The following is a 132982-nucleotide window of genomic DNA, read 5'->3' on the forward strand; positions in this document are numbered from 1 at the left end:
TGTGATATATTTGGGAGCTGGGTGGCAGGTCCGCTTTCCCGCAAGGGCGGCAGGCGGCGGCAGGCGGCAGAGGAAGCGGCAGGAAGCAGCCGGCGTCCTAGTCCGAGCTGCCGGCTTCCTAGTCCGGGTGGCAGCTTCTAGCCCAGGCCTAGGTTTGTGAGCAGCTTGCTTAAAGCCGGTGCTACAAACAACTCAGACCTGCCCTGCCGAACAGGGCCCTGCCTGTAAAGCCAACGCACGTGGTCGGAGCTTAAGGAAGCCAGACCCAAGCCTTAACTCGGCACAAGAGGGAACACATGGCTGGATTTAAACTTTAGCCGGCTATGCTTTCTTGTGCGTTCTCTCTTTTCTCTCTCTCTCTCTCTCTCTCTCTCTCTCTCTCTCTCTCTCTCTCTTTCTCTCTCTCTCTCTCTCTAGATTTACACCTGGGACACTAGGTGGCTGCTTTGAAAATCCCCTCGGATTTCTACTGTTCTACGCAGATTTGGTAAGTCATAACATATCAGATGTTTTAAAGGAAACTATCTAAAAGAGAATTTTTTCCACATTAAAAAACAAATGGGTTTTATGTGTACATTGGAAGAAAATTGGTTTTTGTTTGAAATTTTAGGCAGTCTGATAATGGAACAACTATATAATATTAGTATTGGTGGAATTATGCACCTTATCACTATAATAATCCACATTTTAATATTTACAAAGATAGTCAATTTAAGTGCCAGGATAACAGCTTTAGAAGAACTTGTTAAACCTGTAAAAATTCAGACAGAAGAAATTAACAGTGAAGTTGTTTCAAGTCAGGATCATAAGGTTGCAGAAAGAAAGCCTGTTTTCACACAGTCACCCTTAATTTATCCTGTAACCATACAGCAGATGCCTGATCAAATGGCTACACAAAATAATTGGGCTCCAATTGAAATGTTGGATTTAAAAAGGTTTAAGGAGGCAATAGTATCTTATGGCATGCATTCCCCATATGTAAAGCAAATGTTAAACTCTTGGTCAACATATAATAGGATAGTACCACAGGACTGGCGGGACCTTGCACAAGGTGTTCTGGAACCCAGCCAGAGACTTCAATTTCTGACTTGGTTTAAGGAGGAGGCTAAAATCATAGAAAAACAATGGAGGGATAAAGGAATACAAGTTTGCCAGGATCAGCTTATTGGCGAAGGCCAATATGCTTCAGCACAAACACAATGTTTATATGATGTCCAAACCCTAATTTTACCCTTGAATGCATGGGACAGAGTTGAGGAACCAGGAAAAAAATCTGAGTCATTTACAAAGGTAATGCAAGGCCCAAAAGAGTCTTTTACAGATTTTTTACAAAGACTGGCTTCAGCAGTAAAGAGAATGGTCTCGGATTCAGAAGCTGGTAAGGCAATAATTGAATCTTTGGCCTTTGAGAATGCGAATGCAGCATGCAAAAGAATAATCAGGCCATTAAGGGCAAGATCTGTACCTATGGAAGATTGGATTAGAGAAACAATTAATGTTGAAGCTGATGAGCATGATGATACGTGGGTAGGAGAAGTAATTTCAAAAGGTTTGAGGAGTGTTAGATGTTTTGGATGTGGAAAGCAAGGACATTTGAAAAGGGACTGTAGACAGGTCATTCCCAGAAACAATGTTTCTTCAAGGAACAATGGCAGCAGAATGCCCCTTCCTTCTGGAGTATGCAGAAGGTGTGGTAAGGGAAAACACTGGACCAACGAATGTAGATCAACAAAGGACAGACAGGGTAATCCTTTGCCTCAGTCTTCGGGAAACTCCCAGAGGGGCCTCAGGCAGGCCCCCAGTGCAAATCCAGTTCAAACCTTTCCTGCAGCCATAGAGGAAATGCCTGCTCTGGAGAGGGATTAAATAACCAAAACCAAATGCCTATTGGAATAAATCATGCTGGTCAGGAAGATGAAACAGAGAGAATAGCAAATTCAGGAGAAAACATAAAATTTTTTGGCAAACTTCTATTAATGAACAAAGACCAAAATTAACAATAAAAATAAATGGTGTTTTGTTGTCTGGTCTGGTAGACACAGGTGCGGACGTTACCATAATTGCACCAGAATTTTGGCATCCAACTTGGCCTCTTCAGGAGGTAAACGTTCAACTGTTAGGAATTGGGACATTATCTCAGGTGAAACAGAGTGCAAGATGGCTCGAATGTATAGGTCCAGAAGGACAGAGAGGAAAATTAAAACCATATGTGGCTAACATAACTATGAACCTGTGGGGTCGAGACTTGTTGCAACAATGGAATACTCAGATTAACATCCCTCCAATCTCAGAAACAAATCATAAACTAGCACATGTTACTGAGAGAAATATTAGAAGATATTGTTCTAATGAGTGGTCACCAGCCATCCATATTATACAAGAACAGGGCACAATAACTGATGATCTTCCAAAGACACCAACAGCTCTACCTTTAAAATGGTTAACAGACAAGCCTGTATGGGTCCAACAATGGCCTTTAACAACAGAGAAACTCCAGGCTTTAGAAGAGCTGGTAGAAGAACAGTTAAATGCTCAGCATATTGAAGAATCAACCAGCCCTTGGAATTCTCCTGTATTTGTTATTAAAAAGAAATCTGGTAAATGGAGAATGGTAACAGACCTTAGAGCAATTAACAAAGTAATTCAGCCAATGGGCTCTCTACAATCTGGGATGCCTTTGCCTACTCTGTTACCAAAAGGATGGCCTCTCATAGTTATTGATTTAAAAGACTGTTTCTTTTCAATACCCTTACAAGAAAAAGACAGAGAAAGATTTGCTTTTACAGTGCCTACTTATAATAATTCTCAACCGGTTAAAAGATTTCAATGGAGGGTCCTCCCACAGGGAATGTTGAATAGCCCAACTCTGTGCCAATATTTTGTACAACAGCCATTGGAAGTGATACGTAAAAAATTTCCTAAATCTATAATTTATCATTATATGGACGATATTTTACTAGCTGACTCAAATGCAGATACTTTAGAAATAATGTTTGAAGAAGTAAAGAAAATTTTGCCTTGCTGGGGATTACAAATTGCTCCTGAAAAGATACAAAGAGGAGATTCTATTAATTATTTAGGATATAAAATAGAGCTACAAAAAAATTAGACCCCAAAAGGTGCAAATTCGGAGAGATAGACTACAGACTCTTAATGACTTTCAAAGATTATTTGGAGATATTTCTCATCTACGAACTATTGTTGGGGTAAAAAATGATGAACTGACTAATTTGTTCAGAACCTTAGAAGGTGACAAGGACTTAAATAGTCCAAGAGAATTATCACCTGAAGCTGAGAAAGAATTAGCCTTGGTAGAAAAGAAAGTGCATGAAGGACACGTGGATCGTATTGATCCAAAGCTGGATTGCATTTTGGTTATTTTACCTTCTAGGTGTTCTCCTACTGGAATATTAATGCAGAGGGAAGATATTATATTGGAATGGATATTTTTACCAAATAAACCAAATAAAAAATTAAAAACTTATGTGGAAAAAATCTCTGACTTGATTTACAAAGGAAAACTGAGACTTCATCAATTAGCAGGCATAGACCCAGCAGAAATTGTCGTACCATTAACTAAGGAGGACATTGAAAAATTATGGACAGAAAGTGAACCTTGGCAAAGAGCTTGCAGTAACTTTTTGGGAGAAATTAACAGCAAATATCCCAAAAGCAATAGAATTGATCTTATAAAGAGAGCTGATTGGATCTTGCCTCGAATTGTACGGCAAAAACCCATATCTGGAGTTCGTACATTTTATACAGATGCCAACAAAGAAGGAAAGGCAGTTTACAAATCAGAAAATTTAAGTAAAGTGGTTCAAAGTCCGTATAATTCAGTTCAAAAATCAGAATTGTATGCTATTCTGTTGGTATTAATGGATATTTCAGAACCTCTCAACATAGTAACTGACTCTCAGTATGCTGAAAGAGTGGTGTTACATATTGAGACTGCAGAATTTGTCCCTGATGCTTCAGAATTAACTTCACTATTTATTCAATTACAAGATACAATCAGGAAAAGGAATCATCCTTTATATATAACTCACATTCGATCCCATACTGGTCTGCCAGGCCCTCTAGCACAAGGCAATGATGAGATTGATAAATTATTGATAGGAAATGTGCTGGAGGCCTCAGAATTTCATAAAAAACATCACGTCAATAGTAAAGGTTTAAAAAAGAATTTTTCCATAACCTGGCAACAAGCCAAAGAAATAGTAAAGAAATGTCCTACTTGTTCCTTCTACAATCAGACGCCATTACCAGCAGGATGTAACCCAAAGGGTACTCAGAGAAATGAAATCTGGCAGATGGACATGTTTCACTTTGCAGAATTTGGAAAATTGAAATATGTACACCACACTATCGATTCTTATTCAGCATTTCAATGGGCAACTGCTTTGAGTTCTGAAAAAGCTGATTCTGTAATCACTCATTTGCTAGAAGTTATGGCCATCATGGGTATACCTGCACAAATCAAAACTGACAATGCTCCATCATATGTCTCTGTTAAAATGAAACAGTTTTTTGCTTATTACAATATAAAGCATATTACAGGCATACCACATAATCCTACAGGTCAAGCAGTTATAGAAAGATCAAACAGAACTCTAAAGGATATGCTAAATAAACAGAAATGGGTAACAAAAACTCCCAGAAATAGACTGCATAATGCTCTTCTAACTTTGAATTTTCTGAATGCCAATGAGAAAGGAACAACAGCTTCAGAGAGACATTGGATAATAGAAAAAACTACAGAATTAAATCAGCCTATATACTTTAAGGATGTGCTGACCTCAGAATGGAAACCAGGGTATGTATTACATTGGGGACGAGGTTTTGCTTTTGTTTCTACAGGAGAAGATAAGCTGTGGGTACCATCAAAATTGATAAAGGTTCGATTTGAACAAGAGAGACCTCTTAATTAGAGGAGGTGATAGTTCATCAACCAGCATGAACATCCAATTTAAACTAACTGGTATCAATAACACATGCCTTTTCATTTAATCAGATAATAACTTGTCAAAAGGAAACATCCCCAAAATTAGTCTTGGGGAAAGGTTTTTGTTTTTGTCTTCTAGGAGAATGAAGGTTAAGAAATTTGAAGAACACTGGACAAATGAGACAACTGAAGAAAAGGGACAAATCATCTATCCCAAGTAACAGAGTGAAACGGTGTATGGGTATATATTATCTAAAAAATTTTTATGTCTTCCTAAATGTTTGTTTCTGCTTTTCTCTAAAGATTTAACACTATTGGTTTTCTAATAGTCCCAGTTCAATTAAAATTTAAAGCTAACTTTGGAGTTGGAGAATGGCTCTCTCCTTCTTTAAAATCAAGCATGTTGTTAAAAGGAAAATGCAAACTCCCTGTATCATGCCAGAATAAGAGCCATCTTCTGCTATGGTACAGGACAAAAGCAAAATTAATTAAGGGACTATTCTATTACTAATCTCAACTCTTTTGATTCTATTCTGATTCTTTAAACTTTTCTCAAAGTATAAATTTTATATCAAAATTTACAAGATTAATATATATATACATTTTAAACTTTGTTAAGATATGAATGGTCACATAGAGTACTAACTAATTCTAGAAAAAAGGCTAGCTGCATATATATGTTTTTGTGTTCAAGTCTCTTATCAGTTTTCTGCAGGAAATCACGGCCAGGCCTAACATCAACTGAAGTCTCCAGAAAGAAGATGGGGCCCCACAACAACAACAATTCCACGTGGACAATAATAATATCATTAAGCTGACAAACATCATCCACAGATCAGCTTTGAACTACAAGGTGCTCAGAGCAATTTTGAGATGACTAGCTGAGATGATCCAGTCTCAAAGACTACTTGAATAAGGACTTGAGATAAACCCTGAACTTTGGCATTATACACAGACTGGATAATGAAGGATATAGTTACCTCTCCTACAATTTGACATTTAACCTAAAATTTTTCTTTCAGGATAAAGAAAACTTCGCCCATACCCAGCAGGAAGCAATTTTAAGAATACGACGCCCACATACATTCCCAAAGAGGTGGTGTGGGGCGGGTGGTTTTTTGGTCTTTTTAATGGGTTTTGGGTCTGGGATAATTTTCAGTGTTTAGGGGGGTTGGTTACAAGTTATTGTCAAGGGTTAGGAAAAAGGCTAAGCAAAGGAGATTAGATTTAAGGTTCTTGTTTAAAAAAAAGAAAAAAAGAAAAAGAAAGAAAGAAAAGAAAAAGACAATTACTAATTTTAAATACTTTACATTGGATTGGATTGTTTTATATTGTATACAAATTTGAAACTGATATTGTTAGAAAATGCTATATGTATATTTCTAATTGTATTTATACCATTCATTTAACAATGTAATGCAAATTTCTGATCCTTGAATGTTATTATTATCAACTATTAGGATATAAAGAAATGAAAGTTAGTAGTTAGACATTACAATAGAACTTGTAGTCATATTAGATATGTTTTAAAAATTGAGCAGAGATGTTTTAGACAGGTCATCTTCAAACCCTTCAGAGATCTACAGAATATGGCATTTAAAATGTTTTAATAACTTAGAAAATTTTTCTTTTTTGAGACATGTCGGCTCCTGGCAGTACCAATCTACTTTAGAGAAAATATGGGCATTGAAGAAACTGCATATGGAGTCAACTTTCATTTTGGCAAAAGTTAGCCACTGGACAACAAAGTATCCTCGAATCAACAGGACAAAATGGACAGACAGATCACGAAACAAGGGACTACTGATTCTTGCCAAAACAAGTGTGGTTATGGCTTTATCAAAAGGCATCTTCTGAGGCCAGGACAATATGGCCCCATCCCTGAAGTGGCCTTCGCATCCGGAAAAGGTACAGTGCCCTTTTTTTCGAAGGCAGCTTAACAGGCAGAGGGCCGATGGATTCTGTTGTACAATGGAACAGCAGCTGAAAGATCATGCCTCTCAAAAGTAGACTGGCATTTAATAGAGGGATGTGGAGAAGAAGGGGATGCTGAGATGAAGCCATATATACACAGCCAAGAAGAATGGACAGCTGAATTTAAAAACTGTCAACAATTTCCAGAATTTAAAATCCTGAATCATGACAGGACACTAGTGGAATTCAGGTGTTTCTGGTACGTGGACTGCTCTCACCCAATGTGAGGTTGAACTGTTGACCTTGTGTACATCCTACATCACAAATGAGTCTGTCAGATACACTAAGCCTATAGGCTGAAGATGATGCCCCAACACTTCGGAGAAACCTCAGGTGACTGCCCAGGCAGCTGGCTGTTTCTGTCAACTCACAAATTTTTTGGAAGTTGTTTGCATGCACTTCCTGTTTTTATTTTTGTTAGCTAATATTATTCCCTTCTTGGGTCTCTGAGGGAGTTGAGATTAGTTAGTTATGGTTGAAGATTAGTTAGTTATAGTTGAAAATTAATTAGGATAGAAAGTACATTAGATACATCTTGGAATTACCAAAATAGGATAGATAATGGAATTATTTTCTCTGCTTTGTCAAATACCTGTTTAGGTATTTATTACTTGTATATATTGTATATAGTTATTGTACTTTTGTATATAGTTTTTCTTTTGTTAGTTATAACCTTTTGCTTTTTTTTCTTTTTATTAAAATAGAAAAGGGGAAATGTGGTGGTAATCTAATTGTACTGAAATATTATTTTGATTGTATGTTAATAAATAAAGTTGTCCGGGGGTCAGAGCTATTAGAGCCATAGCAAGAGTGTGGCGGTGGTGGCACACGCCTTTAATCCCATAGATATCTGTGTGTTCAGGGATATAGCCAGCATTGGAGACATATGCCTTTAAGACCTAGGGGGCTGTACATTCAGACAGTGACGAGGCGGTCATGTGTTTGGGTTTACAACCAATGAGAAGGCAGAACAACATACTATAAAAAAAAAGAACAGACAGGAAGTAGCTCCCTTTCGCGAAACTGGGACAGCAGGAGGAAGGGTGAGATTTTAGCTCTGAGCTCTGACCTCTCAGCTTTCTCCTTTACATTGTTTCTATGTTTCTTATTTAATAAGACGGTTAGTTACATCAATAATATGGTGCTCTCTTTTGGCTTCCACAAGCACCAGGCATATGTGTGGTCACATATATACCTGCAGGCCAACACTGGTACACATACAATAAAAATAAAGAAAATATTTAAAAAATATCACTTTTTTTGCCATTAGTTTAGATGTCATCGATTTATTACTATGGAAATTATTTACATGACGGTATAGCTCAGTGTCAGCAGAATGAGCTGCTTCATGTGACACCATTTCCACAGCGATTTCTGTCCCCATCCTTCCCAAGAATGTCACCATCGCTAAAGAGGGGATAACCCCTGCCATCTAGAACCATCTGGGGCCCCCATCCTCTGGGCAAAGACCTTGGTGTCCAGCTTTCACACTGATGGTCATGGTCGAACCTCCCCCCTTTCCTTTCCGGCCTGACCTCACAGCTCCTGCGTGCGTTTTTCCTGGAGCATGCAGCTGCCACCTTTCAACCAGCTCGCAGGCAGAGGAAAAGAAACTTCCTCAAAGCTTGCCAGCCAGGACTCCTGCGGCGGCGGCGGCTCCAACTCTTCTAATGATCTCCACAGGACAGGGAGTATTGGTGGGGAAAGAACAAGGTTTAGTTGACCGCTTCTCTCCAGCCTGGGACAACTCAGCCATGAACTACCTGCCGAGCAAGCGCGAGGACCGGACACACACAAGGCAGGCACAGTGGGACACACTTGTCAATGAGACCATTTCTTACAAAACAAGGTGGGAAGGGGCACTCAAGGCTGTCTTCTGGCTTCCACACGTATGCAAGCTATACCTATGTGCAACCACACACACACACACACACACACACACACACACACACACACACTCGAATACATGAAATCTGACTCTTAAAAGCTTCCCCATCTCCAGGCATTAAAATGACCCAGCTCACTTTCCTATTGAAGAGCCTAAATGCAAATTTATACCATTATCTTTTGGGATGCATTTTATGAGTGTTTGCCTGTATGTGCATCACATACATGCTTGGTATCGATAGAGCCATAAAGAGGGTGTCAGACCCTTTGTGACAAGAGTTACAGAGGGTTGTGAGGCCCCTTGTCTGTGCTAGCAACTAACCAGCAAGTGTTCTTAGCCGGACTCCTCTCTCCAGCCCAGAAAGAGCTGTCCTTAAGGGAGCCTCCGGGTTAGTCAGAAGGCCTTCTAGGGCCAACGAACATCTTGTTCTCCTTCCTCTTCCTCTTCTCTTCATCCGGAGCTTTGGATTCTCAAACCCTTGAGTTAAACAGACCGAGTTACAATCTCCGCACGAGTTCTTCGTCAAGTTTAAACTGTTCTGATGGGAACTGAAGGCCCTGCTCTCAGCCCGAGTTAGACTTCAGCTGAAGGATGGGAAGGCTGCTCAAGATTTTGCTCATTCTAACCCACACCGAGCCTGGGTGGAGGAGGGAGCTGGAGCAGAGGAGATGTGGAAAAGACCCAAGAAGGCTCAACAGTCAGGCCCAAGTTCTTTCTTCCTGGGTTTAACCCCAGCACCAACAACTACCCCAACAAGGAACAGAAAGGGTGACAATCAACAAGAACTTGAACTGTTTAGACAGAAAAGGAAAATAAGGCTGTGCGTCACACACAAACTTGACACTTCCAAAGCACTGGAGAGTTTATTAAGAGCGAAGCCTCCGGGAGGATGTGGATCTGGGCAGCCCAGCCTCTGCTTCCCAGGTTCCCAGCCTCCTCCACCAGAGCCCAGGCCGGCCTGAGTCTGCACAGGGCAGGACCGGGACACTTAACGAAACACAAAGAAATCCCACAAGTTTAAGGCCCAAGCGGGGTGCTCATAGAAAACATACTTCACTTGAACAAATACCTTCTAAAGAACCAACTTAATTCTGATCCTTAGAACTCGAAGCTACTTTGTGGAGCTGACATTCAGTTCAGCGCTTTAGGCCTGCAGTGGAGGAGGGCCTGGGCTCCCCTGGGCTCTGCTACAAGGCTGGGGGCCCCGCCCAAGGCCTGGAAAGTAAGCTGACAATCGGGCTCCTCCTTCCACACCCCACCGAACTCAACACAATGGTCTTTTCTGCTGTCTTTGTCAAACAAAGGTCTGCTGGTGATGCTCCATCATCACTGAGAATGTCTCTAGAAAACGGCCTTAAGGAACAAGGCTCTCTCAAAGGCTCAAACTCAGGCTTCTCAAAGCTCCATGTTCTACTGAGATGTTCCATGAGGAAGCCTGCTTGTTTTTGAGGTGCACCCTTGACCCTCACATTGACTGTACTCCAGTCATAGGTTGTGGCTGTCCTTCTTCTTGGTCAACACCTGCAGGTAGACTTCATGAAGTGTACTGAGGAAGCTAGAGTCATTCTTTATTAGATGTATCAGTGTGTCCTGGAGCTGAGACTTGCTGAGAATAATGGAAGGCTTTCTCTGATTTTCTGGCGTTCCAACAGTGAGGGGAGAGGGAGAGCTTGCTTTCCTCTCCAGGTCTGTGGACCTGGGGACTGTCTGCTGGAACACACTGGGGGACAGCAGGATAGAAGACACTGCTGTGGTTGCTGCAGTGACCAACACAGGGCCTGCAATCTGAAGGGTTGGAGCAAGCACCATGTTGCTCAGGGAGGCTGAGGGCACTGCTCTGGCTGCTGCCGTCTTAGAGGGAGGCTCTATGAAGCTCTCAGGGGTGACCAGCCAGCCAGCTGCTGAGGAAAAGCCAGGTGCCGCTGCACCTTTTCCAAGCCGCGGCTGCGGCAGCGGCGGCGGCGGCGGCGGCGGCGCCTGTGTTTGGTCATGCTGTGGGGTCAACCTGAGTTTCTGGAGCAGATCAATGCTGGGGAGGGATGTGCCAGCGGGGCTTGACAGACTCACTGGGGCTCTGAAGGGGCTTAGCTCAGGAACTGGCTGGCTCAGGAGTGGAGACTTCTGTCTGGGTGTGGTCTTCACTGCTTGCATCATGGTGCTATTCCGAGGTAAGTGAGGAACCTGTGTGGTGGGAGCTTCGGCTGGCAGAGCAGGACTGAGGACCGGGCTCAGCGGGACTGTGTAGCTTGCGGCATGCTTTTCCCCTGACTGGGCAATGGAGGCTGGAGTGATGAGCACGGGGGGGGCGCTGACTTCAGGCTGGACTGTGTGGGGAGCAACAGAATGGACACCCAGGTTTTCAGACTGTGGCACGCCCGCTGACTGCTCATCATCTCCGGGCGGCTTCTCCACGTCTTCTGACTCAAGACCCACAACTGATGGTTGCTCCTTTGGCAAAGAGGTTCCAAATAACTCTTCTACTGTCAGGTGTTTGTGACCCGATGGAGCAGACTTATCTTGTAACCCAGAGGGTGTCTCGTCTAGTGTCTCGGTGCTTCCCAGATTGGAGAGCTGAGTGCTTGGCTGTAACCCAGGGCTGGAGATATTTGAGCCGCCCATCTGATTCTTCTCATACTCATCCTTGGCCCTGCTGAGCATCTCCAGGATGTCAATGGGCCTCTGGTCGTTGCAGCCATTGGCCTGGCTGGGACTCTGTTTCTCTTGAGCAGCCTGCTGGGATCGCCGGGTCTCCTCTTTGACCACATCAGCCATGAGTTTTGCTATGCGGTGACAGTCATTCTTGTCATAAAACCAGATACTGTATATCGACAAGCTCGCATTTCTATACAGAAGAAATGGTTCGTGGAGCTGAAATTCCAAATCTTTATTCACTGGTTCGACCAGGTTGTGCATGTTCAGTCGGTTGACAATGGTGAAACCATGGTAAGGTGAAGCGGACCTTCGATACACAAATAGGGTCCCTTCTATATCAGCCTTCTCCCACTGGTTGGCTTTAGGGCAGAAAGTGTAGAGCGCGACATGGCCCGCAAGGTCTGCGATGCTGGTGATATAGGGGTCGCGTCGCTTCAAGGCCGCCAGACTCATCTCATGCCCCGCTCGACTCAACGACTCCATCTTGGATCCCGGAGCCGAACCTAGCTCAAAAAACCAACCAAACAAATAAATAAATAAATTCTTAAAAAGAATAAAATGTTTCAGTCAGATGATGCCAACATGTCAAGTAAGATGACAACCTTTATTTAACAACATAAGGGCATTAGTAACCTTTTTTTTTTTGGTTTTTCGAGACAGGCTTTCTCTGTGTATTTGCACCTTTCCTGGATCTCGCTCTGTAGACCAGGCTGGCCTCGAATTCACAGAGATCTACCTGGCTCTGCCTCCTGAGTACTGGGATTAAAGGCGTGCACCACCACTGCCGGGCAGGTATTAGTAACCTTGACAAAAGATACTTTGAGTTTTGGGAACAAAAACTTTGTTTTTCGAGACAGGGTTTCTCTGTGTAGTTTTGGTGCCTGTCCTGGAACTACTCTGTAGCCCAGGCTGGCCTCGAACTCACAGAGATCCACCAGGCTCTACATCCTGAGTGCTGGGATTAAAGGTGTGCACCACCGCTGCCCGGTGGAACAAAAGCTGTGGTTCACTAGACAATGGGGTAAAGGAATGTGGTGGTGCTTGCCTGTTGATCCTGGCACTTGGAAAGAGAAGGCAGGAGAATCAGGAGTTCAGCAGCCTCAGGCACAGAGGCAGTTCTAGGCTGCTCTGGGTTACCCAAAACCCTATCACAAAACACAAACAATGGTCTCTTCAGATGCTTGCAGCCCAATCCTTCCTTGCAGGGTATATCCTCTGTATTTTCACCTTGCCTCTGAATAAGATTTTTCTATTGAAAAGAAAAAAGAGAGGGGCTGGAGAGATGGGACAGTGGTGTGAACGAGAACGGCCCCCATCGGCTCACGGGTTATACACGTGGTCACCAGGGAGTGGCGCTATTTGAAAGGATTGGGAGGTGTGGCCCTTTGGAGGAAGTGTGTGTCTGGGGGTGGACACTGAGGTTTCAAAAGCCCAAGCCAGGCCTAGTGGCTCTCTCTCTTCTTATGGAGCTGGATGTAGGACTCTCAGCTCCTTCCCAGCATCCTGTCTGCCTGTGTGTGGTCATGCTTCCCACCGTGATGACAATGGACTAAGCTTCTGAAACTGTGATCAAGCTGCAATTAAATACTTTCTGTAGTGGGTTTTGTTTTGTTTTGTTTGTTTTGTTTTCTCTTTAGGGACCCACCACCCAGCTCCCAGATAAATACACAGAAACTTACTCTGACTTATAACTGCCTGGCTTTATTTCTAGCCAGCTTTTCTTTAATTATCCCATCTACCTTTTGCCTCTGGGCTTTTATCTTTTTTTATTTTTATATCACTTTTCTTTCCTTCTTATTCCATGTCTGGCTGTGTGGCTGTGTGGCTGGCCCCTGGCATCCTCCTCTCCTCCTTTTCTCACTCCATCTCTTCTTGTTCTTTCCTTCTATTTATTCCCTCTGCCTGGCAGCCCCACCCATCCCTCTCCTGACTTGCTATTGGCCAGTTCTTTATTAGACCAATCAGGTGTTTTAGGCAGGCAAAGTAACACAGCTTCACAGAGTCAAATGAACACAACATAAAAGAATGCAACACATCTTTGCATCATTAAACAAATATTCCACAGCATAAATGAATGTAACGCAACTTTCTTTCATAAGAGTTTTAGTGGTCATGGTGTTGATTCACAGCAATATGACAGAACAGTGACTAAATTGGATGGTTAGGAGTATTAACTGTTATTTCAAAGAATCTGAGCTCAGTTTCAAGCATCCATATCAGGTAGTTCAAAACCACTTGTAACTCTAGTTCTAGGGAGATCTGATGCCTCTGCATCAGGCAGGGACTCTGGCGGCGTGGAGACTCCGGCTTCTTGTAGCTACAGCCTGTGCTGGTGACTGCAAAGCCATAGGCAAGTGGCTTTTTTGTGAATTTGTGCCCCAAAAGTTGGACACCAGATGTTGCACGAATCCTAAATGGTTTTATAAACACCTGTAGCTGGAGCCAGACATTGGGGTAAATGGTGAAAGATCAGAGGAAACAAGCCACAGCCACTTCTCAAAGGGGCAATTGCTGTGGTAAGAGTTGGGGAGGAATAGAGAAGGGAATAGCAGGGTATATAAAAGTGATCTGATCGGGAAATGGGAAATGGGGAGGGGGTGGCGGCTTTAATTAGGGAGATGAATCCAGGAGCGAAGATAGAAACTGACAGTAGGGGTGTCTGGAAAGGTCACAAGGGGTCATGTTATCAACATTTACCTTTTTTTTTTTTTTTTTTTTTTTTTTTGAAGACAGCGAGTTTAACTAATTTTAATGGAACATGTTGGGCATGGTGCTGCATGCCATTAATCTTAGCACTTGGGAGGCAGATCTATAAACAAATAGTTATACAATAAAGATTTATACACATTCACAAAGAAAAACCATTTGCCACCTTTTTAGGAATTGTAGAAACAAACAACCAACAGAACAGCCGTGTGGTGACGGTTGGAACTAGATTAGTACTTTGGTCTTTTCACTTCAACCCCATCAGCTTCCATCTTCTTCCTCTTCTCAATGATCGCACTTATTTTCTTCCACTGGCGATCAAGCTCTGCCTTGTCATTGGTTTCTTTGAAGCGTCTGGTTTTCCGTCCTTCAGACATCTTGATACCATACTGGAATGCAGCCTTGGGCAAAGCCTCCTTGTTGTTCATATACTCGCTATATTCCTCCTGAGTATCAAAGTCCCAGCGGCCTAAGGGACCCTTCTTGTTACCCTGGTCCATTTTGCTATAATCTACCTCTTCATCACTATCGACAGCCATGTCATCCATCGTGGCTGGATAGCATTCTGCATAACTATTGGACATGCCAAAGAAATCACCCAGCTGCTTCTTGTCTTCAGGCTTCTTCAACGATTCAGTGCCTTCCCAACCAGCAGACCCAGCAAATTTTTCATTGATGGACTTGATCAACTCTTTGGCAGATCCAGGTCCTTTGTCAACATCCACGGGCTCATCATCCACTTTTGGCTTCTCAAAGTAGCTGTGCCTTTTCTTCTCTTCCTCTCGCTCCCGCTCCCTGTCTCGCTCCCGGTCTCGCTCCCGCTCCCGGTCTCGCTCCCGCTCCCGGTCCCTGTCGCGTTCCCGATCACGTTCCCGCTCCCGGTATCTCTCCCGCTCCTTGTCCCGAGGTGTCTTGGTTGTGGAGGGAACATAATCCCCAATGTCTTCAAAAATGTTCATGTCTGCCTCGGGAGGTTTCTTTTCTTCCAGTTTTCCTTTATCCTTCTTCTTGAGCTTCTTGTTCCGGGTGCCCTGCCTCAGGTATGACAAAATCTGGGTGAGCTTGCTGATAACATTGTCATTTGTAGTCAGTGTAGTCTGGGCCTCCATGGTGGGGCAATCAGCCTTGCTGCGGATAAGAGTGGTGGGGATATCCGTGTCTGCATACTCATCATCCAGGTCTACCACATAGGCCATCCGGCCTGGTAAGAACAGCTCATTTCGCTCATATGATTTACTCTTGAAAAGCATTCGATACACATTTCGGCCAAGTCGTGTTTTAAATTCAATTTTGTTTTCGAGATCCTCATCTTTCTTGGTTTCCTTTTGGGGCTTTTCCATGAGTTCCTCTTCCTCCTTCTCTTTGCTGGCAATCTCAGCGCGTACCTTTTGAAGCAAAGCAAAATCCAAGCCTTTCACCAAATGGGTGTGTTCCATATCACCACCCAAGAATTTGGACTCCTGAATCAACTGTCTTCTCTTCTCTGCAGCTGATTTGTCCGCCTCAGCAGTGGGGCCCACAGCCCGATAGTTGGCTGTGGTACTAATCAGCTCAGTTTCTTCATAATCTTTGTTCACACCATCTCTCCGTTCCTTGGCACGGTCCCGGTATTTCTCTGCAAGTTCTCTCTCTCTCTCAATTTCTTGTTGGCGTAGCTTGGCATAATAACTTTTCTTTTTCCTCCTTTGTGCAGCTGGGTCCTCATCCTCATTGTACTCTCTTGGCATCTCATGGTGACGTGATTTTGAAGGTGGTGCAGAAGTAGGTGCAGCCCTTGGGGTCATGAGAAGATTCCTGAAGTCTTCATTGGTAAGTTTTGATTGGTGGAAGGAATGAGGATCGTCCACATCGTGGCCATCTGGGGCCAAAGGGTTGGAGAAGGGCTCACTGTCTCGTTCTGGCATTTTGGCCGCGGTCTCCCAAAGCCGGCAGTCGTGAAGCCTCCTCCACAAAACAACAGCGCCCACCTTCCTCCCACAGTGCACCGCGAAAACTCAGCCTCCTGGTTTTAATGCTCCTATGACAGTGAACAGGGAGGAAGGCATAATGTTCCTGAACCTGCAGGTGACTTTCCAAATAGCACTGTCTTCCCTGTTTCTGAGCAGATGCCTTAGTGTCCTGTGTTCTTAGTGACAGCTGTCTGATGCATCAGAAATCCATGGAGCCACAGTTCTATTGCCTGCTGTGAAACCATTGAGCCCTGTGAGGGGCAAATCGGGACAAGCATGTTAAGATTTGGAAATTGCCTTTCACGAGGAGGTATTCCAGCAGAGCACCATAGTCTTCCCACAATGACTCAAGCAGCTGAGGCATTCTAGACTGGGGTCTGTTACATATGGCATCAGAAGAGAGCCTCAAAATGGGAGGCTTTGGTTGGAATAGATCCAACATTTACCTTTTAAAAACACAAAACTATCCCAGGCGGTGGTGGCGCACACCTGTAATCCCAGCACTCGGGAGGCAGAGGCAGGTGGGTCTCTGTGAGTTCAAGGCCAGCCTGGGGTACAGAGCGAGATCCAGGACAGCCAGGGCTATAGGGAAATTCTGTTGTGGAATATTATTTTAAGATGTGTTACATTTGTTTATGCCGAGGAACATTTGTTTAATAATGCGAAGACGTGTTGTTGGTTAAGCGGTGGTGCTTGTGGCTGGTCGCTGCCTGTGGCAGCCAGGCCCACAGAAGAGTCACGAGCTATGGTTACCTTTCTACAGCTTTATTGGGGGGGGGGAGAGCGACGGAGCCGAGTGGGGAGAACACGGAAGGAGAGAGTGCCAACGGAGAGGGCACAGAGAGGGGACCCCCGCTCCTTAGGTTGGGACGCCGTCGCAGGCTGATGATGTAATTAAGGACGCAATCCTTACATATGTTGCATTTGTTTAAGTCTGTGAAGCTGTTTTCTTTGTCTGTCTGAAACACTTGATTGATCTAATAGAGCTGAATGGCCAATAGCAAGGCAGGAGAAAGGATAGGTGGGGCTGGCAGGCAGAGAGAATAAATAGGAGGAGAAATCTGGGAGATGATTGGGGAGCAAGAAGAGGAGGATGACGCCAGGGCCTGCCACTCACCTACCCAGCCAGACATGGAGTAAGAGGTAAAGCAAAGGTACACAGAAATAGAGAAAGGCAAAAGACAGACAGGGTAATTTAAGAAGAGCTGGCTATGAACAAGCCAAGCTAAGGTCAGGCATTCCTAAGTGAGAATAAGACTCCGTGTGATAGATTTGGGAGCTGGGTGGCAGGCCCCACAAAGAGTAAAAGTGTAAAGGGCAAAAAACAACTACAAAATCCTGTCTCAAAAAAATTAACTAAATAAATAAATAGAAATAAAAAACCACAAACAAACAAACAAAACCCCAAATCTATAATACACATAAATCTGTCTATAAATACACATATAGTTTAAATGCAAGTTTCCCATCTGGTCTGGAAATGTTCTCTCCAAGAGCCAATGACCATCTAACAAAAGAACATCTAACCTCAACACCAGGCATGAGAAGCCGTCATGTGCTGCTGGTCAGGGTTGCCCAAGAGGCACCCAAAACATTACTGGCCATTGTTACTGCTCTTGGTTGCGCACCAGAGATAAAGACTTGTTGCTGAAGACACCGTACACTTCAGAAGTAAGGGCTAGAGGCCTCTGAACTGAATTCATCTGAATGCTCCCTCCTTGAGGACAAGCTGTCATGGTACCAGAAGGAACCATGCAAGCTTCCAAAGGATGGACGCTAACAACAGTCTTACCTAGGTATGATGCCTGTGAACCACATCCAGGCCAAGCAGAGGCATGATAACTCCAAGGGTGCAGCAGTGGCATGCAAAACTTGGGTAACTAAGGGCCCTCTGATTGGACCTTAGACCTGCTCAACAAAAGGGAAACCGTGCCTAGTTCTGGAAACCCAGGCCTAGTGAAGTCATGGGTCTTGGAGGAGAGCCTACAATCATCACACTACTAAAGCAGCATCATCCCTAACTGCATCCTAGATATTTATCCTGAAGTGCACAGATAAGTGTGGTCCTCACCCTTCTTCTTACAAAGGAAACTTCTTTACAACAGATGGAGAGCATTACAGAAAATCACAAATAATCAAAATGCAGAGATGTGGAGCCCAGGCCCAAAGAATACATCCACAAAACACTCCCAGCCCTAAGGCTCAGGGAACATTGTAGAAGAGAGACTGGAAAGATTGTAAGAGCCAGAGGTCAGGGAGTTTGCTGTGAGACTGTGTCTGTTAGTAATGTCAGAAGCTACACCATAAAGTCTCACCAACGTGACTGCCTAACCATGAGTTGAACAAGAACAACAATGCACATGTCAAAGTGGACAGGGAAGCCCACGAGGCCTCAACGCTACACAGAGAACTACAGGCAACTAAGAAAGCTTGGGTGGCTTGGGAGTCCTTCCTCGGGGAAGAGTACACTGATTGGTTATCCAGTACCAAACGGTCAGCCCTGAACACATACACAGGAGTAGCATTATACATACACACCTATGCATATAACAACCATTAACAAAAAAAGAGGCTATGAATTTGAAAGAGAGCAAGGAGCAGTGTACAGAAGCGCTTGGAAGGAAGAAAGGAATTTTTTTTCCTTTATTAAGAAATTTTCAGCCGGGCGGTGGTGGCACACACCTTTAATCCCAGCACTCGGGAGGCAGAGCCAGGCAGATCTCTGTGAGTTCAAGGCCAGCCTGGACTACCAAGTGAGTTCCAGGAAAAGGCACAAAGCTACACAGAGAAACCCTTCTCAAAAAACCAAAAAAAAAAAAAAAAAAAAAAAAAAAAAAGAAAAAAAAAAAGAAAGAAAGAAAGAAAGAAAGAAAGAAAGAAAGAAAGAAAAAAGAAAAGAAAAAGAAATTTTCAGCCGGGCGGTGGTGGCCCACACCTTTAATCCCAGCACTCGGGAGGCAGAGGCAGGCGGATCTCTGTGAGTTCAAGGCCAGCCTGTGCTACCAAGTGAGTTCCAAAAAAGGCACAAAACTACACAGGGAAACCCTGTCTCGAAAAACCAAAAAGAAAGAAAAAAAAAAAAGAAAAGAAATTTTCTACTCACTCCTCATGCTATCCACAGACCCCCCTCCTCCATCCTCCCACCCCCAGTAATCTTTCCCAAGCCACCCCACATCCCCCAAATCGAGGTCGCCCATGGGGAGTCAGCAGAGCCCAGCTCACTGAGCCTAGGCAGGTCCAAGCCCCTTCGCACTGCACCAAGGCTGTGTCTTGGTGCACAGGCAGGCCTCTGGGAATCCGGTGCCTGTGGTGTGACACCTTGCACAGGAATTTTTTTTTTTAAGTGTCAAAAAATAAATCTGTTTTTAAATTTTATGTGTATGGGTGTTTGTGACCATGCAGTGCCTACAGAGGCCAGAAGGGGGTGTCAGAGTCCCTGGAACTGGAGTTCCAGAACCTACATGTGGATCACAACCATCTATAACTTGCTTCAGAGATAAGATCCAACACTTTCTTCTGACCTGAGACCATCACACACACGGTGAATATACATACATGAAGCCAAAGCATTCATACATATAAAGGAAATACATCTTGAAAAACCACAAAAGTTTTTTTTTGTTTTTTTTTTAACCTAAAAACAAGAATGCTTCTCTATTTGGGTTGACAAGTGATCATGAAATTTCTATCAGAACTGTTGTTAACTCTGCTTTTTCACTTTTTTAAAGAAATGTTTTAATTCATTTTACATATCAACCACAGATCCCTCACTCATCTCTCCTCCCGCTCCAATCCAGCCTCCCTGCTTCCACCCCATGCGATCAACCCCCTCATTCCCTCCTTCAAAAGGGTAAGGTATCCCATGGGGAGTCAACAAAGCCTGGTACATTTAGTTGAGGAAGGACCAAGCCCTCCCCCTTGCATCTAGGCTGAGCAAGGCATCCGACCACAGGTAATGAGCTCCAAAAAGCAAGCTCTTGCACCAAGGATACATCTTGATCTCACTGCCAGGGAGCCCTTCAAACACACCAAGCTATACAACTGTCTCCAGTATGTAGAGGGCCTAGTCTGGTCCCATGCAAGTTCCACAGCTCTCAGTCCAAAGTTCGTGAGTTCCTACAAACTTGGTTCTGTATCAGGAGTCTTAAAAGTTCTTATTAATAAAATCAAACCTGAGGCCAGTTATTGGAGTGAACGCTGCTGGAAGATCAGAGAAGCAGAAAAAGCCACAGCCAACTCACCTCGCCAATTCTTCAGCTGATCCTGTTTCCTCAGACTGGCAGCCTCTGTGTCCTCATGCAGAATGGGTCTCAGCTGAACTGCTGCACAAAAGCCTGAATGCTTAACTAGCTCAGTTCCTGGTTTTCATGCCTTATATACCTACCTTTCTGCCCTCACTTCCTGGGATTAAAGGCGTGTGTCACCATGCCTAGCCGTTTCCAATGTGGCCTTGAACTCCCAGAGATCCAGAGGGATTTCTGCTTCTGGAATGCTAGGATTAAAGGTGTGAGTGCCACCATTTTCTAGCCTCTGTATCTAGTGGCTGTTCTGTCTCTGACTCCAGATAAAGTTTATTAGGTTGCACAGTATTTGGCATGCACAATACCACCATATGGTTCAGTTGTCTGTAGATTTCCCCATCATCATCTTGGCCCCCTTTGCTCATAAAATCCCCCTTCCCTCTCTTCGACTGAACTCCCGGAGCTTGGCCAGGTGCTTGGCCAGGTGCTTGGCTGTGGATCTCTGCATCTGCTTCCATCAGTTGCTGGATGAACGTTCGGTGTCTTCACATGCTGCTTGTCATGGTGGCAGCTGGCAGTTTCTCCTGCCTCAGCCTTCTGCTTCCCAGAATTCACCTCAAAAGTTTTTTAAATGAAAAAAAATTAAAACCAAAAAACTGATAAACTGTCCAAGTACTTGGGAAGGCAGAGGCAGGTTTGGAGTTCAAGGCCAGCCTCACAACCTAGTCAATTCAAGGTCAGCCTTGGCTGAGGCTCTGTTCCAAAAACAAAAGAAGACAACGGGCTGATAAGGGCTAAGGATTCAACCCCAGAGCCCACGTGGTAGGAGAGAACTGACGCCCTCATGTTGCCCCAACCTCTACACTTGAGCTGTGGGATGAGCAGGTCACAGTTCCCACACTAATAAAATAAATGTGTAAAAATAAAAACTCATACCCAAACGTTAGCAGGGCATAGTGGTGCAGACCTTTAATTCTAGCACTCTGGAGGCAGGGGCAGGTGGATCTCTGAGTTTGAAGGCAGCCTGGTCTACACAGTGAGCTCCAGGTTAGCTGAGCTCATCCAGTGAGGCCTTATCTCAAAACACCAGCAGCCCTCACAGGTTCCTCAGGCTTACAGTGTTAGCGGTGTCTACCTGGATCTAGTCCAGTGTCCTTATAACTGCTTCAGGAAACATGCTGACCATTCTCATTCTCAGCAGCGTTTGTGCTTGAGATTTTTGCCAACACTTCTGGTCCACTTTATCTCCTCTGATTGAATTTGTTATTTGAGAGCTTGTCTGGAGTGTCTAGCAGGGGAGTGCAGCTACTCGTACCCCCTGACCAAAGACCGACCCTCCTCTGTTGGGGTGGGGTGGGGGTCGTTCTCACTGCCTCATGGGCACCCATCCCCCAGCTGCATACTCTCGGGAAGGATGCACATGGAGCGGGGAGGGAGGAAGGGGACACCTGCTTAGCCAGCCAGATCAGCCAAATCAACCCTGGAGATCAACTGGGGTAACAAGTGGCAGCCAGATTGCGCTCACATCCATTTTTGTTTGAGATAGGACCTCTTGTACACCTGGCTGTCCACAAACTTACTGTACAGTCGGATGACCCAGAACTTCTGATCCTCCTCCTTCCACATTCCGAATGCTGGGATACAGGGTCTCACTGTGTAGCCCTGACTGTCCTGGAACTCTCTGTAGACGAGGGTGGCCTTGAACTCACAGAGCTCCGCCTGCCCCTGCCTCCTGAGTGCTGGGATTAAACGCTGTGCGCCCCCACCCCTACCCCCTTGGCACTACACACACCCCTGTTTAGTACTGGAGAACTAAAGCAGAGCTTTGGGAATGCTAAACAGGCACTGTGCAGTGCTGTGTTTCCAACCCCTGGAACTCCCACGGTTTGTTGTGTATCATTCACAGTACTTATGTTCCTCACTGTCTCACAGCTAATGAGTTTGTGTGTTTTTACTCCTGAACACTGTAACTCTTGATGGCCAGTTTACTTCTTTTGATCCCCATGTCTCATGCACTGCTCAGGAGCTGCTACCTAAGTGTTTATAATAATCATTTTTGGATACTGGAGAGACAGCTCAGGTTAAGAGCACTGGCTGCTCTTCCAGAGGTCCTGAGTTAAATCCCAGCAACCACATGGTGCCTCACAACCATCTGTAATAAGATCTGGTGTCCTCTTCTGGCCTGCAGGTGTACATGCAGACAGAACACTGTATACATAATAAATAAATAAACAAACAAATAAATTCAATAAATAAATAAATAAATCTTTTAAAAAAAATTTCAGAGCCAGTCAGTTGTGGTGGCGCACACCTTTAATTCCAGCACAGGAGGCAGAGCCAGGAGGATCTCCGTGAGTTCAAGGCCAGCCTGGTCTACAGAGCAAGATCCAGGACAGGCACCAAAACAACACAGAGAACCCTGTCTCTAAAAACCAGAAAATAAAAAAATCCAGGGAATACGGTGCTCTCTTTTGGCTTCCACAAGCACCAGGCATATGTGTGGTCACATATATACCTGCAGGCCAACACTGGTACACATACAATAAAAATAAAGAAAATATTTAAACAATATCACTTTTTTTGCCATTAGTTTAGATGTCATCGATTTATTACTACGGAAATTATTTACATGACGGTATAGCTCAGTGTCAGCAGAATGAGCTGCTTCATGTGACACCATTTCCACAGCGATTTCTGTCCCCATCCTTCCCAAGAATGTCACCATCTCTAAAGAGGGGATAACCCCTGCCCATCTAGAACCATCTGGGGCCCCCATCCTCTGGGCAAAGACCTTGTTCTCCAGCTTTCACACTGATGGTCATGGTCGAACCTACCGCCTTTCCTTTCCAGCCTGACCTCACAGCTCCTGCGTGCGGCTTTCCTGGAGCATGCAGCTGCCACCTTTCAACCAGCTCTCAGGCAGAGGAAAAGAAACTTCCTCAAAGCTTGCCAGCCAGGACTCCTGCGGCGGCGGCTCCAACTCTTCTAATGATCTCCACAGGACAGGGAGTATTGGTGGGAAAAGAACAAGGTTTAGTTGACCGCTTCTCTCCAGCCTGGGACAACTGAGTCATGAACTACCTGCCAAGCAAGCGCGAGGACCGGACATACACAAGGCAGGCACAGTGGGACACACTTGTCGATGAGAGACCGTTTCTTACAAAACAAGGTGGGAAGGGGCACTCAAGGCTGTCTTCTGGCTTCCACACGTATGCAACCTATACCTATGTGCAACCACACACACACACACACACACACACACACACACACACACACACACACACGAATACATGAAATCTGACTCTTAAAAGCTTCCCCATCTGCAGGCATTAAAATGACCCAGCTCACTTTCCTATTGAAGAGCCTAAATGCAAATTTATACCATTATCTTTTGGGATGCATTTTATGAGTGTTTGCCTGTATGTGCATCACATACATGCTTGGTATCGATAGAGCCATAAAGAGGGTGTCAGACCCTTTGTGACAAGAGTTACAGAGGGTTGTGAGGCCCCTTGTCTGTGCTAGGAACTAACCAACAAGTGTTCTTAGCCTGACTCCTCTCTCCAGCCCAGAAAGAGCTTTCCTTAAGGGAGCCTCCGGGTTAGTCAGAAGGCCTTCTAGGGACAACGAACATCTTGCTCTCCTTCCTCTTCCTCTTCTCTTCATCCGGAGCTTTGGATTCTCAAACCCTTGAGTTAAACAGACCGAGTTACAATCTCCGCAAGAGTTCTTCGTCAAGTTTAAACTGTTCTGATGGGAACTGAAGCCCCTGCTCTCAGCCCGAGTTAGATTTCAGCTGAAGGATGGGAAGGCTGCTCAAGATTTTGCTCATTCTAACCCACACCGAGCCTGGGTGGAGGAGGGAGCTGGAGCAGAGGAGATGTGGAAAAGACCCAAGAAGGCTCAACAGTCAGGCCCAAGTTCTTTCTTCCTGGGTTTAACCCCAGCACCAACAACTACCCCAACAAGGAACAGAAAGGGTGACAATCAACAAGAACTTGAACTGTTTAGACAGAAAAAGAAATAAGGCTGTGCGTCACACTCACACTTGACACTTCCAAAGCACTGGAGAGTTTATTAAGAGCGAAGCCTCTGGTAGGATGTGGATCTGGGCAGCCCAGCCTCTGCTTCCCAGGTTCCCAGCCTCCTCCACCAGAGCCCAGGCCAGCCTGAGTCTGCACAGGGCAGGACCGGGACACTTAACGAAACACAAAGAAATCCCAGAAGTTTAAGGCCCAAGCGGGGTGCTCATAGAAAACATACTTCACTTGAACAAATACCTTCTAAAGAACCAACTTAATTCTGATCCTTAGAACTCGAAGCTACTTTGTGGAGCTGACATTCAGTTCAGCGCTTTAGGCCGGCAGTGGAGGAGGGCCTGGGCTCCCCTGGGCTCTGCTACAAGGCTGGGGGCCCCCGAACGAGGCCTGGAAAGTAAGCTGATAATCAGGCTCCTCCTTCCACACCCCACCGAACTCAACACAATGGTCTTTTCTGCTGTCTTTGTCAAACAAAGGTCTGCTGGGGATGCTTCACAGTGAAACCTCCATCATCACTGAGAATGTCTCTAGAAAACAGCCTTAAGGAACAAGGCTCTCTCAAAGGCTCAAACTCAGGCTTCTCAAAGCTCCATGTTCTACTGAGATGTTCCATGAGGAAGCCTGCTTGTTTTTGAGGTGCACCCTTGACCCTCACATTGACTGTACTCCAGTCATAGGTTGTGGCTGTCCTTCTTCTTGGTCAACACCTGCAGGTAGACTTCATGAAGTGTACTGAGGAAGCTAGAGTCATTCTTTATTAGATGTATCAGTGTGTCCTGGAGCTGAGACTTGCTGAGAATAATGGAAGGCTTTCTCTGATTTTCTGGCGTTCCAACAGTGAGGGGAGAGGGAGAGCTTGCTTTCCTCTCCAGGTCTGTGGACCTGGGGACTGTCTGCTGGAACACACTGGGGGACAGCAGGATAGAAGACACTGCTGTGGTTGCTGCAGTGACCAACGCAGGGCCTGCAATCTGAAGGGTTGGAGCAAGCACCATGTTGCTCAGGGAGGCTGAGGGCACTGCTCTGGCTGCTGCTGTCTTAGAGGGAGGCTCTATGAAGCTCTCAGGGGTGGCCAGCCGGCCAGCTGCTGAGGAAATGCCAGGTGCCACTGCACCTTTTCCAAGAGGCGGCGGCGGCAACTGTGTTTGGTCATCCTGTGGGGTCAACCTGAGTTTCTGGAGCAGATCAACGCTGGGGAGGGATGTGCCAGTGGGGCTTGACAGACTCACTGGGGCTCTGAAGGGGCTTAGCTCAGGAACTGGCTGGCTCAGGGTTGGAGACTTCTGTCTGGGTGTGGTCTTCACTGCTTGCATCATGGTGCTATTCCGAGGTAAGTGAGGAACCTGTGTGGTGGGAGCTTCGGCTGGCAGAGCAGGACTGAGGACCGGGCTCAGCGGGACTGTGTAGCTTGCGGCATGCTTTTCCCCTGACTGGGCAATGGAGGCGGGAGTGATGAGCACGGAGGGCGCTGACTTCAGGCTGGACTGTGTGGGGAGCAACAGAATGGACACCCAGGTTTTCAGACTGTGGCACGCCCGCTGACTGCTCATCATCTCCGGGCGGCTTCTCCACGTCTTCTGACTCGAGACCCACAACTGATGGTTGCTCCTTTGGCAAAGAGGTTCCAAATAACTCTTCTACTGTCAGGTGTTTGTGACCCGATGGAGCAGACTTATCTTGTAACCCAGAGGGTGTCTCGTCTGGTGTCTCGGTGCTTCCCAGATTGGAGAGCTGAGTGCTTGGCTGTAACCCAGGGCTGGAGATATTTGAGCCGCCCATCTGATTCCTCTCATACTCATCCTTGGCCCTGCTGAGCATCTCCAGGATGTCAATGGGCCTCTGGTCGTTGCAGCCATTGGCCTGGCTGGGACTCTGTTTCTCTTGAGCAGCCTGCTGGGATCGCCGTGTCTCCTCTTTGACCACATCAGCCATGAGTTTTGCTATGCGGTGACAGTCATTCTTGTCATAAAACCAGATACTGTATATCGACAAGCTTGCATTTCTATACAGAAGAAATGGTTCGTGGAGCTGAAATTCCAAATCTTTATTCACTGGTTCGACCAGGTTGTGCATGTTCAGTCGGTTGACAACGGTGAAACCATGGTAAGGTGAAGCGGACCTTCGATACACAAATAGGGTCCCTTCTATATCAGCCTTCTCCCACTGGTTGGCTTTAGGGCAGAAAGTGTAGAGCGCGACGTGGCCCGTAAGGTCTGTGATGCTGGTGATATAGGGGTCGCGTCGCTTCAAGGCCGCCAGACTCATCTCAAGCCTCGCTCGACTCAACGACTCCATCTTGGATCCCGGAGCCGAACCTAGCTCAAAAACCAACCAAACAAATAAATAAATAAATTCTTAAAAAGAATAAAATGTTTCAGTCAGATGATGCCAACATGTCAAGTAAGATTACAACCTTTATTTAACAACATAAGGGCATTAGTAACCTTTTTTTTTTTTGGTTTTTCGAGACAGGCTTTCTCTGTGTAGCTTTGCGCCTTTCCTGGAACTCGCTCTGTAGACCAGGCTGGCCTCGAATTCACAGAGATCTACCTGGCTCTGCCTCCTGAGTACTGGGATTAAAGGGGTGCACCACCACTGCCGGGCAGGTATTAGTAACCTTGACAAAAGATACTTTGAGTTTTGGGAACAAAAACTTTGTTTTTCGAGACAGGGTTTCTCTGTGTAGTTTTGGTGCCTGTCCTGGAACTACTCTGTAGCCCAGGCTGGCCTCGAACTCACAGAGATCCACCAGGCTCTACATCCTGAGTGCTGGGATTAAAGGTGTGCTCCACCACCGCCCGGTGGAACAAAAGCTGTGGTTCACTAGACAATGGGGTAAAGGAATGTGGTGGTGCTTGCCTGTTGATCCTGGCACTTGGAAAGAGAAGGCAGGAGAATCAGGAGTTCAGCAGACTCAGGCACAGAGGCAGTTCTAGGCTGCTCTGGGTTACACAAAACCCTATCACAAAACACAAACAATGGTCTCTTCAGATGCTTGCAGCCCACTTCTTCCTTGCAGGGTATATCCTCTGTATTTTCACCTGCCTCTGAATAAGACTTTTCTATTGAAAAGAAAAAAGAGAGGGGCTGGAGAAACGGGATGGTGGTGTGAATGAGAACGGCCCCCATAGGCTCATGGGTTTAAACACTTGGTCACCAGGGAGTGGCGCTATTTGAAAGGATTGGGAGGTGTGGCCCTGTTGGAGGAAGTGTGTGTCTGGGGGTGGACACTGAGGATTCAAAAGCCCAAGCCAGGCCTAGTGGCTCTCTCTCTTCTTATGGAGCTGGATGTAGGACTCTCAGCTCCTTCCCAGCATCCTGTCTGCCTGTGTGTGGTCATGCTTCCCACCATGATGACAATGGACTAAGCTTCTGAAACTGTGATCAAGCTGCAATTAAATACTTTCTGTATTTGGTTTTGTTTTGTTTTGTTTGTTTTGTTTTCTCTTTAGGGACCCACCACCCAGCTTCCAGATAAATACACAGAAACTTATTCTGACTTATAACTTTCTGGCTTTATTTCTAGCCAGCTTTTCTTTAATTATCCCATCTACCTTTTGCCTCTGGGCTTTGATCTTTTTTTATTTTTATATCACTTTTCTTTCCTTCTTATTCCATGTCTGGCTGTGTGGCTGTGTGCCTGGCCCCTGGCATCCTCCTCTCCTCCTTTTCTCACTCCATCTCTTCTTGTTCTTTCCTTCTATTTATTCCCTCTGCCTGGCAGCCCCACCCATCCCTCTCCTGACTTGCTATTGGCCAGTTCTTTATTAGACCAATCAGGTGTTTTAGGCAGGCAAAGTAACACAGCTTCACAGAGTTAAATGAACACAACATAAAAGAATGCAACACATCTTTGCATCATTAAACAAATATTCCACAGCATAAATGAATGTAACGCAACTTTCTTTCATAAGAGTTTTAGTGGTCATGGTGTTGATTCACAGCAATAGAACAGAACAGTGACTAAATTGGATGGTTAGGAGTATTAACTGTTATTTCAAAGAACCTGAGCTCAGTTTCAAGCATCCATATCAGGTAGTTCAAAACCACTTGTAACTCTAGTTCTAGGGAGATCTGATGCCTCTGCATCAGGCAGGGACTCTGGCGGCGTGGAGACTCCGGCTTCTTGTAGCTACAGCCTGTGCTGGTGACTGCAAAGCCATAGGCAAGTGGCTTTTTTGTGAATTTGTGCCCCAAAAGTTGGACACCAGATGTTGCAGGAATCCTAAATGGTTTTATAAAAACCTGGAGCTGGAGCCAGACATTGGGGTAAATGGTGAAAGATCAGAGGAAACAAGCCACAGCCACTTCTCAAAGGGGCAATTGCTGTGGTAAGAGTTGGGGAGGAATAGAGAAGGGAATAGCAGGGTACATAAAAGTGATCTGATCGGGAAATGGGAAATGGGGAGGGGGTGGCGGCTTTAATTAGGGAGATGAATCCAGGAGCAAAGATAGAAACTGACAGTAGGGGTGTCTAGAAAGGTCACAAGGAGTCATGTTATCAACATTTACCTTTTAAAAACACAAAACGATCCCAGGCGGTGGTGGCGCACACCTGTAATCCCAGCACTCGGGAGGCAGAGGCAGGTGGGTCTCTGTGAGTTCAAGGCCAGCCTGGGGTACAGAGCGAGATCCAGGACAGCCAGGGCTATAGGGAAATTCTGTTGTGGAATATTATTTTAAGATTTGTTACATTTGTTTGTGCCGTGGAACATTTGTTTAATAATGCAAAGACGTGTTGTTGGTTAAGCGGTGGTGCTTGTGGCTGGTCGCTGCCTGTGGCAGCCAGGCCCACAGAAGAGTCACGAGCTATGGTTACCTTTCTACAGCTTTATTGGGGGGGGGGGGGAGAGCGACGGAGCCGAGTGGGGAGAACACGGAAGGAGAGAGTGCCAACGGAGAGGGCACAGAGAGGGGACCCCCGCTTTTTAGGCTGGGACGCCGTCGCAGGCTGATGACGTAATTAAGGACACAATCCTTACATATGTTGCATTTGTTTAAGTCTGTGAAGCTGTTTACTTTGTCTGTCTGAAACACCTGATTGATCTAATAGAGCTGAATGGCCAATAGCAAGGCAGGAGAAAGGATAGGTGGGGCTGGCAGGCAGAGAGAATAAATAGGAGGAGAAATCTGGGAGATGATTGGGGAGCAAGAAGAGGAGGATGACGCCAGGGCCTGCCACTCACCTACCCAGCCAGACATGGAGTAAGAGGTAAAGCAAAGGTACACAGAAATAGAGAAAGGCAAAAGACAGACAGGGTAATTTAAGAAAAGCTGGCTATGAACAAGCCAAGCTAAGGTCAGGCATTCCTAAGTGAGAATAAGACTCTGTGTGATAGATTTGGGAGCTGGGTGGCAGGCCCCGCAAGGAGTAAAAGTGTAAAGGGCAAAAAACAAAACAAAAAACAACTACAAAATCCTGTCTCAAAAAAATTAACTAAAGAAATAAATAGAAATAAAAAACCACAAACAAACAAACAAAACCCCAAATCTATAATACACATAAATCTGTCTATAAATACACATATAGTTTAAATGAAAGTTTCCCATCTGGTCTGGAAATGTTCTCTCCAAGAGCCAATGACCATCTAACAAAAGAACATCTAACCTCAACACCAGGCATGAGAAGCCGTCAGGTGCTGCTGGTCAGGGTTGCCCAAGAGGCACCCAAAACATTACTGGCCATTGTTACTGCTCTTGGTTGCGCACCGGAGATAAAGACTTGTTGCTCAAGACACCGTACACTTCAGAAGTAAGGGCTAGAGGCCTCTGAACTGAACTCATCTGAATGCTCCCTCCCTGAGGACAAGCTGTCATGGTACCAGAAGGAACCATGCAAGCTTCCAAAGGATGGACGCTAACAACAGTCTTACCTAGGTATGATGCCTATGAACCACATCCATGCCAAGCAGGGGCATGATAACTCCAAGGGTGCAGCAGTGGCATGCAAAACTTGAGTAACTAAGGGCCCTCTGATTGGACCTTAGACCTGCTCAACAAAAGGGAAACCGTGCCTAGTTCTGGAAACCCAGGGCTAGTGAAGTCATGGGTCTTGGAGGAGAGCCTACAATCATCACACTACTAAACCAGCATCATCCCTAAATGCATCCTAGATATTTATCCTGAAGTGCACAGATAAGTGTGGTCCTCACCCTTCTTCTTACAAAGGAAACTTCTTTACAACAGATGGAGAGCATTACAGAAAATCACAAATAATCAAAATGCAGAGATGTGGAGCCCAGGCCCAAAGAATACATCCACAAAACACTCCCAGACCTAAGGCTCAGGGAACATTGTAGAAGAGAGACTGGAAAGATTGTAAGAGCCAGAGGTCAGGGAGTTTGCTGTGAGACTGTATCTGTTAGTAATGTCAGAAGCTACACCATAAAGTCTCACCAACGTGACTGCCTAACCATGAGCTGAACAAGAACAACAATGCACATGTCAAAGTGGACAGGGAAGCCCACGAGGCCTCAACCCTACACAGAGAACTACAGGCAACTAAGAAAGCTTGGGTGGCTTGGGAGTCCCTCCTCGGGGAAGAGTACACTGATTGGTTAACCAGTACCCAACGGTCAGCCCTGAACACATACACAGGAGTAGGATTATACATACACACCTATGCATATAACAACCATTAACAAAAAAAGAGGCTATGAATTTGAAAGAGAGCAAGGAGCAGTGTACAGAAGCGCTTGGAAGGAAGAAAGGAATTTTTTTTCCTTTATTAAGAAATTTTCAGCCGGGCGGTGGTGGCACACACCTTTAATCCCAGCACTCGGGAGGCAGAGCCAGGCAGATCTCTGTGAGTTCAAGGCCAGCCTGGACTACCAAGTGAGTTCCAGGAAAAGGCACAAAGCTACACAGGGAAACCCTGTCTCGAAAAACCAAAAAAAAAAAAAAAAAAAAAGAAAGAAAGAAAAAAGAAAAGAAAAAGAAATTTTCATTCGGGCGGTGGTGGTGGCGCACGCCTTTAATCCCAGCACTCGGAGGGAGAGGCAGGCGGATCTCTGTGAGTTCAAGGCCAGCCTGGGCTACCAAGTGAGTTTCAGGAAAGGCACAAAGCTACACAGGGAAACCCTGTCTCGAAAAACCAAAAAGAAAGAAAAAAAAAAAAGAAATTTTCTACTCACTCCTCATGCTATCCACAGACCCCCCCTCCTCCCTCCTCCCACCCCCAGTCCTCTTTCCCAAGCCACCCCACATCCCTCAAATCGAGGTCGCCCATGGGGAGTCAGCAGAGCCCAGCTCACTGAGCCTAGGCAGGTCCAAGCCCCTTCTCACTGCACCAAGGCTGTGTCTTGGTGCACAGGCAGGCCTCTGGGAATCCGGTGCCTGTGGTGTGACACCTTGCACAGGAATTTTTTTTTTTAAGTGTCAAAAAATAAATCTATTTTTAAATTTTATGTGTATGGGTGTTTGTGACCATGCAGTGCCTACAGAGGCCAGAAGGGGGTGTCAGAGTCCCTGGAACTGGAGTTCCAGAACCTACATGGTGGATCACAACCATCTATAACTTGCTTCAGAGATAAGATCCAACACTTTCTTCTGACTCTGAGACCATCACACACACGGTGAATATACATACATGAAGGCAAAGCATTCATACATATAAAAGAAATACATCTTGAAAAACCACAAAAGTTTTTTTTTTTTTTTTAACCTAAAAACAAGAATGCTTCTTTATTTGGGTTGACAAGTGATCATGAAATTTCTATCAGAACTGTTGTTAACTCTGCTTTTTCATTTTTTTAAAGAAATGTTTTAATTCATTTTACATATCAACCACAGATCCCTCACTCATCCCTCCTCCCGCTCCAATCCAGCCTCCCCGCTTCCACCCCATGCCATCAACCCCCTCATTCCCTCCTTCAAAAGGGTAAGGTATCCCATGGGGAGTCAACAAAGCCTGGTACATTTAGTTGAGGAAGGACCAAGCCCTCCCCCTTGCATCTAGGCTGAGCAAGGCATCCGACCACAGGTAATGAGCTCCAAAAAGCCAGCTCTTGCACCAAGGATACATCTTGATCCCACTGCCAGGGAGCCCTTCAAACACACCAAGCTATACAACTGTCTCCAGTATGTAGAGGGCCTAGTCTGGTCCCATGCAGGTTCCACAGCTCTCAGACCAAAGTTCGTGAGTTCCTACAAACTTGGTTCTGTATCAGGAGTCTTAAAAGTTCTTATTAATAAAATCAAACCTGAGGCCAGTTATTGGAGTGAACGCTGCTGGAAGATCAGAGAAGCAGAACAAGCCACAGCCAACTCACCTCGCCAATTCTTCAGCTGATCCTGTTTCCTCAGACTGGCAGCCTCTGTGTCCTCATGCAGAATGGGTCTCAGCTGAACTGTTGCACAAAAGCCTGAATGCTTAACTAGCTCAGTTCCTGGTTTTCATGCCTTATATACCTTTCTGCCCTCACTTCCTGGGATTAAAGGCGTGTGTCACCATGCCTAGCTGTTTCCAATGTGGCCTTGAACTCCCAGAGATCCAGAGGGATTTCTGCTTCTGGAATGCTAGGATTAAAGGTGTGAGTGCCACCATTTTCTAGCCTCTGTATCTAGTGGCTGTTCTGTCTCTGACTCCAGATAAAGTTTATTAGGTTGCACAGTATTTGGCATGCACAATACCACCATATGGTTCAGTTGTCTGTAGATTTCCCCATCATGATCTTGGCCCCCTTTGCTCATAAAATCCCCCTTCCCTCTCTTCGACTGAACTCCCGGAGCTTGGCCAGGTGCTTGGCTGTGGATCTCTGCATCTGCTTCCATCAGTTGCTGGATGAACGTTCGGTGTCTTCACATGCTGCTTGTCATGGTGGCAGCTGGCAGTTTCTCCTGCCTCAGCCTTCTGCTTCCCAGAATTCTCCTCAAAAGTTTTTTAAATGAAAAAAAAAATTAAAACCAAAAAACTGATAAACTGTCCAAGTACTTGGGAAGGCAGAGGCAGGTTTGGAGTTCAAGGCCAGCCTCACAACCTAGTCAATTCAAGGTCAGCCTTGGCTGAGGCTCTGTTCCAAAAACAAAAGAAGACAACGGGCTGATAAGGCCTAAGGATTCAACCCCAGAGCCCACGTGGTAGGAGAGAACTGACGCCCTCATGTTGCCCCAACCTGTACACTTGAGCTGTGGGATGAGCAGGTCACAGTTCCCACACTAATAAAATAAATGTGTAAAAATAAAAACTCATACCCAAATGTTAGCAGGGCATAGTGGTGCAGACCTTTAATTTTAGCACTCTGGAGGCAGGGGCAGGTGGATCTCTGAGTTGGAAGCCAGCCTGGTCTACACAGTGAGCTCCAGGTTAGCTGAGCTTATCCAGTGAGGCCTTATCTCAAAACACCAGCAGCCCACACAGGTTCCTCAGGCTTACAGTGTTAGCGGTGTCTACCTGGATCTAGTCCAGTGTCCTTATAACTGCTTCAGAAAACATGCGGACCATTCTCATTCTCAGCAGCATTTGTGCTTGAGATCTTTGCCAACACTTCTGGCCCACACTATCTCCTCTGATTGAATTTGTTATTTGAGAGCTTGTCTGGAGTGTCTAGCAGGGGAGTGCAGCTACTCGTATCCCCCTGACCAAAGACCAACCCTCCTCTGTTGGGGTAGGGTAGGGATCGTTCTCACTGCCTCATGGGCACCCATCCCCCAGCTGCACACTCTCGGGAAGGATGCACATGGAGCGGGGAGGGAGGAAGGGGACACCTGCTTAGCCAGCCAGATCAGCCAAATCAACCCTGGAGATCAACTGGGGTAACAAGTGGCAGCCAGATTGGGCTCACATCCATTTTTGTTTGAGATAGGACCTCTTGTACACCTGGCTGTCCACAAACTTACTATACAGTCAGATGACCCAGAACTTCTGATCCTCCTCCTCCCACATTCCGAATGCTAGGATACAGGGTCTCACTGTGTAGCCCTGACTGTCCTGGAACTCTCTGTAGACGAGGGTGGCCTTGAACTCACAGAGATCCGCCTGCCCCTGCCTCCTGAGTCCTGGGATTAAAGGCTGCTGGGGGGTGGGGGGTCGTTTAGTACTGGAGAACTAAAGCAGGGCTTCGGGAATGCTAGACAGGCACTGTGCAGTGCTGTGTTTCCAACCCCTGGACCTCCCACGGTTTGTTGTGTATCATTCACAGTACTTATGTCCCTCACTGTCTCACAGCTAATGAGTTTGTGTGTTTTTACTCCTGAACACTGTAACTCTTGATGGCCAGTTTACTTCTTTTGATCCCCATGTCTCATGCACTGCTCAGGAGCTGCTACCTAAGTGTTTATAATAATCATTTTTGGATACTGGAGAGACAGCTCAGGTTAAGAGCACTGGCTGCTCTTCCAGAGGTCCTGAGTTAAATCCCAGCAACCACATGGTGCCTCACAACCATCTCTAATAAGATCTGGTGTCCTCTTCTGGCCTGCAGGTGTACATGCATGCAGGCAGAACACTGTATACATAATAAATAAATAAACAAACAAATAAATTCAATAAATAAATAAATAAATCTTTAAAAAAAAATTCAGAGCCAGGCAGTAGTGGTGGCACACACCTTTAATTCCAGCACAGGAGGCAGAGCCAGGAGGATCTCCGTGAGTTCAAGGCCAGCCTGGTCTACAGAGCAAGATCCAGGACAGGCACCAAAACAACACAGAGAACCCTGTCTCTAAAAACCAGAAAATAAAACAATCCAGGGAATACGGTGCTCTCTTTTGGCTTCCACAAGCACCAGGCATATGTGTGGTCACATATATACCTGCAGGCCAACACTGGTACACATACAATAAAAATAAAGAAAATATTTTAAAAATATCACTTTTTTGCCATTAGTTTAGATGTCATCGATTTATTACTATGGAAATTATTTACATGACGGTATAGCTCAGTGTCAGCAGAATGAGCTGCTTCATGTGACACCATTTCCACAGCGATTTCTGTCCCCATCCTTCCCAAGAATGTCACCATCTCTAAAGAGGGGATAACCCCTGCCATCTAGAACCATCTGGGGCCCCCATCCTCTGGGCAAAGACCTTGGTGTCCAGCTTTCACACTGATGGTCATGGTTGAACCTCCCGCCTTTCCTTTCCGGCCAGACCTCACAGCTCCTGCGTGCGGCTTTCCTGGAGCATGCAGCTGCCACCTTTCAACCAGCTCTCAGGCAGAGGAAAAGAAACTTCCTCAAAGCTTGCCAGCCAGGACTCCTGCGGCAGCGGCTCCAACTCTTCTAATGATCTCCACAGGACAGGGAGTATTGGTGTGAAAAGAACAAGGTTTAGTTGACCGCTTCTCTCCAGCCTGGGACAACTCAGCCATGAACTACCTGCCGAGCAAGCGCGAGGACCGGACACACACAAGGCAGGCACAGTGGGACACACTTGTCAATGAGACCGTTTCTTACAAAACAGGGTGGGAAGGGGCACTCAAGGCTGTCTTCTGGCTTCCACACGTATGCAACCTATACCTATGTGCAAACACACACACACACACACACACACACACACACACACACACACACACACACACACACACGAATACATGAAATCTGACTCTTAAAAGCTTCCCCATCTCCAGGCATTAAAATGAGCCCAGCTCACTTTCCTATTGAAGAGCCTAAATGCAAATTTACACCATTATCTTTTGGGATGCATTTTATGAGTGTTTGCCTGTATGTGCATCACATACATGCTTGGTATCTACAGAGCCAAAAAGAGGGTGTCAGACCCTTTGTGATAAGAGTTACAGAGGGTTGTGAGGCCCCTTGTCTGTGCTAGGAACTAACCAACCAGTGTTCTTAGCCGGACTCCTCTCTCCAGCCCAGAAAGAGCTTTCCTTAAGGGAGCCTCCGGGTTAGTCAGAAGGCCTTCTAGGGCCAACTGACATCTTGCTCTCCTTCCTCTTCCTCTTCTCTTCATCCGGAGCTTTGGATTCTCAAACCCTTGAGTTAAACAGACCGAGTTACAATCTCTGCAAGAGTTCTTCGTCAAGTTTAAACTGTTCTGATGGGAACTGAAGCCCCTGCTCTCAGCCTGAGTTAGACTTCAGCTGAAGGATGGGAAGGCTGCTCAAGATTTTGCTCATTCTAACCCACACCGAGCCTGGGTGGAGGAGGGAGCTGGAGCAGAGGAGATGTGGAAAAGACCCAAGAAGGCTCAACAGTCAGGCCCAAGTTCTTTCTTCCTGGGTTTAACCCCAGCACCAACAACTACCCCAACAAGGGACAGAAAGGGTGACAAGGGAGGTGAGAACGATCATGTACTTCATTTACATGTATGAAAATGTAATAAAACCATCACTATCAGGCTAATCAAAATATTTAAAAATGGGTCTAAATAACTGATACAATTTTAGTACATTAAAACCAGGTATTTATTTCTTTTATATTGCATTTGTCATTTTTCAACAATACAAAGTAGAGACAAATAGTAACACTCCATAAAAATGTTGACTCCCCAGGTCCACTCCCTAAGTCCCAGCCCACCCTCAGATATTCCCTCCCACCCCTTACAGAACTCTGTCCTGAATAAAACACTTAAATACATCATAAATAGTAAATTATGAAAAAAATAGCAAGAATTGTTTCTTTCCTTCTTGTAAAAAAGAACATGGCAGCAAAGACAGGCAGCCAGAACCTGGCGGGGACGTCTAATATAGACAGTTACGGGGACAGGCTAACTCGCTATCAAGGTGGGATGGGTTGGAGAAGTAACAACAGGAGATTTCAACAGCCTGCCTGAAACACCATGTACTGCCCCTGTACGGGCCAGGACCAGACGGACCACAACCCTGAGAGGAGGAGAGGCCTCACGAGACCCCACTTCCAGCTTCTCTACACAGAGCAGGGGGCAGGCCAGGGGGCACGGCAATCACCCTACTGAGGGAAGTCTGCAGCTCCCCCGAAGTTTAAGAAAATATTCTCTAGCCTCATAGATACGACTGCCTGTTAAACAGACACAAATGTCTCCCTCCACCATAGCTCCACAAAGAGCAGAATACTGTTGGAAAATAAGGGAAGAACAAAGGAATCTCCTTTGGAGAATGGTCTAAAATCATTTGATAATTCTTTATATTTAGAAAAACTATTAGAATACATTCCAAATTGCAAAATAGTAACTGTGTGACCTGGCAGTGAGTAGAATCCTGCTAAGAAGGTCTACTCTCCTGGCATGGCTGCCCTGTCTTCTCAAAGGGTACAGGTGGCCATGCCCTCTCCACCCCCTCAGCCCCGAGTAGGGAGAGAGCAGCTGCCGGCAGGAACGTCACAGTCTTTCTGCTGCACAAACACTAGGGCACTTCCTAACCCTCTAGAGCTTCTAGGTCGTGTGCTGTTTGTTCTTTTCCTTTTTTAAGGAAGAAAGAAGGCTGGGAGTAGGATCATCCTTAATCTCCCCCAGAAAACCTTTATAATAAAAATCACTGGGGTCTTCTCAAAGACCAGAGGGAAGAGCGAATGTGGGAACGATGTCCAGCCAGTCTGTCCTGAGGAAGTTAAGAGTCCAGCTCCAGGTAAAAGGTGAAGAGAAGAAAATCACCTTGTCCAGCAGCCCCACATCTGCACGAAGAATGGGGTTTGAAAATATTCAGTCACAGAAGCCATGACTGACCCAGGAAAGATTCATGCCACCCATCTGGAGTGGTGGGGACGCTGCTGTCCTCAACTGTCGAAGGCACTGGTGCCCGGCCAAGGGGAGACGGGTTAGAGAGCTCTGCTAGCTCCACGCTTCTCTCCTCTCCTGATGACCAAGAAGAAGACTCAGCATTCCCGGGGCAAGGGCTGACATCTTGGGATCAAAGCGACAGTAGAGTCTTGTCTCAGGTCTTCTGAGGCTCACTGCTCACTGAAAAGAGCAAGAATGTAAAGTCAACCATGAGACGAGGAGGCAGGAATGGAATTCAAGGTTCTCATCCTAGCTAGCAAAACTGACTTTTTCCCTTCTCTTTTTAGTTTCAACTTCCAAAGTATGAAGTTGTTTTTGTTTTTTATGTTTGTTTTTTGAGGCAGGGTTTCTCGGTGTAGATCTGGCTGTCCTGGATCTCGCTCTGTAGCCCAGGCTGGCCTCGAACTCACAAAGATCCGCCTGCCTCTGCCTCCCGAGTGCTGGGATTAAAGACGTGTGCCACCACGTCCAGCTCCAAGTATGTATGAAGTTTTAAAACCACAAGCCTGGTGGGGGTGGCACACGCCTTCAACTCTGACTTCCAAGTACTGGAATTCAAGATGTGTGCCATCATGCCTGATCACAATTTTTTTTTTTGGCTTTTTTTGAGACAGGGTTTCTCTGCGTAGTTTTGCGCCTTTCCTGGAGCTCACTTGGTAGCCCAGGCTGGCCTCGAACTCACAGTGATCCGCCTGGCTCTGCCTCCCAAGTGCTGGGATTAAAGGCGTGCGCCACCACCGCCCGGCCTGATCACAATTTTTTAAAAGCCAGGTTCAAGGGCACACTAATACTTCCCAATCAGCTTTTTTGCTCCATCCCATCAGTGACCCACTTTACAACTTTCAGGCAGATACTCACATGGGTGAACTCGGACTCTGCAACTTCAAGCTTTTCCAAGGTGGAACTAACAGGAGGAGAAGAAAAAGAAAAAGGCAGGCAGAGAGGATTAGAAGATGAAAGGTGCTATGGGTGTAGCTCAAGTGGCAGAACAGACATACAGCATGTATAACCCTGGCTTCCACCCCCAGCACATCCTCCAAGGTCAATTATATTGCCTCTTCATGTTTCTTTTAAGATTCAGAAAACACCACTGGGCTGAAGAGATGGCTCAGTGGATAAGGGGCTTGCTGCACAAGCCTGGCAACCTGAGTTTGATTCCTGGAACCTACACCAAGGTTGAAGAACAGACTAACAACACAGAAGAGAAAACCTAAGAAGCTACTAAATTTAAGCCAGACACGGTGATGCATGTCTATAATCCCAGCTACTTGGAGGCTGAGGCAGGAGGTTTGATAGTTCAAGGTCTGTCTAGCTACAGAGTGACCTCAAGGCTATTCTGGATATACTTATGAGACACTGTTTTCAAGACACAAAGTCAAAGGCCCAGGGTGATGGCATATACCTTTAACCCCAGCAAGCAAGGAGTCAGAGGCAAGTGAATCTTAGCATTCTAGCTATTGTCTAACAAACAACCTGTGGTTGGTATATTGTGTACCCTAATAAAATCTGAACATCAGAGGACAAAACAAGCTGCTAAATTAAGCATAGAGGCTGGGCAGTGGTGGCACACATGTTTAATCCTAGTACTCAGGAGGCTGAGATCCGTCTGGATCTCTGTGAGTTTAAAGCCACCCTGGACTATATGAGATCGACTCAGTCTAGGAGAGAAACAGAGCCAGGCAGTGGTGGCACACACCTTTATCTTATTTTATTTTTTAAATATTTATTTATTTAGTACATAGTATTCTGCCTGCAGGCCAGAAGAGGACACCAGATCTCATTACAGATGGTTGTGAGCCACCACGTGGTTGCTGGGAATTGAACTCAGGACCTCTGGAAGAACAGCCAGTGCTCTTAACTGCTGAGCCATCTCTCCAGCCTGGCACATACCTTTAATCCCGGCATTAGTAAGGAAGTAATATCACTGGGCAGAGAAAGGTATATAAGGCATGGGGAGACAGGAATTAAAACCTTTTCGGCTAGAGGCCCTTTTCGGTTGAGAACTTAAAAGAGACATTCAGTCAGAGAATTCATGGAGTTGGTGAGGTGAGACGTGGCTTGCTTCCAGGCTAATATGGTTTCATCAGTTAAGACCCCCTGAAAGGTCTCCAATGACACGATGGCCCAGATGATTCAATATCCAAAAACAGCTTCAAGGCAACTGGCTCAGACAATGCAGCCTCACAGACTATTCCAGTCAGGACTTGATCATAATTCTTAATTTTCTCAGGATCCCCATAAGATTGCCAGTGCCCTCAGCCAACTGTTTGCATTTGGGATATGTGTGCACAGGCCACAGCATGACTGTGGGGGTCAGAGGGCAGGCCACAGAATCAGTTCTCTCTTTATACCATGTGGGTTTGAAGACCAAACTATATGGGTTCTGAAGATCAAACTCCTCTGTAGCCTAGGATCTCGAACTCACAGAGATCCGCCTGCCTCTGCCTCCCGAGTGTTGGGATGGATCCAAGGCATGTGCCACCACTGCCTGTTGTGGCTCCTTCTTGAATGAAGGTTTTCTTTGTTTGCTCTCAAGAACACTAGCTATAGAAAGGAAATGACAAGTAACTATGGAGTATCGCTGGCCAACAGTAGTACTGTGGTAGTACTGGAGCCCAGAGGCAATGGTGCTTATCCATCTTGTCTACTCTGCCTAGGTCTTGACCTCAGACTTAAGTACCTCAGCCAGGGGTAGTGCCCACATTATAATACTGGTACTGGGAAGGCTGATGGAGAGGATTGCTGTAAGCACTAGGCCAGCTTATTTTACAGAGTCAGGCATCTCAAAAGCCAACAAAGAAGGCTGGTTAGACGGCTCGGCAGGCTACAGTGCTTGCCAGCAAGCTTGAGTCTGCCAGCAGCAAGCTTGACCCCTGGAACCCACACGGAAGGCTATTCTCCGATACCCACAATGTGTGGCATACGTGTGCCTGCCCCCTCCAAAGAAATAAATGTGAAGAAAATTTAAAATTAAAAAATAAAGGCCCGGGGGGTGGGAGAAGGGAGGAGAGGGGGATCTGTGATTGGTATGTAAAATGAATAGAAATTTTTCTTAAAAAAAAAAAAAAATAATAATAATAAAGGCCTAAGCTTGGCATGGTGGTACATGTCTTTAATCCCAACACTCAGGAGACAGAGGCAGGTGACTCTGAGTTCCAGGCCAGCCTGGTCTACATAGCAAATTCTAGGCTAGTCAAAGTTACCTAAGTGAGACCTTTTCTCAAACAACAACAAAGAGTGAGATACAGATGTAATGTATGAATGCCTGGGTTCTCTCCTCAAGTACCAATAAAAAGACCAAACAGAAGAAGCTGCAAGTTTGTCTCACAGACACTCGTAACTCTAAAGCACAGGGAGTATGAGGAAGGCATCTGTGGGCTGGAGAGATGGCTCAGTCATTAGAGCACTTACTGCACTGGCAGAGGACCCGAGTTCAGTTCCCAGCACCTACCCAACTCACAACCACCTGGAACTCGAGTTCCCGGGGAGCCAATGCTCAGTCCCGGTGGCACTTGACATGCACATGGTACACAGACATACATGGAGACAAAAATACTCATACACATAAAATAAAGGTAAAAACAATTAGAAAAAAAAGATAGAAAAAAAAAGGGTATCATTGAACAGGGATTTTATCTACTGGAGTAAAATCTAGTAAGAGTCACACAATGGAATGACCCTTTGCTAGAATTCTACCAGCAGCAGAAACAGTGCTAACTTAAACCAAAAGGGCATGAGACAAAACAACACCAAGAGATCACTAGAGGCTGTTAACAAGCTTTCATGCTTGCAAAGGCACTGCACACATGCACACATGTGCGCGCACACACACACAGAGTTAAAATTTCTTATAAAAGTTGTAGGTTTTCTGGGGGGCAGGGTCTCACTGTATAGTGCTGGCTGGCCTTGAACTCAAGATCCTTCTGCCTCCTGAATGTCAGAATTAAAGGCATTACCATGCTAAGCTGAACTTTATAACTGTAAATAAAATTTGAAACAAGGGACCATTGGACACATCCTCCTTCAAATTCTACTAGAAAGAAGCTGAAAATAGGGCCTGGAGAGATGGCTCAGCAGCTAAAAGCACTGCTGCTCTTCCAGATGGACCCAGGTTCAATTCCCAGCACCCACATAGCAGTTCACAACTATTTGTAACTCCATTTCCAGTGGACCTGGCATCCTCACAGACATACATGCAGGAAAAAACCCAATGCACATAAAAATAAATAAAAAAATAAATAAACCTTTATTTAAAAGGAAAAAAAGCTGAAAATATACTCTAGCTTTCCTGAAACAGGAAGACCAAAGGTGAAGTGAAACCACGTACTCTGTAGAGTGATTTCTACACTCTGAGACCCAACTGAAGAAACACCAACAGTCCTGGACTGTAGGACAGCTAATGACTCGCTGTGCCTTTCTCTTTGTGTACAGCACTAAAGATAAAACCCAGGGCCCCAGCTATGCTAGGGAAATGCTGTACCACTGAACAATCCCTCCTGTCCCTGACTTCTCACAGTTGAAAGCAATGTATACAGCATTTGCAGTGCCCATCCACCGTAGGATGGCTTAAGAGGAGACGATAACTCCTCCTTTTAGACCACAGGTCCATAGTGTAAGAGGAGGAGAACTTGAGGAGCAGTGCTTATGAAACTGCTCCCAGGGAGCCACTCAAAACCAGGCCGGTCCCACACTCCTGTACCGCTGTGCTTGAGTGTAAACCCCCAGAGTGCTCTGATTACAGGCAACTACAAGTAAGGCACCATGGCCGGTGGAAAGCAGACAGCCCCCAGTGATCCCTGCTGCCAGCAGTCACAGCCTTGAGTCATTAAGGGAAATGTAGCATGGGTGATAGCATCCTACCAATTCTAAGAATAGGTATAAAGAATTCTACAGTCAGCCAGGCAGTGGTGGCGCACACTTTTAACCTCAGCCCTTGGGAGCAGAGGCAGGCAGATCTCGGTGAGTTCAAGGCCAGCCTGGTCTACAAAGCAAGTTCAAGACAGCTAGAGCTACAAAGAGAAACCCTGTCTCGAAAAACAAAACAAAACAAAAATTCTATAGTCTCACTGGGCAGTGGTGGTGCACGCCTTTAATCCTACCACGTGGGAGGCAGAGGCAGGTGGATCTCTGTCAGTTAGAGGCCAGCCTGGTCTACAGAGTAAATTTCAAACCAGCCAGGACTGTTACACAGAGAAACCATGTCTCTTAAAAACAAAACAAATGTAAAAAAAAATAATAATTCTATATATGGTTTCTATGTAGGTCCAGTTTCTATGTAGAGACACCTCTCTCACTCACACTGACAGAGAAGCTAGGAGCTATGTTCTGAGTTGCTCAGTGGAGAACCCATAGGGCAAACAGAGGGCTGTCTTTAGTCTTGCCTCAGCAAGGAACCAAGTCACACCACTAACCATATCAATGAGCTTAGAAAGAAATTCTTCCACTTGAGGACAGGATCCTATTCCTGGCCAACAGTTTCATTACCATCTCCTGAGAAATCTTAGCTCTGGATTCCTAACCCAAGAAACTATGACATAGGTTTTTGTTTAGCTTTGTTTGTTTTGAGACCAGGTCTCATACAGGCCAAGCTGGCTCTGAATTCCCATCTTACAATCTCTAACTCTTTAGTGAGAGGATGTAAGGTATGTCCCACAACACCCAGTTATGTTTCTTATTTTAAGCCATTAAGTATGGAAGTAATTTATTGTGATGGAATAGATAACATACTAGGTAACAAAATGAAGTCATGATTACTATACTAGCCTCTTGAATGCTTTGACTGCTGACAGGGTGGTAGCACCTGACTACAGGACACAGGAGACTGATACAGAAGGACTGCACATCTGAGGTCAGTGTGGGCTATTCAGTGAGACGGTCTCACAACCACCAACCAAACAATAAACTCTCTCTTTTTTTCCCCCCTACCCCCTCTCTTTCTTTGGAGATAGGGCCTCTCTATAGTCCTGGCTGTCCTGGAACTCACTAGGTAGCTCAGGCTGGCTTTGAACTCTGAGATCTACCTGTCACTGCCTCCCTAGCACACCACAACACCCAGCATAGGCTCTTGAAAATGTCAAAATGAAGATTTCTGAGACCTAAAAGAGGTTATATGGAGTAACAGGCTAAGAAACCAACCTCAAATTTAGTATCTGCAAAGGTTCTCCAACTGCAGGTGAGAAACTGGGGCCAGGAACAGGTGAGCCCTCACTGATCTCCTCCAAAGGTGGAGTCTGAGGTAAGACATCAGGACGCCCAAGGTGCACATCTGGAGAAAAAAGACAATCAATTGATAAACAAGGAATGAATCAAAAAATGGAGTCTTGTCAGGTAAGTCAGGAAACACAGGGAAAATGTAGTGACTTAGAGGGGTATGGGGACTCACTCCTGTAATCCTAGTACTTAGGAGGCTGAGAAAGGAGGGTCATGAGGTTGAGGTCAGCTTGGCTACATACACAGTTATTTCCAGGAGATCCTGGGCTACATAGTGTGACCCTGTCTCCAAACAAACAGCTGGGTATGGTGGCACTTGCCTTTGGTCTCAGCACTCGGGAGGCAGACTCAGGAGGATCTCTGAGTTCGAGACCAGCCTGGTCTATAGTGAATTCCAGGACAGCCAGGGCTACACAGAGAACCCTATTCTCAGAAGTAAAAAACAAAAACAAAAAACTCAAGACAAGTCAGCAAGTTAGTTTTGACTGCATAGGAAGAGGGAGCCGAGGTCCTGGCCAGAGAACCTACGCGCTCCAAAGAAGGGAGGGGGGGGTATCCAGACGCAGGGGACCCAGCCCTGGGGCTGACCTGGCTCCACTTCCGCCTTGGTTGTCACTTGTGCTCTGTGTTCCCCAGAGACCGATGGCTGGTAAGTAATGCACGAGTTGCCGCTGGGGCCTGATCGCCGAGAGAAAGACGAGCCAGGCCGAAACTTTTTGGAAGGAGAAGGCTTCACTTCAAAAGGGAGAGAGAGAGTCTACTTAGCACCCCCCTCAGAAACCGTCACCAAGACAGACACCAGCTGCTAGCACCCCAACACACACAAAGTCGTTCTGAAGCAAAGGCAGAAATGGGTTAATGTCAGCAAAGGTGGCCTACAGGACTGCTCAGACAAGGGTCAAGTCACTCACTTTGGAAAGAAACGGAAAACTTAAGAAGTGACAAATCACTGCCTTCTGCTGGGATTCCACCGATGGAGTGTACCTGTCCTTTATTAACGTGACCAGTAAAAGCTACAGACGACGTGTCCCCACCCTTCTTAGTGCACTGCAATCGACGCTGGTGCTTCCCTTTGAAAACAGAGACTGCTAGGCCTCACAGCCTGTCTATGATCTACGCCTTCTTCACCTCCCCAAGGGACAACTGGTGCCTATGACGTCAGCAAAGGAGGATGACCCTGAACCTGCCAGGGTCCAAAGGCACCAAGTTTAAAAAAGAACACTGGTACTTCTGCGTCTGGAACGCTGAGGGCTAAGACTGAAACCTCCCTCAACAGTCGTCTACACCGCTCAACCACGTGACCTACCCGACACCTCCTGGCCCGATAGGGAAGGTAAGAAGGGCGCCGGAACACCTCGCCCCTCTTTCTACACACAAGTCTGCCTTTAGAGCCTGAGCCTGCATCACAGTCTACAGCGACAGCTACACATTTTTTTCCAGTCCCACCAACTCCCCAGAAGTAGCCCTCACCTCGACGAGACATGGAGGGAGAGCCAGGGGGGAGCAGCGACTCGGACACGGGACAGACAGGGGCTGACAAAGGACGAGAAGCAGCGCTCACAGGACGGAGGCAGAGCAGGAGAGGCCGCTGGCCTTGGCAGCTCCCTGACAGAGGTGTCCTGCCCACCATGTCCTGGGGGAAGGGAGCCACTGGGGGTCATCTGGAAGAAGCCACTTACAGGGAATCTTCTTGAACACTGTGTTGCACATGAAGCGCTGGAACCGCTCAGCATAGAAGCCTGGCCGATGCACTGACACTGTGTCCTGGTGAAGAGAGGAGATGACTGCAGAGTTACACAGAGGCCCGGCAGGAGGCTGTGTCCTCCACGGGCCTGTCCTTACACTGAAACCCGCCAGAAATGAAACGGATACTCCGCAGACAGAATGCATGCACACATGTGAGGAGCAAATGGCAGGAACGGAGAGGTGGGGGGAGGCCTTCAGCTGACTGCATACTCACCCCATCGTGTACCAGTGCTTTCCAAGAGTGCTCCAACTTCTTCACAAACCTGCCAAGAAAATGTGCATCACACAATTTTTTTTTAAAAGATTTATTTATTTATTATGCATACAGAAGAGGCGCCAGATCTCATTACAGGTGGTTGTGAGCCACCATGTGGTTGCTGGGAATTGAACTCAGGACCTCTGGAAGAGCAGTCAGTGCTCTTAACCTCTGAGCCATCTCTCCAGCCCCGCATCACACAATTTTTAAATGAAAGATCATTATGACTACTTATACTTTAGAGGGCTAAAAAGGGGCCATGATAACAGAAAACCTTAAACAGATAAACACTGGGCAAATACACCCACTGTGGTATACTGGCTTTCCAAAGAACTACCATGGTAGTACTTATTCCACATGGAGACCAATGCTACTTCTAGCTAAGCCAATTAAATAAGCAGGACAGTTCAGTAATGAAACACTTGCCAACATGTATGAGGCCCTGGGTTCAACTGCTAGAAAAGCACAGCAAAGCAAAACGAAATTAATTAACTGTAAAGGAAAGGCAGGGTAAGGTAGTAGCACATGCCTGCAACCAAGCACTCGATAGACTGGGTCTGGGGGTTGCCATGAGCTCCAGGTCTGCCTGGGCTACACTGTGAGACCTTGTCTGAAAAACAAAACCAAACCCAGAACAAACAACAAATCAGAAGAGAAAAAGAAAAGAAAGCTAAAGGAATAGAAGGGTAAGGCGGAGAAGTACAGCCTCACTTGGGTAAGAGGGCTGGCGGGGTGGCTCAGTGGGTATAGGTGCCTGCCTATCTGATGACCTGAGTTTAACCCCCAGAATCCACAAGATGGAGAGAACCGACTCCCACAAATTGTCCTCTGACCTCCACATGCCCACTGCAGCCTAGACATACACAAACACACACAACAGACAGCTAAGTGTAAGAAAGTTCAGTGGTAGTAACCAGTAAATCAAATACTGACCAGTCCCTGTCAGCCCACGGCAGGAGCTGCAGTGTGTCAGGAACGAAATGGAGCCTACCATTTGCGGCTCCTCCCATCCCCACTTCCCTGCCAGAGGCCGGTCATTTTACATAATACAGAGCTCTGACTTCTCCTTCGTGGAGTCAGAATGTGCCTCCAGCTGCCTCCCTCTACGGAAGATGACTCAACCTACAGGTTTCTCAGCGAGTCAAGGCAGATGGAGTGCTCCACCCTAGGCGTCTGAGGACTGACTCAGTATTCCACAGAAAATATGTATCGTGTTGAAGAGGCGGCAATCCAGAAAAACCAGGGAACAAAGCACCTAAAAGCTCGAGGTGACCAGACTGCGACTCACAGTTCTTGCATCGTGAAGAACTTTACAAAAAACACATCTAAGCCAGGCGGAAGTGGCGCACGCCTTTAATCCCATCTCTTGAGAGGCAGAGGGAGGCGGACCTCTGAGTTTGAGGCCAGCCTGGTCTATAGAGGGAGTTCCAGGAAAGAAAAAGAACACATCTAAAAAGATGTATGTTGAGGACTGGCCAGACAGCTCAGCAGGTAAGAGCACTTGTTGCCCTTGCAGAAGGCCTGGGTTCAGTTCCCAGAATCCCCATGATGCCTTACTCCAGTCCTAGGGGATCCAACACCCTCCTCTGACCTCCATGGGCACCAGACATTCAAGTGGTGCACACATATAGACAACGGCAAAACACTCTAAAATGAGGGGGGGCGGGAATAAAAAAAGAAAGGAAGGCCAGGGCAGTGGTGGTGCACACCTTCAATCTCAGCACTCAAGAGGCAGAGGCCAGCCTGGTCTACAGAGGAAGTTCCAGGACAGCCAGGGCTACAAAGAGAAACCCTGTCTCAAAAAGCCAAAAGGAGGGAGGGGGAAAAAAAGCCTTGAGCAACCACAGCTCAATGTAGCCTGTCCCCAGTCTGCAATCCACATGTCCATCACCCTCACCTGTAAGACTGCAGAATATCAATGATGCCAATATAAAGCAGGAGCCTTTCCCCTTTGTTATTCCGGGCAGGGATGCCACCCATGCTGAGGAAAACAAAAGGAAAAGAGTTAGAAAAATCTGCACACTAGCAGGTGGAGACTTCTAACCTCCAGTCAAACCTGGACATGGAACTAATAGCTAAATATAACTGACACATCCTCCAGACAGACAAAGAACCCCTCTGGATCATGTATGATAATTGCCTTGTACTTGTCTCACATAGCTCCATCAAAGAGACTGAAATCATGACTACTCAGTAATTTTGGGACCAGTCCCCAAATAAAAATGAACATGCTGGTACTTTTGTATCTTTATTTGTTCCCACTAAGATAACTTCCTTGGCAGTCATGTTACAAGACACCTAAAAAAATGAAACATCTGAAACTTAGTAACCACAGTCATTGGATAAACCCAAGGCAGTAACAGGCCTTCAGCAAAGAAGCCTACAGTAAGCTGTGATAAAAGTTCTAATGTGAACTGGATGGTGGTGGCCCAGACCTTTAATCCCAGAAGAGGCAGGGGGATCACTGAGTTTGAGGCCAGCGTGGTCTACAGAGGGAGTTTCAGGACAGCCAGAGCTATACAGAAACCCTGTCTCAAAAAACAAAAAACAAACCACACAAAACCTAACGTGATTTACAGCTTTGAAGTGTTAACATTTCATCTTAGATATTTTCCTTTCTTTAATAAAAGACCAGTCAATGGCCCCATGAGCACTAATGCTGCTGGCCTCACTCCGAAATCAAAGCGACTCTTTTCCAGAAGCCAGGTGCCTTCAAGAGAAGTACTGTGAGAACATGTGCGACAGCTGTGGCCCCAAGCCCACTCACTGGTCCTCAGTCTCCACAGTGCCACCCCGCCGAGCCTCGCCCTGAATGGATTCCATAGCTGTGGAATAGAGCGCCTTCTGGGGGGCTGGTCTGCGGGTGTCAACTGAGTACTGTGCTTCATTGTTCACGGGCTCTCGCTGTGCATGATCCATGTTGTGGATTGACATCAGGAGGCTATAGTCCATTATCTTGAAGCTCTGTAGCACCTAATGGGGAGAGAGGACAAGACGATCAAAATCTGAGTTTTCAAGTTCTCACCACTTTCATAACCTAACTAGACAGTGAAGCTCCAGACAACCATAGGCTGTCTTTGCTCTTAAAGAACACATCACTCGCCGGGCTACCTGAGACCCAATCTCAAAAAACCAAAACAAAACAAAAACAACAAGGGGAAAAAAGTACACTGTGACAGATGTGGGCCAGAGCAGATCTGTGGCAGGACTTTACACAGTCAGCCTCAGTTTCGTTCAACCTTTACTGAATAAAAATACAGAAACAAGTTCAATACAGCACTACAGTACAAATGTTTACACGATAAAGACCACAGAAAATGATAAAAAAGAAGATCACTGAGTTGGGCAGTGACGGTGCACACCTTTAATCCTAGCACTTGGGAGGCAGAGGCAATTGGATTTTGAGGCCAGCCTGGTCTACAGAGAGAGTTCCAGGGCAGCCAGGGCTAGAGAGAAACCCTGTCTCAAAAAAAAAAAAGTAAGACCAAGTAAATAAAGTGAGAAAAGACCATTATAAAGCCTAGAGCAAGGCCGGGTGGTGGTGGCGCATGCCTTTAATCCCAGCACTGGGGAGGCAGAGCCAGGCAGATCTCTGTGAGTTTGAGGCCAGCCTGGTCTACACGCTCCAAAACTATACAGAGAAACCCTGTCTTGAAAAAACAAAAACAAAAACAAAAAAAGTCTAGAGCAAGAAGCACATTCAACCTGTTAACCTGTTTTGTTCCCTAGAACAAAGTGAAAGCGTCTACTCACATCAGCTCCCACAGCTCATTCTGACGATGCTGTTCAACCAAGGGTGCCATGATCAGTGTGTACAAAAAAGGATGAGGAGTGGCTAGCTACAACTGCCTGAGTCAAACTGGAAATAACTATTGGCTCATTTAGTTGAGTACACTGAAGGAGACAGACTAAAATGGGCATCGTTGAGGAAGCAACCCAGTGTGAGCAAATAAGGGCGAGCACACGGCAACACAAGGGCAGAACAGGATGGGGCGCTCCAGTCACTGCTGAGAAACAGGCTGGAGAGAGGCGGGCTGAGAGTGTGGTTTAGGGACAGGCATGGCGGTGCACACCTCTAGTCGCAGCACTTGGGAGGCAGAGCTAGTGGATCTCTGAGTTCTAGGCTACCCTGGTCTACAGAGTTAATTCCAAGACATCCAGGGCTACACAGAGAAACCCCGTCTCAAAAAACCAAGAGAGACTGGATTAGGGGAAGAGAAAGCGAGGTTTAGAAAATTGGGCATAATGGCTTTTACTTGTAATCCCCAAACTAGGGAAACAGAGTCAAGAAGAACTGCTGGAGGTTAGAGGCAATGAAATGCTCACTGGGAAGAAGAGGAAATGGAATGAGTAAAACTGATGGTCTAGTCAAGTGGTTCTGGACCTATGGGTCACGACCACTTGAGGAGGTTGAATGGCCCTTTCACAGGGGTCGCCTAAGACCATGGGAAAACACAGATATTTACAGTAAGAGTCACAACAGTAGCAAAATTATAGTTATGAAGCAGCAACAAAAATAGTTTATGGTTGGAGGTCACCACACATGAGTGTATTAAAGGGTCAAAGCATTAGGAAGGTTGAGAACCACTGGTCTACAAATATATTACAAATCAGCAGATCCGGTGTGCAGTTGTGTAGTGTTCAACAGCATTTAAATTTTCAAGATATAAATTTGGATTGGGCAGGCAAGACCAAAATCTAAGGAATAATGGCTGTGTAGTACAACTAAGTTAAAGTTCTCCTATGAGTGCTAGGCTTGCTTCACAAGGACTACAGCCCAGGAGCGGAGGGTAAATGACAAGAGCAAAGATGTAAAGTGTAGCAGGAATCTTAAAAGTTCTTATTAATAAAATCAAACCTGAGGCCAGTTATCGGGGTGGACACTGGAAAATCAACAAGCCACAGCTACCTCACCTCACCGGATCCTCAGCTGGTCTTGTTTCCTCAGACTGGAGGCTTCTGAGTCCTCATCCAGAATGGGTCTCAGCTGAATTGCTGCTCAAAAGCCTGAATGCTTAACCAGCCAAATGCTTAACCAGCCAAATGCTTCTAGTTTCTGGTCCTCACGCCTTATAGATCTTTTAGCTTTCTGCCTCACTCCCTGGGATTAAAGGCTCACTTTCTGGGATTAAAGGCGTGAATTACTATGCGTGGCTGTATCCTTGAACACATGGATTTCTGCCTCTGGAATGCTAGGATTAAAGGCATGTGCCACCACTGTCTATCCTCTATGTTTAATATTGTGGCTGTTCTGTCTCTGACCCCAGGTAAGTTTATTAGGGTGCACAATATTTCGGGGAACACAATACCACCACAGTAAAGGACCAGCAATGAGCGAATGTAAAAGTCATCTAAAATGCAATCTGGGGGTGGAGAAGAAACTCAGTGGGAAAAGTGCTTGCTGCACAAACATGTGGAGCGGAGTTTGGGTCCCCAGCACCCACATAAAAGCAGGGCATGACAGTGCACATTTGTAACCCCAGCACTGTGGGGGAAGGCATAGGCAGATCTCATGGGTTAGTCAGCCAGTTTAGCTGAAATGGTGAGCTCTAGTTCAGTGAGAGACTTTGTCTCAGAAAATAAGGTGGAGTGCCATCAAGAAGACACCCAGTGCTGACCTCTGGCCTCTACACAGGAAGCACACACTCATACCTAAGTGACAGCACCCCTGCTCAACTGTGCTGTACATGGCAAAGTGCAACTGTACCCCTCACACACATATACATACATACTCCCCAAAATAAACAAACAAATAAATTAAAGCAGGACACAGGGAGTTTTTCAATGAAAATTATTTCTGTGTCTACAACAGAGAAAAACAGCAACTCACCAAACAGTCGCGCTGCAGAGTCTTACACAGAGCACTGTACATGTCAGCATCTAAAAACAGACCATCCGGGATATCTTGCAGGAAGTCCAGGTCTTTAAAGGTGGGGAGCAGCTTCTCTCGTTCCTTCTGAGAAGCTCGCCGTTTGTAAGTTGAGCCCTTCAGATCATATTTCATGTGCATTTTGACTGACCGAGGCAAGAGGTTGTTCATCACCACAATTCGTATGTTCTTGCCGCCTGCTTGCACACAGTACAGTCCATAGAATTTAGGCAGCAAAGTTCGAGGGTTTTGGTTAAGATTCTAAGGCATAAAAGTAAGAAGCAGTAGAGCAAGTTAGCTGATTCTCAATGAAACTCAAGGCAAAAGTTGCTACCCACTGTTCCTCTGCTTTACAAGGGATTTAGGTAAAATGTGTTGAACTACATATTTGTTCAAAATTTCCCCTGGCATCTAAGAGAGTTTAAAGAGAAAACAGTATTAACGCAGGCATGGTGATGGCCACTGATAATCCCGATACCACAGAGTCAGAGGCAGGAGATTCAGGAATGGCTTTGGGCTACACAGGAAGATCCAGTCTCAAAACAAACAAACACATCAGAAAGAGTGCTAGCTCAGCATTCACAAAGCCTAGGGTTCAATGCTCAGCACCACTTACACCCAGCGCGGTGGCGGCACACATGTAATTCCAGTACTTGGGAGGCAGAAGCTGGATGATCAGTAGTTCAAGGGCAGCAGGGAAGATACTGTCTCAAAACCCAAAGCACCAAAAAAATCGTCTGTCTTGACTTTGACCTCTAAATAAACTCAAACCCCAACATGAAGACACAAAGACCGGTACAGCTGAGGATAGCCTCTGCCAGCGCTCCTCACTCACCATGTAGTATCCCGGAAGTAACTTCTGCAGAAATTCTGCTTCTTTATGCTGGACTGTCTTAATGATGAACTCATCATCACTGGACACATAGAAGAGGGAACCACTAGCTCCAGAGTTGGAGAGTTCAATCAATGGTTCACTGCAAAGGGAGTACTGAAAATAAGAGAGGACATTAAGAGTCAGTTATGCCAGGGCCGCCTATCACAGAAATCAGGCACAGACAAACATCCATTCTAAACAACACTAAAGCAAGATGGTGGAAGAGGGAAATACTTTGTGGAATATTCCTCTGACCTTATAATCACAGGTTCTACGACAAGAAACTTACCAAGTAATCATCAGGTCGGATGCCAAATAGCTCTCTAAAGTAGCGGAAGGCAACAGGTGCATAAGTCTTGAAACGAAAGTCATTGTAATGATGAGCTGGTGTCAGGTTGCTCCCTTCACTGTGGGATTGAATATAAAGAAACCTTAACTTACTAGACCCCATTACCCATGGAATCCACCCTGGGCAGATGCTGAAAGGGATGCCCAACCATACTTCTGAGAGACACAGCAGGGATGAAGATAAGTCAGTTTGTGGGACAAAGGCACAACACTGCCTCCTAGCCAAGGCATTAAGATATTTAAAAGCTTTTGTTTGTTTGTTTGTTTGTTTGTTTGAGAGAGGGTCTCACTATGTAGCCAGGACTGGCTTCAAACTAACAGAGATCAATTTGTTTCTGCTCACAAATGGTGGGATTACAGGCACTACCAAACATAGCTAATTCTGTATGTATGAATGTTTTGCCTGCATGCATGTCTATGAACCATATATATGCCTGGTGGTTTTGGAGGCCAAGAAAGTGTCAGATCCTTTGGAACTACAGTTACAAATGGTTGTGAGCCAAAATTTGGGTGCCAGGAAATGAACCTAGGTCTTTTGAAAAAGCAGCAGGTGCTCTAAACCACTGAGCCATCTTATCCAGCTCTGAAACCTTTTAGATTACATTTATTCTGAGAGAGAGAGAAAGAAAGAGAGAGAGAGAGAGAGAGAGAGAGAGAGAGAAAGGAGAGAGAGTGTATGCACGAGTGTGCACCCAAGCATACATGCCTTGGTACATGTGTTAAGTCAGAGGAAAACCTGCAGGATTCAATTATCCCCATCATGGGGATCAAACTCAGGTTGTTAGGCTTTATCTTTATCTGCTAAGCCATCTCACTAGCCTAAATAAGTTGTTTGTTTGTTTTTATATATGGCGTTCTATTGGCCAGAGGCATATGGCAAAGCCTGCTCTCTAATCTCACTTACCCTATTTACAAGAAGGTTCAAGACTGACAAGAAATTAGACTAGAGCCCCAAGATTGATGTAAAGAAAGTCCTGCCGGGCGGTGGTGGCGCACGCCTTTAATCCCAGCACTCGGGAGGCAGAGCCAGGCGGATCTCTGTGAGTTCGAGGCCAGCCTGGGCTACCAAGTGAGTCCCAGGAAAGGCGCAAAGCTACACAGAGAAACCCTGTCTCGAAAAAACCAAAAAAAAAAAAAAAAAAAAAAAAAAAAAAAAAAAAGAAAGTCCGACTGTCTAGGATACTCTCTTAAATATGAATTGACCTCTGTACCTGGGAAAGAAGATACTCTCCACCACGTAGAAGTCTTGCATGAGGACATCTCGCTCAGGCTTGGTACTCAGGCTGCCCACAGTGTGGGTAATGCCTAACTGGATGGCACCTTTCAAGGCTGATGAAGTTGTCTAAAAAACAGTAATGACAGAAACGTTCTGGTATCAAGTCTAAACAAAGTCTGAGGATGGTGGCACATGCCTATAATCGCAGAACACAGAAATAGGAGGACTGCCTTAAGTTCAAGGCCAAACAAAGACTCTGTCTGTATTTCAACTCTGAAACCCCTAAAAGAAAACAAACAAAAGTCTGACCATACCAATAATAACCAAGGAGAAATTTGGGCAAAGAGGCACACACCTGGAATCCCAGCACTTAAATGGTTAAGACAAGAAATTTACAAATTAGGTCAGCTTGGTCTACACTTGGACTTAAGAAACCAAACCAATGAATCAAACCCACTAAACCCATGATGGAAATGTAAGAAGAAACACTTGAAAGCAAATGCCCTTCCAATAGTTTAGACAGAATTTAGGCTAACCCAGTCCTCGACATTGCAATTAACCCTAGAAACGATTGAAAAAACAGTGAACATTCAGAATAGCAAGGGAGGGCAATCTGTGCTGGCCTCAGTTAGGGAAGAGCTCCATATTACTACTATTACTTGCCCTGGGGGTGGCTGAGCCCCTCCAAACATTTGGTTGATCTGATAAAGAATATAATGAACATTAACAGAGATTCTGATTTGACTGTATAGTTCTGACTGTATAGCTTTGGTCCTCTGAAAGAAGAACAAGTATTCCAAGAACACTAAAGTAGTAAAAAACAAACAAACAAAAAGCTTCTTAATTAAAAAAGAAAACATGGCCAGGAATGGTCATGCATGCCAACACTTCAGAGGCAGAAGCAGGTGGATCTCTGTGCATTTGGAGGCCAGGCTGGTCTACACAGAGTTCCAGGCCAGCCAGGACTACACAGATAGTGTCTCAAATACACTAACACACACATACATACACCCCCCCCCAAAAAAAGGAAAACCACTACACATGAAAAATTCAACTTGTGTATGGGTATTTTGCCTGCATGTATGTATGTCTAAGTGCAGCATCCTGATTAGAAGAAGGAATCAGATTCCGTGGGTCTGAAGACACACGGTTGTGTTTGTGGAAGAAAAGATACTGGAAGACTGGTTTCTAGTCACTTTGCAAATCACCACTGTTAAAAAGTACAAATTTACTTGGTAATACTGAGCAACTTGAGACTTAGCAACTTAAAAAAAGAATCAGAAAATGTAAAAAGAAAAAAAAAAAAAAGAGAGAGTGTTAAGAGCACTGGCTGCACTGCCAGAGGGCACAACCACCCACGTGGTGACTCACAATTATCTGTAACTCCAGTTTGAGGGGATCCAACACCTTCTCTGGCCTCTTTGGGCACCAGGCATTTGGTGGTGCACAGACATACATAAAAGGCAAAACACCATAAAACAAAAAATAATACTAAATTTAGTTAGGTGGTGGTAGTGTACTCCTTAAGTCCCAGCACTCAGGAGGCAGAATCTCTTGAGTTCTAGGACAGCCTGGTCTATACAGAGAAACCCTGTCTCAAAAAAAAAAGAAACAAGAAAAAAGATGGAAAAAATTATCAAGATAACTCTGAGAAATGTGAAAACAGTAAAATTTCAGAGGGAAAATGTATTAGAGGTGATAATTGGGTCTGGAGGGGTTGCTGGTCTTCCAGAGGATCTGAGTTCAGTCCCTAGCATCCGCAACAGGGGATCACAGCAGCCTGTAACTCTAGCTGCAAGGTATCCAACAAGGCCAGCCCGGACTATATTATGAGACCCTATCTTAAAAAAAAGAAAGAAAATAAAAAGAAAAAGCCAGGTGGTGGTGGCATATGCCTTTAATCCCAGCATTCAGGAGGCAGAGCCAGGTGGAGCTCTGTGAGTTCAAGGTCAGCCTGGGCTACAGAGTGAGTTCCAGGACAGGCTCCAAAGCTACACAGAGAAACCCTGTCTCAAAAAAACAAAACAAAAAGGAGGAGGAGGAGAGAAGGAAAAGGAGGAAGAGAAGGAAGAAGAAGAAGAGGAAGAGGAGGAGGAGAGAAGGAGAAAAAAGAAGAGGAAGAGGAGGAGGAGGAGAAGGAGAAGGAGGAGGAGACACAGGACTCCAGGTAGGTGTGGTGCATGCTTGTAAATCTCAGAGAACTCGGGAGATGGAAGGAAGAAGGGTCAGGAATTCAAAGTCATCCCCTGTTACAGTGAGTCTGAGATCAGCCTGGGGTATGGAAAAGACCCATTTTCAAAAAGATGGAAAAACAAAACAAAACAAAACCAAAAACTCAGGTTTCCTGTGGCAAGGGAAAAAGTGGCCTTTTAGGACTCAGCAATATATTTCTATCTAATAATGAAATCTAATTTCTTCCACTCAATGAAAGTATCAACCATGGCTGGGCATGGTAGTGCATACCTTTAATTGCAGCACTTGGGAGGCAAAGACAGGTGGATCTCTGTGAGTTTGAGCTGCCCTGGCCTACATAGTGAGTTTGAGGACAGCCAGGGCTATGTAGAGAGACCCCATTTTTTAAATTTTTTTTTAAAAAGATAGTATCAACCAACACTAGATTTTTCATTAGTAACAGTCTCCTTTAATCACATATATAAAAAGAAAATAATTCATTCTTTGTGAATTAATTTCAAAACACAAGTTACATTATATTCATTGTCTATCAACAAATGGGCTGGGTGTAGTGGTGCACACCTTTAATTCCCGCACTCAGGAGGCAAAGACAGGCAGATCTCTGTGGGTCTGAGACAGCATGGTCTACACAGTGAATTCCAGGCCCGACAAGACTAAATAGAGAGACCTTGTCTCAAACGAAACAAAACCACAAACCAACAAACAAAATAAGAAAAACCAAATGGAATAGTTTGTGGAGAGCAGTATCAAGAACAGTACTGGCCAGACATGGTGGCTCATACCTATAATCTAAGCCCTTGGGAGGCTGAGGAAGAAAGACTACAGGAAGTTCAAAGCTAGCCTCAACTACATAGTGAATTCCAGATCACCCTGTTTTAGAATGAGACACAATCTCAAGAAAAGCAAACAACAAAAGAAAACAGTATTGCCCTTGGTGTGTTACCAAAGTAAGATGTCCCAGCCAGTCTGTCCAGACTTACCTTTTTATATGTAGTCTCTCCAGAGGAATCAACACCTCGGTGGCCTATTTTCTTGACAGGCATGACAGAGGCAAATGGTACCTAAAGGAAAAAAACAAAAGAATTAAGATTATTATATGACCAGGTAATGGTACATACGTATAACTCCAGCATTTGGGAGGATGAGTTAAAGGATTGTTAGTTCCAGAAATATAAAAGGAATAAAACCATCAGAGCAGACTCTAACTAGCTATTCCCAGGAGTCAATATGCCAGTGCAACCAACACCAAGTTACTCTCCATGTCATTAATATCCATCAAGTTAGAATCCAGAGGACAAGACTAGTGAAACCAGTATTCCACAATCTTAAGACCTAATAGTCAAGGCCCTTAATAAAAGGGCGTGGTAGTGATCACCTATAAGCCCTGTCACTACTGGGAGGGGGAGGGGAATGACTAGCAGTTCAAGTCCAATAGTGAGTTTGAGCTGTATCAGGTAAAAATAATAACAACTAAAATAGTAAGAATATATTACCTCAAAAACCTTGAAAGATATTGTAAGAGAAAAACCTGAAATCTCAGAAAAAAGTGCAAGTTTAGCATTCTGAACCCTGACACAAGTATGGGAGTGAAACAATGGGGCTAGAACATCTCCATGTGGGGAAAAGATAGCAAATCCAAGATATTCTGCACAGGAAAGTGCTATGGATATCACTCTGTATAAACAAAACACTGATTGGCCAGTGGCCAGGCAGGAAGTATGGGCAGGACAAGGAGAGAGGAGAATTCTGGGAAGTGGAAGGCTGAGTGGGGGAGACACTGCCAGCCGCCACCATGACAAGCAGCATGTGAAGATGCCGGTAAGCCACGAGTCATGTGGCAAGGTATCGATTTCTAGAAATGGGTTAAGTTATAAGAACAGTTAGCGAGGCCCTGGCAACAAAAGTAGCTACCACAGTTAGTTAATCTTTCATTCTATTGGGCATGATAAATTTAATTCAGTAGTTATATACATCTCGATTGGCTTTGAAAATTATAAATTTATAAACTCAAGTTCCAGTTGCTTTTGGGATACTATCTTACAAGGACTCCAATGTACAGTATGGCTCAATAAGGAAGGGAATGGCTCAGTTGCCTTTAGCCTACTGGCTATAGGTGGGATAGGACCTCTGTTGGTCTTTTCTGTATCGAACACACAGATTGCAAGCCCAGTGCCACTTTGAGATCTTTGGCAGCAATTAACCATGCAGCTCACACATGATTGAGCCTGTATGATAATGAGTATTCAGACAGACACAGACACAGACACACACACACACACACACACACACACACACACACACACTCACACTCATCTTGTCTAACTCTTCAAGACATAAGCAAAGAGAAAATGGTAGCCATGTCTAACCCATGGCCTGCATACACTCAAGATAACTTTGAATATGACCCAACACAACACCATAAACTTACTTAAAATACCTTGAGATATTTTGCCATTTTGTTTTTCTTTTTTTAAGATTTGTTTATTTTCTGTATGTGAGTGCTCTATCTGTATGTACACCTTTTTTTTAAAAGATTTATTTATTTATTTATTCATTTATTTATTTATTATGTATACAGTGTTCTGTTTGCATGTATGCCTGCAGGCCAAAAGAGGTCACCAGATCTCATTACAGATGGTTGTGAGCCACCATGTGGTTGCTGGGAATTGAACTCAGGACCTCTGGAAGAACAGCCAGTGTTCTTAACCTCTGAGCCACCTCTCCAGCCCTGTATGTACACCTTTATATATGCCTGAAGAGGACATCAGACCCCACTATAAATGGTTGTGAGCCACCATGCGGTTGCTGGGAATTGAACTCAGGACCTCTGAAGGAACAGCCAGTGCTCTTAGCTACTGAGCCATCTCTCCAGTCCTTCTTTTTCTTTTTCTTTTTTTTGTAACTCAATTACATGGCTCTCAAGTATGAACTCTGTGAATGACAGCAGTGTGTTGTGATGTCAGAAGTTTGGACATACCTGGATAGAGTCTCCTATGCCAGAATTATACTTTTAGCAACAATGAATCAATATTAAACTCACCTCAGATCCTGTGGGTCTCCTGATTCCAGATGCTGCTGCTGCTGCTTAAAAAAAGAAAAAAATCTTAAGTATATATAAACACAGTCACAAAACCTCTACCAAACTCACTATGAGGGTCAAGGTTTAAGTCAAACTAAACATGGTGATGAACTACTTATTGCCTCTCGCACTAATACCAAATCCATTTAAAATAAAATTTACTGATTTACTTTTTGTGTGTATAAAGTGAGGCACTGCCGGACAGTGCGGTGGTGGTACACATCCTTTAATCCCAGCACCTCGAGAGGCAGAGGCAGGCAGGTAGATCTCTGTGAGTTCGAGGCCAGCCAGGTCTACAGAGTGAGATCCATGAAAGGCGCAAAGCTACACAGAGAAACCCTGTCTGGCGGGGGGGGGGGGGGGGGGGGGGGGTTGGGGGGGGGTTGGGGGGGTTGGCACCACATCTAGATATAAACTTGACTGCTTTTGGCTTACATGGCTAGTAATTTCACCTCTTTCATACTTACAAGAGCCTTATGCATATTCATATATATATATATTTTTTTATTTTATTTTATTTTATTTTTTTGCTTTTTGAGACAGGGTTTCTCTGTGTAGCCTTGGCCCTAAAACTCACTTTGTAGACCAGGCTGGCCTTGAACTCAAGAGATCTGCCTACCTCTGCCTCTGAGTGTTGAGATTAAAAGCACAACACCAGGCCACATACTCCATCCTTATTCTACCTCCTTTCTAACTCATACAGTCAAATTCTCCTTTCATAATTTATCATTATGTGTCTGGTATGTGTGTCATGTGAGCCATGACATACGTGTGGCAGCCAGAGGGCAACTTTGTGGAATGAGTTCTCCCCCACCTTTATGTGGGTGCTGTGGATCAAGCTCAGGTTATCAAGCTTTACCCACTGACCCACCTCACCAGCCCAGTGTTACTATTTTCAATGGGAAGCATAATTGTTCCTTTCTTTCTTTCTTTTTTTTGGGAAGCGGGGTTAGAGACAGGGTTTCTGCATAGCCCTGGCTGTCCTGGAACTCACTCTGTAGACCAGGGTGGCCACCAACTCAGAGATCCAAGTTTCTGCCTCCCAAGTGCTGAAATTAAAGGTGTGTACCAAGACTAGCAACTGTTCTTAATACATTTAACCATCAAAGAAAATGTCAGTGACACATGGCAGAAGGAGCAAGGGCCCATGAGACAGACAGATACCCAAGGAGCTCGGCCTATAGTTCCAGCACTTCAGAGGCTGAAGCAGGATTATCAAAGCAGGAAGCTTGCTAGTTCATCAAGGTGAGAGTATGCTACACAGTAAACTTCAGGCCCAAACAAAACAATAAAAAGCTATACCTCCACAGATGAGACCAGAACATCAGGCTAGGATAGAACACTTGCCTAGAACACATAGATCTGAATCTACTTCCCATGGGGGGGGGGGGGGGGTTTAAAGCCTGGAAGACCTAGCTAGCAGTACTCTCCTTAACTCTAGCATTTGGAAAAGGGAAGCAAGGAAAGTCTGGACCACGTGATACTGTCTCATACAAACAATAGACTATTGTTCATCAGAAAGTTTTCCTAGCATTTGTTTAAAATATCTTCAATAGCCAGGCAGTGGTGGCGTAGCCTTTAATTCCAGCACTGGGGAGGCAGAGGCATGTGGATCTCTAAGAGTTCAAGGCCAACTTGGTCTACAGAGTGAGTTCCAGGACAGCCAGGGCTACACAGAGAAACCCTGACTTGGAAAAACAAACAAATGAACAAAAAAGACAAGATCTCACATAGCCCAGGCTGGCCTCTAACTCCTGATCAAATGTACAGCAAAGCTGGTCTTAAACACCTGATCATCTTGCCTCTACTTCCTGAGACTGGGACTACAAGTCCATACCATCACCCCTACCTATTAGTATAAAATTTTATTTTTTTTGTTTTTTTGAGACAGGGTTTTTCTGTGTAATAACCCTGGTTGTCCTGAAACTCCCTCTGTAGACCAGGCTGGCCTCTAACTCACAGAGATCCACCTGCCTCTGTCTCCCAAGTGCTGGAATTAAAGGCATGCACCACCGCCGCCCGGCTAGTATAAAACTTTTAAAAGCTTACATCTCAGCTGGGCAAAACAAAACAAAAACCAAATACATCTATCTCATCTGGCTCTTACTTCCAGGAGTATGGGCTATTTAAATTAAGATTTAAGAGACGTTTACCTAACTTGTTTAGATGCTGACTGGAAAAACAACTGAACCAGCAAGAGGGGTCAGTGGGTGAAGGTGCCGCCACCTAAGTCTGGTCCCAGGACACATGGTGGAGGCAGAGAACAGACACCTGACCTCCCTAAGTGTGCCACAGCACACAACATCCTCCCCACACATAAACAATTTTAAAATGTAGACAGAAGCCTTAAGAGAGAAAATTTAAATAATAATTCTTTTCCCCCCTAAGACAAGGTTTCTATGTGTAGCCTTGGCTTTCCTGGAACTCCCTCTGTAGACAAGGCTGGCTTCAAGATCTGCCTGCCTCTGTCTCCCAAGTGCTGGGATTAAAGGCGAGCGCCATCACCACCTGGCAAATAATTTTTATTAAGTGTTTATTTACTTGTTTGTTTGTTCTTTTGCAGCACCAGGGAACAAATCCAAGGCTTCAGGGCTAGGAAGACCACTGAGAGGGAAGGGCAATTGCCAAAGCCTAATGACCTGAATTCTATCTCTGAAACCCCATATGGCAAGAAGGAACCGACTCTCACAAGATACCCTTTGGCTACCCATACATGTGCTGTGGCACGCACACCCTCGCACACATGCAGACATAACAAATAAATGTCCTACCACTGAACTGCATTTCTAGCCACAATTATTCTTGAGTTTGTAGATACAACAATAATACTGTGATTGTTGTAACATTCTACCCCCCAAAAAAGACTACTTATCTACTTAGACCTATTTTCTCCCCTTTTCTTGGTTTTTTGAGGCAGTGTCTTCCGCAGTTATGGACTAGCCTCCAATTTGGTATGTAGGTGATGATGACCTTGAGCTCCTGATCCCCTTGTATTCACCTCCCACAGGATGGAACTGCAGGCTTGCACCATGCCCAGATCTGCAGAAACATTGTTCTGAAGTGTCTGTCGGTGAAATTATAAGAGAACTGAACTTTTTAAGACATTCCAAGATACAGAGGAGGGAGATTTAGGGAGAGGGCAATGGAAAAAAGCAGCTAGTGGGGAGGATGTGAAAGCGGAGGTAAAAAGAGAAGGGAGGGAGGGAAGAAAGCTGTGATAACACATATTTCTGTTTCCACCATCCTGAGAGGCACAGGCAGAAGGATCTAATCTGTGCTACCTTGCTACATGAGTTTGAAGTGAGCTAGAGGTCTCACTTCAAAAAAAAAAATCACAAAAAACTTTGCTTCACAAACAACAAAGCTGGGCCTAGCCAGACTCAGTGGCCCATGCCTTTATTCTACCACTTAGGAGGGAGAGGCAGGGGTGTTTCTGTGAGTTCAAGGCAAGCCTGGTCTACAGAGCAAGTTCTAAGACAGCCAGTGCTACGCAGAGAAACCCTGTCTCAAAAACAAAACAAAACAATAATAGCATTTTTATTTTGAGATGGGGTCTTGCTATACTGCCCAAATGATCCTCTTACCTTAGCCTCCTAAGTTGCTTCCAGCATACACACCTGGCTCAGAAAGCCCAGCAAGTACAAGTATTCTTTATGGTTTTGTTTTTTTGAGACAGGGTCTCTACCCAGGCTAGCCTAGCACAAGATATATAGCCCAGGCTGCCCTTGCAAATTTAAAGCAATCTTCCTACAGTAGCGAGGATTACAGGAATAGACTAACAAACACATTTCAGAAAGTACCTTTTTGTCTTTGCTTAAGATGTTAGCTGGGAAGCCGGGCGGTGGTGGCAGCGCACGCCTTTAATCCCAGCACTCGGGAGGCAGAGCCAGGCGGATCTCTGTGAGTTCGAGGACAGCCTGGGCTACCAAGTGAGTTCCAGGAAAAGGCGCAAAGCTACACAGAGAAACCCTGTCTCAAAAAACCAAAAAAATAAAATAAAATAAAATAAAATAAAGATGTTAGCTGGGCCAGCATGATGGCACAAGCCAGCATTTGCGAGGCAGAGACAGGTGGATGTAAACAGAGTTACATAACAGCCAGGACTACATAAAGAGATCCTGTCTCAAAAAGAAAAAACAAAACAAAACAAAACAAAACAAAACTCCAGAAGTCAGCCAGGAGCATTCCTTTAATCCTAGCACTTGGAAGGCAGAGGCAGTCAGATCTCTCTGAGTACAAGGCCAGCCTGAGTTACATGAGACCTTTCTCAAAAACAAAACAAAACAAAACAAAACGAAAGCAAAGCTGGCAAGATGGTACTTGTGACGCAAATCTACTAATTTCAGTTCATCTTCTGAACCCAGGTAAAGGTGAGAGGAGAGAACTGAGTCCACAGGTGCCCTCTGCCCTCCACATATACATGTCCCCACACAAATCTCTCTCTCTCTCTCACTCATACACACTCAGTAAATTAAAATAAATAAATAAAAATTTAAAACAAAACAGCATGACTTTTCACTGCTGTGTTTATATTAGACCAAAAGAAGACTTCCAATAGAATAAACTCAAGAGTTTCTTTTAGATATCTTGTACTTGTCTACAAGATTAGTTACTAATTCTTGGTAAAAAAAAGTTTGTTAACAGAGCTAGAGAGATTAAGCACTGACTGCTTTTCCAGAGGACCTGATTCAATTCCCAGCACCCACATGGCAGCTCACAACCATCTGTAACCATAGCCCCAAGGGATTCTATACCATCTTTTGGCCTCTACAGGCATCAGACACAGGGGGTACACAAAAAAAAAAAAAAAACATGCAAGAAAACACCCATACACATAAAATAATAAAATCAAAACAAATAAATCATTTTAAAATTGCACGTTTACTTTCAAAATAGTTTCTGAAAGAATGACTAATAATTCATATACTGTGCTTGCAAGAGCTCAGAATTTCTATGCTTTTGAAGGAGATCAGAAAGATTAAGTTCTGTTCTATGCTCCTCTCTCCTTCTTGAAGGACTTCTGGCTCAGCAGAATACATTCAGAAAGAAATAGCTAGTTTACAGCCAAGTTAGTTCACACAGGTTAGCAAGGGGAGAAGAGGGAATCCAGCAGAGTGCTGCTCCTCTTCCATGTTCAAAGCACTGGGTTTATCCACAGCACCAGAGAAACAGACTAGGAGGGGCAACAACAACACAGTGGGTAGGAATATGGGCTCCAGGAAAAAAAAGAAGAAAAGTAAAAGAGAGAAAAGAACAAATCTATAAGGTCTTGGACCAATCTCCTGCAACCCCACCCCACCCCCTACAAAAAAAAAAAAAAGAAAGAAAGAAAGAGAACATAGGAACAGACGTACCTCCACGGAGTTGTTGTTAAAAGAATCAAGTCACATAAGGACTTGTAGTAATTGTTCTAGAAACGCTATCAAGTATCACTGTGAATGATTATTTTTTTCCAAGACAAGGTCTTACTCTGTAACCCAGCTCCACCTATAATTCATGTATGCAGCTCAGGTTGGTCTTAAACTTATGGCAGTTCTCCTGCCTCCCCATTCTGAGCACTGGGATTAAAGACATAGGGCACCATGCTCAGGAATAAGCATACATTTTAAACCCCCATCTACAGGATGGGAAAACTCAAGAGGAATAAGTGTAACATAAATTGAAAAGAAAAAAAAGAGCTGAACTAACAAAAGGAAAAAAAACCAAAAAGGAAAAAGCTGGGGTTAATTTACTGTAACAAAACTGAGAAGGGGTACACATCCATGCTAAGATAGCATTGACCTGGGAGAGGAACATCACGTGTTATAACTGTAATGGGGAAGAGCTGGCTGCTAGTTACTGCAAGAAGCTCATGCTTCTTTAGCACAGACACACATCGGATCTACCTCTCTTACGGTGGACACCACAGCACAGAAAGTTGAAACCTAATAAGGGAAAACAGAAAGTTATCACTTACTTTTGGGGTACTATTTGTTATGGTAGACTAAATATATTCACATTATTCAATAAAAATCTATACACACACCATGGTGCTCAGTTTCCAGCACCACACTGTTGACTGACTACTTTAGTCATTCTAGGCAAACTGCTCCTATCCAACAGATGTAGTTCTGGCACAAAAATTCAGTAGTTGCCAGGCAGTGGTGGCACACACCTTTGATCCCAGCACTCAGGAAGCAGAGGTAGGCGGATCTCTGAGTTCAAAGACAGCCTGGTCTACAAAGTGAGTTCCAGGACAGCCTGAGCTACATAGAGAAAACCTGTTTCAAAAGGAGCAAATAAATAAATTCCAGTAGTCGCAAAACTTTACTCCAAATAATTTACCTATCCAGTGGATTCCAAATGGACGAATTTTTCAGATCTAAAGCTATTCCATACACAGGCTTCTATATAGGGTACATATATAACAATATTTGCCAGGGTGGGTGGTGGTGGTGGTGGTGGTGGTGGTGGTGGTGATGATGATGATGATGATGATGATGATGCACGCCTTTAATCCCAGCACTAGGGAGGCAGAGGCAAGCGGATCTCTGTGAGTTCGGGGCCAGCCTGGGCTACAGAGTGAGTTCCAGGAAAGGCACAAAGCTACACAGAGAAATCCTGTCTCAAAGAAAAAAAAAAAAAAAAAAAAAAAAAAATATATATATATATATATATATATATATTATATAATAAAAATAGTATATAATAAAATAAAAAAATTATATATATAAAATATTCACTGTAGTAGTGTATATAATAAGTATAAATATACAAGTACTGTATTGGAAAGAAATAAGTAAACAAGGATAAATAAATCAAATAAATCAGGGTGTAGTTTAAAGTGGAATACTATATAACCATTATTTTATATAAAATAATCATTATTTTTAAATGCATGTTTATAGATAGCTTAGATGGCATGTCATAATAAAATTAAAAAAATCTCAGTCAAGGTCTTACTATGCAGTTCAGCCTGACCTTGAACTCCTAACGTTCTTCCGTAGCTTTCCAAACTCTGAGATTACAGGTGTGAACCACTACATCCAGCTCCACAGCAAATTAATGAAAAGAAAAAAAGTTGTTTTAAAAGAAAGTTTAAGGCCTGAAGAGATGAAGCCTTTTCCCAACACCCACAGCTCACAAGTACCTGTAACTCTGTAACTCCAGTCCCAGGGGTCTGACAGCCTCATTTGGCTTCTGTAGGCATTGTACACATGTGGTACACAGACATATACGCAGGCAAAACACCCATATACAGAAAAATAAAATGGGGAAAAAAGAACACAATATACTTGAAAACAATTATACATGTACTTATTCATATATAAAAGGTCCTCAAATATGAAACTGTATATATGCTGGTATCAGCTTGATTTGATTAGTTTCTATTTTTCTTGAACCATAAATAAACCTTTTATTTATTTATTTGTCTATTTCTTGTTTATTTTTTGGTTTTTTGAGACAGGGTTTCTCTGTTTAACAGCCTTGGATAAACCTTTTATTTATTCATTCATTGGTTTTTCAAGACAGGGTTTCTCTGTGTAACAAGCAGCCTTGGCTGCCCTGAAACTCACAGAGATCTGCCTGCCTCTGCCTCCTGAGTGCTGGGATTAAAAGTGTGCACCACCAGCACCCAGCTTAAGACTGATTCATTCTTATTTTACATGTATGGATATTTTGCCTTTGTGCACCATGTGCATGCCCATATGCCCATGGAGGCCAGAAGAGGGTGTCCAGATCCCCTAGAACCAGAGTTAAAGACAGTTGTGAGCTGACATGTGGGTGCTGGGAATTGAGCCATGAGGATGCTGGGAATTAAACCTGGGTTCTCTGGAAAAGCAGTCAATGCCCTTAACCACTGAGCTATCTCTCCAGCCCAAGAAGCATGTTAATCTGTATATTACAAACTAAAGAGACACGCAGAGAAAGCTTTAGTGTCATTCTCTGTTTTAAAACCTTTAGCTCCCAATACTCCAGTGCTCAACAGCCACCCAACAAACCATTACCACCACCACCCCCAATTAAAGTTCATAACAAAATCACTGTCCTATGCCACAAAAATAAGTTAGAAGGAAAAAGGGAAAAAAAAAAATCAAAAAGAAATGCCTAGAGGGCCATTTAGTAAAGGTGCTTGCCATGGTACCTGACAACCTGAGTTCTATCCCTGAGACCCACATGGGAGGAAAGAAGAGAACTGATTCCTACACATCATTCTTGGACATCCTCCCACACAAATGTATGCACAGACATACATATATACACACAGAGGAAAGTATAAGAAATTAGTAATAAACAGAGGAAGCTGGGCAGATGGCTAGTCCAGTTCCAGGAGCTCTGATGCCTCTGGCATCTGAACTCACATGAACATCCCCCCCACCCCACATGTATACACATAACATCAAATCATTTTTCTGAATGACATATTACATTGGGATATCCTATAATCTTTTTTTTTTTTTTTTTTTTTTTTTTTTTTTTTGGTTTTTCAAGACAGGGTTTCTCTGTGTAGCTTTGCGCCTTTCCTGGAACTCACTTGGTAGCCCAGGCTGGCCTCGAACTCACAGAGATCCGCCTGCCTCTGCCTCCCGAGTGCTGGGATTAAAGGCGTGCGCCACCACCGCCCGGCCGGGATATCCTATAATCTTAAACAAACCTATATAATATATGTAAGAGACTTCTCTGAGAGAGGGAAGCATGGGGTTTGGGAGATAACTCCACAGGTAAAAGCTCCTGCTATACAGGCCTAATAACCTGAGTTCAACCCCTAGGACCCACATAAGAAGTCAGATAGGTAAGAAGGCTGGAAGCTATTCCCAAAGTTGTTCTCTGACCTCCACATTCACCCCATGGCGCGCGCGCGCGCGCGCGCGCGCGCGCGCGCACACACACACACACACACACACACACACACACACACACACTCATGCAAAATAAATAAAAACTTAAAAAAAAAAGACAACCCTATCTTTCAAATTATTAATGGTCTCTTAATGTTGATACTTCCTATTTGCATTATCTCATAGATGTTATAACTTGAAAATATTCTTAAAAACCAAACAAAACAGGTTTTGGCAAAGTGTGGTGTCACAATCCAATAATCCTAAAACATAAAATAGAAGCAGAGCTGGGCGGTGGTGGCACACGTCTTTAATCCCAGCACTCGGGAGGCAGAGCCAGCCTGGTCTACAGAGTGAGATCCAGGACAGGCACCAAAACTACACAGAGAAACCCTGTCTGGAAAAAAAAAAAAAAAAAAAAAAAAACCCAGAAGTATCAGGAATTAAAGGCCAGCTTTGGCTATACAGCAAATTCAAGGCCAGGACTAGTTTCCATCCCAAAAAAACAAAACCAGATATGCTTTAAGTTATAAAAATTAGGTGAGAAAGTTGGGTGTGGTGATGCATGCCTTTAATACTGGCACTCAGGAGACAGAGGCAGATAGGTAGACAGAGACAGGTAGATCTCTGTGAGTTCGAGGCCAGCCTGGTCTATAAAGCAAGTTCCAAGACAGTTAGGACTGTAACACAGAGAAACCCTGTCTCAAAAAAGAAAAACAAAAAACAACAACAAAAATAAGGTGAGAAATCACTGTTACTAAAATAACTTCTGAACAACTGAAGCAGTCACATCGGATACCAAAGTACAGACAATCCATTCTTTCTCCCCATCCCTACCTGTGCAGTTTGTGAACAAAGTCTGTTCTGATAGCTCACTCTGGCCTCAAATTCCTCCCGCCTCTGCCTGCCACGTGCTAGGATTATAAGAATGTACCACTCCCCAACGTAATTCTGTCTGTTTCTCTCTCCTAGACTTATTTTTAACTTGTATATGTATGAGTGTTTTGTCTGTCTGTATGTCTGTGCACCATGTGCATGTCTGGTATCTGTGGAGGCCACAAGAGGGTTTCGGGTTCCCTGGAACTGGAGTTAAAGGCAGTTGTGACCTGCCATTATGGGTGCTGGGAACTGAACTTAGGTTCTATGTAAGAGCAGCCAGTAGTCTTAATGGCTCAAATACTTCTCCTGCCCCCTTTAAAAACAAACAACAAAAAACAGGGTCTTATTTTATTGCCTAGATGGCCTGGAACTCACTATGTGGCCTAATCTGATTTTGAACTCACAGCAGTCCTCACACCTCAGTCTCCCAAGTTGCTAAGACAGCAGGTATGCACCACCACACCTAGCCATTTAAAAAGGCTTCTGAGTAACCCTGTACCAGTTTAGGGAAGCATTCCAGTTTAGTCCTTCGCAGCACCCTAGCTTGTGTTTGTGGAGGATACTGGAAGGACTGGTTTCTAGCCACTGTGCAAAACACCATTCTTGGTCTCTACAAATTTGTTCAGTAATACCAGACAACTTGAAACAAAATTTCAAATTAAGAAGAATTAGAAGACTTAAAAAATAATAATGATAAAATAAGGGGGTGGTAGTGATAGAGGGACAATGGATGGCTCAGTCATTAAAGAGAACTGGCTGCTCTTCCAGAGGACCCAGCCACACATATTTAGTTCATAACTGTAACTCCAGTCCCAGGGGATCCAACATTCTCTCTGGTCTCTGTGGACACCTTCTTATGTGGTACATGAAGGCAAAACACACATAATACTAAAAATAATAACTAATTTTAAAAAAGAAAATGTCAAAAAAGAGACAGGAGAGAAAAATTATCAACATGATTCTGAGAAGTGTGAAAACAGTGTATTTCAGAGGGAAAATGTACTAAAGGTGATAACTGGGTCTGGAGTGCTCAAGGGTTAAGAACACTTGCTGTACTTCCAGAGGACCTGAGTTCAGTTCCTAGCACCCACAACAGGGGGCAGCCTGCAACTCTAGCACCAAGGGATCCAAATGTCTTTTTCTGGCCTTCTTGGACACTGACACACAGATGGCATTCACTCATACATAACACACACAGATACACATAATTTTAACAAAAATGAAATCTCTAAAAATAAAGAGGTGATAATTTAAACAAAGATATCTTCATACAGCAAGTAGCTCTGAAGTGAGTTGGGCTCCACATTACTATGTGGAACAAAACAGAACTGGCCTCAATAGCAAAGCCTCTCCCAGCACTTTCAGAGGAGAAGCATTTCCTTTGAGATGAGATGACATCATCCAGCAGTCGAGAAACTAAAAGACACTGTGTGACTGACTTCAGTGTTTGAAGTACACATATAATTTGCAGATGCTTGAGGCTAGCCGGACATGCATTCCTCAGACAACTAGTTTTGCCTGAACAGGTCATAGACAAGGTATTTCAGAGACTCAATCCACTGCTTACCAATAACACAACTTAAATGTTTCACAAAGTAAAAATGCTAACTCTTAGGAACTAGTTTGATAAAATCAAAAGTCAAGGATTAAAAAACAAAAAACCCCAGCAAAATAAAAAACTAAAAACTTTCTACAACAAAACAAAACAAAAAACAAAGCTAATTTGTTTGCTGAACTATCCAGAACACCTCTTTGCTCCCCTAATTTGGAATACTGAAAATCATTCTACCTATACCCTTAAGGTGGGAGGCACAATATGTTTTCCAAATAAAAATATTCAGAAATATCAGCATGTGTCAGGGATGTACTGCAGATCACACAGTTAGTTCTGAGACCAAAAAAAAAAAAAAAAAAAAAAAAGATACTGCCTAGGCCTGGTGGCACATGCCAGTAATCTGAGTACTCAGAAAATTAAGACAAGAGGATCTCAAGATCAAGGCCAGCAGAGGCCACACAGGAAGACTGTGCTTCAAGAGGTTAAACAGGAACTCAAGCTTACAACTGGCCAGAGATGGTGGGGCACACCTTTAGTCCCAGCCTTGGAAAGCAGAGACAGGTGATCTCTGAGTTGGAGGCCAGCCTGGTCTACAGAGCAAGTTCCAGGACAGCCAGGGCTATACAAAGAAACTGTCTTGAAACACCACCACTACACTATCCACCACCCTTCACTCCCTGAAACAAACAAACAAAAACACCTGAACAGTGCACTTTTAACTCTCGAACCGGGAAGTAGCCAGAGGACCAGGAGTTCAAGATCTGCCTTAGCACAAAGTAAAATTGAGGCCAGCTTGGGCAGACTAGACACTGTCTCAAAAGTAAGTGGGGAGGACAGGGACTGACCACAACTACCTCCATAACAGTAACTGAATCAAAGCAATTAAAACCAAGCCACATTGCAAAGAAAAGCTCAATTTTGTTTCTCAGCAGGTTATCAATTTTCCTTTCCCAGGGAAAGTCAATAAAGTCAAGGAAGGGCCTCAAAATAAAAGCTCAAAAGTAGTTGGAGACAGGTGGTAGTGCACGCCATTAATCCCAGCACTCAGAAGGCAGAGGCAGGTGGATCTCTCTGAGTTGGAGCCCAGCCTAGTCTACAGAGCAAGTTTCCCAGACAGGCAGAACTGTTACACAGAGAAACTCTGTTTCAAGCACATGCACACACGTGCACCACCACGCACAAAAATAGTTTGAACTGGGACAGCAAGATGGTGCATCAGGTAAGGCACTTACCAGCCAGTCCAATGACTTGAATTCAATCTACAGAATTCCCACGGTGGAAGGAGAGGACCAACTTCCTCTGCCTCTCACAGCTGTTTTCTGACCATACACGCACACCCTGGCAAGCCCCACCACCATGTATACACCATATAAATGTAAAAAAACACGTTTTAGTTTAATCTACCAGTCCTGTCACCTAATAGCCAACATATTACCAGAAATACCAAGGAGTGAGCCATAAGTTTACTAAGATCCTTTTTAATAGCATTCAATCTCGACTGAGCACCCTTGTCTCTAGTAAAACTCTCTAAACCTCAGCTGCCTAATTTAGGAAATGAGGAGGTGAAATTAAAATAACTATTTCCTTCTAACGAACTTTTACTTCCAGTACCACAAGAGCAAATTTCACCCTATCACTTAGCACCAATATTTTGCTCAAAATTATGAAGAAAAAAAAAAAGATCTGTCTTTTCTTTCTTTTTTCCCAAGACAGAGTCTCACTATGTAGCTCTGGCTATCCTGGAACTCACTCTGTAGACCAGGCTAGTCTTGAATTCACAGATTCACCACTGCTGGCTGCCAAGTCTTTTCTTAAAAGACCTGAGACTTTTGAATTAGCCAGCCATAGTCAAGAGGCATTTAAGATTTTTGACAGGCTGAGCTGTGGTGGTGCATGCTTTTAATCCCAGCACTTGGGAAGCAGGGGCAGGTGGATCTCTGTGAGTTCCAGGCCAGCCTGGTCTACAGAGTGAGTTCCAGAACAGCCAGAGCTACATAGCTCTATAGCCCTAGCTGGCATGGAACTATGTAGACCAGACTGGCCTCAAACTTGTGGCAATTCTCCTGCTTCTGCCTGGGAATCCTGCAACTCAGGCATATGTCATGACACCCCACTCTGGTTCTAACCATCTGGAGTTTTGCAGGATTAATATACACATATTCTAGGGTTAACAATAGCACTCCGTGGTAGAGCTTGACTAGCTTATGCTTGCATTCAATCCCAGTACTGGGGGGAGGAGGTTTATGGGAACAAAGTGCATGAATAGTTCAGCAGAAAAAGTTAGTTTTTATAATTTCAAAACATGCATTAATTGCCCCAACAGCACTTCCCTCAACCAGAAAAATAAAAAATATAGACTACTGCTAATGAAGTTTCCTCCAGGAAGCCTGCTGAGACAGAATTTTTTTTAAAAAATGTAACTCTGCCTTTTCTTTTCTTTTCTTTCTTTTTTCAGATGCTGGCCCAAAGCTGAGTTATGTTTTCTCTGAAATGCTGGACTTTCTCAGTTTTTCTGACCTCCATGTCTAAGTTCAAAGGCATGACTTTGGGGGTGCAACAGGAACTGACTGTTGTCCCAGGAAAGGGAACTCAGTTTCCAGCACTGCACTGACTGTTCATAACCACCTGTAACTTCTGCTCCAGGATCTTATGCTGTCTTCTGACCTCTGCAGACACCTGCACACATCTGGCATACACTGACACAGACACAAATAAAAATTTGACTTTCTCAGGCCTGGCTGTGTTGGTGCACACCTTTAATCCCAGCACTTGGAAGGCAGAGGCAGGCGGATCTCTGTGAGTTCGAGGCCAGCCTGGTCTACGAGCGAGATCCAAGACAGGCACCAAAACTTGTCTCAAAGAAACCTTGTCTCAAAAAAAACAAAAAAACTCTAGTTAATCATATACATCATATATTTTAAGAAAGACCTCTTTCCCTTCCCTCATAATTCCCCTTGGTTACTTCATCTATCCTAATACAATCTCTGGAACAGAATGTTGGGCTTAGTTTGGAATATAGAAAAGAGATTCCCTCCACCTGGGTGACTACAGAGAAAACAGTGTACTTCACCAATGTGTTTTTATCTTTGGTCAAAAAAAAAAAAAAAAAAAAAACTTGTAATTTTAATTTTCTTCCTTCCTTCCTTTTTTCCCTTCCTTCCTTCCTTCCTTCCTTCCTTCCTTCCTTCCTTCCTTCCTTCCTTCCTTCCTTCCTTTTTCTTTCTTAAAGACAGGTCTCATATTACCCAGGCTGGCCTTGAACTCCTGGATCCTCCTGCTTTTCTGTTGGGGGTAGTGGTACAGGTCTTTAATCCCAGCACTCAGGAGGCAGAAGCAGATGGATCTCTATGAGTTCAAGGCCAGCCTAATATACAGAATGAGTTTCAGGACAGCCAGGGCTACACAGTGGGGGGGGGGGGGGAGAATAAGGTTGAACTTAAAAGAATAAAATAACACTAGGCACAGTGTCATCCACCTGTATTCTCAGCTCAGGAGGCTGAAGCTGGAAGATTATAAATTAAGACACCAACCTGGGTAACACAGGAAGACTCTATCTCAGAAAAGAAGAAGGAGGAGGAGGAGGAGGAGAAAAGGCTAAGGCTAGAGTTAGTGGTTCATTTCTGTATATCTCAAGACTAATGCAGGAGGATCACATCAAGTACACAAGACCTTAATGAAATCTTGGCTCATAAAAAAGCCAGCAAGCAAAAACAAAAACAAACAAACAAAAACCACAAAACCCACCAAAAACCAAAACCCTTCTCCCCCTCCCCTTATCCAGCTCTGATTTTTTTTTTAAATTTATTTTTATTTTATGTATGTTGGTGTTTTGCCATGGATATCGGGTCCCCTGGAACTGGAATTACAGACAGTTGTGAGCTACCATGTGAGTGCTGGGACTTGAACTCGGGTCCTCTGGAAGAGCAGTCAGTGCTCTTAACCACTGAGCCATCTCTCCAGCCCCCCCAGCTCTGATTCTTGTTATCTCTGTTCATACCACAGGCAGTAGTTTCCATTATATGATCAAAGAAAAAACAAGCTAATAAAACATTTTATAGTTTTCAGGTAGCATATATTTCAGCAAAGGTATTAATCAGAAGAGTTAGTATCAACCCAGGAGTCCACAGACAGCAACAAGTAAAACATACCATTTTGACACTCAAAGCTAACTTTAAAGTATACATATCAACTAATCTCAGATACTAGACAACTACAAAACAAACTGTAATTATACCTGACACTGAGCTTAAACATATAATAAAATAAATTTATATTTATTATAAATAAATAAATATATTTAAACAAAAAACAATGATACTCTGAAGAGCCAAGTGTGGTTGAATTGAATGTACCTGTATATCAGCTAGTAACTAAAGCAGTCTAAGGCAGAAGGATTGACTGAAGTCCCTGGAGTCCAGGGCCAGTCCAGTAAGACCTGATGTTCTTTGTTGTGGTTTAAAAAGTAGTAGGGAGATTAGGCTGGCAGGATGGCTCAGTGGGTAAGAGCATTTGTCACCAAGTACACAGGAAGTCTGAGGACCCACATGACCGAAGGAGAAAAAACAGTACCTGTAAGTTGTTCTCTAGCTTCCACTTAGCATATACATGCGTACATACCTTCACTCTCAAAATAAAAAATATATATATTAAAATTTTAAAAGCAGAAGAAAGTAGGCCTGATGAAACACATATGGTAGCTCATGCCGATTAGAACAAAAACAAAGCAAAAAGCAAACAAGAAATCTGAAGAACCGCAGGTGTGGGACTATAACCCTATCTGACAAGCCAGAGCTATACAGCAAACCTTGCCTCAAAAAACAGCTAGCTGGGGCTGGAAAGATGGTTCAGTGGTTAAGAGCACTGACTACTCTTCAAGAGGACCCAGGTTCAATTCTCAGCACCCACATGATGGCTCAGAACTGTCTGTGGCTCCAGTTCTAGGGGACCTGACACCCTCACACAGACATACATGCAGGAAAAACACCAATGAAAATTGAAAGGAAAGAAAGGAAAAACAACAACAACTAGCTTGCCAAGTGTAGTGATACACAACTTTAATTCCAGCACTTGGAAGTCAGAGGCAGGCAGATTTCCGAGGTTAAGGCCAGCCTGGTCTACAAAAGAAAACAAAACAAAACAAAAAGCTAGGTAGGTAGGGTGAGTATAGGAGCTGTGGGGTTATTCCCAAATCATTTATGGGTCTGAGAAAACCCAACAGATGAGCAAGGGGTGACTATTTCAGAAGGAACTACAGCTGAAGATCATCTGAGGTTTCAAAGGCCTTTCCTTTGGGGAGGCAAATGTGATTTTGATCAGTTTTTATTTCAGTGGAGCAATGTACATCTTGACATTTAACTGCCCTTGTAACTTCTACTTTGATTTCAAATCAAGACTCCAAATAGCTGGGTGTGATGTCGTACACCTTTAGTCCTCTGAGTTCCAGAATAGCATGGTCTACACAGAGAATTCTAGACCAACCAAGACAGCACCGTCAGACCCTGTCTCAAAATAACAACAAACACACACTCCAAACAGAAACTCTTGGCTCTCATTTCTAGTAAAAGCTGAACTTGACGACTTGAATTTTAAGTTATTAATTGACAGAAGAGAACAGAAAACCAGGATCTCAGAATCCTGAATAGATGGTCGTCAACAGTACTTCACCAGGGCTGATTTTATTAAGTGGGTGCCATTGTCCAAATAAAGAAGATGGGAAAAACAAAGGAAACGGATACATTCTTTTATGCACCAAACAGCAGAACCCAAGTGGCAAACTACATCATCATTTATTACCAATCAAAGCATAAGGAAAAGCACAGGATGGTTACTTTTATGATGACTATTTATTTGTTTGTTTGTTTGTTTGTTTGTTTTAGGTTTTTTGAGACAAGGTTTCTCTGTGTAGCTTTGCTCCTTTCCTACAGATCTCACTCTGTAGACCAGGCTGGCCTCCAACTCACAGAGATCTGCCTGCCTCTGTCTCCCAAGTGCTGGGATTAAAGGCGTTCGCCACCACCCACCGCCCACTGACAATTCATTTATAATTGACTCCTCCTCCAGATTCAAACATGGTAACAACTCCAATGGAAAAGATGGTTAATATCATTTCAGAGCTTATGGTTTGCCCAGTGTGGTGAGGCACACCTGTAATCCCGGCACTTGAGAGGCAGAAGCAGGAGGATCTCATGAGTTTGAGGCCAACCTGCTCTATATGTTGAGTAGCCAGGAAAGACTACATTGAGAGATCCTGCCTCAAAAATAAAACAAGAAAAAATGTGAAAAGTAATTAATATAAGTTAGGTGTGTTGTGGTGAAATAGGCCTATAATTCTAGCACCTACAAGGTAGAGAGGGAAAGCTAAAGAGTTCAAGCTCATGTGCTATATGATGAGTTTGAGGCACACCTTTGATATCAGCATCAGGAAGCAGAAGCAGATGGATCTCTCTGTGAGTTCAAGGCCAGCCTGGTCTACACATCAAGTTCTAGTCCCTGTCTCAAAACAAAAAGGGTATTTGCTCTTCTTTTCCAAAGGATTTCAAGTTCAAGTCATCCTTGTCAAGTGCTCACAACTGTATGAACTTCAGCTCCAGGGGATGCAGGCCTCTCTTTGTTCTCTAAGGGCACTCACACACAAAGTGACAGACACATATACAATTTTTTTCTTTTTGTTTTTTTGAGACAAGATCTATGTAGTCCTGGCTATCTTAGAACTTGCTATATAGACCAGACTGGCTTCTACCAGAGATCCTCCTACCTCTGCCTCCCCTATGCTGGGATTAAAAGCATGTGACGCCATGCCAGACACTAAAAAAATCTTTTTAAAAAAGAAGTGAGGGGGGAAAGATTAACTTGCTTTTTAGCAGAGATACTACCCAACTTGATAGGTGGGACGCTTGCTTAAATATCACTCACAAGAATGCCTGGAAGCCAGCCAGGCAGGCTGATCTATCTTAAGTTTGAGGCCAGCCAGAGCTACAGAGAGGAACACTGCCTTGAGGGAAAAAAGAAAAGAAAAAAGAAGAATGCCTGGCTAGGAAATACTTAAGAATTTCAAATAAGAAGCCACTGCATTAAAAAGAAAGTCACCTGAGTAGGAGGGATGGTTCAGCTGGCAATGGTGCTTGCTGTAGACAGGCCTGATGACCTGATTCAAGAACCAGAACTCTCATAAACGTGGAAGGAGGAAACCAGCCTCTGACACACACGCTCACACATATTATGCACATACATACAATAGAAAAATAATCAACTAAGCCAGGTGATGATGGCGCACACCTTTAATCCCAGAGCTCAGAGGCAGAGCCAGGTGGATCTCTGTGAGTTCGAGGCCCGCCTGGGCTACAGAGTGAGTTCCAGAAAAGGCGCAAAGCTACAAAAAAAAAAAAAGAAAAGAAAAAGAAAAAGAAAAGAAAATCAAATAAGTAAATTAAAAGGAAAACTGTCACTTTAATAAACATTATCCTTTTTCATGTTTATAAAGCAACAAGAATTGTTATGGCTCTCTAATGCTTTTAGAGGAAAGGCAAAAGCCACCTCTCCAAGAAACTAAAAATAGAGGCACATAAATAAAATTGCAGGTTATGAAGAAGGTATCTATGACTATGTTTCCTGTCTAAGCTGGAATGTTTAAGGTGGAACTCAAGCCCATTCAAAATGGTAAGGGCAAAATCCCAGGCCTAAGAAAAAATCACCTCTCAAGAAAAGCATCTAATACCCAGCTTCTCAGGCAACAGTTACTGAGGAACACTGGCACTCCTGACAGAGCCTCTAGAACAGCTTCTGATTCACCTCCCATACACAGCTTCCCTCCTACACACAATCTGTGGCTTTCCTTTGTGGGCCTTTCCAGCCCCCAATCTCCATCAATCTCTAACGACCCTGACCTCTCTACACTGCCCAGTTCCCTTGCAATTTCTTCATACATCATGGTAAGCATTCCTCCAGTCCATATCCGATTATGCAATATTCCCTCACAGCACAAGGAGTCACACACGCCCCTCCCCATCTTTCTTTCTGAGGCCTAACTACAGGCCTAACTAGGGCTCCTCTACAATGCAAGCCTCCATCTCATTTCTCCTCCCCCTTTAGGGTCTTCTGACCTTTACCACCACCACCACCACCACCCATCTTTTAGACACTTGGAAGTCTTTCTTCTGTGCTGGCTGTGGTACACTCCTGTAATCCCAGCATTAGGGATCTCAAGCCGGTCAGGAAGACAGAGGAAGTGCCTGCCCCAAAATACAAAACAACAAAACTCCCCATTCTTTCCCAAGGCTAGGAATCACCAAAAGAGTTAATCTGAGAAAATATGCGTGTCCGCGCTGCGGCGGACAAGACTTGAGGGGAGGAGGAATGACGCATTAGGGGTAGTCTGAGGGGAAAGGCCACTCCAGTAACTCTTACTCCCAATAAAACACAATTCCCTAATTCCTCAGCAGCCAAAAGCACCCCGTGACTCTTAACACTTTTAGGTCCCATAACCTCCTCAACGTCTTGATCCATTAATTCCACGATCCATCTAGCCTCCACCTACCAATACTCCACTTACGTTAGTATCTCTGAATGAAGACCCTGGGGGTTGAAGCCTGGGCCTGATGCACGCTGGCCGAGCCCTCCACCTCTAAGCTGGGCCCCCAGCCTCACGGGCTCAGTTTCCCCGCTCCTGTCCTCATCGTCCCCCTCTTACCTCCAACCTCCACGCTCCATCCCTCCCCCTCAAAGTTCTCAAGGGCCTCTAGGACACAGTGTGAGTGTGTCTGTCCGCTTCTCTCCTCCCGGTGACGCCCACCCTCCCCCCCAAACTCCTCTAGATCTCTCAAAACTGTCCCCTCCTTCAGGGTCCGCTCAGTCAGGGGCCACCACTCGGGCACCCCCGGCGACGGGTCCCCCTCCCCAGGACTCGCTCCTGCTCCCATCTCACAGTCTCCCCCACCCGGCTGGCTCACCTGAGGTACCGGCAGGGACCCCGGGCTCCAGGGGTGAAAACCCGGCCGCCGCTGGCCCAGAGGAGGCGGACGCCATCTTGGCAGCCCCCTCCCCGACAGCGGCCTCGCTCCCTCTCGAGTCGGCTCTTCCTTTTCTCGGAATCGAATCCTCCCCACGTCTCTCCACGGAACCCGCGTTCCGCGCGGGCTTCTCACGGGCGTCGTTCGGGCTGCGGGACCGGCTCAGGGCCGCACCACCGGCCCGGCATGGGGGAGAGCTCCCGTCGTCCACCCTCCTAGCAACCTAACTGCTCCCCGCCCAAGCTCCCTTCTCTCCCGAGGCGGCGGCCCCGCGGCCCCGCTCAAACACCCGCAAAGGGGGACAGCAGGCGGCAGGAGCCCTCCTGGAAGCCGGCGCCCCCCTCCCCCGCCTCCCCGGCCACAGCCTGTTTATCGCCAACTCCACCGCTCCGCTCAGGGTGGGCGGCCAAGGAAACCCCGGGACTGCGCCTGCGCCCCACCTTCTCACGGCTGCGTCCCGTCGAGCCGGAGAGACGCAGAGCCAATCCCGAGGCGGCCTCGGGTCACGTGACGGGCGCGCGTCACCCCGCCCCCGAGGAATCCACAGGCGGAAGGCCGTGTGTCCTACGGTGGCTCGGTAGGCCAATGTGGGTTCGTATCTTGGACCGTGTGGCGTTTCAGCTTGCTGTGCATCCTGGTTGAGAATCAGCTGGACCCGGGAGGACCGGGCGCTTCAGATGACAGCCCTGGAAAGGACCCAGGACGCAGCTCTGGTGTCAAGTCCGAGATGCCAAGCACTTGTGTACTACAAAACATCACAACCACCAAGAGTTCTTCCAGCCTTTACTGTTTACGGGTGCGGGCGCGTGGGACCTTCCTTCTCAAGACATGAGACGAGATCTGTTTGGTTTGCTTCAAACAATGCTAGACACAGTGACAGAGTTCAGTAAATGTAAATGTTAGATAAATAAGTCAATGGGGATTTGTCAACAATATAATAACAAGAAAAGTAAGAAAAATGCATGAAGAACAAAGTTTAAAAGACCAGTGAAAACGACTACAGAACTCGATCAGACTGCATCACACAATCTTCCTCCGATCCAAAGTCCTCCTTAGTGTTCAGCTGCTAATTATTTATACTCCAAAAAGCACGGGAAACAGGAATTCCACTCTAGCTTAATCTTCGTATGAACTCTGCCCAGGTTTAGCAAAGAACTGTGGTGTCTGTGAACATTGTGGGGGCCCTAGTGAAGACCTTTTCAAACAAACCGAGCTTCCGAAGAGCAAAGACTGCTTCGTTCTTGTATGTCCATCTCCTGTCACGTCTTTGCACAAGGAAGGCACTCAATAACTATTTGAGACATGAATTTTAAAAAGGCATGGAAAAACAACCCTCAGATTATTGGCCCTAGGGTGGCCTGGATACCTACCTAGATGTTTATCCGAGGGGAAACCAGGACCAGAATCAAACATCTCCCATTCATTAACCTCAGATTTCTTCCTCTTCCTTCAAGACCTAAAATATTTGTTTCCTTACTGCCATCTGCTGGATTCTTTGTGCTCCCTTGGGTACTGAAAGTAGACAAACAGCGCTGTGAGTCGGTAGCACCGAAGTGTTGTATGTTATGCTATACCTAAAACCTTCACCCAGCTGAATAGCACAGTGCTAATTCTGAATTAGACAGTGTGAGGCATAGGATCTGTCTCACAGGTATTCGGTAAATACTGTTGAATAAATTGTCCATATTTTCAAAAAAGGCTTTCAGGTGCCTGAGGACTGTCAAGATGTCTCATCAGATAAAAGTACCAAGCCTGATGACCCAAGTTCTATCCCTGAGTCACTAAGGTGGGATAAGGGGATTGATCCAGCAGGGCAGTGGTGGTGCAAGCCTTTTAATCCCAGCACTAGGAGGCAAAGGCAGGCTAATCTCTGTGAGTTGAAGGCCAGCCTGGTCTACAAAGCCAGTTCCAGGACAGCCAGAGTTACATGGTGAGACCTTGTCTTAAAATAGTAATAACAATAATATAATTATTGTTTAAAAATTTGGGTGTGGTGGTACATGACTGAGGTCCTAGCTACTCAGAAAGTAGCTAGAGAGAAACTCAGAAAGTTAAGGGAGAAAAATCTTGATTTCCAGAACAGCCTAGGCAATACGCAAAAAAGCATGTCTTTATCTTACAAAAAGGAGAGCTAGGAATGTTTAAGAAGCACGTTTATCCCTAAATCTCTCTGCCCAAGCTCCTACTCAATCCCTGAGATGTCCTCTGAATCATGGTGATACTCTTCCCTAGTAACATTCCTGGCATAGCAGAACTGGGGTGATGTGGCGAGGTGTGGAAGCAAGGCAGAGCAGAATGCGTGGGCTCGGTGCTCCTGAGGAAATGGAAAAGGGAGTTCACCAATACATACTTTCAGGAGGCAGGCAATCCGGTGACCTCAAAGCAGGGCCACCCATTCAGTGTTGAGTGCCTGTGAACGTGCTTTATCAAAGCACCTTTGGGGGCTAGGGATGTAATTCAGTGGCAGAGAGCTTACCTATCTTGTACAAGACCCTGAATTTAATCACTGGCACTAGAAAAAAAAACAGTAAAAGAACGAGTACCTTATTTATTTATTTAGCCTTTCATTAATTACCTAGCCCCAGCTTTACCCCAGGCACGCAGAATTCCTAGTATAGAACAGATACACCCCTGATCCTCACTTGGAATGTACCTCAGTAGGTGAGTGCTTCCTCAGTATTCCTGAGGCCTTGGGTTCAATTCCCAGCAATGAAGAGGGGGAAAAACAGCAGAAAGGAAAAAAAAATCTCCCTTCAACATAGCATGAAACAATCAAAAGACCAAGGCAGAGCAGTTCAAGACTGGCTGGGTTACTACTGAGTTCTAAGCTAGCTTGGATTACATAATGAGACCCTATCTCAAAAAACAAAACTCAATAGGTAGAGATGCTTGCCATCAAGCCTAATGACCTGACTTTGAGCCCCAGGTTCCACATAGTAAAAAGAGAGAGCCAATCCCTGCAAATTGTCTTCTGACCTCCACACCAGTACAGTGGCATGTGCTCACACACATGAATACAAACACACAGTTTTTAAAATGTAATAAAAAATTTAAATGTATTCTTTAAAAAAAAAAAAGAGTCAAGAATGGACCAGACGGTGGTACATGCCTTTAATTTCAGTACTCCTGAGGCAGAGGCAGATGTTGTATCTTTGAGTTCGAGGCCAGCCTGGTCTACAGAGCGAGTTCCAGGACAGCCAGGGCTACACAGAGAAACCCTGTCTTGAAAAACAAAACAAAACAAAAATCAAGAATGGTATCACACACCTACAATCCCAGCAGTTAGGAGATGGAAGTCGAATGATCAGGCGTTTAAGGCCTGCCTCAGCTGTAAGGGGATTTGGAGGGCAGCTGGAGTTACATGAGACCCTATATTAAGAAAACAAAACAAGTCAGTTGTAGTGGTACACACCTCTAACTCCAGCACAGAGGCAGGCAGACCTCTGTCAGTTTGAAGCCAGCAGAGAGAGTTCTAGGACATCCAGAACTACACAGTGATACCCCGTTTCAAAAACAACAACAAAACAAACAAAGAAATCAAAAGATCACAAACAAATGGGGACAGAACCATAAGTCACTGGAATAAAATTAACAAGTATTAGCATAGAATTGTAAGAGTGCTATATTTCAGAACTGTATTTTCAGAACAAACAATGAGAACAAAAGTTGACCCAGTCTTGACAACACAGACTATTTGAATTTGGAACTATTTCAGAGGCTCTAGGAGACATCCTTTCCATGAGTACGGAAGCTGTGTCTAGAAAGAGAAGAACGGGTGTTTGGGAGCACTTCATTGTCCTATACGATTTTTTATTTTTTTTTATTTTTTGGTTTTTCGAGACAGGGTTTCTCTGCATAGTTTTGAGCCTTTCCTGGAGCTCACTTGGTAGCCCAGGCTGGCCTCAAACTCACAGAGATCCGCCTGCCTCTGCCTCCCGAGTGCTGGGATTAAAGGCGTGCGCCACCACCGCCCAGCTGTCCTATACGATTTTAAATTTGCCAGTAGAGAGGAAAGGAATGATAAAGCGAAGGAAAAGCCTAGAAATGTGATGGAATTGAGGGACGGAAGAGTGACCCCAAAATAGGACGATGTAGAAGGGGCGAATCTGCAGACAGGGAGATGAAGGACCTTAGTACAGTTTCTCGTGTGGTGACCACCCACCATGGACTTCTTTCCATTGCTACTCCATAACTGTCACGAATAGTAATGTAAATATCTGTTTTCCAATGGTCTTTGGCAACCCCTGTGGAAGGGTCATTTGACCTCCTAAAGGGATTACGACCCACAGATTGAGAACCATTGACCTAGAAGCTCATGTTAATGACAATTTCCTACTAATGTTTGCTATGAACTTACTAAACACTGCTAAGCAGTTTACAAGGGTTATATCCCTCGCCTCGACAATCATGTCTCACTTTACAGGTGAAAAATGTGAGATTCGGAAATGGAAAGCTACTTGTCATGGGTCACACAGCCACAACTTTCAAGGTAAGTCCATAGATTTATTTTGTTTTGTCCAGATCTTCCAGTTCAGTCTCCCTCCCACGAGCTGAGATTACAAGTCTAAAATATCACACTGGGCTTTTGTTGCTGCTGTTTGTTTTTGTTATTGTTGTTTTGAGGTAGAGTCACATTCTGTAGCCCTGGCTGGCCTAGAACTTGCTATGTAGAACAAGCATAGATCTTTAACTCATAGAGATCCCTGGCCTCTGCCTCCTGAGTGTTGGAATTCAAAAGGTGTGGAACACCAGGCCAGGTACTTAGCTGCTTGTAGGTTGTTTTTCTTTCTTTAGACAAAAGCTTTCTTTGTGGCTGAGGCTGGCCTGGAACTTCCTATGGTAACCCAAGCTGGCCACCAACTGTGATCCTCCTGCCTCAGATACCCAAGTGCTGGAGGTTACAGATCTCTGCCACCACCTCTGCTTTTAAGGTTCTGTTCTCTGTTTGTTGTCTTCGAGATAAGCGTTTCTCTGTGTAACCCTGGTTGTCGGGGGAACTCCTTCTGTAGCCCTGACTGGCCTCAAACTAAGAGATCGGCCTGCCTCTGCCTCCCTAGTGCTGGGATTAAAGGCGTGGGTGACCACCAGTGGGTTTCAGGTTCAGTTCTTAATTACAATAATGTTTTTGAGTATGATAGGGATAGAATCTAGGGAGCATGCAGACTAAACATGCACACCTCCACTGCGCTATATTCCCAGGCTTCTTTTCTTTTTTTTTTTTTTTGTTTTTGTTTTTTTTTCGAGACAGGGTTTCTCTGCGTAGCTTTGCGCCTTTCCTGGAGCTCACTTGGTAGCCCAGGCTGGCCTCGAACTCACAGAGATCCACCTGGCTCTGCCTCCCGAGTGCTGGGATTAAAGGCGTGCGCCACCACCGCCCGGCTTCCCAGGCTTCTTTTCATTTTTAAATTCTACTACACTAGTTAGGCGTGAGTTTGTTATTCTCCTGTCCTATAGTTGCTGAGAATATAGAACTGACTGCCTTTGGAGTTTTCGAGGTGGGAAGTGAAAAAGCTAAAACTTTTAGAAAGGCTCCTACTAGCAGAATTAAAATCAAAGTGTGTGTTGGGGGGGGGGGGAGTGAGCTTGCCTCGTGGGTCTAATGCCTCATGCCTTTAGTTCCAGCACTCAGGTAGACAGGCAGGAGGAGCTCTATGAGTTCGAAGCCAGCCTGCTCCAGCTAGGACTGTACAGTGAGACCCTGTCTGAAAACACAACAACAACAACAAAGGTGGGTAGGGTGGAGGGGGGATCCTGGTACTGTTCCTAGTCTCTGACTAAGAGTGGCCACGACAGCTTGGTGGAGGAGGCGACTTAGAGGCTGGATCTAGAATCGCTCTACGCTCGGCTGCTTTTGCCTGCAGACGCCGGACTTCCGCCATTGGCGGCCGCCCACAGGAAATCGTGTGGAGCGCCGATCCCCGAGAAGCGGAGCCGGGCCAGGGCTGCGGGCGGCGGCGCAGACTCTGCCGGCGCTATGAGCTTGGCCGGGGGCCGGGCCCCTCGGAAGACCGCGGGGAACCGGCTCTCTGGGCTCCTGGAAGCAGAGGAGGAAGATGAATTCTACCAGACGACTTACGGGGGCTTCACAGAGGCAAGAGCCGGGCCCAGGAAGAGGGAAGGGAGGAAGCAGAGTCCTGCAGGGAAACCCTGGACAAAGAGGAAGGGGGCGGGGAGGGCGGTGTAGGAGAGCTAAGGCCCCTGACTGAATGCGGAGGCGGGAGGGACGCGGTGTGTCTGTGTGTCGGCTTTGGAGTTGTCTTGTCCTGCTGTCGAGTTTCTACAGAAAGGGACCCGTTCCGAAACAGGAAATTAGCACCTCGGTTTTCAGCTTTCAAATCACTGTGTACGATTTTCTTAGATGGCTCTCTATTGGCTGTTCTAAGAGAATCCCCATTTATTTCCACCGTAGAAACAAAATTGCAGTTTCTAATTAAATTTAGCTTCTTTTCATTCTCTGATTTGTAAGGTCTGTAACATTAGAATTCAGTTTTTGTTTTGTTTTTGTTTTTTTTTACGTTCAGGGCTCACTCTTGGCTGAATTTTTATTAATAGAAACTATTCATTGAGTGACTCTGTTGAGCACCCAGGTCAGCGTACCATATGTGATAGGTTGTGGTGGGCTCCGAGGCAACATTAAAAACTGCCCTGGAGTTGGGACTATAGTTTATGGCTTAGTGGTAGACCGCTTGCCTAGTAGCCCTGGATCCTGGGTTACCAGCCCCTGGAAAAAAGGAAACCCCATCCTGCAGGGGAACTGTCTGGGTTCACAGTCAACTAAGATACTTTATGATAAAATCTTAAAATTAAGGAAATATGGGATGCTCTGGTAACAGGTGAGAGATTTGTGGGGGGTTTTGTTTGTTTGTTTTTTGAGACAGAGTTTCTCTGTGTAGCTTTTTGCGCCTTTCCTGGAACTCACAGAGATCCTCCTGCCTCTGCCTCCCGAGTGCTGGGATTAAAGGCATGCGCCACCACTGCCCCGAGTGTCTTGTTTTTTTAAGTTCTATTTGTGTGCCCGCCTATGAAGATCAGAGTTCACTCTCCATCCATCCTAGGAGCCACAGGAATGAACTCAGATGGCCAGGCTTGGACAACACGCTGCTTTACCCACTGAGCCCTCTTGAAGGCCCCAGAGTGGTTGAGAATAGGCACTCATGGGAAAATAACATTTAAACTGAGGACATTATAAAAAGGAGGCCTTGGCTGGATAAAGAGTGGGGGAAGAGATGAAATAGAGTATGAAGAGACACTCAAGTCCTGGTGTGAGACCTCCAAGTCTGCTTTTTTCTCTAGGAGAATAAAGATTGAGGGTGTAGAATAAAGAATCAAGGCTAGAGGGTGTAGGACTGAGCTCGATTTTTTTTGGGGGGGAGGGGGTTGTGTTGTTTTGGTTTGGTTTGGTTTTTTAGATATTTAGAGACAGGGTTTCTCTTTGTAACAGCCATGACTGTCCTGGAACTCACTTTATAGATCAGGCTGAACTCAGAGATCCGCCTGCCTCTGCCTCCTAAGTGCTGTGGTTAAAGGCCCAGCACTTGTTTTTTTTTTTTTTTTTAGGCAGGGTCTCTCTACATAGCCCTGGCTGTCTTGGAACTCCCTATGTAGACCAGTCTGGCTTCACAGAGATCCACCTCCCTCCCTCTGCCTCCCATACCCAGGTTAGGTTCCCCCCCACACGCCCCTCCCCCCAGTACCTCTTCCCGTGTAGCCCTAGAACTTGCTTTGTGGACCAGGCTGTCCTAGGACTCAGAGATTCACCTGCCTTTGCCTCCCGAGTGCTGGGATTAAAGGTGTGTGCCATATGCCTGGTCTTATATAGCTTTTTAAAAATGGGGTTACTTAGCCAGCCTCAAAGTTGAGGCAGCCCTCTGCCTCAGACTCCTGAGTCCTGGAACTGTGGGTACTTGTCACTACCCTCGGATTCCCCCTGCCAACCCCCCAGTCAGATTTTGCTGTTTCCAGTTGCATCCTGACTCAGCCATCTATATAAAACTAGTGGGATAAGCCTAAAAGGACAGTGGCAGAAAGAAACCTGGACAAAGTCTGTCTGGGGATGTCACTGTGGTTCAGGGCTAACTTGCTTAGCATGCCTGAAGACCTGGGCTCCATCTCCCAGCACTGTGGGATACAGGTGGAGATGGGACGCTGTTGAGTAGGGTTGAAGGGAAATTTTTGAAAAACAGAGTAGATAAGACTTTATGACTGTCTAGGAGCCTCTACTACGTATACAGCTTTAATAAACTAGTTTAAAATAGATCTCTCTCATTCTTCCTCTAAGGTTCATTTTCCTATTTCTGTCGTTTTATGAGATGTTATTTAATAGGTGCATCTCATGCTTCCAAAAAAGCTTTAAGAAAGGTTACAATAGAAACAAAAATTATGAGCACTAAAAATAGAAAATGAGCAAAACAAAATGTATTAATATATGAAACTTTCAGACTAAAAATATTAATTAGAAAAATCAGAAGTAATTGTGCCAAGAATCTGTGCTAAAATGGAAATGGCATTTGATAGCTGTAAGCTTGCTGGCAGCCAGACTGAAGTATATAGTATATTCAAGAAAGACCAACTTATTTAGCATTAAATTCTAGGGAGAGGCTGGGCATGGTGGCGCAAACCTTTAATCCCAGCACTCAGGAGGCAGAGCCAGGCGGATCTCTGTGAGTACGAGGCCAGCCTGGTCTACTGAGCGAGATCCAGAACAGGCACCAAAAAAACACAGAGAAACTCGGTCTTGAGAAACAAACAAAAACGAAACATTCGTTAGGAAGAATGGTGGTCATTGGTGCTGGATTAAGCTCCGGCTGGCTCAGGGTTTCAGCCGTTTGTTACTTGCTTGCTTTGGCAACATGTGCACCACAGTTAATCCATTAGTTGAGTCACTGACTGAAGAGAGAGCAAGGCGGGAGGTGCTGCTATGCAGGCCAGCTGACTTCCCCTCATCAGTGATTCCCCCCTTTTCCAGTGTAGCTGCCATTTGTGTCTTAACCTGTATTACCTCAGGCTGCACTTGGGGTTCCGTGCTCTAGCCCTTCTCGCTCTCATAGCTTTCTGAAACATTCCATGTACGTACCCCAAATCCACAGCGGCTCCCATTATCCACAGTAGTATTCAAATATTTTTCTGTCCCAACACACATGAAGAACACATTTCTCTAGGTAACCGTACTTCAACAGTGATGATCAACAGTGGGAGAGGTCAGGAGGTGAGAGGGGGTGAGACTCACTGGCTTACAGATTAAGTCCTAAATGTCCTTGACATTTATGTTTTTCCATAGAGGGGCTGGAGTCAGGATAAGAGTACTGGCTGCTTTTGCAGAGGACCTGGATTTGATTCCCAGCACCCACATGATGGTTCAAAACCATTCATAACTCTTTATTCCAAAGGATCTGATTCCTCTTCTGGCCACCTTGAGCACTAGACACACACCCACACATGCAAGCAAAATCCATGTCCACATGCAATCAGTGTGTTTCTCCATTGGGAAGAAGGTAGCTTCTTTTGAACCTCGGGAGAATTCACTGTTGGAAGGAGGCTGTGCCAGAGTTAGAGCAGTCAGCTGACACGCTCGTTTCTTCCTTTCAACGTTTGCTGTTTATGTGTGTGGGAGGCTCCTGTGCCACATCTGTTCGTGAGAGTCAAAGGACACCTTGAAGGAGTTGCCGTCTGCCAGGTGGTCCTGGGATCAGGTCCTCGGGCTTGGTGGACAACGTTCCTGCTGAGCCACCCCACTGGCCTAATACAGCTTCGTGGCAGGGAAAAACTCTGTGCGTGGGTCTAAATCCTCATTCCATAAATATGCTGTGTGCATGTCTGCTTTTCCACCTACCTGTGATTCATTCTTCCCTCTCGGCTGTTTAAACGCTACCATGTGTTACATCAAAGCCCATGTCCTTTCTGTCCTTCAGAGTCATACAGGTTCAGCAAACTTCAGTTAGCTCAAATCTGGCTCACTACCATGAGACTGTCCTTATAAAAACCAACAAAGTGATTAAGAGCAAGTACTGCTGCTCTTCCAGAGGACCTGAGTTCAGTTCCCAGCATGCTGTCTTCTGAACTCCATAGGGACCGTCACTCACTTAACGCGCGCTCGCTCGCTCGCTCGCTCTCTCTCTCTCTCTCTCTCACACACACACACACACACACACACACACACACACACACACACACACACACACAAAGACTGAGGAAAAGAGAAGGAAAATTCCCCAGAATTTTTTAAAGGAGTAAAGTCTAAAGTTTAGACTTCTTGGAATGCCAGGCTGCTCTAATTTGCAGCTTTTTTTTTTGTTTGTTTGTTTGTTTGTTTTTTTTAACTTAAGCAGTCTTCAATGAAAGTTGTGTATGAGATGCCCCCACTCCTGCATCTTCCCAATTGTTTCTCCCTTGGGTTTGCCCTTCTTTCCTACTCGAGACTCGGCTTTCCTTTCCAGGATCTTTTGACAGTCTCTGTCCAGCTTTAGCCTGGTGATAACCACCTTGCCGGGGTGGGTGCCCGCATGAAGGCATGAAGAGTTGTACCATTCACCTTTTCTCTCTGCACTTGTTCAGTGTAGATGACATATTTCTTCCTGGACACTTGGACCACTTGGCCAGTCTGCTGGCCTTTGCAGTGTCCTCGGACAGCCTGAACCAGCGTAGACCAAACATTGTACTTCTGTCTCGGCTCTTTGGAAAGGGGAAGACAAAGCCAGGCTGTGGTGGCACACACCTTTAACCCCAGCACTCGGGAGACAGAGGCAGGCGAATCTCTGAGGCCAGCCTGCTCTTCAGAGTGAGCTCCAGGACAGCTAGGACTACACAGAGAAACCCTGTCTTAAAAACCAAAAAGAAGGGCCGGGCGATGGTGGCGCACGCCTTTAATCCCAGCACTCGGGAGGCAGAGCCAGGCGGATCTCTGAGGCCAGCCTGCTCTTCAGAGTGAGCTCCAGGACAGCTAGGACTACAGAGAAACCCTGTCTTAAAAACCAAAAAGAAGACTGTGAGAAGGTGAACTGAAGCACTGTGGGAGGTTCTCACTTCGTCAGAAGTCACAAAGGGATTGAACTTCATTTTGGTGGCAGTGATCAGCGATGGCCACAAAAGGCTGCCTTTAGTTTTGAGACGGGCTTTCTCTACATAGGCCTGGCTGTCCTATAACTCACTTTAGACCAGGCTGGCTTCACAGAGATCCGCCTGGCTCTGCCGCCCAAGTGCTGGGATTAAAGGTGTGTGCCACTAATGCCCAGCTTGCAACTTTTTTATTTTTTTTAAAACACTAGTAGGGATTGAACCCAGAGTCTATCACATGCTAAGCAAGCACTCTACCCCTGAGCTATAGTTCCAGCCAGAAGTGTTTTATTTTATTTTACTTTATTTTATTTTATTTTATTTTATTTTATTTTATTTATTTATGGTTTTTGAAACAGGGTTTCTCTATATAACAGCTCTGGCTGTGCTGGAACTCACTTTGTAGATCAGGCTGGCCTCGAACTCACAGAGATTCTCTTGCCTCTGCCTCTTGAGTGCTGGGATTAAAGGCATGCGCCACCACTGCCTGGCTAATTTATTTTTATTTTATGTCTATGGATGTTTTGCTTTTTTGATTGTTTGTACACCAAATGTCTGCACTACTCATGGATATCAGAAGAGGGTAGGATCCCTGGGAACTGGAGGTATTGGTGGTGGTCAGCGACTATGTGGGTACCAACACCTGGACCCTGGTCTTCCAGAATTGCAGTAAGTGCCATCTCTCTAGCCCCAGTCCCAGTTTCTATGTTTTTGAGACAAGGTTGTGTGTTCCTCAGGCTGGCCTCAAACTGGCAACATGGCCAAAGATGACTTTGAATTTGTTTTTTGTTATTGTTGTTTTTAAATTATTGTTTATCTTTATTTTTATGTGCATTGGTGTTTTGCCTGCATTTGTGCCTGTATGAGGTTGTCAGATCCCCTGGATCTAGAGCTACAGATAGTCGTGAGCTGCCATGTGGGTGCTGGGAATTGAACTTTGATCCTCTGGAAGAGCAGCCAGTGCTCTTAACCTCTGAGCCATCTCTCCAGCCCACAGTGACTTTGAACTTGTGACCCTCCTGCTTCCACCTCCTTAGCACTGGGATTGCAGTTATGTAGCACTACACATGGATAATGGAGTGTTGGGGATTGAATCCAAGGCCTCATTCATACTAGATGATAAGCATTCTACCAACTGAGATATGACCTCTTCCCTTATTTGGTTTTTTTAGGAACAGCATCTCTTATAACCCATATAACCCAGGCTTGATTTGAACCTCTAATTAGCCAAGGAATTTTATATCTATGTTTCTTTGTGTTAGAACTTATTTATTTATTCGTGTTTTTGTCTCAAGTAGAGACTCACTCTGTAGCTTACACTGTCCCAGACCTCACTGTGTAACCCAGGCCCGCCTCAAACTCACAGCAGTCTTCTTGCCTAGGCCTCCTGAATGTGGGATTATAGGCGTGAACCATCATGACTCATGGCTCAGCTCCAACTTCTCTTCGTAACTATGTCCTGTCCTTCAGTGAATGAGGCCAGACCACATCCTTTAGATCCCCAGTTATGAGCGTGGTGTTTCAGATGCCATAGGCTAGTTGTCTGTGACACTGGAAGGCAGCGGTACTCAGCTAGGAACCGTGGGCTGGAAAGGCTTCGTCTGTGGGGAGTGAAAAGCTAAATAGGAAAGAATCCGAGATCCCTATCAGGAGTGAATTAGTCCACCTCCTCCTCCAGCCAGTTCTCATCTCCCTTTGTCCTCAGGAGTCTGGAGATGATGAGTACCAGGGAGACCAGTCTGACACGGAGGATGAGGTAGACTCCGACTTCGACATTGATGAAGGGGATGAGCCATCCAGTGACGGGGAAGCAGAGGAGCCAAGAAGGAAGCGCAGAGTCGTCACCAAAGCCTATAAGGTACAAAGGAACCTTGATTTCCTTGGACACCAAGGAAACCTTTGTGTGTGTGGAATGGGGGGATTTTGTTTGTTTGTTTGTTTCCTGCTGTGTAGCCCAGGCTGGCCTCAAACTCGAGATTTGCCTGCCTCTGCCTCCCATGCGCTGGGATTAAAGGCCTGTGCCACCATCCCCAGCTCCTTGGACTGTTCTTAACTGTGCTCTCCTCCTGCTGGGTGCTAGTTTTCTCTGATAGAAACCCTCACCTTTACCCTATCTCTTCTGTTTTCTGGTGTCCCCAGGAGCCTCTGAAGAGCTTGAGGCCTCGCAAGGTCAGCACCCCAGCAAGCAGCTCCCAGAAGGCCCGGGAGGGGAAGGCGCTGCTGCCCCCGGAGCTCCACGATGACGGCTCTGACAGTGAGTTTAACTCTCTGTCTGTCCGTCCCTCCGCACTGAGTTTCCCAAGGTTGAGAACTATGTTGTCATGTGAGGAGAGTCCTTCTGTCTAGTGTGCGTCTGCCTACTGGAGTGTGTGTGTGTGCACTTGTACGTGCGATGCAGGCAGAGGCCAGGAGAGCTGGAGTTAGTTACTGGGGGCTTGTTACACTGTGCCTGTGTCTGAGCCCTTTAACCCCTGCGCCAGCTCTTCAGCTCGGGAGCATCCTTATCCTTAGAAATACACCCGGGTCTGCTGGTGCGGGCCTGTGTCACAACCGGTCAAGAGGCTGCAGCAGGAGAATCACAAGTTGAAGGCCAACTTCTGTGCTACAGAGCAAGTTCAAGCCCACCCAACAATTTAGTAAGAATATCTCAAATTAAAAACTATGAGGGCTGACAAGATGTCTGGGTAGGTAAAGGTGTTCGTTGCCAAGCCTGACAACCTGAGTTCTGTCCCTAGGACCCACATGGTGGAAAGAGAGAACCAACTCCTGAAAATTCTCTGATTTGCACGTGTCGTTCCTCCCTCCCCCCATAGATGAATGTAATAAAAAAAGTTTAAGGTACTAATAAAATATAACTTAAAAAAATGGGAAAATGTCTGGAGATGTAACTTAGTGGTAGAGTACTTAATCCTTAATACCACACACACACACACAAACTAAAATATTTAAGAGAAAGCTGTGTACAACTTAGCCCTTAAATCATAAAAAAAATAATAGTAAGCCAGGTGGTGGTGGCGCACGCCTTTAATCCCAGCACTTGGGAGGCAGAGGCAGGCGAATCTCTGTGAGTTCGAGGCCAGCCTGGGCTACAGAGTGAGATCCAGGACAGGCACCAAAACTACACAGAGAAACCCTGCCTTGAAAAACCAAAATAATAATAATAATAATAATAATAATAATAATAATAATATATATACAGACTGAAATGGGGTGCGATGTTTACAATAGATGATGTGATTAAAGGCTGTAGGCATTATTTGTTTTTTTGTTTTTTTTTTGTTTTTTTTTTGGTTTTTCAAGACAGGGTTTCTCTGTGTAGCTTTGCGCCTTTCCTGGAACTCACTTGGTAGACCAGGCTGGCCTCGAACTCACAGAGATCCACCTGGCTCTGCCTCCCGAGTGCTGGGATTAAAGGCGTGCGCCACCACCGCCCGGCCTGTAGGCATTATTTGTATTACTTTTGTGTGTGTGTGTAAGCTTAAGTTGTTCTTGCTGTTGTATTTAATTTTTAGCTGGGTGTGATGTTGCATGCCTTTGATCCCATGGCTCCAGAAGTAGAGGCAGGAGGATGCTCTGAGTGAGGTTAGGCTGGTCTACATAGTGAGTTCTAGGACAGCCAGGGCTACATTGTTGGAATCCTGTCTTTAAAAGAAGAAGAAGGAGAATAGAGAAAGTAGAAATGAATTCAGAGATTTCTTCCCATCCCACTTCCTATAGGTCGGAAGTCCATGCGTCAATCTACAGCTGAGCATACTCGACAAACTTTCCTTCGGGTTCAAGAGAGGCAAGGACAGTCCCGGAGGCGAAAGGGTCCCCACTGTGATCGACCCCTGACCCAGGAAGAGCTGCTCAGGGAGGCCAAGATCACAGAAGAGCTCAACTTACGTTCACTGGGTCAGTCTGTGCTTTGGGAAAAGTAGGTGGAGATACTGAGCTTGCATGAGAAAAAAACCTAGAGGCAAAAGAATTAGAAAGTTCACACTTAACAGTCCCAGCTGGCCAGGTGGTGGTGGTGCATGCCTTTAGCCCCCGCACTTACTGGCAGGTGGAGCTCTGTGAAGTCAAGGCCAGCCAGAGCTACATAATGAGACCATGTCTCCCCCACAAAAAAACTGTCATCAGGAATTGTATTTCAGCTGAAAACTGGACAAACGCTCAGTGATCTGACGTCATGTCTGGACCAGGAGCAGGCTGATGGGCTATTTGGGGTTGGGAGGAATATGCTGGGAAATGAACTCTTCCTACTTGAGATTCTTCCCGTCCTGAGTAAGGATGGACTTCTCTAGCTGGCCAGGGTGGAGAGTGGCAGTGATTAGATTGATGATTAAGATCATAGGACAGGACAGTGAGACCCGAGATGGCTCAGCAGGCCAAGGCACTTGCCACCAAGCCCTGTGACCTGAGTTTGATCTTATAAACGGGGAACTGACTCCAGCAAGTTGTCCTCTGACCTCTACACGTGTGGACGTGTGTACATGCGCACATACACTCATACATACATAAATGTAACTTAAATAGATCACGGGCCAGAGCTAGAGTGTGGGGAAGGGAAACTGACCATTTGCTCCTTTCTCCTTCTGATCCTGAAGAGACCTATGAAAGGCTTGAAGCAGACAAAAAGAAGCAGGTTCACAAGAAGCGGAAGTGCCCTGGGCCCATAATCACCTACCATTCTGTGACAGTGCCGCTTGTTGGGGAGCCCGGTCCCAAGGAGGAGAACGTGGACGTGGAAGGGTGAGTGCCCCCCGTGTGCCTGGCTTCTCTAGACACTTTCCCCAGTACACACTTCAGATCTTATCCTGCACCCGGCTCATTCCTTCCTGTTGTTTTGTTTTCTTGAGCCATCTCACTCACTCTGTAGTTCTGGCTGGCCTGAACTCACTATGTAGCCCAGGCTAGTCCCAAACTCATGATCTGCCCCCATCTATCTCCTTAGTACTTGCTCTATAAATCAGGCTGACCTCGAACTCAAAGAGTTCTGCCTGCCTCTGCCTCCTGAATGCTGGGATTAAAGGCGTGCGCCACCACTGCCCAATATTTTTATTTATTTGTTTATTTTTAAGTGCGTATCAGTGTTTTGCTTGCATGTATGTCTGGCCTGGTGCCCATTGAGGCCAGAAGAAGGAGACAGATTCCGTGGAACTGGAGTGAGAGATGGTGTGAGCCACTGTTTGGGTGCTGGGACTCAAACCCATGTGCTCTGAACTGCTGAGTTGTCTTTCCAGCCCTGTGCCCAGCTCTTTTTTGTTGACCCAGGTACTCGCTCTGTCTCTCCAGTGGCTTGAAACTCAGGGGATTCATCTTCCCTCATTCTCTTAAATACTGACGTTACAGGCATGAATTTCTTGCCTTCTCAGCATTTGGTGATTCTTCTGTCTTTCGCCCTCAGACTTGATCCTGCTCCTACAGCTGCTGCCTTGACTCCACATGCCGGGACTGGACCTGCCGGCCCTCCTGCTCACTGCTCACGTACCTTCATCACATTTAGTGATGATGCAACATTTGAAGAGTGGTTCCCCCAAGGGCGACCCCCCAAGGTCCCTGTTCGGGAGGTCTGCCCAGTGACACATCGCCCAGCTTTGTACCGGGACCCTGTTACAGACATACCCTATGCCACTGCTCGGGCCTTCAAGATCATCCGTGAGGCCTACAAGAAGTACATCACTGCCCATGGACTGCCGCCCACTGCCTCAGCCCTAGGCCCTGGTCCCCCAGCCCCTGAGCCACTCCCTGGCTCTGGGCCCCGAGCCTTGCGGCAGAAGATTGTCATCAAATAGATACTTGCTCTTTAGAAATGTCTTTCCTCTGCTGACCCGGGCTCGGTTCTGCTCTTCCCTTTGTCTTGGGTGTGTTTTTTCTTTCCAGCTTCCCTCCCCTGTTCATGGTTTGGTTTTGTTGTCATTTTTTTATGCTAATAAAATGGTAAAATCCTTATATGTGGTGTGTAGGATTGGGCAAGATATATTTGTGAGTGTGTTTGTATATTTGGGTTGTTTTAGTTTTGTTTGTGCTAGATTAACACTCGGCCTTGTGTGTGCTGGAGAAGTGGTCCACCACTGAGACACCTCATTTGTTTTCTCCTCTCCTTCCCTCTTCTTTTTCTCTCTCTCTTTTGAGACAGGGGTCCCTGCATAGCCCAGGCTGGCCCCACATCAGATCTCCCTGCCTTTGCCTTCCAAGTGCTAAAGTTAGTTTTGGCTGTCACACCCTGTCCCTAGGCCTTTGTATTGTTTGGTGGCTCTCATTAGGAGCTGTCGTTTTTTTTTTTGTTTTGTTTTTTGTTTTTTCTTTTATGTGGGTGCGTGTTTGTCTGCATGTATATGAACACAGTGTACATACATGGTGTACACAGAGGCCATGTGTTGACCATGAGCAACTTCCTCAGAAGTTGCTGGATCCCCTGGAACTGGAGTTATAGATGATTGTGAGCCACCATGTGGGTGCTAGGAATGGAACCTGGGTCCTCTGGAAGAGCAGCCAGTGCTCTTAACTTCTTCTGGACCATCTCTCTAGCCCCCCCCCCCTTTTGTTGTTGTTGTTTGTTTTTGTTTTTTGAAACAGAGTTTCCCTGTGTAGCCCTGGCTGTCTTAGAACTTACTCTGTAGACCAGGCTGGCCTCAAACTCAGGAAGACCCACTGCCTCTGCCTCTTAAGTGCTGGCATTAAATACATGCGCCATGGCTACCCAACCTTTCCCCCACCCCTTTTTTTTGAGACAGAGTGTCGTAGGGTTTCTATTGCTGTGAAGAGACACCATGACCATGATAACTCTTATAAAGGAAAACATTTACTTGGGGTGGCTCACTTATAGTTCAGAGGTTCAACCCATTATCATCATGGTGGGACATGCTCTGTGCAGGCAGACATGGTGCTGAAGAAGTAGCTGAGAGTCCTACATCTTGCAGGGATCAGAAAGTGGTCTGAGTATCACACTGAGCAAAACTTGAACATATGAGATCTCAAAGGCACCTCCGCAGTGACACACTTCCTCCAACAAGACCATACTTACTCTAACAAAGCCTCATCCCCTAATAGTGCCACTCCCTTTGGGGGCCATTTTCTCTCATGCAGTGGTGACACACGCCTTAAATCCCAGCACTCAAGAGGAAGAGCCGGACAGATCTCTGTGAGTTCGAGGCCAGCCTGGTCTACAGAGCAAGATCCAGGACAGGCACCAAAACTACACAGAGAAACCCTGTCTTGAAAAAACAAACAAAAAAGTGTGTGCCACCACTGCCTGGCCTTTTTTTCTTCTGTTTTTTATTTGTTTGTTTTTCAAGACAAGGTTTCTCTGAAATAGTCCTGGCTATCGTGGAACTCACTCTGTAGACCAGGTTGGCCTTGAACTCACAGAAATCCTCCTCTCAGTGCTGGGATTAAAGGCATTGCACCACTACTGCTCGCTTTTTTTTATTTTTAAAACACAAGTTCTAACTAAATTGTCCAGGCTAATTTCAGACTCCTGGGCTTGGGCCCTTCAAGGCGGTCCTTCAGCCTCAGCCCTCCAAGTGCTAGGGCCTAGAGGAGCAAATCACTGTTCCTGTTTTGTCCTTTTTATTTATCTTTTAAGATTTATTTGTTACTTAATGTGAGTGCTCTGTCCTCTGGTAGGCCTGCGGGACAGACGAGGGCACCAGATCTCATTACAGATGGTTCTGAGCCACCATGTGGTTGCTGGGAATTGAACTCAGAACCTCTATTTAGAGCAACCAGTGCTCTTAACAGCCATCTCTCTGGCCCATTTTGTTCTTTTTTTTTTTTTTTAATTGGCATGTATTTATACAAAGTAATAGGCTTCATAAAGATGCTTTTATTCAAGCCTATCATATTTTTATTATACTTACCTGGGTTGTCCATATTTAATCCTAAAGTATTTGTTCATTGAACTAAAGTTAAATACCAAATTAAAATCCTTATATTGAGGGTGTGTATGTATGTGTGTACATACGTGTGTCAGAGTGGTGTGCATATGTAGAGGCCAACCGTGTCTTCTGCAATTCCACCTATTCCTTTGAGGCAGGGTCTCTTCCTGAACCGGGGCTCCTGCTTTCTAGGCCACTAGAAGCCAGCAAGCCCCCAGTGACCCTTCTGTCTTTGCCGCCCACCGGAGCTGGGGTTACAGGTGTGTGTGAGATGACAGCTTGTTTTGTGGGTGCAGGGGTGTTAACTCCAGTCCTCACAGTTGCACAGCTCCCATGCCCCCCTTTTAAAAAACAACCTTCTGCTCTGCATCCCGTGTTGACTATGAACTCATTGTATAGTTCATGCTGCTCTCCATCTTGTAGCAGCCCTGCCTCAGTCTCCCGTGTGGGAAGACAGGTGGGAGGCACTATGCCTGGCTGGCTACACTGACATACCACCTTCATTCAGTGCTTTAAAGGGAACAGGTACCACACAGTAGGAGTCATCGGATTCTCCCCTGGAGGACTCTGCTTGTAGGAAAAGAGGTGTCATGGCTGACACTGGCCACTAGAGGCTCTCAGGGCTGGGCAAGGTATGGGGTCTGTGTATATGTGATCTCCCACCACTCCCCACCTGGCCAGAGCTAAAATAATAAAATGCTGAGCTCACTGTTCCCCCACTCTCTCCCCCGGCACCAGACTCCTCCCGCTGAGCGGACAGTGCCCCAGTGGAACAGACGGACCAACTGACAAGGGGAGGTGAGAGGTGCCAGTCAGGACTGGTAGGTGGGAAAAGCGGGGTCTTGTGGGTGAGGGCCTGGTGGGAGATGGGAAGAGTGGCTAAGGAGAGCGAGCTGGTGTGTCTCTGCCCCTGTCACCGTGTCTGTCTCTGCCACTTCCCCGCCTTGACTCTGTGCAGCCCAATGTTGTCAATGTCTCCCTTCAGGATCATCTGCCCTGTTAAGCGTCATGTGTAGGCAGAGTGCATTGTTCACACTGTGAAAGATTGCGAGTTTAACCATCCCACCACCCCTGGAGAAGGCAGTCTTTGCCCAGTGCTCCAGTGTCACCTTTCTGGTGACAGAGTATGGGAACTGAATGCCTTCTGAGGCCATATTGCCCTTCCCCCAGGCTGGAAGTGCCCAGCCGCTAAGCCTTCCTTTCCCTTACGATTTAGAACTTTAGCAAACATGAAAAGCGAGACCTTGGTCCTTTCTGATAAAGGAGGAGATGAGGATGGCATAAGAGGCCCCCGCTCCAACTCAGCCATGCTTTCTTGCTTACCCAGTTTTGAAAAAGGCCCGGGGAATGGGAAAGAGAGGAGGACTCTCCCTGGCGCTCTCTGCCACCCCCTCCCACCTTTCAATAGGAACTGGGCATGGAGCCAGCTGTGCTGGCAGGGCCTCCAGCAGCTGTGTCAGGGCAAGAGACGCTGTCGGGTAAAGTTGTAGGGGAGGGTGCGGCTGCCGGGAGCCTAGACTCCCCGTCCAGAAGGGCTGGAAAGTGCAGCAAGTGGCAGGGAAATTGTAACAACGAACAATCTCATCTTTCCATCCCAGGTAGACCCTGGCCTCCAAGGTACTTAGTTCTGTGACTAACCATGGCTGGACCTCTGTGTCCTCAGTGTCCATGTTTAACGACTTTTCCCATATCCCCAGGCTGTGAGTGTCACCCAGTGGGGAAGGGGGAGGGGCCACCATGTCATCATACCAGAAGGAGCTGGAGAAATACAGAGACATAGATGAAGATGAGATCCTAAGGACCTTGAGCCCTGAAGAGCTAGAACAGCTGGACTGTGAGCTACAAGAAATGGACCCCGAGGTAGGGTACCCGCACTGGGGTCAGAGCATCCCTGCACATGTGGGAAGGACAGTGGATGCTGGGTGGCTGAGACCAGGGCCTGAGCTAGACAGGGTACCCGCACAGGGGTCAGGGCATCCCTGCACATGTAGGAAGGACAGTGGATGCTGGGTGGCTGAGACCAGGGCTACCAACAGGACCTGGAATCCCAGAAGGGCCAGGAAAAAGATGTCTGGAGAGTGCCTGACTTGTTCCCCAAAACTCATCCCTAAGAATATGCTCCTGCCAGCTGGACTGAGACAACGTGACCAGACAAAGAAGAGTCCGACTGGGCCACTAGACCGAGATGCCCTGTTGCAGTACCTGGAGCAACAGGCGCTAGAAGTCAAGGAGCGTGATGACTTGGTGCCCTTCACTGGCGAGAAGAAGGGTATGGGCACCCTAACATCTATGCCCTCCAGAAACCAAATGGCTGTTTCTTGCACCTCCCTGTCAGCTTCCCTCCCCGATTCTGGCATCTCTCTGTCAGGGGCTCAGGTCCTGGACAGCTACATTTTATTCTGTTCTCCAGTTTTTTTTATTTTTGAGATCTCAGTGTGTAGCCCAGGTTAGCCCTGACTGAGCTAGCCGACCTACTAGCTCAGCTTGCCAAATGCTGAGATTCCAGACACCTCACCAGCCTGTACTCTTCAGTTTTTCTGAGAGAGGAGAGGACAGGACTGAAGAATCCTGTTCTTATAGAGAATTCAGGCTTCGTTCTGAACCCACATGGAGAAGGAAAGGAAGGTGGAGGCTGCCACTTTGGAAGAAATTACCTCTACCTGAACTGTCCTTCATCTCTCTATCAGGGAAACCCTATATTCAGCCCAAGAGAGAAATCCCAGCAGAGGAACAGATTACACTGGAGCCCGAGCTGGAGGAGGCACTGTCCCATGCTACAGATGCTGAAATGTGCGACATTGCAGGTGGGCGGCTGCAGGGAGCTGAGGAGCGGGGGAGGATGGGGCTTGTGGCATCTTTATCTTGACTCAGAACTAGAAGGAAAGATCGGAGCCAGGACAGGACGTCCAAGAAAGCCTCAGGCAGTGGGTTTTAACTTTTCTTATTTGTTTGCTTGTACACTGGCTCATTCTTTTTTTTTTAATTTAATAAGTTAACATCTCAAGAGCAGCTTTCCAGGGATTGTGAAGGCAGATGCAAGTAGAGCTGTTCTGGCTGAAGGCGGCAGGCAGAGGACCTCTGCAGATGGTCCTGACCCTCCAGTGGCTGCTCCAGGGCCTTCCCTGAGCCCTCTCCTGTTTAGAAATCCCTCCATGGCAGGTCTATGGAGGGGACCCCTGGAGCTGAGGGAGGGTGAGAAAGTCTGCAGGGGTGGAAGGTCAGGAGAGAGAGGCAGGAGGCAGGCTTGGGGCAGGCACCTTAACCCCGTGCCCCTCTGCTTACCCTCGCCAGCGATCCTGGGCATGTACACGCTGATGAGCAACAAGCAGTACTACGATGCCATCTGCAGTGGGGAAATCTGCAACACCGAAGGCATCAGCAGTGAGTGTGCCCGGGAAGCGTGCCCACCCCCAGCCCCCAGGAGGCTGCAAGCGTGAGACATGGTGCATGAAGGCCTAGAGGGCCGACGGGAGAGATGATGAAGGGGGATACGCTGGGGTTTCCTTTCTGCTCTTGTCCCCACCAGGTGTGGTGCAGCCTGACAAGTACAAGCCGGTACCAGATGAACCCCCAAATCCCACAAACATCGAAGAGATGCTAAAGCGAGTTCGAAGCAATGACAAAGAGCTGGAGGAGGTGAACCTCAATAACATACAGGTATTTGGCTCCCACCCCCAAACAGTAACAGGAGGAACTGTTGAGGCACGAGTCTTTAGTCCACCGTCCTGTGCCCCTTTAGGACATCCCCATACCTGTGCTAAGCGACTTATGCGACGCAATGAAGACGAATACCTACGTCCGGAGCTTCAGTCTGGTGGCCACCAAGAGTGGTGACCCCATCGCCAATGTAAGGCTGGCTGACATTCCCAGTGCTCTGCCCTGTCATGCACCCCTGGCAGGGGCTCTCTTTATGGGTCACACTAGGGGATGCTGTTCCCATCATGCTTTCTATGGCAGCCCTCAGGGATCCGGACCCTTACTCCTCTGGCTCACAATTCTGAAGTCCTGAAGGCGCCCCCCCACCTCAAAACAACCTTCCCCGACACCCTCAATCCCACCAGTGACCCTAATCTTCATGCTTCCCCCAACTCCCCAATCCTGGCTCCTCCTGCCTCACAGCTCCTCACAGGAGCTCACAGAATCGCGCAGAACTGTTTCCCTCCTTCCCCCATCCTGCCTGTCCTATGAAACTGTCCCTAACCCAAGTCTCCACCATGCAGGCGGTGGCTGACATGTTGCGTGAGAACCGGAGTCTCCAGAGCCTGAACATCGAATCCAACTTCATCAGCAGCACAGGACTCATGGCCGTGCTGAAGGCCGTCCGGGAAAACGCCACTCTCACCGAGCTCCGTGTAGACAACCAGGTCAGCATCCCGTTCCCCAGGGCTTCCTTCAGCTAACGCCCATTGAGCTCCTCCCTGGGCGGCTCATGGTCCCGGCAGCAAGGGGAGCCGGCTCTGTCTTCACCTACTCTAGAGAAACAAGCCTCTCGACTTCCCAGAGGTCCACGGGCTGGGATGGTGAGGGACCACCGTATCTGACAGCCTTTACCTCCCCATCCTCAGCGCCAGTGGCCTGGTGATGCAGTGGAGATGGAAATGGCCACGGTGCTAGAGCAGTGTCCCTCGATTGTCCGCTTCGGGTACCACTTTACACAACAAGGACCGCGAGCTCGGGCAGCCCAGGCCGTGACCAGGAACAACGAACTGCGTACGTAAGCGCAGACCCTGTGCAGAGGAGGGCACGTGCTGAAATGGGCAGATAGTCCTGAAGACAGACTCAGTGATAAATGCTTGGGGGGCGGGGGGGGGGGGAGGGGGGGCTGGCAAACACACGTGGAGATGAGGGAGCTGGGAAAGAGAGGCGAAAGTCCTTCTTCCCCCAGCAGAGAAGCAGGACGGAAGCTCGGCATGACGGCACCTGCAGAGACATGGTCCTTTTCTTTTCCAGTGTGTGTTTTGGATTTTGTTGTTAACATGGGACAGGCTCATCAGGTGGCATGAGGCAGCCACTCCTTAGGGGCGAGGAAGAGAAATACGCCTTTGCCAACAAGAGATAGAGCTGTGTTCACTGTTATCCCTTTACAGGTCGCCAGCAAAAGAAGAGATAGCGTCACCCTTCCTTTTACCAACAAGAGATGAGAGCCCTGGACACATAAATCCTCATCTCTCTCCCCTTTCCTGTAAATAAAATCCCTTTTGTTCACGCCGCCTCTCTCCTTCCTTGGGCTGGGGTGGGAATCTTGGCGCTACCCCTCGAGGGTTACTGCCAGTTCATCAAAGGATTATTTATACTCTAGGGATCAGCAGGCAGGGAGGTTCAGGTTACTGGGGGGGGGGGGGGCTCTGTCCCTCGTGTTCCCCGTAAATCTGCCAAAGGCTTTAGTCTCTTCACAGGGTACTTGGCCTCAGTCCTCTTTGCAGACAGAGGTGGCCAGAGCCCCTTAGTGCCCAATCGCAGTCCACATGTGATCTGAAGAAAAAAAGACTTAGCGTGGAGGTGGGGAAGGAGTCGGACTACATGAAGGGCAGAGACCTCTTTCTGACAGACTTATTAATAGGGCACCGGGCTGAACGCAGCTGACGCTTGGCAAGGCTTTGGTAGAAGGTGGGGGAGGGGTCAGAAGTACGGGGAGCCGTGTACATTGCAGGGAAGGAGTGGCCAGGCTGAAGATGAACAGATTTGAAATCCTAAGGCTGGACAAGGAACCTGAGTTGAGGTCATTAGGATCCCAGGCCCCACTGTAGTTTATTTGTGGAACAAATGGGGAGAGGGATCATTAGTCCAAGGGGAGGTCAGGGGGTTCTTCCTCATCAGAGTCAAACTCAACATTTTCATCCTTTATCCATCGACCTTGTCCATCTGGGACCCATCCAGAGCTGGAAGCATCAGAGAAAAGACAATTGGTCAGAGAAGAGTTTTATGAAAAAGGTTCAGGGTGCTGAGTTCCCTCCCCGGGACCCACAGGGTAGAAACAAAGGACCAACCCCTATAAGTTACCCTCTGACCATCTCTGTAGTGTGTCCCTACATAAATAAACAAAGAATGTAATAATAAAACTTCCTGGTTATAAGAGAAAAGCAATTGGATTGGTTTGAAAAAAGGCAAGCCAGGGAAAAATGAATCAACCAGAGGACCGCAATCAGCAGACTGACCTTCGGAGGGTAAGGTAATGGTTCAGGACGCGTCGTTTTGTGGGGCTCATGGGTGCAGAGGCCAGGGGAGCTGACGACTCTTTGGCATGCGATCCTGCCCTAGGCTCAGGTTCCCGACTGATCTTTGCGCTCTGGAGTCCAACCTCTGGGGCTGGCGACGGAGAACTGGACACGGAGGGGGCAGGGGCTTCTGGTCTGGGCAGAAAAGAACCCAAGGCTGTAAAATGCAGTGAAGGAGAGCAGCAGCTACTCAGTGCCTCCCAAGCCCCAAGAGCAGTGTTTCCTAGACTCAGTTCCTGAAGAAAAAAAATTCTTTTTTCTTTTTCTTTCTTTTTTTTTGAGATAGGGGACAGGGTCTTACTATGTACTCATGGCTGACCTCTGTAGAAAAGGCTGTCTTCGAACTTACAGAGATTCACCTGCCTCTCCCTCCTGAGTTCTACACCCAGCTTGAGTTCCATAAGGTCTTAAATATTCTACATATGAAAGATTTTGAAATGAGAATTCAAATTCCTTAGTTTTTGTCTCAAGATTGTCCATAGCCAGGTATGGCAGTACACACCTTTAATATCACCACTTGAGGGGCAGAGGCAGGCAGATATCTGTGAGTTCGAGGCCACCCTGGTCTCAATAGCAGGGTTCCAAGACAGCCAGGGCTACAAAGTGATCCCCTCTCAATAAGAAACAAACAAAAAAGTGTATCACCATGCCCAGCTAATGCTTTGTTTTGTTCTTTTTTTTCCTCTGTAGCCTAGCTGACCTGGAACTCGTTCTGTAGACCAGGCTGGCCTTGAACTCAGAGATCTACCTGCTTCTGCCTCCCAAGTACTGGGATTAAAGGTGTGCATCGACACCCCCCGCCCGGCCCAGGGTTACTAGTCTCCACTTCCTAAAATTTATTTTAAAATCACAAACTATCATTTCTTTAGACGACATCTCCACAAGACTGATATTTCTCAGAACACAACTGGACAGCACTAACTTTAGAACCATCTATTCCCTTCTACCCCTTCCCACTTCTGGCTTTCCTACCCCACAGACCTGTGCTTCCTCCGGCAGCAACTGTTATAGTGGGGAGCTCTGTGCAGAGCACTCTGTGTGATTAATCGAGTCTGGGTTAGCAAAGGAGCCTGAGAATGGAGAGGAGACACAGTCAGGGCTGTTGAGAGCAAAGTCCCTTCCACGCTGTTGCATGCAGCCCCGCCTGCACAACAGCTGGCCGCCCTCTCACCTCCGCTTCGCTGGCTGTCTTCAGCTCACTCTGCTGTCTTGGGCTGTGCGCTGTTTCCTTGCCCGACTGCTTTTTGCCATAGAAAAGCTTCAGACCTGAGAAGAAAAGCAAAGGGAATGCAAAGCACAGCCCCAGGTGGCTTTATTCTCTATCATCATAGAGTTTATTCTCTCTCATCCTTCCCCCGCTTCTCCTCTACTTACTGGACAGATGCTTCTTGCCTGCACGGTGGGCGGTCAGCATGGCCAGGGTGTCCAGGACTGGTCGATGGGGGCAGATGGCACAGGCAAAGCTAGGGGAGAGAGAAGAGAAGGGAATGATAAACCCGTGTGTGCTGGAGAGCGGGCGGTCCAGGCGTTCCTGCTGGAGCAGGGGCTATCCTTGTCAAAGCACTCCGCCAACTCCCAGCTCTTCCGATCTCCACCTCTCCCAATCTCCATTTCCCACCAAAGAATCCTATTGCACTCCAGCTCTCCGCAGCAACAAAAGCTGGTTGAGCCTCTGATGGCAAATCCCCAGGCTCGATCCGCTCTTCGCTCTCACCGTCCATCCCGCAGCATCAGCGCCTCATCTTCTGGGATGTAACTGGCCAGCAAGTCTCCGACTCTTCGTTTCTGCAGCGAGCAGGACAGGAGAAACGAATAAGTGGGACGGAGGAAAGGAAAATAAGAGGGATGAAGAGTCAAACGGAACGGGGCCGTGCTGATCATAGGGTAGAAGAAGGAGGCATCACTCGATTGTGGTACCCTAAACCCCATCCCCCAGATGTCGCAACAGGCTCAGCCGCCCCGCCCCCCGTCTTGTTTTTCGAGACAGGGTCTCTTTGTGTAGCCTTGGCTGTCATAACTAGCTGTGTAGCCCAGGCTGGCCTCGAGCCTCGAACTCGCAGAGATCCGCCTGCCTCTGCCTCCCCAGTGCCGGGATCACAGGCGTGCGCCGCCGCCGCCCGTGGGCAGATTCTCACGAGGGCTTACTTTGAGCACATTGAGCTGACTCCAGTCGTCCCCTTCCCTCTTGAAAGACATCGCGACTGTGACTCCCAGAAAGGATAAATTCTCCTACGCCGCCTTCGCCTCTCCCTCAGGCCACCGTAGGGAGAGTAGGTGATCGCCTTCCCTGCTTCCGGTCTTTTTCCCCGGTTGAGTCTGTACTTCCGGGGACGCACTTCCACGCATGCGCCGCGCGAGCCGGAAGACCCGCCTCCAGCGCCCTGAGGGGGCCTGCATTTCCTATGACGCCCCGAGGACGCTGTGCCTCATGGGAAATGAAGTCTTTTAGTTATTTTTGTATTTTTCCAAAGCGCTGACCGCTCACCTGAAGACAGGCCCTCTAATCTCGAAGAATTGGGGTGTCTGGAGACCAGGAACCTCTATGTGGAGCCGGAGTCTCCGGGCGGGACCCTTCGGAGGGCAGCGAGGCATCGGGGGTCGCAGGGGACCGTGTACTGCAAACTCCCGGCGTCCACAGCCCCCACCTACCTAGGGTGGGCCTGATTTGGAGCAGAGGGGCTGGGGGGGCTCCTGGCGCCCCGGCTGCTGGCGGTGGGGACAGAGTGAGGGAAGAGCGTTGATGAGGGTGTCTAGGGTTCAAAGGTCAGAGATCAGGCCTGCGAGGAGGAGGAGGAGTTGGGGAGGGGGCGCCGAAAGTCGGAGAGGTCAGCGACTGACGACTCAGGGAAGATGTTTATGGGTAAGGGGCTGGAGGGAGGAGAAATGTAACCGGCTTGGCAGCCGTCTTAGGGTACGGACTGTGGCCCCCAAGCTCGGTACGCAGCAGCGAGAGGAGGAGGAGGAGGCTGATGTAGTCTCTCGAGAGCGGGGAAACCGGAGAGAGACGTGAAAAGGAATTCCCTGGGTGTCTGTTCCTTGGGTTCGGCCCTCGCTGTTGGGCACTTAGCCGGGCTTTCCGCAGTCGTGACCCTCGATCTTGGCATCCTGAGGAGATAGATGGCTTCTCCCTCCAGACAGCCTCCGCTCGGGGGCTCAGGGCTGCTGCATGGGAGCCGTACTCGTTCTTATGGAAGCCTGGTACAGTCATCCTGCTCCCCAGTGAGGGAAAGACGCCTGGAGCATCAGCTGGAGCCTGGAGACACCCTGGCTGGACTAGCACTCAGATACGGGGTGACGGTGAGTCTTCCAAGGAGTGGGGTGTGATGACCATTAGGAGAGATTTAGTCCCCAGGAGAAAGTGGGTGGCCCGCTAAGCAGCCTCCCCTGACATCATTTTAATTTACTGTGGTCTGCTGCTTTCTCTTTCTTACGTTGTTTTCACGTAGCATGTTTTCAGTGTAGCACTGTCGAATTGGGACACATCTGCCCCACTCTCCCAGTGGGCGGAGCAGCTCCTGTGGGTTGGGTTGGACCAGGGGGAGGGCTTATAGCCATTAACCTGTTTGGACCTTGTGTCCCTATCAGTTTGAGACTTAAGACTGATAACCAGTTTGAGCAAGGTCGAATAACTTGAGTATCAGAGTGCGGCTTCAGATAGGCCTGTCTGACTCCAAAGCCCCTGCTGTTGGCCACACAGAAAACTGAGAGACACTAAACACTTACAGCAAGTCAGGAAGAGTTGAGTTAGCAGAGCTCCTAAAGTGTCTGTTTCTAGTTCTTATTCTGCTCTAGGGCTGGGCTGTCTCTCCAAAGGCACAAAACAAGTACCCTCTACGTCCATCAAGTCTTTCTGGCCACACCTAGGAGAAGTCTGATGGGCATAAAAATTAAAGTCGTAGCCTTCCCCTCTAAATCCTCTTCTACCACAAACAGATGTTGACTCTAGACAAATTTCCACACTTGCTGTACTTAAAGCATTACAGTAACCCTTCCTGGAGCTAAAGCGTAAGTGTCGATTGGTGTGCTCATGTGATTGCCGTTCTCCTGAGAAATGGAGAGGAAACAGTGGCTATGTGAAGAATATCCATCCACAAGGGGGAGGAAATCAGGAGCTATTCATTTCTGTGTGGAAGCAGAGTGGGGTAGCTGATGGCTTTTTGAGGCGAGGGTGAGGGTGGATTTTCTGGTCAGCACGTCACTGTGTAGCCTAAGCTGGTCTGGACCTTACAGTGTTCTTGTATTGTGAGAGCTGAGTTGAGGACTGTGAGCACAGCACTGTGGGCCGCAAAGACCTAGGAACTGTTCTCTGTGTTCCCTTCTACAAAGCTGTTCTTTTTTTAAAGATTTATTTATTTATTATGTATCCAGTTCTTCCTGCATACCAGAAGAGGGCAGATGGTTGTGAGCCACCCTGTGGTTGCTGGGAATTGAACTCAGGACCTCTGGAAGAACAGACAGTGCTCTTAACCACTGAGCCATCTCTCCAGCCCCTACAAAGCTGTTTAACCCAGATGTTTATCTCCTTGTCTTCCAGCAGTCCACAAGCTCTTTAAGAGCAGAAATAGTTTCCTTTCAACTTTCTGTCTCTAAATTCTGGCATAGTCTCAATTACATGGAGGTTTAAAAGATGTCTGAAAGCTGCCTGGCATGGTGGCACACACCTTTAATCCCAGCACTCAGGAGGCAGAGACAGGGGGATCTCTGTGAGTTTGAGGCCAGCCTGGTCTACAGAGTGCGTTTCTGGACATAGAGAAACTGTCTCAAAGGGAAAAAACAAAAATGTCTGAAAGCCAAGCTTGGTGACATCAGGATGCCTGGGCAGAGGGGTTCAGAGTTTCAGACCAGGTTCAATACAACAAGACTGAGGAGGCTGGTGAAGGGTAGTTCAGTGGTAGAATTCAGAAGGGAGACAAGGCTAGACACTTCCTGTGGGGGCTAAATAGAGAGAGTCCTTGAATCCCCATTTGGATTTTATTGCTTAGCCAATGAGGAGCCATAGGAAGTTGCTAAGCCAGCTAGAGGGTTAATCAGATTTATTTTTCTAGATTTCAAGAGAAAGATATGTGGGCATCAAGGAGGAAGAGCAGTTAAACGGAATGATTAATCCAGATGAGAAATAGTGAGTGTGGTGTTAGTGGGCAAGAATGTGAGGTCACATGTGAGATTTTTCGTTTATTTATTAATTAATTGTTGGAGATCTGCTGGGGAGCCAACCTCGGGCTTTGTACACGCTGGGCAAGCACTGTACCATGGAGCTGCAACTATAACCCACCCAGATTTATTTATTTTATTATTAACCGGGGTCTCACAATGGAGCTTGCTTGGCTTCACACTCAGAAATCTACCTGCCTCTTCTTTCAAGTGCTGAGATTAAAGATGTGCACTGTCACTGGGTGGTGGTGGTGGTGGTGGTGGTGGTGGTGGTGGTGGTGGTGCACACCTTTGATCCCAGCACTCAGGAGGCAGAGGCAGGGGGTTCTCTGAGTTCAAGGCCAGCCTGGTCTATACAGCAAGTTCTAGGATAGCCAGGGCTACACAGAGAAACCCTGTCCCAAACAACCGGGAGGTGGGGGTGTGTACACTACTATACCTAGCTCAGCCTTATTATTTTATTTTAAATTTATTTTTTGTGTCTTGCTTGCTTGCATATCTGTGTGCCATGGGGGTGCCTAGTGCCCATGGAAGTCAGGAACCAAGAACTAGAATTACAGATGGTTGTGAACCACTCACTATGTGGGTGCTGGGAGTTGAACCCTCTTCTGCAAGAGCACCAGGTGCTCTTAACCATCTCTCCAGACCCTCAGCTTTCATTATTAAGACTTTAAATTCTACTAACTAACCTGTTTTGTTTTGTTTGAGACAAAGTCTCAGGGAGCCCAAGCTAGCCTCAAACTCATGTAACGAAAAATTACCTTGAACTCAAGGTCTTCCTGCCTCTCCAGAGCTGGGATTATATACTTATGCTTGGTAGCTTTTAAATAAATGAAAGTGTTGTAGGTTGGTTTTCTTTTTGTTTTTTTGCCTCAATAATTTTTTTAAATGTGAAGGTGTCCTAAAACTAGAAAATATGAAAAACTGTAAAAACTATAAAACGAGATTAACATCAGCCCTGTATAGTTTAGCTAGTTTGTTATGAAGTCAAATAAAATTGTACAATTACTTACAAAGTTTGAGTTGGTGGCCTAGGAAGGCGCTCAGCTGGTAACCAGCTGCCTCTGGGCTCCACTCAAGTGCACGTGTCCCACCACACACCCCAGGAAGAAAAGTCTGAGATACCAAGCCAGGCTTGTTGTCAGAAAAGCCTGCCCTACATAGTAAAAAAAGGAAGACCAAAAGCTTTCAGTGCTATATAAGATTGGTAGATTTTACTGTCGGTCATTAATTTGGGGTGATTTTTCTTTTAAAGATGGAACAGATTAAGCGTACAAACCGCCTTTATACTAACGACTCCATCTTCCTGAAGAAAACTCTCTACATCCCCATCCTGACAGAGCCCAGAGACCTATTTAATGGTTTGGATTCTGAGGAGGAAAATGACGGAGAGGAAGAGGGACGACCTAGTGAGGATGATGTTGGCTCACATTCAGTGAGGAGGAAGAGGAATCAAGAGTCAGGTTCAGGCCGGGCCAAGGGCGAAACCCTCCCGTCTCACCGGGAGACCTCCACACCCATCCATGACCTTTCTGCCTCGGATTTCCTTAAGAAGCTCGACTCACAGATCAGCCTGTCCAAGAAGGCAGCTGCCCAGAAGCTGAGGAAGGGGGGAAGTGGGTGAGTCTGCAGCTGTTCCCTCTGCGTCCTTGCACGGACCCTTTTCTCCCAGCGAATCACAAACTAATAAGTAACCAACGTGCCCGAAAAGCCAGACCGTAGCTTTCCCCCCAAATGGCTCCCAAGACCGTGAGCGGAGCCGGCGGCAGCTGGAATGGGGTGAGGCGGTGGGAAATAGGTTCTGTGGGTTCTCTGTTCTCACAGCTCTCTCTAATGTAAGAACTAGGCAGCGGTGTTAAGACAAGTAGTTTTCCAGATTTTGAGACTCCATCCACCTCAGGAAACAAAGGGAGGCAGCCGCCCTCCACCTTTTCTTTTGTCCTTTCTCAGGCTCTTGCCTCAATCTATTGCTCTTTCTTCCTTCCCTCACCTGCAGGGTACCTGAGGAGGGTGTGGGCCTCCACCTCAGCTCCCCCAGGATGCAGCAGCGGGCAGTCCTTGGTCCTGTGCCACTGACCCGGACCTCTCGAACCCAGACATTGCGGGACCAGGAAGATGAAATCTTCAAACTCTGATGTCTCCAGAACTGACGAGAACATGATGTTGAAGGAACAGCTGGGTGGGAGAGGAGTCTGAGGTGAGGCTCAAAGCAGAGCTTCCCAGCCTGCCTCACTCCTCTCCGGCCATCTTGCCCAGCCTCTTTGTCAAGATTCCCTCATCTGGGGACACTTTTGGCAAGAGTAGGGGATGGGACATAACTTTCCCCAGTTCTTGGGCTGAATCTAGAGTTCTCCTGAGATTCAGAGCTCTTTTATGTCCTGGCTGTCCCTTTCACCATTCCCTGGGTTAGGGCAGGGAAGCAGAGGACTCCCACCCCCTCGCTAAGGATGTTCCCTAATTTATTTGGTGCTATATTGAAGTAATATTTATTTGCTATATCTAACTCCTTCCTCCTCTTAACTGAAACAGTGTGATTTCTGTGTCACTGAAGAGAGGGAAGCCCAGAGCAGTGGTGGGGGGGGGGGTGCTCACCTTCCCCAGCTCCCTCGGGGAGCATGTTACTGAGGCCAAGAGAGCCAGGGAAAGTCACCACGGAGAAGCGTGGGCAGCGCTGAGTCCTTTCCCCGCTCACGGCGAAGGACAGGAGCTGGGTCATAGCTGCGCAATTCCCCATAACTCCGTCCAGCTCTCGGCTCTGAGGAGGGCGGTGGGGTAGGGTACTGACTGAGCTCTCCGGTCCACCACTTCCCTCTTCTTCCCGCTCCTCTGCTTGGCCGGTGGGGCTAAGGGGTGGAAGAGGATGCCTCGGGGTTCAGAGGAGGCAGGTTCGAGCACAGCCCCAGCCTGCCTCTGCCTTGTCCTCCCTTCGTGTTTCTCCGCGACCTCCAGCCCTGATCTGCAGTACAGTTTGTCTTTTGTTCCTTACGCTGAGGAAGCAGGCATGGCAGCCCAGCGGTCCCGGAGTCGGCCTGGCTCCCGCTCAGGAATAGGGAACGGCGACATGAGTGTTGTTTCCCGACCTCTCCTCTATGTCAGACCTGAGTACGGAGCTGGCGAGATTAAACAGAGAGCCCTGGACATGTTTGAGTGGTTTTATTTCCCGTGTCTCCCCTCCCCCGGCCCCGGTATGTGTCCAGCTCTAGATCTCGGGGGGCTTCCGAGGGCCACCTTCCTGCCCCCGGCCCCCAGGACCCCTTCCTTGGGTTTGTGGAGGAGGAGGAGGATCCCGTTCCGGGCAGTCCTCCCGGGAGCAGCAGACCCGAGTTTCACTTCATCTTCCTCAATCAGCTGTTTCCTTTGCTGACCCTGGATGGGAGAGGCGCCTCGCTCAGCTCCGCGTGCTCCTTCTCCGCCAGCTGTTTGGGGGTGGGGGTGACCTCGTGTCAGCGTCCCTCTCGGGAGAGAACGAAGCCAGGGGGTAGAGAAGTACTTGCGCAGGGTTAGAAAGCCCGGTCCGTCATTGCCGAAGTCCGGAGTGCCGGGCCGGGGCTCAGAGCTTGCCCTCGTCCAGCAGCCTGCGGAGCCCGTCGCAGATCTTGCCGAGGTGCTGAGCGAAGTCGGGCCCGTAGAGGGCAGCCAGCAGGTCCGGGTCGGCGTAGTGGTCGAACACGTGCCGGATGCGGTCGTGGGACTTGGGGGTGAGGTGGTGCTCCACCAGCTCCAAGAGGATGTCCCGGCACTCGGTGAGCAGGCCCGCCAGCACGGCGGCCTCGAAGGTGAAGTCCACCTCGCCGAAGCTGAGGGCCGTCATGGCGCCCTGCCGCAGCTTCTGGCGGAAGCGCGTGGCCAGAGCCAGCTCCCCGGGACTGAAGCAGCCGCTGCGGTGCAGCACGGCCACCTTGACGGCCACCTTGATCAAGTCTTTGATGACGCGCTGTGCCGTGGGCCGGCTGTGCGTGTAGTCTTTGGACACACGGTACAGCTCGTCCAGCACCTCGCTGCTGGTCTCGTCGATGAAGAGGTGAGCCACGGACCGGCCGGCCATCTTACTCAGGAGCTTCTTCTCGGCCTGCAGTGCCAGGCTCTTGGAGCTGAAGGACTCCATGGCACCGGGGTGGGCGTGTGGTCAGTGACTAGAAGAGGCCACAGCTTCCTGGGAGACAGAGAGAGAAATGGCTTTCCCCCCCCCCCCCCCCCCCGTTTTCATCGCCGGGCCGCTTTGTCCTCCCTCAGCCCTGGGCCCCTCCATCCTGTAAGCCCCGCTTCTGCTTTTTCCCTCACTGCTGTAAACTAAGACATGTGCGTCTCCCAAACAGCACAGAGGAGCAGGGAGCGCCCTGGCTGGAGGAGTGGGTATAACTGGAGTCTCAGAGCAGGAAACTGCTGCCACCGATGGAGAGCCTAGTGCCCGTTTGGCAGGGAATTGGAATGCATGCCAGTTTTGGACACTAACTGTATGTCCTGCGTCCATAGAAACATAGGCATTACCCTCGTGTTTCCAGGCTTGAGATCAAAAGCCCATGTCAGCTGGGGTACCACAGAGCCTGAAAAGAAGTGGGACATATATGGGTCTTCAGATTCCTAATGAGAAGAACACTTGGTGCCGGGCGGTGGTGGCTTTAGTCCCAGCACCTGGGAGGCAGAGGCAGGTGGATCTCTGAGTTCAAGGCCAGCAAGAGTTGTTAAAACAGCGACACCCTGACTCAAAAAAACCAAAGAAAAAGCACTTGGCATTTCCAGAGACCTACTGTGTGCACGTGCTTGATATGAACTGCCTCAGTTTTCCAACTCCATAAGGGCAACAGTCCTATTTTACAATGAGAAATCTCCAGGCTAAGAGAACTTTTTATTTTCTGAGATGGGGTTTCTCCGTGCAGTCCTGGCTGTCCTGGAACTCACTCTGTACAGCAGGCCTGCCTCTGCCTCCCTAGTGCTGGGATTACAGGCGTGTACCACCACCGCCCAGCAAGGCGAAGAGAACTTAGGCTTCTTGTCCTAGTAAATGATGAAAACAGGTTTCCAGGAGCCGGAGAGGTGGCTTGACTCACACTCACAGACGACTCACCATCGCCTATAACTCCAGCCCCCAGGGGACCCGGCACCTCTGGCCTCCACGGCCACACACGCACACGTACATAATTTAAAACAATCAAAAGAAATTACAGAACAATGTTAGGCTGCCAGCTAAATCATCCCTCCCAAAACCCCTTCTAACCAGGAGTGGTGCCGATGAGGTCGCGGCCCGCTGGGGAAGGCTGGGCAGCCGCAGTGGGGTCCGAGCCGAGGCCCTCCTGGCGGTGTAGCCTGGGCTAAGTCCAGGGCCCTCTCACCATGGTCCTCCCCAGTGCTTCTGCTTGTTTGCGTCTTACTTCCCCCTCCCCTGCTCTGCAGGATGTGGCTGTGACCGCAATGGGGAGCAGCCTCACCCTCTCCCCCAAATGAAAACGGGAGTCTGAAGAGGCACAGGGGGAGAGCCGGGGGGCTTTCTCCCCCAGCTGGATCGCTCCACTAGGAACCTGCAGCCCTGATTTGTTCCTGGCCTGCCCTGGGCTTGGCCGGACTGACCTCCCCAGTGGGTCTGATTGCTCCCGATGAGCCGTCCTGCCTTCCTGGCTCCCCATGGCCTCTGTTGCCATCTCCAGTTAGGTCCTCAGCCCCCTCAAGGTCCCTCTGTCAGTTGCCTTCTGTCTCTAGCCTCTGCGTCATCCCCATGAACCTCTAGCCTGGCTAGGCTTTCACTTTGCAGCCCTGAGCTTCCATGTCCGAAGATACCTCCGACACACCCCGTTGCCTACCTCCATCCGTCAGCTACGCTCAGCCCTCACCCCAAGCCAGGACTCGCTTTCAGATTAGCCTTGCCCCAGCCACTGAAATGGTTGGTTCTGGTGAGGCCCCAAGATTTCTACAAGTGAAAGTTTCACAGTACAGAAAGGTAAGGGTAAATGGGTAGGAATACCTGTCACTGTCACCCCAAAACCTGCCCTTCTGTCACAGCCAGTCTCTCACCTGCTGGGTGCTGGGCGCTGGGCGCTGGGTGCCGGGTGTCAGTCTTGCCTTGGATGTTCCTGAGAGCTAACAGAATGGAGAAGCTCCTAAGTGAGAGGCCCTTTGGTCTAGCCCCACCCCAAGCCCCGCCCACCTACTCTAACCTCCGGTTCATCACCACTGTCACCAAGAAGGCCTGTGTCCCAAGAGCCACCTAGAAATAAGACAAAGGTCAAAAGGAATGGGATTCCGTAGGAAGCTCCAGCTTGAGGCGGGAAGGACGGACTGCGCACCCTCCACCCGAATGGCCGCTTCTTTCTTGCTGTCTAATATTCTCGCGGTCCCGAGAACAATGCAGAGTCCAGGTTTTTAAGGTGGGAGTCGGTGAAGAGAGCACCGAAGACCGTCCAGGGCTGCAGTAGGACAGCGTCCTCGCCAGCATCTTCAGGCCTGGGCAGGTAAGACTGGCCCGGACTGCCCTGGCCTTCAGGACCGGCAGGAGGCAGGTGCCAATGTTAAGGCGGCTGAGCCATATGTGACCAGCAGGTGTCAGCATGGAACTGAAACACTAGGGGACCAAGTCCAGAGCGTAGGAGCTGTTAGAGGGCCTGAAAAAAGAGAGCCGTTTCCAGCCAGGCAGAAGTATTTGCTATTAAGATTCTAGCAGTGGCGATGGTGGCGCACGCCTTTAATCCCAGCACTCGGGAGGCAGAGGCAGGTGGATCTCTGTGAGTTCGAGGCCAACCTGGTCTACAGAGGTAGTTCTAGGACAGCCAAAGTTACACAAAGAAACTCTCTTATTCAAAAAAAAAAAAAAATTCTAGCAGTGGATGCACATGTCTTTAATCCCAGCAGCACTCAGGAGGCAAAGGCAGATGGATCTCTGAGTTCCAGGTTAGCTTGGTCTACAGAAACACTGTCTGTAGAAACATCTGCCTGCTGAGTGCTGGGATTAAAGGCATTCGCCATCACTGCCCAACCAGCCACCAGCCCAGGTGCTCACAGTGAGCTGGGCCCTCCCATATCAACCATCAACCAAAAATTGCACCACATCTGGGTGTGGTGGCGCACACTTTAGGGAGTCAAAGGAAGACAGATCTCTGTGAGTTCAAGGCCAGCCTGGTCTACATAGTAAGGTCTAGGCCAGCCAGGGCTACATAATGATAGTGAGAATCTATCTCAATGGTTTTTTTTTGTTGTTGTTGTTGTTTGCTTTTTTTTTTTTTTAAAGATAGGGTTTCTCTGTGTAGCCCTAGCTGCCCTGGAACTCACTCTGTAGACCAGCCTGGGCTCAAACTCAGAGATCTGTCTGCCTCTGCTCCCGAGTACTGGGACTAAAGGTGTGCACCACCACCCCTGGCCAAAACTTTTGATTCTTTTTTAAAAAAATAATTTATTTAATTTTATTTTATGTGCATTGGTATGAATGTATCGGATCTCCTGGAACTGAAGTTACAGACAGTTGTGAGCTGCCATGTGGGTGCTGGGAATTGAACTCAGGTCCTCTGGAAGAGCAGCCAGTGCTCTTAACCACTGGGCCATCTCTCCAGCCCCCCAACGTTTTATTCTTAATTAACTAAAAGTTACAGAAATTGAGACTTAGCCTATAAGATGTTTGCCATTCATGTGAACACCTGAGTTTGATCCATAGCACTTAGCTAAAAACACCAGGCAAGGCAGAGCACACCAGTGAGACCAGTGCAGGAGGCAGAGACAGGGGAGGGGGAGTGAGGGGTGGGGGCAGTGAGTGGTGTCTCCCACGTGCTGGGCAGCCAGTCCACAAAGTTGACAAGCTTCAGATTCAGTGAGAAAGCTGTCTCCAAACCATAAAGTGGAGGTGACAGAGGAAGACATCCAACATTAACCTCTAACACACACACACACACACACACACACACACACACACACACACACACACACACATGAATTTGGAGGAAAGGCTGAGGAGATGACGGCACAGTGATTGAAGAACCTGCTGTTTTTCCAGAGGACTCAAGTTTGGTTACAACTGCCTGTAACTCCAGAGGACAAACACCCTCCTCCTGGCTCCAGGGGCACCCACAAGCATGTGCACCGATAAACAGACACAGAAATAATAAATCTTAGACTGGGTGTGGTCACCCATGCTTTTAATCCCAGCCCTAGGGAAGCAGAGGCAGGCAGATCTCTGAATTTCAGGCCAGCCTGGGCTACACAGTGAGACCCCATCTCAAAGAACAACGGGGAACTGGAAGGATGCCTCAGCACTCAAGAGCACTTGTTGCTCTTGCAGAGGAGCCAGGCTTGAATCTAGACCCCCATGTGGTGGCTCACAACCACCTGTAACTCCAGTTCCAGAGGGGCCTGCACCCTCTTCTGACCTCTTCAGACACTGCACACACAGACACGCATGAAGACAAAACAACCATACACATGAAATTAAAAAATAAATTATATATTGTTATATATACCATAACAATATCTTACACATGTAAATACATATTATATATTCACACACACAAATGAATTCATGAGCATGAAGTGAGAGGCGAGAAAGTAGCCAGCATTTGTAGACTGTACTTTGCTAGATGTTAGTAAAGACCTTAGTTAAGCCTCAGAATTCCTTTTCAAGGGTAAGACAAACCCTTGTTTGTCATTTAGACCAGTTTGTTGCTTAGCATAAATGTAGATTAGGATGGCCTTGAACTCCTAATTGTATTGACTCTGCCTTCTAATTCATCACTATACCCCTGTGTGGTTTTGTTTTAGTTTGTTTTCTGATATGTAACCATGACTGGCCTGGAATGCAATATGTAGACCAGGCTGGTCTTGAACCTACAATGGATCCTCCCATCTCTGCCTGCGTAGTGCCCGGATTATAGGCATTGGCCACCATACCTGGCTTTGTGTATGTATGTGTGGGCGAGTGTGTGTGCGCACACACGAGTATGCGTGTGTGCATGCATGTGTGTGTGCGTGTGTATGCACATATGTACATGTGGAGGCCAGAGGACAATGCCAGCTGTCTTCTTCAGTTACTCTTTTTTTTTTTTAAAGATTTATTCATTTATTATGTATACAGCATGTATGACTGCAGGCCAGAAGAGGGCACCAGATCTCATTATAGATGATTGTGAGCCACCATGTGGTTGCTGGGAATTGAACTCAGGACCTCTGGAAGAGCAGTCGGTGCTCTTAACCTCTGAGCCATCTCTCCAGCCCCTCTTTGCCTTTTTTATTTTCAGCAGATTGAGTGTGGATTTACCACGGGAAAATGAAGGGAGCTACTGAGAGGAGCCCCCGCCCAGTTGTTTGTTTGTTTGTTGTCTAAATTTTAATTATAATTTGGGTGTATGCGCCTGGGTGTGTGCTTTTGGCACTCACAAGAGGAGTTGGATTCCCCGTAACAGCCCATGGAAGTCAAAAGAAACGTAAGATCCCTGGAGCAGGAGTTATGAGTCACCGTCTCACGGGTGCTGGGAACCAAGCCAGGGCCTCCGGAAGAGCAGTTAGTGTCCTGAGGAGCTGAGCATCTCTCCAGGTCCAGTTTACTTATTTTACTTATTTATTTATTTTGGTTTTTTGAGACAGGGTTTCTTTGGGTAGCCCTGGCTGGTCAACAAATTCCAGAACCTTCCTGTCTCTGCCTCTCCAGTGCTGACATTAAGGTTGCAGGCCAGCATCCCTGGCTTTCGTGTGGGGATCCACACTCAGGTCTTTGTGGTTCAGTGGCAAGCGCTTCACTGACTGACCATCTCCTTCAGCTTTGGAGGCAGCTCTCAAAAGCCGTAACCAGACAGGCTTCAAATCCACTCTCCTGCCCAGTGCTTCAAAATTGTCCCAGTTGTTGGCATTACATGTATATATTGTTATTTTCATGAGGAATGTACAATCTAGGTAGAAAATAAAAATAAGATGAATACATTGGACTGGGGGGCACAGGCCTGGAATCCCAGCTATCAGAAATGGAAGGCCAGAGGATGGCAAGTTCAAGGCCTGCCTGAAGTGCATCATGAATTAAATGCTGTGGGGGGCAATTTAGTGATTCTTCAAGTAAAAAACAAAGCCTAGGATATAACTCAGTAGTAGCTGCCTGGTGATTTCCAAGCCTTAGGAATATTCACTCCCAGTATTGATGAAGGAAAAAGAAAAGGAGAATGAAAATGCAGTAAAAAGTTCTTTTGTGTGTGTGTGTGTGTGTGGTTTTTTTTTTTTTTTTCGAGACAGGGTTTCTCTGTGTAGCTTTGCGCCTTTCCTGGAACTCACTTGGTAGCCCAGGCTGGCCTCGAACTCACAGAGATCCGCCAGCCTCTGCCTCCCGAGTGCTGGGATTAAAGGCGTGCGTGGGCCACCACCGCCCGGCAAAAGTTCTTTTTTTATATATTTTATTTTAAATTATGTGTCTGTGTGTATCTGTGTATAGCTCTGTACACATAAGTGTAGTGCCGTGTGGAGGTCAGAAGAAGATGTCAGATCCCCTGGAGATGGTGTTAAAGGGAGCTGTGAGCTGTCTGATTTGAGTGCTGGGACCCAAACTCAGGTCCTATGCAAAAGCAACAAGTGTTCCTAACCACTGAACCATCTTTCCTGCCCCCCCAGGATAAAGTTCTTAACTCATGATTCAGCTGCCAACTCTCTTCACCTCTGTGGCCTCAACTTGTCTGTTCTTTTTAAAATTAATAATAATAATAATAATTGCAATTATTATTATTTGGTTTTCTGAGACAGGGTTTCTCTGTGAAGCTTTGGCTGTCCTGGAACTTACTCTGTATTCCAGGCTGGCCTCGAACTCACAGAGATCCTCCTGCCTCTGCCTCCTGAGTGCTGGGATTAAAGGCGTGCACGGCCATCACCTGGCTTTTTTAAATTAGTTATTATTGTGTGTGTGATGTATGGTTCTGGCTGTTCATGTACCACAGCTGGCACGTGGAGGTCCGAGGACAGCTGTGTGGAGTCAGTACTCTCCTTCCACCTCTTGGGGGATTCTGGGAATCTAATGCCAGTCATCCGGCTTGACTGCAAGCACTTACTCAGCGAGCCATCCGGACGGCCCTGGTCTGCCTTCTGCTTTTGTTTTTTGATTCCTGGAGACTGGCCTCTCTTTACGGCCCAGCTTGGCCGTGAACTTTGGCCGTGAACTCAGTCCCTCGGCTTTGCCACCTGTGGTGCCGTAGTCCCCTCTGAGGACTGAAACCTTCCATCCTGCACGAAGCATCTTGAGCAGCACTCAAAGCAGCTTCAGGAAGTCCCTGAAACGGACCAGGTTCTTTAGGCCCTGCCAGAGAACCATAAAAGGGTTCCTCTCCGACAAAAGGAAGGGAGCTGCAAAGCAGACTCAGAAGAGCCCCGCCTCTGTGCTGCCCGGACGAGGTTCAGACCACCTGAGGACCTGGAAAGGACTCTCCAACCTGCTGAGCGGCCCCCAGGCTGTGCACTGTGCTCCAGGTTCCCAGCTTTGGGAGTTGTCAGCCATGCTGGGGTGGGCTTTGGTGATGCAGCTGTCTTTGGGTCATTTCTGCTCCTGTAAGTGACCCCTCACCCATATTCCTGTAAATAACTCCAATAAAACTCATGGGTCACCAAGTTGAACGTTGGTGGACTTCCTATCTGAGGTGAGTAGACGATTGAATTGAGTCTCCCCAGGAAAGTTTGGTCACACACCACCACATACAGTTTGTCCTTTTTTCTTTAGAAATTGTCAGCTGTCATGCCAGGCGGTGGTGGCACACACCTTTAATCCCAGCACTTGGGAGGCAGAGGCAAGTGGATCTCTGTGAGTTCAAGGCCAGCCTGGACTACCAAGTGAGTTCCAGGAAAGGCGCAAAGCTACACAGAGAAACCCTGTCTCGAAAAACCAAAAAAAAAAAAAAAAAAAAAGGAAAGAAAGAAATTGTCAGTTGTATTTTTTTAAATATTTATTTATTATGTATACAGTGTTCTGTTTGCATGTATGTCTGCAGGCCAGAAGAGGGCACCAGATCTCATTACAGATGGTTGTGAGCCACCATGTAGTTGCTGGGAATTGAACTCAGGACCTCTGTAGGAGCAGCCAGTGCTCTTAGCCATCTCTCCAGCCCCCAGCTCGTCCTTCCTTGACCTGCCCTAGTCATGTCGGTATACTGGGGGGGGGGTCTTCCTGCTGCCTCCTCTTCTGTGCTAAGCCTTCACACTACTCCTCTGCCTAGAACTCTCTTTCCAACTTCCAGCTTGTACTCCTTCCCTGCTCCATACATTCCTACTCGTCCTTTGGGTGTCTGCTCAAAAATCTACTGTTGTTTCTGAGACAAGCTCTGGGTAGCCCTGGGTACCTGAACCCTGCACTCTGTGTAGACCCTCATGCCTCTGCCTTCTGAGTGGGCTCTGGGCTTACAGGTGTTACCACAGCAGGCCACAATTCTTTTTTTTTTTTAAGATTTTTATTATTTATTTATGTGTATGAGTGCTTTATCTGCATGTACAACTTTATGCCAGAAGAGGGCATCAGATCCCACTAGAGATGATCATGAGCCACCATGTGGTTGCTGGGAGTTGAACTCAGGACCTCTGGAAGAACAGGCAGTGCTCTTAACCACTGAGCCATCTCTCCAGCCCCCAAATTCTTATCCTTGTGTGGCTATCCTTTGTTCTCTAAGCTGCTTTAGACTGTTATATAGCTGTCCAGCAGCACAGAGCGCCCCATTGGAGTGTGTGTGCCAGTCAGTGCGGAGGCCAGAGGCTGACGTGAGTGTCTTCCTTCCTGGCTCTCTGCCTTGTTTTTGGGACTGGATCTTCTACTGAAGGTGGGGGTCATCTTCTTGGCTAGAATTGCTAGCCAGCGAGCTCCTAGGATTCTCCTGACACTCCCCACCCCTGCCTCAGCACACAGACCACCGTGACACACGGCTTTTGGTGGGTTTGAGGGATCCAAATTCAAACACAAGTCTCCCGTCTGTGCAGCGAGTTCTTTATCTACGGAGCCACCTCCCCAGCCCCATGCCTCCCCAATTGTAATGTGTGACTTCATTAACTACTGGACTGTGAATCCGTGTGGACATCTATGCTTTATGTTACTCATAAATACCTCCCAAAAGAGTAAGCTCAGATGGCACAAATTAGGAGATAAGGGTCTGTTGGTAAACTTGCTTGGTAAGCTGCTGGACAGGTAAACTGGGTTTAATCCCTGGAACCCATATTTTAAAAAAAATGGCCAGCTGGTGTGCACTTCAATCCCACGGCCCTGGGGTGGCAGAGATCTCTGGCTCACTGGCCAGACAGCCTTGCTCACTTGGCTAGCTCCAGGACACTGAGAGACCCTGTCTTAGAAAATGAGAGTGATCTAGGCGTGGTGGTGGTGGTGGTGGTGGAGGTGGTGGTGGTGGTGGTGGTGGAGGTGGTGGTGGTGGCGGCGGCGGCGGCGGCGGCGGCGGCGGCGGCGGCGGCGCACACCCTTGATCCCAGCACTAGGCAGCAGAGGCAGGTGGATCTTTGAGTTTGAGTCTAGTCTGGTCTATGTCTCAAGTTCAACATCATAAGACCCTATGTCAAAAAATGGGGGGGGGGCGTGTTGACACTTGAAGATGACACCCCAGGTTGACCTTTGACCTCTATATATGCATGCATGCACTTGTACACAGATGAACACACACACACACACACACACAGAATCAAGATGATAAGGAAGAAATGGTAGCAAGATGACAGTTATATCATGTGATAATGTTCTTATGGGAAAGGTCTGATTTTTGTTTTTGTTTTTGCTTTTCAAGACAAGATTTCTCTGTGTAATAGCCCCTGGCTGTCATGGAACTCACTCTAGACCAGGATGGCCTTGAACTCACAGAGATCCTCCTGCCTCTGCCTCCAGAGTGCTGGGATTAAAGGCATGAACCACCATGCCTGGCTTTTTTTTTTTTTTTAGACAATGTCTCACTGTGTAGATTAGCTCTGAACTTACAGTGATCTCTGTCTCTGCCTCCTGAGTGCTGAGGTTTTTGGTGTGATCCACCACCACTCTGCCCCAGACCCCCCCTTTTTTTTTAACCTTGCTGGAAATTTACCCAGGGCCTGTGTGTGCTAGGCAAATGTTCTTCTGTATCTGAGCTCCTTTTTTAATGTATACTGGGTCCTAGTAATAGTTGACCTAGCACATAATTAGCAGCTAACTTAAAAAGTAATGAGGAGCTTTCAGAAACAGAACAGACTGGAGAGACAGGTCAGTGGTCCTCCCATGGGGTTCGGTTCCCAGCACTGCAGCCCACAATGCTCTGTAACTCCAGTCCCAGGGGAGCCTCTGAGGGCACCAGGAATGTACATGGTACACAGATGTGCATGCACTCAAAACACCTCAATTCATAGAATAAACAAATAAATGAAACTAATTAGAAACAAACAAAAAACTAAAAACAATAAGGGTTAACATGAAAAGACTAGGAGAATTATAATGGAAACAATTGAAAACTAACGTTTTTAGAGGGGCGGCGGCGGCGGCGGCGGCGGCGGCGGCGGCGGCGCACACCTTTAATCCCAGCACTCCGGAGGCAGCAGAGGCAGGTGGATCTCTGTGAGTTCAAGGCCAGCCTGGTCTACAGAGTGAATTCCAGGACCATAGAGAAACCGTCTTGAAAAAGAAAAGGAAAGGAAACCAATGTTTTTGGCTGTGTACAAGAGGAGCAAATGGTATTAATTACAGATATTCTAGGCTTTTGGGGTCCTTCCTGTGTTCCTGGGTGATTTTATGGTACCTTGAGTAAATTAAACAAGCATGGTGATGCATGCCTCTACAGCCAGCGCTTTGGAGCGGAGAGAGGAAGATTAACTGTCCCAGCTACACAGTGTGTTTCAGGCAGCCTGGAATACACCACCCCGTTTCAAAGAAGAACAACAACAAAAGTCTAAGTATGTGGTTCCATTTTCTATAACCCCTAACATCTGGATATTCACAGTGACTCATGCCTGTAATGCCAGCACTCAGGAGACTGAGGCAGGAGAATTACTGAGAGGGATCTACCTGGGCTATGGCGTGAAACCCTCTCAAAAACTAAATTAGTTCACACACATACATGCATACAAAGAAGTTTTAAAAGGTTAAATGATAGCATGGCGTGGCTAATCCTAGCCCTCCAGAGACAGAGGCAGGTTGGTTTCTGTGAGTTTAAGGCCACCCTGGTCTACTTGGAGAGTTCAAGGCCAGCTGGGGCTTCATAGTGAGATCTTGTCTCAAAAACAAAACAAAATTAAACGATATCTTTATGTTTTTGTTTTTATTTATTTGTTTGTTTGTTTTTCAAGACTGGGTTTCACCATGTAGCACTGGCTGTCCTTGAACCTACTCTATAGACCAGGCTGGCCTAGAACTCGCAGAGATCTGCCTGCCTCTGCCTCCTGAGTGCTGGGATTCAAGGCATGCGCCACCGCCTGTGTTATTGTTATTAAACACCACCGGCGTGTTATTAAAATGTTAAAGAGTTTATTGAATTTGCTGCAGGAAGACAGCAGGGGAACAGGAGGTAGAGTCCATCCTTTGACTTTGGTTGGTTTGTATGTAGCTCAGGCTGGCTTTGAACTCATGGCTAGAGACTGAACTCAGGCCTTCCCAGATGCTGAGCATGGCAGCCGTCCCTGGCATGTCCCTAGCCCAGCTGAGGCTCAGTGTGGTGAGGATTGGTCTCTCTCATCAGTCAGGCGGGAGCTCAGCCCGACAAAGCTGCAGCCAGTGAACGGCGGCTTTTATCCACCCCGCCCCGCCTCGTTCCTTTTCATCTTTCATGCGTTTATTTATTCCTCTTCTTATTGCTTGCCAGACATCAGAGCTAAATGCTAGGGGTAGGAAGACAAAGGACACCGTTCCCGCGGGGTGTGGTGGCTCACAGATGTGAGCTCTCTGGGGGCCGAGGGAGGTTGCTGTGACCAGAAGATCAGCGTGGCTACACAGTGACAAATAGTGACGTAATGAGTTCCAGGCCAGCAGATCGACAGAGTGACAACCCTGGTGGTCGTTGTTGTTGTTTAACCAAACTTCCTGTTTTTATTTATTTTATTACATTTCTCTGAGAAAATTTAAATTTGTTTCCAAGAAGCATAACTTGTCATACTTCTGCTGGACCCAGCGCACCGCCTCTTTGCCGGTCTGAGTTCGGCTCCATTGCAGCCTGTCCTGTGTTCCTTCCCATCTGGGCTGCTGAAACCTGGCCTACCCAGCACCACAGAGAAGTTCAGGCCCTAGGTCTTAACGCTTAGTGAGTCGTAGTTGATGCCCAGGTCGGTGCGTTCCTGGACTCCAAACCCGACATTTCCAACATCCGGACAGTTATCTTTCGTAGCTCGTACTCAGCACCTCCCGAGCTTTTCCAGGATTTCCTCTGCCCTGGTCCCTCTGTGCAGCGAAGAGGAGTCTTTTCATTTCTCCTGATGCCAAAGGACCTGCTGGTGCCCTTAGCTTTGGAAAATACAGGTACTTGCCTTGGCTCCCTGGTCGGTCTGTTTCTGCTCTTCCACACACAGACATTGAGGCACAGCTTGTGGATACAAAGTTCCTGCCCAGGTTTTCCTTTCAGCACGGTTCTGTGCCATGATGGAGGACGGGAAGAGCAAACTTCCTATTTATTTATTTATTTATTTAGTTAGTTAGTTAGTTAGTTAGTTAGTTTTTTTTGAGACAGTCTCACTAGGTGGCCTTCACTGGCCTGGAACTCAGACCAGGCAGATCCACCTGCCTCTGCTTCCTGAGTGCTGGGATTAAAGGTGTGTGCCGCCACACCTGGCTAATCCCATTTTTAGACTGAGTGGTGAGGACATATTAAAACTAAAATGGACATACCCAATGATATTATAATAATAATATAAATAATTGTATACGTGGGACTCAAGCTCAGCAGAAGACCTAAGCCAGACACCTGGATTTCTTGGGGAGTGGCACACAGTCGGTCGTTGTGACGGGGGTGAGGGTTATCTCGGTCACAGAGAATGCACAGCAGAAGAGGGTGCCTAGGGATGTGACCTTAGAGACCACCCACACAAAGGAGAGGCCAAGGAAGCCATTCACAAATTTGAGAAATATTTATTAAGCCACTTATCTCTGTCAAGAGAAAAAGAACCCTCTGAGGTCAAAGAGGAAAAGATTTCAAGGAAGGAGAAGAGAGGTCAGTGGGGTCAAATACCATCCTGGGGACAGGGGGACAAAGGCTGAAGAGCTGATCAAGAGCTGACTGTGACCAGGAGGTCACTGACAGCCTTGAGGACAACAGTCTCTGGGGCTGGAGGAAGCAAAAAGAAAAATGATTCCGGATTAATGAGAATCTAGAAGACAATCCAGCAATGATTTATGACTCCAGAAGCCGCGCACTGAAAGCAGACACAGACCAAGAGGAAGTTTGGAGCTTGGTTCTGTTTTGTTTTTGATACGCTCGAGCCTCAAGCTCAGGGTTCTCCCCCGTTGGAATTACAGACATGTGCTACCATGGCCATCTGAAATCCCGACTGTATTTGTGTTTGACATTAGGGAGAACCTAGTGCTTGGAGGGCTTGGGGGAGCACTTCAGTAATGAGCTGCAGTCATAGCCCGTGTTTAGTTTGAGACAGGATCTCACATTATAGCCCAGGCTGCCCCTTAACTCCCAGCAACCCTCCTGACTACCTCAGCCTTCCAAATACTCTGATTACAGCAATGAGCTACCACACCCTGCTTTGATTTTTTTTTTCATACTGGTCTCAAGTTGCCCAGGCTAGTCTTGAATTCTTTATTCTTCTGCCTCTACCTCCAAAATATTGGGATCATAGGCAAGTGTTAAAACCTTATAAGACATACTGGAACACACACACACACACACACACACACACACACACACACACACACACACACAGAAGGAAAGAGGTCTGTGGAAAAGAAAAGCCAGGTGTGGTAGCATATGCCTTTATTCCGAGCACTTGGGAGGCAGAGACAGGTGACAGGTGGATGAATCTCTGTGAGTTCAAGGCCAGCCTGGTCTACAGAGTGAGTTCCAGGACAGTCAGGGTTCTGTTACACAGAAAAACCCTGTCTTGAAAAACAACAACAACAAAAACAACATAATAACAACAACAAACAAACAAAACAAATGGACAAACAAAAACCAAAGGAAAGGAATAAAAATAAGGGAAAGAACGGGTTGTTGATATGGCTTAGCAGTGAGGAGCACTGGCTGCTCTTACAGAGAATCTGGGTTCAGTTCCCAGCATCCACATCACACTCATCTTCAACTTCTGCTTCAGGGGATCCAGCAGCCTCTCCTGACGTTCACAGGCATGGCATGCATGTAGTACATGTACATCATGTACATGCATGCAGCAAAACATACGTAAAATAAACCTAAAAAAATAAAGAAGAGCTCGGATGGTGGCCGAAGTCTATAATCCCAACACTTTAGAGGCTAAGACGGGAAGATCACAAACCCCAGGCCAGACTCTGTCTTAGAATAGTTATTATCAGAGTGAGACTTGGCACTTCACATCTGTAACCCCCACACACACCCCCACACTCCCGCACTCAGGAGGCTGAGACAGGAAAATTGCCAGGGCTTGAAGCTCCTTTTGTTTATATAGAAAGCACCAGGCCAGCCTGGACTACAGAGTGAGACTCTGTCTCAACACCCCACCACCAAAAATCATAATTATAGTAAATACGACAATTTTAACAGGATGAGTGTTATACACGGTGTCACACCCCCGTAGCTCCAGCTACTCTGGAGACTGAGGCAGGAAGATGATTTAAACCTGCCTGGGAATTTGGAGGTCAGCTTGAGCAACAAACTGAGACTCAGTCTCAAACAGATAAAAGAGGAGGGATTTAAAGATGTAGAATTATGTTCCTAAGTAGAAAAAAAAAGTTCATTTTTTTCAACTAATGTGTTAACGATGAATACTTATTAGCCTGGCATGGTAAGTAAAGGCAGAAGGGTTGGGAGTTCAAGGTCATCTGTGCAGGGGCTATGTGAGACCCTGTTTCCAAACGAAAATAAATATGTATCTGGGAAAATGGCTCCAGAGTGATAGCCACATGGTCCTGATGATTCAAGCTTCCCAAGACTCATGCAAAAAGCCAGATGTGGAGGCACAAATCCTGGAGCCCACACTCCTAAGCAGCTGTGGGATGGAGACAGGAACATCCTTAAGCTCAAAAGCCCGCTAGCCTGGAGTCCACAGCACAGCAGCAGAAATGAGAACTTGCCTTGGCCAGGTGGAAGGAGAGAGCGGAATTCTAGAAGCTGTCCTTCACACGGAGTCAGGCTCCCGTGTGGACACGTGCATAGATACAGTTCTAAAAACTTAGGAAAGTCGTTAATGTCGGCTGTGTGCTGCTTCTGTGCCAGATAGGAACTGGTGAGCGTGGAGTGTTGAGTAGAATGAACCGAGGAAGCTGGGACAGGGCGGCACTGGCCAGAGTTCCAGCTACTTGGAAGGCTGACAAGGGAGCATTGAAATCTCAAGGCCAATCTGGACTAAAAACCAGCCTTCAAAATTACTCACACTTTGTTTCAAGATATTAAAAACAAAGAAAGAAAGAAGAGAGGGAGAGAGAGGGGGAGAGAGAGAGAGAGAGAGAGAGAGAGAGAGAGAGAGAGAGAGAGAGAGAGAGAGAGAGAGAGACTGGGCTTGTAGCTCAAAGCTGCCCACCAGTGGTGGTGCCTTTAATCCCAGCACTCAGGAGGCAGAGGCAGGCGGATCTCTGTGAGTTCAAGGTCAGCCTGGTCTACAGAGTGAGTTCCAGCACAGTCAGGGAAACACAGAGAAACCCTGTCTCAAAAAAACAAAACAAACAAAAAAACAAAACAACCCCCTAAAATGCTGAAAGCTGAGAGCTACACACACATTCATACATGCTCTCACACACAAGCACATACACACACAATCACTAACACACACATGCATGCTCACACACACTCACATGTATGTATTCCTTAACACACACAAGTGCAGGCACGCACACACATGCATCCACATGCACACAGTGTGTGTGCATACATACTCTCCCATACATGCATACTTGAGGCAGACAGGGGATGTGGATGCCTCTTCCACAGGAGATTTGTGTTGATACAGACAAATGCCTCTGTAGGAGACAAAAAGCTGATGAAATGATCAGTTTTTTTTTGTTTCTCTCTCTTTTTACCAGACAGGATTTCTCTTTGTAACAGCCCTGGCTGTCCTGAATCTCACTCTGTAGACCAGGCTGGCCTTGAACTCACAGAGATCCACCTGCCTCTGCTTCCTGAGTGCTGAGATTAAGGATGTGCAACAACACCACCTGCAAAATGATCACTTTTTGCCTCCTTTTTTTTTTTCTGAATATGGGTAGAGGTTCTGCTGAAATGAGCAGGAAGTGGAGGAAAATAGAATTTGAGGGGGAAATAGCATATTTGAAGAAGCTATTTGTAAAGATTAGGAGATAGTAATTTTTCAGATTTAGAGATCCTAAATTTAAGAGTCCAATCTATGAGGACTTTGTTTTCCTTTTTTAAAAAATTTTTAAACATTTCCTTATTTATTTGTGTGTGTGTGTGTGTGTGTGTGTGTGTGTGTGTGTGCGCGCAAGCATGCCACTGTATATGTGGAGGTCAGAGGACAACTTTTGGAAATCAGAACTCTTCTACCTTGTGGGTTTCAGGAACTGAATTAGGTCATCAGCCTTGGTTGCAGGCACATTTATCTAGTGAGCTGTCTCCTCAAGTCCTTCGGTTTTCTCCCCCATGTCTCTTTAAGAATTATTGTGCTGGAGGCAGAGGCAGGAGGGTCTCTGTGAGTTTGAGCCCAACCTGGTCTACAAAATGAGTTCTCAGACAGCCAGGACTACACAGAGAAACCTGTCCCAAAAAACAAACCACAAGGAGTTATTTGCCAGACAGTGGTGGTACACGCCTTTAATCCCAGCACTTGGAAGGCAGAGGCAGGTGGATCTCTGTGAGTTTGAGTCCAGCCTGGTCTACAGAGTGAGTTCCAGGACAGCCAGGGCTACACAGAGAGACCCTGTCTCAAAAGAAAAGTCTGTATCTTATGTGCATGAATGTTTTCCCTTCATGCATGTATGTGCACCATGTGCATGCCTCCTGGTGCCCACAGAGGTCATCAGAGTCTCTGGAACTGGAGTTACAGACAGTTGGGAGCTGCCATAGGAGAGCTGGAAACTGAAATCCAGCCCTCTGCACAAGCAGCCAGTGCTCTCGGCCAGTGAGGGTGCTTTCGGCCAGTCTCAATGTCTTCTTTCTTACCAAGAAAAGGACGAGACTCCTCGACAAGTCACTCCCTCACTGAGGAACTTAAAACACACCCGCTCCCTCCACAGTGTTCTACCCTGCCCACCCTGGTGACCCATCCTCCTTAACCAGATCCCTCTTTCATTTCTCCCACTCAGAACCAGGGTCTTTTGCACATATGAGCCTCGCACGACCTTTTGCTGTCCACACTTCAGGCTGCGTATTTACCAAGTCAAAGCTTTTGCTTAAACATTGACTCTTAGGAACATTTTCTCCTTTCTTCGGGCTGACTCCCATCGATGTTCTCTGTCTCTCAAGATAAAATATCTACAATATGCTGGGAATAAAATTCAGTGGTAGAATGTTTACTTAGTATATTATCAAGGGCTTGGGTTTCTTTCCCACAGCACTGGGGGAAAAAAGTAATTAAAATGTATCCAATACTCTTTGCAAACAACAAGAAGTGTGTGGGCTGGCCTTGAACTCCTCGCCAGACTCCATCAGCAGAATGTGAGTTCCAGATAGCACTGCCCTGATAGGCTTTTGATACTGCTTTTTAATTTTTTTGAAATTTATTTAGATTTTTTTATTTTATGTGTATGAGTGTTTTTATTTTATTTTGTTGATTCATTTATTTATTTGTTTTGAGATGAGCTTGCTCATCTCTCTATGTAAACCTTGATCTCCTGGACCTCATGTAGACCAGGCTGGCCTCAAACTCACAGAGATCCTTCTGCCTCTGCCTCTTCGGTGCTGGGATTCAAAGTGTGTGCCACCACACTGGGTATGTGACAGTGTTTTGCCTGGATGGATGGATGGTGCCCAAAGAGATCAGAAGAGATCAGAATCCCCTGGAACTGTTGTTATGGATGATTGTGGGTGCTGGGACCTGAACCTGTGTCCTCTGAAAGAGCAACCACTTAGCCATCTCTCCAGCCCTGGTATTGCTTTTGAATCATTTAGTAAATGTAGGTCTTGTTTTAACTCAAATAGAAAGTGGTAGATAACATTGAGTCTCTGGTCCTCCTGCCTCCACTTAACAAGTGCTGGCCCATAGTATAGACAACCAACACACCACCTGATTTACACTGTGCTGGGGACTGAACCTGGGGTTTGGTGCATACACCCTACCATTCTAGCCACACCCCCAGCCATGGTAGTTATTACCACAGAGACAGAGACAGAGACAGAGAGAGACATGGTACATGTATGGCAGTCAGAGCTCAACCTGCAGGAGTTGATTTTTTTTTTTTTTCCACCATGTGGATCCCAGGATTGAACGCAGGTTGTCAGGCTTGGCAGCCTTCACCCACAGAGTCATCTTCCCAGCCCTTCAAAGACTGGGATAATATACCACAGTAAACTCGCTTCAATTGTCTAATACTTATTGCATTGAATTAAGGTTTGGTCTGTTTTAAAACTTGAAGGAATTATGTATTTGTTT

At 46.5% G+C, this 132982-nt stretch overlaps 6 protein-coding genes and 3 pseudogenes across 20 annotated transcripts; 3 read left to right on the forward strand and 6 right to left on the reverse strand.

Annotated features, from left to right (window-relative positions):
• Positions 1-9589: 9589 nt before the first annotated feature.
• Positions 9590-11954, reverse strand: LOC143273908 (mRNA-decapping enzyme 1A pseudogene; annotated as a pseudogene).
• Positions 11955-14191: 2237 nt separating this feature from the next.
• LOC143273909 (protein Red pseudogene) lies at positions 14192-16172 on the reverse strand (annotated as a pseudogene).
• Positions 16173-24507: 8335 nt separating this feature from the next.
• On the reverse strand, positions 24508-26704 carry LOC102914035 (mRNA-decapping enzyme 1A pseudogene; annotated as a pseudogene).
• A 10028-nt stretch (positions 26705-36732) lies between these two features.
• On the reverse strand, positions 36733-80553 carry Pip5k1a (phosphatidylinositol-4-phosphate 5-kinase type 1 alpha). Of its 8 annotated transcripts, none has more exons than XM_042279492.2 (16): positions 80035-80304; positions 65722-65760; positions 59798-59835; positions 57738-57818; positions 54560-54690; positions 53290-53407; positions 52962-53114; positions 52088-52387; positions 49025-49230; positions 48155-48238; positions 46216-46264; positions 45935-46019; positions 44844-44990; positions 44181-44310; positions 38904-38949; positions 36733-38225 (listed from the first exon to the last, which is right to left on the reverse strand). In XM_042279492.2, the coding sequence occupies exons 1-16, from the start codon at positions 80108-80110 to the stop codon at positions 38223-38225; spliced, it is 1686 nt and encodes a 561-aa protein (XP_042135426.1). In that variant the 5' UTR covers positions 80111-80304; the 3' UTR covers positions 36733-38222. The 8 variants fall into 8 exon arrangements, with proteins under 8 accessions (XP_042135426.1, XP_076430662.1, XP_042135427.1 ...); XM_076574547.1 differs by having other exon boundaries at positions 59798-59832; positions 80035-80259; XM_042279493.2 differs by lacking the exon at positions 65722-65760 and having other exon boundaries at positions 59798-59841; positions 80035-80553.
• On the forward strand, positions 80543-97077 carry Vps72 (vacuolar protein sorting 72 homolog). 3 transcript variants are annotated; one of them, XM_076574552.1, is made up of 9 exons: positions 80638-82024; positions 84518-84583; positions 85711-85822; positions 85956-86185; positions 92849-93001; positions 93283-93397; positions 94861-95037; positions 95733-95877; positions 96533-97077. In XM_076574552.1, exons 4-9 carry the CDS (start codon positions 86069-86071, stop codon positions 96918-96920), a joined length of 1095 nt encoding a protein of 364 aa, XP_076430667.1. In that variant the 5' UTR covers positions 80638-82024; positions 84518-84583; positions 85711-85822; positions 85956-86068; the 3' UTR covers positions 96921-97077. The 3 variants fall into 3 exon arrangements, with proteins under 3 accessions (XP_076430666.1, XP_076430667.1, XP_006982582.1); XM_076574551.1 differs by lacking the exon at positions 85711-85822 and having other exon boundaries at positions 80543-81628; XM_006982520.4 differs by lacking the exon at positions 85711-85822.
• Positions 97078-99619: 2542 nt separating this feature from the next.
• Tmod4 (tropomodulin 4) lies at positions 99620-104210 on the forward strand. Of its 4 annotated transcripts, XM_006982521.4 has the most exons (11): positions 99620-99637; positions 99744-99826; positions 100703-100865; positions 101118-101274; positions 101693-101809; positions 102297-102386; positions 102532-102662; positions 102745-102852; positions 103226-103369; positions 103571-103715; positions 104093-104210. In XM_006982521.4, the coding sequence occupies exons 3-11, from the start codon at positions 100743-100745 to the stop codon at positions 104113-104115; spliced, it is 1038 nt and encodes a 345-aa protein (XP_006982583.1). In that variant the 5' UTR covers positions 99620-99637; positions 99744-99826; positions 100703-100742; the 3' UTR covers positions 104116-104210. The 4 variants fall into 4 exon arrangements, with proteins under 4 accessions (XP_006982583.1, XP_006982584.1, XP_006982585.1 ...); XM_006982522.4 differs by lacking the exon at positions 99620-99637 and having other exon boundaries at positions 99658-99803; XM_006982523.4 differs by lacking the exons at positions 99620-99637; positions 99744-99826 and adding an exon at positions 99891-100622.
• Positions 104211-104725: 515 nt separating this feature from the next.
• Positions 104726-107551, reverse strand: Scnm1 (sodium channel modifier 1). Its single transcript, XM_006982526.4, has 7 exons — positions 107366-107551; positions 106935-107005; positions 106595-106683; positions 106392-106486; positions 106202-106290; positions 105161-105355; positions 104726-104884 (listed from the first exon to the last, which is right to left on the reverse strand). Exons 1-7 carry the CDS (start codon positions 107414-107416, stop codon positions 104785-104787), a joined length of 690 nt encoding a protein of 229 aa, XP_006982588.1. The 5' UTR covers positions 107417-107551; the 3' UTR covers positions 104726-104784.
• A 52-nt stretch (positions 107552-107603) lies between these two features.
• Positions 107604-113509, forward strand: Lysmd1 (LysM domain containing 1). Its single transcript, XM_006982524.4, has 3 exons — positions 107604-108517; positions 111627-111991; positions 112368-113509. The coding sequence occupies exons 1-3, from the start codon at positions 108338-108340 to the stop codon at positions 112504-112506; spliced, it is 684 nt and encodes a 227-aa protein (XP_006982586.1). The 5' UTR covers positions 107604-108337; the 3' UTR covers positions 112507-113509.
• On the reverse strand, positions 113510-116483 carry Tnfaip8l2 (TNF alpha induced protein 8 like 2). 3 transcript variants are annotated; one of them, XM_076574537.1, is made up of 3 exons: positions 116378-116444; positions 114860-114915; positions 113510-114524 (listed from the first exon to the last, which is right to left on the reverse strand). In XM_076574537.1, exon 3 carries the CDS (start codon positions 114474-114476, stop codon positions 113922-113924), a length of 555 nt encoding a protein of 184 aa, XP_076430652.1. In that variant the 5' UTR covers positions 114477-114524; positions 114860-114915; positions 116378-116444; the 3' UTR covers positions 113510-113921. The 3 variants fall into 3 exon arrangements, with proteins under 3 accessions (XP_076430652.1, XP_015856566.1, XP_076430651.1); XM_016001080.3 differs by lacking the exon at positions 114860-114915 and having other exon boundaries at positions 116378-116483; XM_076574536.1 differs by lacking the exons at positions 114860-114915; positions 116378-116444 and adding an exon at positions 115587-116351.
• Positions 116484-132982: the final 16499 nt, after the last annotated feature.

The sequence above is a fragment of the Peromyscus maniculatus genome, chromosome 6, assembly GCF_049852395.1.
Source record: "Peromyscus maniculatus bairdii isolate BWxNUB_F1_BW_parent chromosome 6, HU_Pman_BW_mat_3.1, whole genome shotgun sequence".
Classification (NCBI taxonomy): Eukaryota; Metazoa; Chordata; class Mammalia; order Rodentia; family Cricetidae; genus Peromyscus; species Peromyscus maniculatus.

Excerpts from the sequence above, each read along its gene's own strand:
- Pip5k1a (XM_042279492.2), bottom strand. The coding sequence starts at position 80,110 with ATGGCGTCCGCCTCCTCTGGGCCAGCGGCGGCCGGGTTTTCACCCCTG. Across the intron at positions 57,819-59,797 it reads GGAGACCCACAGGATCTGAG|GTACCATTTGCCTCTGTCAT; the intron begins GTGAGTTTAATA and ends TTTTTCCTTTAG. Across the intron at positions 38,950-44,180 it reads TTGCAGATACTAAATTTGAG|TTCCACCTTGGAAAAGCTTG; the intron begins GTTGGTTTCTTA and ends TCCTCCTGTTAG.
- Vps72 (XM_076574551.1), top strand. The coding sequence starts at position 81,469 with ATGTTTATCCGAGGGGAAACCAGGACCAGAATCAAACATCTCCCATTC. Across the intron at positions 84,584-85,955 it reads ACACAGCCACAACTTTCAAG|ACGCCGGACTTCCGCCATTG; the intron begins GTAAGTCCATAG and ends TTTTGCCTGCAG. Across the intron at positions 95,038-95,732 it reads GCTCAACTTACGTTCACTGG|AGACCTATGAAAGGCTTGAA; the intron begins GTCAGTCTGTGC and ends CTGATCCTGAAG.
- Tmod4 (XM_006982521.4), top strand. The coding sequence starts at position 100,743 with ATGTCATCATACCAGAAGGAGCTGGAGAAATACAGAGACATAGATGAA. Across the intron at positions 101,810-102,296 it reads TGAAATGTGCGACATTGCAG|CGATCCTGGGCATGTACACG; the intron begins GTGGGCGGCTGC and ends TACCCTCGCCAG. Across the intron at positions 102,663-102,744 it reads TGAACCTCAATAACATACAG|GACATCCCCATACCTGTGCT; the intron begins GTATTTGGCTCC and ends GTGCCCCTTTAG.
- Scnm1 (XM_006982526.4), bottom strand. The coding sequence starts at position 107,416 with ATGTCTTTCAAGAGGGAAGGGGACGACTGGAGTCAGCTCAATGTGCTC. Across the intron at positions 107,006-107,365 it reads GTCAGCTCAATGTGCTCAAA|AAACGAAGAGTCGGAGACTT; the intron begins GTAAGCCCTCGT and ends TGCTCGCTGCAG. Across the intron at positions 105,356-106,201 it reads TGCTGCCGGAGGAAGCACAG|ACCAGAAGCCCCTGCCCCCT; the intron begins GTCTGTGGGGTA and ends TTTTCTGCCCAG.
- Lysmd1 (XM_006982524.4), top strand. The coding sequence starts at position 108,338 with ATGGCTTCTCCCTCCAGACAGCCTCCGCTCGGGGGCTCAGGGCTGCTG. Across the intron at positions 108,518-111,626 it reads CACTCAGATACGGGGTGACG|ATGGAACAGATTAAGCGTAC; the intron begins GTGAGTCTTCCA and ends TTTCTTTTAAAG. Across the intron at positions 111,992-112,367 it reads CTGAGGAAGGGGGGAAGTGG|GGTACCTGAGGAGGGTGTGG; the intron begins GTGAGTCTGCAG and ends CCTCACCTGCAG.
- Tnfaip8l2 (XM_016001080.3), bottom strand. The coding sequence starts at position 114,476 with ATGGAGTCCTTCAGCTCCAAGAGCCTGGCACTGCAGGCCGAGAAGAAG.